Source organism: Pelodiscus sinensis, chromosome 14 (assembly GCF_049634645.1).
Source record: "Pelodiscus sinensis isolate JC-2024 chromosome 14, ASM4963464v1, whole genome shotgun sequence".
In the NCBI taxonomy this organism is placed as follows: Eukaryota; Metazoa; Chordata; order Testudines; family Trionychidae; genus Pelodiscus; species Pelodiscus sinensis.
This window is the reverse complement of record NC_134724.1, coordinates 40,499,118-40,628,406: the sequence shown is the minus strand read 5'-3', so window position 1 is coordinate 40,628,406 and position 129,289 is coordinate 40,499,118. Positions and strand designations below refer to the sequence as shown.

The window sequence follows — 129,289 nt, the reverse complement described above, 5'->3', positions numbered from 1 at the left end:
ATCTGATAACTTTCTGTGATAGAATAATAAGTCTTGTGGATAAGAGGGAAGCGGTGGACATGGTATACCTAGTCTTTAGTAAAACATTTGATATGCTCTTGTATGACCTTCTTATCAATAAACTAAGGAGGTGGGGCTACTATAAGGTGGGTGCATAACTGGCTGGATAACCATTCTTAGAGAGAAGTTACAGGCAACCCCTGCACTTACGACCTAATTGGTTCCTGGAGAACCGTCGTAAGTTGGGCCATCATAACTCGAACCTTTATTGCCCATAGGGGCAATGTTATGAACAGGGGTTTTGTTCCTGTCCCCCTTTGGCTCTTGGGAGTTGTAGTCTCCTGGAGTCAGGGGGTTCTGCTGGGCAGTAGGTGGCCCTGTAGCTCAGCGTGACTGGCACCCTGAGCCAGCAGGGGGCTGCGCCAGGCGGTAGGCGGCCCTGTGGCATGGCGAGAATGGTGTCTTGAGCTGGCCAGCCGGGGGGTTCAGTAGGCGTCCAGTAGGCAGCTCCACGGTTCCCAGAGCAGGGCAGCTGTAAATGTAGGGGGTCACAGGTCAGGGGGTCACAGGTCAGGGGTCACCTGTATTAACGGTTCACAGTCATGCTGGAAGGGCATAACAAGAGGAGTTCCACAGGGGTCAGTTTTGGGACCAGTTCTGTTCAATATCTTCATTAACAATTTAGCATAGAGCAGACGCTTGTTAAATTTGCAGATGATACTAAGCTGAGAGGGGTTGCAACTGCTTTGGGGGACAGGGTCATAATTCAAAAGGGTCTGGACAAATTGGAGAAATGTTCTGAGGTAAACAGGATGAAATTTAATAAGGACAAATGCAAAGTGCTCCACTTCGGAAGGAACAATCAGTTTCACACATACAGAATGGGAAGCAATGGTCTAGGGTGGAGTACGGCAGAAAGGGATCTAGGGGTTATAGCGGACCACAAGCTAAATATGAGTCAACAGTGTGACGCTGTTGCAAAAAGAGCAAACGTGATTCTAGGATGTATTAACAGGAGTGTTGTGAGCAAGACACAAGAAGTGATTTTTCCGCTTTACTCTGCACTGATTAGGCCTCAATTGGAGTATTGTGTCCAGTTCTGGGCATCACATTTCAAGAAAGTCATGGAGAAATGGGAGAAGGTCCAGAGAAGAGCAACAGGAATGATTAAAGGTTTAGAGAACATGAGCTATGAGGAAAGACTGAAAGAATTGGGCTTATTTAGTTTAGAAAAGAGAAGAATGAGGGGGGACACAATGGCAGTTTTCAAGTACCTAAAAGAGTGTTACAAGGACGAAGGAAAAAAATTGTTCTTCTTGGCCTCTGATGATTAGGACAAGAAGCAGCTAGCTCTCAGCTAAGGCCCTAGAGCAGACTCATTATTGTCTCTGAAAGTGGTCTCAGTGCCAGTAGGTGAGGCAGTGCACCATACCCAACAGGTGTGGGGGTTACATAAACACTTAACAAATGGGCTTTGCTTCATAGGGTTTCTATCCTTTGCTTTGAAAGTTCAAGGCTGGGCAGCCCTTCTAGTTCTTACATCCAAACCACCATGATTTGGTGGAGGGGATGTGGGTTCAGGTATAATAGACCCCAGAGGCAGAGTGAGGGAAATGACTGTGGGTCAGACTTTTAATAATTCAGGAAAAGTTTTGAAATTTTCAGGCTGAAAGAAGGGGATTTTCCTATCACAGCCACCAGGAGCTGACAGCAGAGGTGAGATGGGACAAATGGACAGTCATGAAGCGAGAGCATGACGCCTACATCCAGTATATGTATGAATGAAGAGAGCAGCGCGTGTTTGAGTGGGGGCAGAGGTAACAGGGCCTGGCCCCTGAGGATGAGACGGAGAACATGGGTCTGAGAGCAGCCCACCCCAAAGAGCTGTCCAGCAGGCCCGATGTGTTGATAAACATTTAGCTGTGTACGTTGTCGTATGCTCCTTCAGTATATCATGCCAGCTCTGTGCAGGAAGCTAGCACGATAGACTTCACGAGAGCCCCCAAAGTCCACAGACTCAGATAAGATAGGAAGGCACCTAAGTCAGGTTTATTGTTGAACAAAGTACTATAAGAGTTGTTGGTAGCCAGATGGTCTCCAAGCACCTGGACAATGGAACAGCTCAATCAATACTATGGATTTCTCTATTGCCCCCTAGGCCAGCCAAAGAGTTAAGTGAGGTACCCCAACATTTATAGACAGAAATGAACAATCTATGACAGTGGTTCCCAACCTTTTCACTAGTATGGACCCCCAATCGCCCCCCAAACCCCCACCAATCCGTTCGCAGACCCCCATCAAAGCCAATTCTAGCTGCAATTCTAATAGCCAGCAGAGTATTTTCTCCCTTTACTTTTACTTATGTCTGTTTGATTAGACATTCCACTTGTGGATGCTTCATTTTGCGCATCAGTCTCCTTTCTCTTCAGCGAGCCTGATTTCAGCCACAGGTCCAGGTGGAATGTATGGCTAACGTTTGTATGCTTCAAACCATCACAATCGTTTTGTCTCACAAAGGTGCCACAGCATAGATTTTTGGACAGCAATTAATAACATTATTGGAAGATATTGAATTTAAAAGTAATAATTGATTGTAACTTTGCAATTTATTTAAAATGTATTTCCTATTATCATTTTTATATATCTTTTTTTTTTCATGGACCCTCTGCAAAACCCTCGCAGACCCCCAAGCGTTTGCAGACTCCAGGTTGGGAACCACTGATCTATGATACACACCACACGTATCACCTTACATATTAATAGTGTATTTCGTACATCCCCTTGTACCTTCCTCCAAAGCATTCCTATTCACTGCCTGTTGTTATGCTGTCACTCTTGTTGTTTTTAACTATTTTATTATGTACTTTTCTGGGTGTGCCTGTACTGTCCCGATGGATTGTGTTCACGCATTTCATGTGTTGTTAGCAGTGCTAGCAGTTCTAGTGGTAAAAGACACTGACTTGCAGGCAGACATTTGCCTGTCTGTTACTCATACTATAACTCTTGCTTATTTTGGTTCAAGCACCAGGCCCATGCTTTAGGCTTTTTCTTTCTTCCACAAGGGTGTCTCAGCAGTAGAGAGGGCAGGGCAGCTCAGGTGTGCTGGACTGGCTCTTCTTGCAGGGTGCACGTGCTGCCGCCAGCCAGCCACTGGCTCCCCACTTTGAGCAGGGTAGAGGAGAGAGCTCCATGGGCCAACTCTTCCCATGGCCTCCAGCTGAGTTGGGAAGGGCTTGATGTGAATCCCCTTCCAAACATTCCTCCTGACACTGCCCCCTCCCATGGTTCTCCACAGTATCTTGTAAGTCTGGATTGTGATCATTGATTGCATTTGTGTAAGCTGGGCTGCATGTAATCAGGAGGGGGTGGGATTTGAGCTACTGTGGCCATGTTTTTACTGCTCTGTTTGTTTTGCTGGCTGGCTGGTGATTATTAGTAGTAATTGTGTATAAAAGTTTTCCGTTAAAAGCAATTTCGGAAAAGCACGTCTAGATTGGCAGGACGCTTTTCCGCAAAAGCACTTTTTGCAGAAAAGCGTCCGTGGCCAATCTAGATGCGCTTTTCCACAAAAAAGCCCCGATCGCCATTTTTGCAATCGGGGCTTTTTTGCGGAAAATAAATCTCTGCTGTCTACACTGGCCCTTTTGTGCAAAAGTTTTTCGGAAAAAGACTTTTGCCCGAATGGGAGCAGCATAGTATTTCCATAAAAGCAGTGACAATCTTACATGAGATCGTCAGTGCTTTTGCAGAAATTCAAGCGGCCAGTGTAGACAGCTGGCAAGTTTTTCCGGAAAAGCGGTTGTTTTTCCAGAAAAAGTGGCCAGTCTAGACACAGCCTAAGAGTTTGCATATTACTAACTTTGAAATGGCTTGTCTGCAAAAATGTCTAACTTTAAAAGTTAAATTAGATTGAAATGGAGGGGAAAATTCTCTCTCATGATCAGTATCAAAGTTGCATGGATACGTTCCCATAAAAGAATTGTACTTATCGTATGGCTAGGTGGCAAAAGCAAGCAACCAAGCAGATTTTCTATAAGGTACAGTGCATATTATCAACAGAACAGAAACACAAAGATCAGCTAGAACCAAAAGAAGGAATTAATTCAGCTCCTGAAATAATCAAAACCACTTCAGTTCATAGTGACACCTAGTGGTATTTTTGGGATGTTTGCTTTGTAAAATTCTGAAACTAGTGTACATTAAAATGAAACTAATAGCACTGAGGCTTAGTGTAGGTGGGTGCAGTGCCAGACTTGGTCCCAGCTCTGTCCAAGTTTCTCAGTTCTGACCTAGCTTTTTATGCGGCTCTAGAGTCTCTTGAAGTCACTCCACTGTCCCAGTTGGCTGGTAGTTCTGCTGGATGCATAAACCGGGGGATTAGGCTCAGGCCTACACTTGATCTATCTTGCAGCATAAACTCTGGTGTAGGGCTAGTGCGAATGCCAAGTGCCCCCGTTCTACAGCACGTTAGTGTGTGCAAATCTCCCATTTTTGTCCTCTTCACCTTTCATTGGTCTCTTGGAAAGGGCAGTCCATTGTTCAACTAGCCCATTCTAATTGGCAGGACTTTATGCGAGGTATTTTTGTGTTGAGTGAGATCTTCATTGCCTTAACACTAATTTGCGTAATGTCTCTAGCCCTGTTCAGAACTGCACAAAGGAAGTTGTTGTCTAACATCCTTGGAAGGGTCCTATCCACCCTACTGCAGAATGATAAAGAACTGTTTTATTGCCTGACAATAAAGCAGATGAATCCCTCAGGAATTAACTGTAATAGTTGCAGCTTTGAGTGTGCACCGTTTGCCTTTAGTGCTAGAAATACCCTCTTCTTGGACCAATGCACACTGGCAGGTGAAAAGCTGTTAGCTGGTCATTAGAACAACCAAGCTCTTGCTGGGTCCGGCTTAGTACGGGTTCCAGGCGCTTCTCACAAGTGATCCAAGGTCTGACAGGAGCAAGAGCTGATATCTCGTTTACACAAACATGTGAAATCACTGATGTAGGAGAAATAGCCCTCTTGCTGAATTGTTACTACAGCTTTTCATCCTGCAGCACTGTTGTGGGAAGGAACAAACTGGCATACAAGGGAGTGAGAGCAATAGAGCTCATAGCTACAATAATACGTAGGACCCTCACTGCACTTTTCTGCCAGATAACAGAAGCATCAGTTCCTTCTCTTACGTGCCAAATGCAGGCTTGGGGCTTAGTTAAATCTCTGATGAGGTTGAGAGAGTAGCCAAATACTTGGGACCATCACTCTCCTAAATAGCTCTATTAAACCAAACCCCTGAAACCAAATATTGCCAAACTTCATGGGCTGAATTCAGTTACACCTGGCCATATGCTGTTGAATTCAGTGGACACAACCAGTTAGGGAGAAAGAAGATGGGGGGATACAAGCTGTTATGAGACGGCAGGTTCCCCTTGGAAATGTGTATATTACTCTAGTCAAAACATTCCACGGTCCTTTGTCTTCAGACCCTCTCTGTCCCGTGTCAGCTGCTGCCACTCTTATACTCTTGCTTCATATCTCAGATCCATACTAGGGAGTGACTTTTCTTATAAATGGAGCCCCAAAACATAGTTCCAGAGGAGAGACAAGCAATCACAGATGGAAATGCCTTCTAGTAGGAATTCCAGCAGATTCAATTGGGATCTTGCATTTGATTTCTAGTGGAGCAACCAGCTCTCAATTGGAAATGGAAAAATCTTAAGAAACAACTAATAGTCCTGCAGCACCTTAGGGTACGTCTAGACTACAGGCTTCTGTCGACAGAAGTTTTGTCGACAGATACTGTCGACAAAACTTCTGTCGACAAAGAGCGTCTAGACTACATTGAGTTCTGTCAACAAAGCAAGCTGCTTTGTCGACATGGTAGTGTAGATGCAAAGGACAGTTTACATGCAATAACACCTTCTGTTGACAGAACTCTGTCGACAGAAGGTGTTATGCCTCGTAAAATGAGGTTTACCAGCGTCGACAAAACTGCTGAGTTCTGTTGACATTATGTCAACAGAACTCAGCGGTAGTGTAGACGCTGGTATAGTTTTGTCGACAAAAGTCCACTTTTGTCGACAAAACTCAATAGTCTAGACACACCCTTAGAGACTAACAAAAAATGTACATGGTATGAAGTGGGTTGTGCCCATGAAAGCTCATGATACCATCTACGTTTTTGTTAGTCTCCAAAGGTGCGTCTACACAGCACGCTAAACTTGAAATAAGATACGCAATTTGTGCTATGCAAATTGCCTATCTTATTTCTATTCTAATTCAAAATAGCTTATTTTGAAATTTGGCACATCTATGCAGCGGCAAATTTCAAAAGAACAAGCTCTTTTGGGACAAGGGTTACATTGATGCCAAAATAGTGTGCCAGTTATTTAGAAAAATATTTTGAAATTACGGATGGCTGGTTAAAACACTGGGTAACTATTTCAGAATACCTCCGGTACTGTGTAGATGTACCCTAAAGTGCTGCAGGCCCATTCATTGTTTTTTAAGTTTTCTCTATTAGGGTACATTTACACTTGCTTGATGCAAATGTACTGTACCGAAATCGCTAATGAAGCGTGGGATTTATATATCCCGTGCTTAATTAGCATAATCACGTCTGGGAACCATTTTGAAATTGCGTTATTGCAAAATAACGTGAGCAGCATTATTTTGAGAGAAGGGTTTTCTCTCAAAATAATGCTGCTACATGGGGCATTTTATTTCGCAATAATGCGATTTCAAAATGGCACCCAGACGCGATTATGCTAATTAAGCACGGGATATTTAAATCCTACGCTTCATTAGCAATTTTGGTACACTACATTTGCATCCCTATCTAGAGATAGGGAGCAAGTGTAGACGTACCCTTACAGACTAACATGGCTACCCCTCAGAAAAAATTAGTAATGGGTGTGTCTTCATCAGTAATTTCTATTTCTTTGCCAGGGCATGAGGGGCAGCTATAACTTCAGCCTCTGGAAAAGTGATTGTTTGTCCTCCTGGGGGCCAGGTGTATTTAATCACTAATATTCTTGCCACCTTAGCAGAATGAGGCTATGTCTAGACTGCAGGCTTCTTTCGGAAGTTTTTCCAGAAGAGGTCTTCCAAAAAAACTTCTTCTTCTTCTTCCACATTGCCAAAGTGCATTGAAAAAGTGATCTGCTTTTTCGAAAGATAGCATCCACACTGAATGGACACTGTCTCACATTTCAGCTGTGACTACTATGGACAGAATGGCCACCAAGCCACCTGTGCTTTTTCCTCTTTCCTCTTCTTTCGAAAGAACTCCCTCTTCCACATCCACACATACCTCTTTCCAAAAGAGCTCTTTCAGAAAAAGGCTTCTTCCTCGTAGAAAGAGGTTTATCAATGTCAGAAAAACCCCTCATTTTTTTCCGAAAGAACGTGATTGGAGTCTGAATATAAGTAAAGGTTTTTTTTTAAGAACGGCCATAAAACAAACAAGCTGGGAGCCGAGAGGAGTGTAATTTCTATTTATCAGAAAAAGTGCATCAAGAAACTTAGAGTTCTCTGAAATAGCTAGCCAGCTATTAATGATTAGTGCATGTTACATTGTGATTGGCAAAAAGATTGATCTTTGAAGTGAACTTTGCACTTTTAGATAAGCAGTGAGGATAGTAGATAGTGTCTTTTTCAAGGCAAGGGGGGATGAGTGTAGGTCCAAACTCAGAATGAACAGCTGTGGAATTGTGCTCGCTGTGGTTTTATTTTGTGCTTACCTTGTTTTCTTTGCATCAGCAAGACTGGAAGGTAAGAGAGCTGCTTTCTTTAACATACTGTTTTTATTTTGTATGATGTACAACAGCAAATTACTGACCATTGGTCATTTTAGATTACGTGGTTATGGAGTTTTTACAAGGGTAGGGATTGAAAAATCCAATGCCCTGGCCAAATCCCCACCCGGAAATGACATGTCACCTCTCTCAAATTCCCTTTGGAGACGATACTTTTCACCTGCCCCCTGACATTTTTAAGCAGTGTCCTTAGCATAATATACTTTCCACCTTCCCCTCACAAGTATAAGCATTCTGTGATTACCTCTAATGTTACACAAATAAAAGGAATTATTATTGTCTCCAGTAAAAACGATTTCATGCGGACTAGCTGAATATTTCATATTAGATTAGTGGTGGGTGCCAAATGTTTTTGGATTTGTTTCTTTTCATGTGCATTGTGATCAGTTTTAGGGAAAGACGGCTTGCAAATTAAACGTACTGTTATTTTTCCAATCCAGTATTGTATTGTCATTGATTGGAGCCACTTGGGCCATTGCAAAATAATAGATCTTCATCAAATACTTTGAATCATCCCAAGTTTTGACTGAAAGTGCACAACCCAGGAGAATTTTTGTTCAAGCAGCCTAACATTTATCTTGCAAATAAAACCATAACATTAAAATTTTCAGTAGGTTTCTTTTTGAGAATAGCTTGGTGAAGCTTCATTTACTATTTTGAAGATGTAAGATAGCTATGCACAATAGTCATCCAAAACAGCGAATGATGGAAATCGCACATTGATTTGTATGCACAATTGCAGTACAATCTCTTAAAATTATATTCTAATGCATGCCACCTGGACTTATAGCAGAGCGCCCCGGCTGGCTCTCAGCAGAGCACCCCCATCAGCTCTCAGCTCACATTAGGTGCCTCAGGTGGCAGTTAGGCACATAGACGTCTTTGCTAACCTAGCCCTTAGTCTCACAACAAGAAGAGGACATTCTCAAGACCTTTATTTCAAGCAACCTATGATTTCTTGCAAGACAGATGTTCCAAAATGGTTGGAGACGTGTTGGCAATGCACCTCCATTTACTGGTCTCCCTGCCAGCAGCAAAATGTACCCTCTCAAGTTTTAAGGGATGTGGTTGCTGGAAGGGCCTTCTTGATCTTCTCCATTGGTTGAACTATTTGTGTCGCTGACATGTTAAACTGTTGTGAGTAACAGTGCTATTTTTGTATGAAGGAGATTTATCCTCTGACTTCAGCTCCCACGTGCAAGGATGAGTTGCCCGAGAGATAGAAAGGATGTGGAGGCATTGGAGAGGGTCCAGCTGAGGGCAACCAAAATGATTAGGGACCTGGAGCAAATGATCTATGAGGAGAGGCTGAGGGATTTGGGCTAATTTAGTCTGCAGAAGCGAAGAGTGAGGGGGGATTTGATAGCAGCCTTCAACTTCCTCAAGAGAGGTTCTAAAGAGGATGGAAAAGGCTGTTCTCAGTAGTGATGGATGGTAGAACAAGGAGAAATGGTCTCAAGTTGCAGTGGGGGAGGTCTAGGTTGGACATTAGCGAAAACTGTTTTCCAAGGAGGGTGGTGAAGCACTGGAGTTCCCTAGGGAGGTGGTGGAATCTCCATCCCTAGAGGTTTTTTAAGTCTCGGCTTGACAAAGCCCTGGTTGGGATGATTTAGTTGGGATTGGTCCTGCCTTGGGCAGGGAGCTGGACTTGATGACCTCCTGAGGTCTCTTCCAGCCCTTGGATTCTATGCTGCACGAGCTGTTATGAGGCTGGGGGAGTGAACACAAGATGTTCAGCACAGTGGATTTAACTTCACTGCATCATACTTAAACAGACAAGGCTGTGGTTGGAGATGTAATTTACTTTCCTTCTGTTTGCTGGGTTTATTACCCCCTGCAGTGGATGATTTTATTGTTTTGTTGTATGTTGTGTTGTGTGTGTGTCCAATACAGTATCTGTACAGTACTGTTCATCAGAAACAGATCTTTGACTCATATTGATGATAAAGGAGGAATTAGACATGCAGCTCAGCTCTGAAGAGATGGTGCAGGCTTCCAATTGCTATGGAAGTCTGAAAAGATCATTTGTGTGAACATCGGATTATGTTTGTCAAAAGTTCCATTTACCTTTAGTTTATAGTTGGCCCAAAGAGGTAGCCACCAACCACATTCCCGCAGATATTTCTGGGTACTTCAGATAAGACATTGTAAGGTTCCCCTCTGTTCAGACTCTTGCCTTCTCTTACGCCGTCCTTTTCTCCTCGTTCCTCTTTCAACCTTAGTGGAGCGAACTCATTGACATTCTGGACTCCATTTAGACTGCAGTGAACTGAGAAAACACAGGTAAGGAGCAAACAATGTGTGACTGTGCAGCAGCTGAACTTTGTAATTATGGTGGAAGTCTAGTCATTAAGAGCATAAGTACCACGTTTAAACCAGCATAAACCTCTGCTGGTTTAAACGTGGTACTTAAATGTTGGCTACAGGCTGAGAACTGCTCTTTAGTTTTAATGAAATAGCTGTTTCAAGTGACATCATGTGTGGGGAAGCCAGCACCAAACCGATTAAGATGAAGCACAAGAATACCCACAAGTGCGTGGGTATCTCAAAGCAAGTGCAAGCTGGCATTCAGCCGAGGACCTGATATCGCTTGAGTGCTAGGCAATGAGATAAGAAATTGTGGCTAATGAGTTTAGAATGCCATACTCTGCCTTTATCTCACACCTTCCGTCTTCAAAGCCCTTCCCAGACATGAACTGATTAACCTTTGCATGTGTACCAGGTAAGGGTGGATAATGGGGCAGAGAGGTGAAGTGGCTTCCTCCAAGGGAGTCAGTAACGGCAGGGTGAGAATAAGGAGGAGACCTGTGGCACTTTAAAAGCTATAAACCAGCTGTTCTTTGCGGATCCAGGAGGTGCACAAGGAAAGGGAGGAGAACAGAGCTGCTGATGCCTCAGCACAGCCCAGGTTCAGGGAGCCCTGGTGTTGTGTATTGGGGGCAGAGGGAGAGAGACTGTTGATGCTGGAGCATACGAGTGCGCTATCTCTTTAAGAGAGCACTAAAGCTCAGGTATTCTGACACAAGTAACCGAAGGCGGCAGTGCACAGGGTGGCTTGGGAGCAGGCCCGCAGGAGGGACTGGGGGGTCACTCCGACATCAGCCTTCCCCCCCCCCCCCCCTCCGTCCCCGCTGCAGCAGATAGGAAGTTCCCAGTACACAGTGGACCGGGGTGTCTCAGTGGAGGATGGACAGGGGCAGGAACAGCTACAGCTATAGCAGCACACATGGAGCAGGGGCGGGAGGGGAGCCCCTGCTCCAGAGGAGTCAATTGATCATCCAGCTGCTCTCTGCAGCTTCTGTCTCCCCACTCTCATCCCCAGCACTGCTGCTCATATGAACAAAAGAACGGCCATATTGGGTCAGACCAAAGGCCCATCTAGCCCAGAATCCTGACTTCCAACAGTGGCCAATACCAGATGCCCCAGAGGGAGTGAACACAACAGGTAATCATCTCATGATCCCTCTCCTGTCATCCATTTCCAGACAAACAGAGGCCAGAGACACCATTCCTACCCATCCTGGCTAACAGCCGTTGATTGACCTAACCTCCATACATCTATTTAGCTCTTTTTTGAACCCTGTTAAAGTCCTAGTCTTCACCACCTCCTCTGGCCAGGAGTTCCAGTAAGAAAAACCTCTTTTTGTTTGTTTAAAACCTGATACCTATTAATTTCCTTTGGTGACCCCTAGTTCTTGTGTTATGGGAACAAGTAAATAACTTTTCCTTATTCACTTTTTCCATACCAATCATTATTTTCTAGACCTCTATCATATCCCCCCTTAGGTTACGTCTATACTATGATCTTCTTCCGCAAGAGGAAATGCAAATGGAGCACTCATTTGCATATGTCACGCTCTCATTTGCATTTCTTCTTCGGATGCCCAAATAAATCTGTTAGTCTGTAAGGATATGTCTACACTACCACCCTAGTTCGAACTAGGGTGGTTAATGTAGGCAACTGAAGTTGCAAATGAAGCCCGGGAAATTCAAATCCCAGGCTTCATTTGCAACTTCGGTTGCCTACATTAACCACCCTAGTTCGAACTAGGGTGGTAGTGTAGACATACCCGAAGATGCCACAGGCCTCCTCTTTGTACTTGCTGAAACAGACTAATATAGCTACCCCTCTGAAAATTGTCTTCATACAGATTCACTAACTTTCACAAATGCCCCTTCAGGAAGATACTTGAAGCCATGTCTACTCTAGGAAACTGTTTCAAAATAACTAAATTTGACTCAACTCCTAATTTTACAAAATTGAAATAGTGTTTCCCCACTATGGGGAAGCCTCAAAATTAATCTAAGGCAGGCTCTGTTCATGTGGATGTGCTACCTTGACTTAGAGCCCCAGGAAGCACTGGGGAGTAATTAGTTTGAATTATTCTGGGGAGTAATTAGTTGGAAATAGTGGCATCAGAGGAATATCTATACTGCTGGGCAAAAGTTGAATTGAACTATGCAACCTGAGCTACATCAATTGTGTACCTTAAATTGAAATAGCTTAATTTGGCTTTTGGAGCTGTGTAAATAGCAGGAAGTCCGAGTTAGAACACCCTTCCTTCGACTTCCCTTATTCCTCATAAAATGAGGGTTACAGGAGTTGGAGTAAGAAGTCCTTCAGCTGGACATTATTTTGACTTTATATCGAAATAATTGCTTGTGTGTAGACACAGGCTATGTTATTTGAGAATAATATCAGCTATTCTGAAATAATGCTGCTGTGTAGACATAGCCAGAATATCCACACTAACGCTATTTCGAAATAACTATTTCAAAATTAGTGTTATTCTTGAGAAAAGCGGAAATACAGATTTCTAAATAAGGAGCCCCTCATTTCAAAATAAAAGGTTTGGGAGTGTGGACACTAAGGGGGAATATTTCAAAATAAAGCCCTAGTATAGAGCAGGGCTGAAAGGTTTGAAGCTGAGAGGTCCAAGATCAAAGAAAACATTTCTGTGCATTCCACTTCTGTAAAATGGACTGATATCCTCCCCCACAAAGGGTACGTGGGGATTAATGTGATGCTGTTTGTAAAGCAGCGTGATAAAAAGAACTAATGTTATCCCTGTTAATGCTGTCTTTGTAGTCTTCCTCAAAACATGGCCCCTACACCTACTCTTTTATGGCAGCTTGTGAACGCCCTGCATCAGCCTGACGTAGAGTCACATGCTCACCTGGAACTGAAGTGAGTTTAATGGCTATCTTAGGCTGTGTCCAGACTCAGGGTTTTTTTCGGGAAAAGTAGCCTTTTTCTGAAAAAACTTCAACTGCGTCTAGACTGCAGCTGCGTTCTTTCAAAATTAAATCGAAAGAACGCGGCTTTTCTTTCGACGGCGGTAAACCTCATTTCACGAGGAAGAACGCCTTCTTTCGAAAGTGCTTCTTTCGAAAGAAGGCGTTCTTGAATGTAAATAGGGCTTCTTCGAAAGAGAGCATCCAGACTCACTGGGTGCTTTCTTTCGAAAAAGCGGCTTGCTCTTTCGAAAGTTCCGCGTGCAGTCTAGACGCTCTCTTTCGAAAGAGGCTCTTTCGAAAGTATCTTTCGAAAGAGGCTTGCAGTCTAGACATAGCCTAGATGGGGATCCTTCACTGCTCTCAGAGTAGAGCTGAAGAGCGGAGTCCCCATGGTAGTATGGGGGGTACAAAGCCAGGTTTAGATACCAAAAATTGTCTTCTCTGTCATGCCTTCTGGAAAGCTCTCAAACAGCAACATCTGCCACCCAGTGAAGACACAAACGAGAGCCAAGATTATTGACAGCTTCATAGCAGAGAAATGGTGAAATAACAAACTAATCTTGAAGGAGAGAGCCATTCTGCTATCCATGCTGTGACTAACAGGGCTCTTTGTACATGTGGACAAGGGGGTAAGATGTGGGTGGGGGAATTATTATTCCAAGGTGACAAGATTTTATTTCAAGATTTTCTGAGAAAGTGAGGGGAAGTTTCCAGCAGTTCCTGGAGTATAAATGCATGGAGTCCTCTGGTCAGCTTTATTTAGAAACCAAATAGGTGTGCAATGGTAAGTCACTTTATTTGTCCTGGCTGCAAACCCTGGAAAGCCCTTTAGCCTGGATAAAAAGAGAGCCAGTGTGCAAACAAGAAGTGAGAGGTACTGCTTAGTGAGCCTTCCTGCTAAAAATAGAACACAGCATTTTTCTCTGTACTTTATACTGATTCTGGATCCCTCCATAAATAACTCCTATAATAACAGGACTAAAGGACGACTCGTTTTTTAAAGTTACAGACTAACATGGCTACCCCTGTGAGACTTTAATAATAGGGTTGTTTTTGACACTGGCTGCCTAGCAATGTCTCTGCTTCATTGACAAGTTGTGTTTCTTGTGTTGGGTCTAAGACCTGAGTAGTAGACTGAGTGTGCAGGCAAACACAGGTCTTGCATTATGAAGAAGTGGGCATTTCAGCACACAAGGTTGATGCAGACTGAGGTAGGCAGCTGAGCGACATGCCAAGAGCCAAAGAACAAGTATTCAGCAGAGATATGGACTCTGCAAATGCATGTTCTGAGGGCTGGAGGGAGAGGGGTGCGTGGCAGGAAGCACAGGTAGCAGCAAGGCCATACAAGTAATGGCAGGTTATGTGCAGTGTCCTTTGACAAGATTATTATACAGAAGCCTGCAGTGGTACATGAAAACTCCCCCACCACATACACACCTGAGTAGCCATTGTGAGCAGTTGAAGAGAGAGAAGCAGCACCAATGAGGGCTACACGCTGACTCAGAAATGTGTGTGAGGGGAATCATAGAATCATAGAGCTGGAAGAGACCTCAGAAGGCCATCAAATGCAGCCCCCTGCCCAAGGCAGGACCAATCCCAACTAAATCAACCCGGCCAGGGCTTTGTCAAGCTGAGACTTAAACACTTCTAGGGATGGAGACTCCACTACTTCCCTAGGGAACCCATTCCAGTGCTTCACCACCCTCCTAGTGAAATAGTTTTCCCTAATATCCAACCTGGACCTCTCCCACAGCAACTTGAGACCATTGCTCCTGGTTCTGCCATCTGTCACTACTGAGAACAGCCTTTCTCCATCCTCTTAGGAACCTCCCTTCAGGAAGTTGAAGGCTGCTATGAAATCCCCTCTCACACTTCTCTTCTCCAGACTATACAAACCCAAATCCCTCAGCCTCTCCTCGTAGATCATATGCTCCAGCCCCCTAATCATTTTGGTTGCCCTGTGCTGGACCTTCTCCAATGCATCTTCATCCTTCCTGTAATTGGGGGCCCAGAACTGGACACAATACTCCAGATGTGGCCTCATCAGAGCCGAATAAAGAGGAATAATCACATCTCTGGATCTACTAGCAATGCTCCTCTTAATGCAACCTAATATGCCATTAGCCTTGTGGGCTACAAGGGCACACTGTTGACTCATATCCAGCTTCTCATCCACTGTAACCCCCAGGTCCTTTTCTGCAGAACTGCTACTTACCCAGTTGGTCACCAGTCTGTAACAATGCTTGGGATTCTTCCGTCCCAAGTGCAGGACTCTACACTTGTCCTTGTTGAACCTCATCAGATTTCTTGTGGCCCAATCCTCCAATTTCTCTAAGTCACTTTGGACTCTATCCCTGCCCTCCAGCTCAGTGTCATCCGCAAACTTGCTGAGGGTGCAATCCATCCCTTCATCCAGGTCATTAATAAAGATGTTGAACAAAACCAGTCCCAGAACCAAACCTTGGGGCACTCCGCTAGAAACCGACCGCCATCCTGACATCGAGCCATTGATCACTATCCACTAGGCCCGACCTTCCAGCCAGCTTTCTATCCATCTTACCGTCCATTTATCCAATCCACATTCCCTTAACTTGCTGGCAAGAATATTGTGGGAGACTGTATCAAAAGCCTTGCTAAAGTCAAGGTATATCACATCCCCTGACTTCCCCACGTCCACCGAGCCAGTTACCTCATCATAGAAGCTAATCAGATTGGTCAGGCATGACTTGCCCTTCATGAATCCATGCTGACTATTCCTGATCACTTCCCCTCTTCCAAGTACTTCAAAATAGATTCCTTAAGGATCCCTTCCATGATTTTTCCAGAAACCGAGGTAAGACTGACCGGCCTATAGTTCCTTGGATCGTCCTTCTTCCCTTTCTTAAAGATGGGCACTACATTTGCCTTTTTCCAGTCATCCGGGATCTCTCCCCAATCTCAATGACTTTTCAAAGATAATGGCCAAAGGCTCCTTAATGACATTTACCAAATCCCTTAGCACCCTCAGCTGTATTAAGTCCGGACTCAGGGATTTATGTACATTTAACTTTTTTAAATAGTTCCTAACCTATTCTTTCCCCACCAAGGGCTGTCCACCTTCGTTCCATATTGCGTCACTTAGCGCATTAGTCTGGGAGCTGACTTTGTCCATGAAGACAGAGGCAAAGAAAGCGTTAAGGACTTCAGCTTTCCCCACATCATCTGTCACTAGGTTAACACCCTCATCCAGTAGGGGCCCCACAGCTTCCCTTATCACCTTCTTCTTGCTAACATGCCTGTAGAAACCTTTCTTGTTATTCTTCACATCTCTAGTCATCTGTCCAAGTTTTCACTTTTTGTAAGCTCCCTTTTTGTGCTAAAGTTCACCAAAGATTTCCCCGGTAAGACAATCAGGTCTCCTACCATATTTGCTTCTCTTGCTATGCATTGGAATGGTTTCTTTCTGTGCCTTTAATAAGGGTTCCTTAAAATACTGCCAACTCTTCTGTGCTCCTTCCCCTTCATGTTAGCTTCCCAGGGGATTCTGCCCATCAGGTCTCTGAGGGAGTCGAAGTCTGGTTTTCTGAAGTCCAAGGTGTGTATTTTACTACTCTCTTTTCTTCCTTTGGTCTGGATCCTGAAATCTACCATCTCATGATCACTGCTTCCCAGGTTGTCACCTACCTCTACTTCCCCTATTAGTTCCTCCCTGTTTGTGAGCAGCAGGTCAAGCTGTGCGCGGCTCCTGGTTGGATCCTTCAGCACTTGTACCAAGAAGTTATCCTCAACATTCTCCACAAACTTCCTGGATTGTCTGTGTGCTGCCATATTGGTCTCCCAACAGATGTCAGGGTGATTAAAGTCCCCCATGAGAACCAGGGCCTGTGATCTGGAAACTTCTCTCAGTTGTCCGAAGAAAGCCTCATCTACCTCATCCACCTGATTCAGCCTGTAGCAGACACCAACCACAACAACACTGCTGTTGCTTACACCTCTAAAGTTGACCCATAGACTCTCAACAGGCTTTTCTCCCTCTATATACTGGAGTTCTGAGCAATCATAGTGCTCTCTTACATACAGTGCAACTCCTCCTCCTTTTCTCCCCTGCCTGTTCTTCCTGAACAGTTTATACCCTTCCATGACAGCGCTCCAGTCATGCAAGTCATCCCACCAAGTCTCTGTTATCCCAATCAAATCATAGTTCTTGGACTGGGCCAGGGCCTCCAATTCTTCCTGTTTGTTACCCAGGCTTTTCGCATTGGTGTACAAACACCTTAGATAACCAGTTGATCACCCTACCATCTCATTTTGAATCAGGGGTCCTCCTTTGTTGCTCATTTCTCTTTGCATTTCTTCCCGGTATCTGATTTCCCCACTCCCCTCAGGGTTTTGGTCACCGTCCCCCAACAAACCTAGTTTGAAGTTCTTCTCACTAGGTTTGCAAGCCTGCCCGCGAAGATGCTCCTTCTTCTCTTTGTTACGTGGATCCCATCTCTTCCTAATAATCCTTTTGCCTGGAACAGAGTCCCATGGTCGAAGAAACCAAAGTCCTCTCTGCGACACCACCTGCACAACCAAGCATTTACTTCCTCAATTCGACAATCCCTATCCACTCCTTTCCCTTCAACAGGGAGGATGGACGAGAACACCACTTGCACCCCAAAATCTTTTATCCTTCTTCCCAACTCTACATAATCCGCAGTAACCCAACTTCTTCTTTTGGGGGTGGTGGTCGTGGAACGCCCATCCCTAGGACTATACATCGCATGCCTTCCAGTAGAAGTGGTTCCCTTCCAATTTCTTCCTTGTGAGGTCCCTTCCAAAGCATTCACCATCACAGAGCCTGTGGAGAGAGCCTGAAAGCGATTACTTACCTCTGCAGGAATGGGGGATTCCTGTGCTGGCCTTTTTTTCCTTCGAGAAGTTACTTGCTGCCAGTTCTCTTCCTCATTCTGTACTGCCTTCTTTGGCTCTTCCACGTGCCTTGCTTGCAGGATTAAACACTGCCTTCTATCAAGGAAATCTTCATCCTCTCTGATCAAGCGTAGGGTCGACACTGGGGCCTCCAGTCCTCTATTTTTTTCCTCCAAAATGGTGACCAGCTTGCACTTAGTGTAGATGAAATCCCTTCTTTCTTCCAGAGGAAGACAAACATGGCACATGCTGTGCAGGTAACAATAGCAGACCTATCACTATCCATAACTGCTATCCTAAAAAAGGGTTTAAAGGAAAGGCAAGAGTACCTCGCCCCCTTCTCAACTCCCTCTCTAAACTCCCTGTTTGCAATCACCTGTTCGCAAGCTCCCTGGTCGCTGACTCACTCCTTTATAAAGCCCTGGATTGCGTGATAGTCCTTCCCCCTACCAAGGCTCAGCCAATCAGCAGTGGCTTCTAGATTTCAAACTTTAATTAGAAGCCAACCGTTTCCAGCTGCCAGTTACAGCACACACTCCGTGCTGGTGGTGGGAGGAGACAGAGAAAAAAAACCCAACAGTATCACTAACCAGTGCCCCAACATGGCCTACGAGGAGCACAGGATCCTAGACAACAGGCAGGCCTGTTCCCATCAGCTTTCTTCATGGTATTGGCTCATGTATGTCCAAGAGCCATGTTCAGACTGAGCTGTCTCCCAATGGAGCTGAAGTTTTAAGGCAGTTACAGCGTGACCCTGCATGATGAAGAATGGTGGCTCAAGGCTGCACTCACAATCCTCCTCTTGCAAGATTCTGGATTTCCATTCTGGATGTTGCCACTGACTCTTGATGCCTGCCTTGATTTCCCCTCTGTAGAGATAATGCCCACTGGGGCAATGTATTTCCCTCTATGCAGCTGGCCAGTACCAATAGCCTAGGCAAAGGAATTGGGTGGAACAATGGCAATAACTTCACTGCCCCATTCTATCCTTTCCCTGGTCAGTTTGTGCTAATAAAGCAGAGGGATTGATGATACCCAGTCCTTTCTTAGAGGGAGCAGTCTCCTGGTGTCATCTCCTCTAGTATTACCAGACAATGGATGGGTACAATCTGACCCCAGATAACCCTGACTTCTCTTGGCGGGTCTGGAATGTTGTGAAAAGTCTTGTGTTCTGACTGCTTTATGTTTTCCAAATTCCCATAATCATATGCTCAAATAAAAAAAGGAAAAACCAAGGAATATTGCTAATGATATTCTATGCATCTCTTCGTCTACTGCAAAACCAAAGTAAAGAACTAAGCAGCCTGTCTGTGACTGCAAACAAAGTACTCTACAGCTTTCTCCAAAATATCTTTGTCTGGTGTGACTCGCCAGGGTCAGCTGCCTTCATCTGAGCGAATGGTGTATTTTAAAATGGAACTAGACATATAGCTGTTAACCCTTATCCAACTCCAGCCTAGCTCATAGATTAGTCTTTTCGATTGAGATTGATAACATAGGAACCGGGGCTTTAATCACTACTGGGTGATTAAAATAGTTTATCCAAATGCCAGACTTGTAGAATAGTTTCCACGGGTGTAGAATTTTGAAGCAAGCTGTGGTCCAGCAGCACAATTCATGGGCATTTTGTTAGCTATAGGGTGAGATTTGAAAAGCTTGTTTTAATTTGGCTGTTTAACAGGGTTGGCTCTAAAAACTAGCATGAAAGATACTACTGTCATAGCCTTTAATCTCTTAAAGGTGACCAGCAAAAGAGGGGGAGAGAAGAAATTAAGTTTATGCTTTTTTTCCTGTCTGAAGGCCTAAAATACGTCTAGTTTTTACAAAACGTTTTTTATGGACTGCTCTCATAAAACTTAGTCTGTTTATTTTCTATCATTAGACTTTTCAGACCAAAGCAATTTAGACAGGCTAAATGTTCTGGCCTGAGCTCCTTCAGGGAAAGGATTGTGTTGGCTAGTGCAGGTGTTGGGTTGAAGCAGCCTTTGGAATGGTGCTGCAGCTTCTCTATAGAGGATTCTTTCTCTTGCCATCCCCTGCACCTCTTGCAGCAATGGTGGCACCTTGGTACGAGTTCTGCCACCAGGCCACTCTCATCAAGGACACTGGTCCAGCAGTCTTCAACTGACAGTGCAGCCTGTAACGAAAAGAACATTATCAGGCAATATGCGGCAATTACACCAGACTAAACTGGCAGCCCTTGTAAATATTACCGGATAACCTTTGTCCGGGAGTAACGCGCTTTCCATTTTGGTGTTTCCTGGAGCAGTATGTAATGAGCCAATGGATGAAGGGATACATGGAGACAAGATCGGGATCCGACTCTACTATGATAAAACCACAGATCGCTGCAAACCATTTGCATACAGAGGTGCCGGTGGCAACGGGAATCGCTTTTTCACAGACAGGCAGTGTATGAAGAGATGCTCTACGTTAGCTGAGCAAATCTATCCAGATGATGGTAAGTCAGACCGGCTTGTATTTTGACTTTTCCATTCTCGATGTAGCTTCTTCCAGTTTTAGAGGTGGCGAGGTCATGAGAAGAATCCGGGGCTGTTTTGTTGCTATGGAAAGTGGTGGCTGCTTAGAATCATACAGAAGCTGCAGTTTGACCATCAACATTTGACCATTGCCACAGTGGGCTGAAAGCCCTGAGAAGGTGGGTAATAGAGGAGCTGGCCAGTTGGTAGCGGGAGGTTTGTGGGCATTGATAAGAGTCGGGCCCCTCACTTTTATAGCCTAACATTTACTAACATCATTTGGACCTGATGATGAGACTGAAGTCACTGGAATGCCTTCCGTGTTGCAGGGTGCCATCCTATGTACAGGCTGTAAGGAAGGTGAGACACAAAAGCAAAGCCAGGGACTGATAGTTGAGTATCGGTAGTCTTGTGTATTTCCTGAAACAAAATAACCTTTGCTTTGTTCTCTGCAGCCAGCTAGAAGAGGAGGCCCTTCTTGGTCACTGAGATTCCTGCAATATTGACCCTTAGTCGAATTGTGTAGGACTTAGAACGAGAGACAGTGCATAGTTAAAATCTGTTAAAATGTCCTGAAGATAGTTTCACTGGAAACTATAATACCGTATTTTCCGGCGTATAAGGAGACTGGGTGTATAAGACGACCCCCTAATTTTTTAGTTAAAAGATAGGGTTTCGTCTTATACCCCAGTGCCCCTGCGCCTCCTTTGCTCCCAGTGTCCCTGGTCTGCTGGAGACGGTCCCCAGCAGACCAGGGACACCGGGAGCAACGCCTCTGAGGACGCCCTGACGGCGGGACAGCCCCGGCGCGCCTGGGCTGCCCCGCCGCCGGAGCCCCTCCGCGGCTTTGCAAAGCCTCGGGGGAAGCCGGCGGCGGGGCATCCCAGGCGCGCCTGAGCTGCCCTGCCGCCGGCTTCCCCCAAGGCTTTGCAAAGCCGCATATCCGGCGTATAAGACAACCCCCGATTTTGGGGGAATGTTTTTTAACATCAAAAGTCGTCTTATACGCCGGAATATACGGTAAGTCTGGTACCTCAGAGCTGGCTAGCATAAAGTGCTGCGTGTCTTATTGGACAGTTTGGGGATCTCCCCTTTACAGTTGTAGAAAAACTCCTCTGTTTAGCTCTTCAGAATTATGAGATTTTGCACTTTAAATGTGTAACTGGTGTCAAAGTGAAATATTGCCCACCTGAAATAGGAAACACTACCCTCGCTCTTCTACCTTATTACATAAATTGTTGAACATTTAATGGACATCTCCCTTTCACTGATAAAGGGGACAAACATCTTAGGAGTTCCCTCTGTATAAACTTTATGCCTAGTGGGGTGGATTAATTTGAGGTTTTGGTGGTATTGTGGCTGTGCACCAAGGTGCTATGTCAAGTCCCTGTGATTGAGCCTTCCCAGACTGAATTGTTCTCAGTATTTGAGTGGCTCTGCTGTGGGCTGTGATCCCCAACTATCTGCCTTGGCTGCGGGGAGACCAGAGGTACGTAAGCAGACTCAGTGGTATAAAACAACCCATCAATGACAGTCCCAAGGGGATTTCTGTGACTCAACTTGTCACAGCCCTCAATTGCCAGACAGCGCAAGCCTCATTTCAGCCCATCCTAAGCTAAGGGATGCACAGGCTTGTGTTAGCCTTGTGTACAGTGAGTAATGCTTGCTCACAACTGTAGAGTAGAAACTGACCAGGACAAAAGTGTTCTGAGCCACCAAACCTGTTTGTAGAGCAGATTGGCACTAGGATCAGATGTATGCAGGTGACAGCGGAAAGTTATTTAAACAAAACTAGAACTGAGTACGTGCAGAACAGACACAGATGCCTTGGAGTTTTCAACAAACAGTGAAGCAGAAATATCATACAGAGTATTTTGGCTACAAACATACCTGTTTAATATAGAGGGGAAATGATACAATCTGTGTATGGTTACAATTTACAGACACTGAAATAGCTGCCAGGATTCTACCTGCTGTGTACTGTACAAACAGAAATTAGAGCTGGAAAAGACCCATTCGTTCACCCTGTCCATGTCACTGCCAGTGCAGTGTGGTTCCTGACAGGATGTTTCCTAGTGCTTGGCTTGGGACATTATATAAGTAGATTGGACCAAGTTTCATCCATCACTTCCTCTCAAAATCTCTTCCATAGCCCAATAGGTCTTACTGGTCACAGGACACTTGATTTTTCCCCCCTGAGACTTAGCCTAAATTTCCCCTTTGTTGTCCCATTCCATTCTTTCTACTTCTAACCCTCTAAATGCCTGAGTATATACTACTGGCAAGTAAGTAATTTGTAACTCATTTTTTGTTGAATTTTGCAAATAGGTTATGAAGTGCTCAAAGCTATTTCACGTAAAGTTCATAAGCAGGGGCGGCCCGTGAGTATAGGCCAACTTGTCCATCGCCTAGGGCGCCGCCTTCAACGGGGTGCCCGGGGTACCCAATGATGACGTCATGCCATTGACAGCCGTGCAGGCGGGGGCACCGATCACGCGTTCCATCTGGGGCGCCAGCTGCCGCAGCCCACCTTCAGCCACCCCTGTTCATAAGCTATTCATGGAGGAAGGAAAATCTAAAACTCAGAAGTAATTCGAGATCAATATTTTCAGTTCAGAAGTTTGTGCTTTGTGTTTTGCCCCATGTGACTAAGGCTTTGTATACACTGGCAATTGAGCAACAAAGCTTTTGGCGTTCACGGGTGTTTAACCTTCCCTCCACAACAAAAGCTAGTGTAAACAGCGCAGGATCCACAAAGCAAACACTGCGCGTAAGGGATGGATGCTTTTTGGTTGGCAAAAGTGGAAGCAAACAGTGTTTACACTGCCTGACTTTTAGCAATGTGTATGTCTACTCTACCAAGTTTTGTCAACAAGACTTATGTCAACATCCTAAGGTCGACAAACCAAAAATTGCCAGAAAGTGTTCTTGCTTCCTTCCTGTGTTGACAGATCATCTCCACATCATCAACGGTGTAAGCAGTGCACTGGGTATGTGTCCCGCAGTACAGTGTCGTGGCACGGCAGGGCTCCTCATTGCACATCACGGGGTTCCTCCGGAGTTCTCCCACAGCCTCCTCAGCTGCGAGCAATGGTATTATGAGTAGCTCTGTGAGCGCTCTGTGCTGAGGAATAGGTGAACGGGGTGGGGCTGAGCCAGCCCTTAGCACTGCCCAGAGAGCGCCATGCCTTCCCTAGGCAGCCCTCAGTGCTGCCTCTAGTGCACTGCATTGTGCTTCTGCAGCCATTTAGAGGGTCCAGGGCTCTAGTCATTGCCACTGGGAGCTCCGGGCCCTTTTGTATTACTGGGCCCTGGGGCATTTTCCCCCATTGTCCCCTCCCCACCCCCCATCCGCAGGCCTCGTTTCAGTCAAATGGACAGTGCAGGGTTCCACTTCAGCAGGGGGTTTGTGAGAACTTGGAATCCTTCTCTCTATCCTTCCCCAGCGTACTTTATGTAAAATGAGTCGGATTTGTTTGTTTAATACACCCAAGCTTACTTAACTAGCCCTCTCCAAAAACTTTAGGCCAGATGTGCTCAGAATGCTGTAGTCAGAGTGGAATGAAATCAGTTGTGCTAGATTAACAGTGTTTTGTTTTGACCAATTAAAGGATGTAATAAATACTCCTGAGCAATCAATAGTGTTAGAAGCAGGAGTACACAACCATGGCTATACTTGCAAGACCGTGTTTGAAGAGACTTTCACATGGAATTTACAGAAGCAGTTACTGTAAGAAGTGTTAGTAAAGACAGTTAAAGGAAATAATGCTCTTGGATGTCACTCACATTAGGGCACAGATGAAGATGGGCACTTTAACAACTGATTAGACTGGAATGTGAAACTGCAAAACAGAGGAGGACTTTCAGTTTAAAAGAATTCCTTGCCTGTTATGAATAATAATTTTGGCAATTTAAACTGAAGACTTTTTAGAAATGCATATTGCTTACTCCATTTACTCTTTTTCTATTTTCTTTAAACAAACTGAATGAAATATATAGTCACTTTCACTTTTGTTAATATTCTACAGCATTGTGCTAATGCATGGCAGTGAAAATGAAGCAAGGTTTGGGTTGCAAACACCATAAGGAAAATGCTCTATTTCTGCAAAAATGGTTCCACTGGAATGCTTAAAATCATTTTATTGTAAAATCTAGAATACAGGCCCAGATAGACAAGGCCTTTTGGGAGATCTTATGAATGTCTGTCTAGCATTTAATTTTTTCCTCCAAGCACTTTTTCTGTAGCTGGAAAAGAGATTGTATTTCCTCGGCTTGTCTACTGTACACAGAGCTCCACTACTGCAAATGTCTACTGCAGCTGTGAGTACTGCTTCTACCAGAATGTGCTCTATGGGATCGGTGTCTTTGAATTTAGCTGCTTTCCATCAGAGCTCAAGTGTGAAATAAAATTGTGCTGCTCATTTTTACAACTATAATTTTTGACACTGTCCTGCAAGTTACATGGTTGCACGGAAGCGTTTCTTATATGAAGTTTTGAGAGTAAATATTTCTTTGCTATCCTGGTTGTGCTGTGTGGAAGTGTGAGAATGAATGTGTTTGCCTCCGAGGGAGGCATCCAATTTTCTGGGCTCACCCAAGTCACAAAGATTTCAAAGTAGCCTTTAGAAATATCCATTCCAGGGATTGTATTTTGAAAGGTGTGCTCAGAAATGATGAAATGACATATGTTTCAAGTTATCTCAAAGTTTTAAGGTTTTGTCAAGGTCAGGAGCAAGCTGTCTCTCTGGGCAAAACACAAACCATGAGAAAGGTCAAGTTTCTTCTAAGAGTGAATTATCATCCCATTGTGCCTTGAGTAACCCTCAGTCACCAATATGAAGGAGGAGAAAATAACCTTTCAGTGTGGTTTAAAATGAACAAATAGAACCAGATCCTCAGCTAGTGGAAATTAATGTATAGCTCTATCAAAGTTTATACCATCTGAGGACCTGGCTCAGAATTCCAACTCTGCCATGCTGGACCATGTTGGCAGAACACTGAATCCCACCCTTTCTATAGAATCACAGATGGATCCTGTACATAATAAGCAATTTTCATCAAGTAAATCCAATCAGTGTTGTGTCCAGTTCTGGGCACCACATTTCAAGAAAGATGTGGAGAAACTGGAGAAGGTCCAGAGAAGAGCAACAGAAATGATTAAAGGCCTAGAAAACATGATTTATGAGGGAAGACTGAAAGAATTGGACTTGTTTAGTTTGGAAAAGAGAAGATGGAGAGAGGACATGATAGCAGTTTTCAAGTACTTAAAATGGTGTCACAAGGAGGGGGAAAATGTTCTCTTTGGCATCTGATGATACAACAAGAAACAATGGGCTTAAACTGCAGCAAGGGAGGTTTAGGTTGGACATTAGGAAAACCTTCCTAATGGTCAGGGTGGTTAAACACTGGAATAAATTGCCTAGGGAGGTTGTGGAATCTCCATCACTGGAGATATTTAAGAGCAAGTTTGATAGACATCTATCAGGAATGATCTAGATGGTACTTGGTCCTGCTGTGAGGGCAGGGGACTGGATTTGATCTCTCAAGGTCCCTTCCAGTTCTAATATTCTGTGATTCTATGGTTATCACACATGCAATTTTTTACTGAAACCTGTTTTGAGGATAGGAAAAGCTTGTGATGTATAATATTGCAGTTTAAAAAAGCTGTTCTAAACAATTTGTTTGCAATAGCACCAAGAAATCTTTAAGTACATTAGGCTTAGATTCTTAACCAGGGATAGACATTGTGAATTGGGCATGTCACTTAGCATTCTCACCCTTTCTTAAACTATGCAATGCTACTGTCTTTACCTGAAGGAAAATAGCTCCCTTCCCCTCCCCCATACATTGTTATATTTTAAAATTTCACCTAGAACTCTCAGCTGAGATTGGGGGACTGCTATCTAAACATGAGATAGTTCTTACTCCCAACTTAAAATTTAAATAGACAAGAATACTCCCTAGTACAATGACCTGCCCAAAGTCACACCAGATCAGCAGAGTCAGGAACCAAACCCAGATTTCTTAGGTCACTGTCCTAGCTACTATGCCACATTGCTGCATATGCGCAACAGGTCTAGACCAGTAAATGAGACTTTTAAGTCTCACACTACATCATGGAATTGGTTCCTACTAACTCACAAGACTAAACTTATGCCCTTCGTTACCTGTGCAACCTCATTGAACCAAAGCGTGTAACTGAGTAGACTTTGGCCCATTATACACCTACATTTAAGATAATCAAATCTGTTGTGTATCTACTTTAAGTATATCTATGATAAGTAACCCTGGCTTTCTTATAGATAACAAACCAGTCTGCCAGAGCCCATATTTGATATTCTCCCAGAGAAGAAATGCACAGCCCCTCCATAAAAATATTTGGGGATAAGATTGACCGAGGAATGTATTCTAGTTAAGGGGCTTTATTGTTGCATATGTTGGCCAGTAGTTAGTAAAAACTGAGCATATCACATTGAATTCAGACTTTTTGTGTGTGAATTCTTTTATTTTAAATTATGATGCTAAGCAGATCAGAAAGAAAGAAAACAAATTTGTCTGATTCAAAGAGTTGCAGAAGAACTAGGGGTCATCACATGAAATTAATAGGCAGATTTAAATCAAACAAAAGGAAGCACTTTTTCACACAACGTGTAGTCAGCCTTTGGAACACCTTGCCAGAGGATGTTGTGAAGGCCAAGACTATAAAAGGGTTAAAAAAGGAACTAGATCAATTCATGGAAGATAGGTCCATCAATGGCATTAGCTGGGATAATGTTCCAAGCCTCTGTTTGTCAGAAGCTGGGAATGAGAAACAGGAAATAAATCATTTGGTGAGGTGATTCTCTGTTCTGTTCATTCCCTCTGGGGCACCTGGCATTGACCACCATCAGAAGACAGGATAATGGGCTAGATACACCTTTGGCCTGATCCAATAGGGCTGTTCCTATGATTTACAGTATCTCCTATGTTCTGATTTTAACTTTTTGTTCTCTATACAGACCGTGTTTGCCTCTTGGAGAAGGATCTTGGACATTGTAAAGGAACGTACTTGTTGTGGTATTTTGATCATACGCTGAAGAAGTGTAGGACCTTCATTTATGGAGGTTGTGCAGGAAATGGAAACAGATTTGTTAATGAGACAACCTGTTGCCAAAAGTGTGCTCAGGGTATGTACAAGTGCATTCTGTGGTACCTGATAGAGATTTGGGTATCTACTATCCACTGCCCTGAGTAGATATGACTTGCTGTAGGCAAAGCAAGTAGCACTGCCAATTGCTAAGACTGCCTACTATGTTCCATTATAAAACTCCATTTTCAGATGTTGATAACTTAGACCAGTGGTCCCCAACGCGGTGCCCGCAGGCGCCATAGCACCCACCGGGGCATTTGTGTGCGCCCACCGACAACCTGGGCCGGTCCCACCCCCGGCACACGGCGAACTGGAGGCGCCGGCCCCAGGCGCGCGACATGCACCGGCGCCTGGTGCGCGGCACTCGGGCGGCCCCAGCCCCGGGGCACATGCGGGTGTGCGGCACCGGTGCCGGCCCCAGGTACGCGGCTCGGGCGCCGGCCCTGGGCCCACGGCACAAAGCGCTCGGGCGGCTCCAGCCCCGGCGCACATGCCGGCGCCAGGTGCAAGGGCATCCCTGCCCCTGGCGTGCCCCAGGATGCGCGGCCCCGCCCCCAGGTGCCCGGCGCATGGGTGGCCCCATCCCCCGGGCGCCCGGTGCGTGAGTGGCCCCGCCTCCAGGCGCCCGGGAGCCTCTAAAGGTTGGGGACCACTGACTTAGACAAACTTTAACTGTTTAGGCTGAAATTGTACATCGTAGGTGTCATTCAGTACTGCTTGATACGGTGACCCAAGGCAAAGAATTAATTTAATCATTTTTATGACATTCATATCTATCATTTCTGAGTGCTTCACAAATACAAACAAACTTAGCTTCACACCTCCCCCCCATTGTGATATAGAAAAATATTCTCCACATTGTACAGATTGAAAACTGAGGTACAGAGAGAGATGAAGGCCAAAATTGTCAAGGGTCTTTTCATTTTGGATGCTCAGTTTGAGATGCCTAGAACCTGATTTAGTCAGAGTACAGTTGCAATTGTGAGTGCTTGGCTCTTCTGCAAATCAGATCTCAGATGTCTCAAGTTGGGCATCTATAAATAAAAATCTAAGTGGCCATCTATGAAAGCTTTTGGTTTACGTGACTTGTCCAGCATCACATAGACATCTGTGCCAGAGGCAGGGATAGAATCTACTTCTCCAGGGTAGCATTCAACTGCCATAAGCAAGTGACTCCCATTTTTCTTCCTGCTGTCCTCTAATTTCCAACTTCTACAGCAATAAGGCCAATAGTCTTATACACAATAGCAAAATTTCCTATGCAGTCTTGATTTATTGAGCAAAATTAATCCTATCCATTGAATGAGGCAGAACTCCTGTGGAATATGGCATGAAGTGATGTAATTAAAACTGTATTATAATGGATATGCACAGGAATCTGAATTAACGTTTTTTTGAGTGCCTGACTTTACAACCGTAGGGTATGTCTACACAGCAGAGAACAATCGAAGCTGCCATTCTCGATCTTCCAGGGTTTGAATTGGCGGGTCTAGTTAAGACAGCTAATTCAAACTGAGAAGGGTGCTTCAGTCAATGCTGGTAGTCCGGCTTCTACAAGGAGTAAGGGAAGTCTGTCAGGCCCAACAGGTAGTGATCAACGGCTTAATGTCAGGTTAGTGGTCGGTTTCTAGCAGAGTGACCCAAGGATAAGTTCTTGGACCAGTTTTGTTCAACATCTTTATTTATGACCTGGATAAGGGGATGGATTGCACCCTCAGCAAGTTTGCAGATGACACTAAGGTGGAGGAGAGGTAGATACACTGGAGGGCAGGGATAGGGTCCAGAGTGACCTGGACAGATTAGAAGATTGGGCCAAAAGAAATCTGATAAGGTTCAACAAGGACAAGTGCAGAGTCCAGCACTTGGGATGGAAGAATCCCAAGTATTGTTACAGGCTGGGGACCTAGTGGCTAAGTAGCAGTTCTGCAGAAAAGGACCTGGGGATTACAGTGGATGAGAAGCTGGATATGAGTCAACAGTGTGCCCTTGTAGCCCACAAGGCTAATGGCAAATTGGGGTGCATTAGGAGGAGCATTGCCAGAAGATCCAGAGAAGTGATTATTCCCCTTTATTCTCCTCTGGTGAGACCACAACTAAAATATTGTGTCCAGTTCTGGGCCACCCACTATAGAAAGGATGTGGACACATTGGAGAGGGTCCAGTGGCGGGTGACCAAAATGATTAGGGTGCTACAGCACATGACCTGTGAGGAGAGACTAAAGGATTTGGGTTTGTATAGTCTGGAGAAGAGAAGAGTGAGGGGGGATTTGAGAGCAGCCTTCAATTTCCTGAAGGGAGGTTCCAAATAGGATGGAGAAAGGCTGTTCACAGTAATGACAGATGGCAGAACAAGGAGCAATGGTCTAAAGTTGCAGTGGGAGAGGTCCAGGTTGGATATTAGGAAAAACTATTTCACTAGGAGGGTGGTGAAGCAGTGGAATGGGTTACCTAGGGAGGTGGTGGAATCTCCATCCTTAGAGGTGTTTAAGTGTCAGCTTGACAAAGCTCTGGTTGGGTTGATTTAGTTGGGATTGGTTCTGCCTTGGACAGGGGGCTGGACTTGACGACCTCCTGAGATCTCTTCCAGCTTTATGATTCCATGATTCTAAGTAGAAGGGAGAGTTCCTGCAGTGTGGACAGTACCAAAAGTCAAGTTAACATTCTTCAACTTCAGCTACACAATTAACATAGCTGAAGTTGCATGTCTTAATTCGACCTTGTACTATAGTGTAGACATACCCTTAATGTCCTTCTATTTGTTTTATATGGAAGTATTAGAGAACTGACACTTTGACTGACCTCAGGTGGTCATTCTTGGAACTGCCTAAGCAATAAATAACACTAGCACCAGAATGTGGCTTATTATTGTGGCTGCTGCATATCTTCTTCTTACTATATATTTTAGAAATGTGCATCTATCTGTCTGTCCATCTGTGAGCCAGTTTGATCAAGAGCTCCTCCTAAATGGTAAGAGCTAGGACCACCAAATTTGGCATGCAGCTTCCTTTTCTCATAATATAAAGCAAGGTCAGGGTTTGGTGGTGCTAGGATAATGAGATGTGCATGGAATTTGATTGTTTATCATAAAGTGGAAAGGGAGGAGTCTAGCAGTACGGAATTACACTGCAGAATGACCACATCGGGGCAGCAAGAGGGCCAGTGATGGGGACCAGAACAGCTATAAACCCATTGAGCCAGTAGGGGGTGAGGGGAGGAAAGAACAGCTATCTACTATTTATTTCAGTGAGTGTATCTGTTTGTGTCTGTTTGTCTGTATGCACCTCTTCCTCAGCTGTGTCCACTGAAACAGCAGTGGCCATGGACAAGCACCTGGCCCTAACTTGCAGTGAGGGAGGAGGGGGCGGGTGAGGTTGTCCTTTTTCCCCAGGGCATCCTGCATAGTGAACGGTTCATACCCAGCCCCATCCAGAACAATGATTTAAATGAAGAAAAACAAAACTTATTAGAGTTAAGGACACAAGGAATGCCTGGTAAATCTTCTAGTCCCTGATGTAGAATGATGAGGCTCCTATTATTGCCAAAGTTACCTGTGCTTCTCCCAAATGTAGTCATCCCCTCGTTCAAATTGCTGAAAAACACAATAGACACAAACTATCATGAAGCTCACCTTTGTATATTTTGCTTCTTTTAGTGTAAATACTCTGAATATGCAGAGTGCTACCAAATTGGGGCCAATTGCTGGCCTCGGATATTCATGGATGGCTTCTGTTGAAGTTTATGGTAGCTGCCTGCACGTATGCTAAAGCAGAAAATTATGCATAGGTCTTTAATTATGGTAGGAGTTGTGTTGTGCTGTGCTCTGCTCAGCAGATGTTTTTAAGCTGTAGCATTGATTCTTAGGGTTACATTGTAAAGAAACATTGATCCCTGTGCAAGCCTATTGCATAGCCCCCATATAATTTTCTTTAGCCATCATTTTAATTAGATTGTTGCTTTTAAAATGTTACCTTACAGTCTAAGTAAGGCTAGTAGGATCCAGTTCTAAATCAAATAGTATGTATTACAGAAGGTTTGCATGTGTTTTTTGTATAAAACACCTGAATTCCTTGCCCGCATCAATCTAACTAACCTTTCTTGTCAGATTCTCTCCAGCAATCCAAATTTTATTCATCCATTGGCAAGTTATTTGTAAAGCTTCCTTCTCCTTCCGAATATTCAACGTGGATATTTTCCAGGCAAAGAGGTTGCATTATGAGCATACCCAGTGTGCAACATTAATATTGTCCTTTTGCAATTTCATGTATTTGATCACTTGTGAGAGCACCACTGCTCTTTGCTGGGTGGAATCAAACTTGCTCAAGCATTTGCAACTTACCTTGACCACTAGAGCAGGGGTGGGCAGTAATTTCTGATGGGAGTCCCCTCCAAGATTTTGGTAAATTGTCAAGGGCTGCACTTTTCTAGAGAGAGGGTATAGGATCTGGGATGGAAGTTGGGTGCAGAGGGAGTTTGGGGTAGAGGACTGGGGTGCAGGAGATGGTGTGGGGTCTGAGAGGGAGCTTGGGTGAAGGAGGGGGCTGTGCCCTGAGGAATAGAATTGGGGTCGAGGGTCTGGGAGGGGATTTGGGTGCAGGAGAAGATTCTGGCCTGGGGAGGAGAGTCAGAGGTGGGTGGGGTGCCAGAGACAGGCTCTGGCTAGGAGGCATTTACCTAAGCAGCTCCCAGACAGCAGCACTCTCAGGCAGGTTTCCCTGCCTGATAGCACCCCCAGAGCACTTTGTTGCAGGTGGCTCTCTGTGCTGTGGTGTGTGTGTTCACAAATTGCTCCCACCCCCAACAAAACCTCTCTGCTTCTATTAGCTGGAAACTGGCCAATGGGAGCTGAGAAATTGTGCTGCACCCATCCACTCTCTGCAAAATCTCTCAGGTCCCATTGGCCGGTTTCGCCTCCCTTTCCCACAGTGCAGAGAGCCACAGGGATGGGCCATGGGCTGGATTAAAAGGATTGGAGGGCCAAATCCTGCCTGCAGGGCTGTCTCTTGCCCATCCCTGGACTAGAGACTGTTCTACAAGCTCAGTCTGGCTACATTTGAGCTGATGAAGAAACTTCTTTAGCTTTTCTGTTTTATTAATAAAAACCATGTTTCAGGAAAGCACATAAGCAACTGGATAAAGGTGAGCAAGTGCTTTAATGAATTGGGATTGCAATGAAAAAGGATCTAAAAATAACATTCAATTCATTTTTAGGTCCTGCCTGTGAACAAACGGGAAAGGCAGATGAAGGAACTGATGTAGGTAAGCGAGCATTTTTTTATTTAATAGTAATTCACCAGTGCATGCCCTCTGAAGCAGTTGTTTGCCTTCCTTTATTCTAGAAGTAAGGAATTCCAGTGGCAGCCAACCATTCCAGAAAGCCATAATGATTGCCTATTACATTCCCACAATGATAGGGGAGTGACATAATTGAAATTACAATGACCTAAAGTTACAGTGGGGGAGGTCTAGGTTGGATATTAGGAAAAACTATTTCACTAGGAGGGTGGTGAAGCACTGGAATGGGTTAGCTAGGGAGATGATGGAATCTCCATCCCTAGAGGTGTTAAGTCTCGGCTTGACAAAGCCCTGGCTGGGTTGATTTAATTGGGATTGGTCCTGCCTTGGGCAGGGGGCTGGATTTGATGGCCTTCTGAGGTTTCTTCCAGCTCTATGATTCTATGACGAGATGCAGGTTAAAATTCATATATGTTAATCATAAATATAATCTCACTAAATTAACAAAGGTCATTTAAAAACAATTGACCCATCTGCCTGGTTGATTTGGTTCAGATCCATGAAAGGGTGTAGATGTTGCAATGCCGAATGCCATGGCACCTGGCTTTTAGGGGCCCAGAAACTCAGAGAAGCAACACAGCAATCCACAAAGTCTGAGTTAGGTGCCTTGGCTCTCTATGCAGAGCTAAGCACCTTATAGTGCAATCCACAAAACCAGCATCCTAGAGTGGCAGCCTCCTAAGGCTCCCAATGGAGATGGTGACCGGAAGGGTGTGTGCTAAGCCCCATCACTCTTAGAGATAGTCTCCAAGACTAGGATGCAGTTAGTTCTAATGATCCACAAACGGGGAAATTAGGCAGCCTCTTAAATGGCTTGTAGGCCCCAAAACAAAATGACCTGTGAGTGGGGAAGGAGGTGCCCCCTTACAACCTTTAATCTAGTTAGGATACTCACTCACCCAGGATGTGGGAGACTGTCAATTTAAAGCTCCCCTCTGCCTGAAAAGGAGTCAAGAATTGTATGGGAATCTGCCACCTTCAGGTAAGTGCCCTGACTACTGGGTTGCGTCTAGATTGGCATGTTTTTCTGGAAATGCTTTAAATGGCAAAGTTTTCCATTAAAAGCATTTTTGGAACAGAGCGTCTAGATTGGCATGGACGCTTTTCTGCAAAAGCACTTTTTGCGGAAAAGCGTCCGTGCCAATCTAGACGTGCTTTTCCGCAAAAAAGCCCCGATCGCCATTTTCGCGATCGGGGCTTTTTTGCGGAAAACAAATCTGAGCTGTCTACACTGGCCCTTTTGCGCAAAAGCTTTGCGCAAAAGGGACTTTTGCCTAAACAGGAGCAGCATAGTATTTCTGCAAGAAGCACTGGTTTCTTACAGTAGGAAGTCAGTGCTTTTGCGGAAATTCAAGCTGCCAGTGTAGATAGCTGGCAAGTTTTTCTGGAAAAGCGGCTGATTTTCTGGAAAAACTGGCCAGTCTAGACACAGCCCTGGAGTATGGGATTTTCCAGTGCAGATCTTTTGTTTAATCTGCTTTGACTCTTCCAACTTCCTGTTTCTCATACTGTTTGATGCTGAACCTCTATACACACTCATGGGAATACGCAGAACTGGCAGAATCATGCTGGACTCCAGAGCTGAGGTCTTGGAAAATTGAGATAGGGGCACCGTTCTGAAGGGCTTGCAGAGAAATCCAAAGAGAAGCATTGTTTCAGGTATGCAGGGTATCTAATCTGACATGCTTAAGGGCAAACCTGCTGCTCAGCCCCCAAAAGCAAGAAATCCTCTCGCCCAGGATGCTGTGTATCCCACAGATGACCTGTTCCATGGCTGATCCCCTCCCTTGCTGACTGGGTCACTACCAGGCAAGGCCCTTCTGCATAATTGCGATGTTGTGTGGGGTGATCATACCCCATGAATCCCCCTGGCATTCTTGCCCCCTCACTACTTCCAGTGCTATGGGCACATGCACAGCTCTGAAGGCAGGAGGAAGCTTTGCTTCTGTTGGAGATAGAAAGAGCCTGAAGCATGGGTCTGGTGTAAGGCTTGAACCAAAATGAGCAAGAGTTGCATTATGAGTAACAGACAGGCCTTGTCAAAAGCAGCTGTTTGCCTTCAAGTCAGTATCCGGGGAACACGAACTCGGCACCAGTCCTGCTAGCACCGCTCGACTACACGGACCATGTAAATACATTCCACCAGGACAGTACAAGGACACCCCAACCTAGCACATGATGAAATAGTTTGACAAAAGTGATGAATAGTGATATTTTGCCCAAAATATCAGGAGTGAAAACACAGTAACAGGTGGCGAATAGGAATGCTTTGTATGAAATGTCAGGAGGAAAGCACAAGGCAAGGGTACAAACATGTCGTTAACACGTAAGATGATATATCAAAGGTGTATATCAAAGATAGTTTGTCTCAGTTTACAAATGACTTAACTCTTTGCCCAGCCTAGGGGACAGTGGGGAATCCCATGTTACTGACTGAACTGTGTCCATCATCATGGGCATATATTCTTAATAGACCTCTAAAAAACAACAGTTTGGTTGCACTTTAAAGACTAACAAAACATGTAGATGGTATCATGAGCTTTCGTGGGCACAGCCCACTTCAGCTCACTTCCAGTCATCTGCAAAAGTGGGCTGTGCTCACGATTCATTTACATGTTTTGTTAGTCTTTAAAGTGCTACCAGACTATTTGTTGTTTAAGTTTTTCCTGTTACAGACTAACTCTACTACCCCTTCTGAAGCTGTAGACAGTGCGTATCTATGCTATAAACCTTTATTTGGACATGTGGAGCTGCAGGACTTCTTACTCCAACTCCTAGTAATCCTCATTTCACAAGGGCTGCGTTTAGACTGGCATGATTTTTCGGAAATACTTTTAACGGAAAAGCTTTTCCGTTAAAAGTATTTCTGCAAAAGAGTGTCTAGATTGGCAAGGATGCTTTTGCGCAAAAAGTGCTTTTGCGCAAAAGCATCCGTGCCAATCTAGACGCGCTTTTGCGCAAGAAAGCTCCGATGGCCATTTTAGCCATCGGGCTTTCTTGCGCAAAAAATTAAGGTACCAGTCTACGCTGGCCCTCTCGCGCAAGTATTCTTGAGCAAGAGGGCTTATCCCTGAGTGGGAGCGTGAAAATCTTGCCAGTCTAGACGCACCCAAGGAGCAAGGGAAGTTGAAGGAAGAATGTTCTTCCTTCGACTTCCTGCTGTGTAGACAGCACCAAAAGCCAAATTAAGCTATTTTGACTTCAGCTACGCAATTGACATAGCTGAAGTTGCGTAACTTAATTTGACTTTAGCCCTGCTGTGTAGACGTACCATAAGAGCTTTGAGGCTGTGGGTCCTTCTTGTCTTTTTCCCCACCACATGGTACGTGCTAGCTGCATCTCAAGCAGTAGTAACTCCCTTTCATAGCTGCTACCCTATTCAAACTGTTACTTGATCAGAAATGCACCAGGTCTTAAGGAGAACATGCTACAGGTCATGGCTGCTTGCTGGCTTGGCACCATATTCTGTTCTGGTTGAGTGGGTTTCCAGAGGGAGAGAAGAATGCTTTGTTTCCTTTTTCCAGGGCAATGGAGGGAACCAATCTCATCTTTAGACTCCAGAACATGAATAACCTCCTTGTTGCCACTGTCTGTTAATATCATAGCTGTTCCATTCTAGTACAAGTCCAAATTTTGGCACTGACCTGCCTTTCCTTGGTAGGTGACAGTTCTCATACTGTCCAAATGCTGTGAGACAGGACACCTGATGTGCAATAAGGTACCAAAGAAGTATGTCCACTATACTTGAGAAATCATATGTAGAGGGGCTGCTTCGGCCACTAGCAGAAGTAACACAAGACAAAGGCATTTGTGGAGAGATGGCACTGCACCAGCTATGTCCTGTATTTACTCATGCACGGGCTGCAGTGGAAAGCAACACAATCTGGCCACTTTCTCTGACATTCTGCCTTCTGTTCTGTCTCTGTCATTGGTGAAATCTGTTCTCTCATTAACCAGACACTAATTTTCCTGCAGGCTTGGTGCTTGGAATCACTGTGGGATGTACTGCAGCAGTTATCTTAGTATCCACACTTGCCATTTGCCTTAAGAAAATGTAAGATTTTTATATTCCATTCAATACAGGTGTCTGGATATTATATGAGATATTGTAAATCAAGGGGATAAAAGCAAACCAAAAATGACCTTCCCCAACATCTTTGCTTGACTGAATTGTTCTAGTCCTACTTGTTTTCTTGTTCACATATGAAATAATTTGGATTAGATAATATTCAGTAAATGGTCAACTGTATTATCAGGTATTATCCAGAAGGGGAATTTTTAATGAGTACAACGTTATCAGGTTTTAAATACTGGATCATTCAGAGGGGACACTTAAGTGCAAACCTCGAAGGTATTTAGGCTACTAACTTCCACTGATTTCAGTGGAAGTTAACAAGCTAAATACCATTGAAGATCTGGGCTTTAATTCATTAGGCTAAACAGTCTATGGGAACAGGTAGACGTATCCCATAGGTGGTATTTCTTGCTCCTGTATGTTTCTACTCATGAAGCAAAGCTATTGAAAAAAGGAAAATTTAAAGTAATAAATTCCTAGATTTCAAACAAAGCCTGCTTAATTCAGTCCAGGATCCATACATATGCTTTTCTTAACAAATCAGACTTAATTTACTTTGTTCTGGAGCTAAAAAACAACAAAACAAAAGAAAAAAACCACAGAAGCTAAAAAACAAGACTTTTTCAGCAGCTGCATATCTTTAGCCCACATTCATCCCCAATGTATTTATTTTACTTGTAAATATCTCTATTAACTGACTCATGGCCCCTGAGTGTGCTGCTGGCATAACACACTCAGCCCACATACTTTTATAAAGGATTCTGTTGGCTTATGTAAAACAATGAGAAAATTAGGGGACAGTTTTAAACATATGGATTGGTTTGGAAAAGAAAATGAACCTACAATGAAACGGTTGAGCTAATTTAATCCCTCTCTCTTAATTGTCCAGTGTGAAGAAATATACAGTCAGAGAAGAGAAGCAAAATAAAACCATGTCTAATATAGAAATGTACTAACCAGGAAGAGAAACCTTCTTATTTCCTTTGATTAATGTAGTGAATTCCCTGATTTGTATCATATTGTTTTGTTACATGTAATACTGTTTATACTTTGTCCTTCCCCAAAACATTTTGCTTCTGGGAAAAATCAGGTCTAATCATACCAACAGACTGTATAGTCTTCCTTTTTTGGTAATAAATTTTATAAAGAACCTATGAAATGTGTGTGACAGGCTGGATGATAGAAACCCCCTTGGGGTTGTCCCTGGTGTGCTAATCAAGCCACTGATGCTGCCTTCCTGTCCTCTTGGGTTGCCAACCATCCTGTCCTGCTGGGACAGAAGCTCCGGTCTCCCACAGCCAAGGCACAGAGTTGGGGTTACTGCCTCTCTGCAGAGCAACACAGACACTGAACCAGTTCACCTCTGGGAGGGCTCAGCTATAATGACTCAGCACCCAGAAAACCAAACACCAGAAAGGAATGAAAATCCCAAACAAATGCATCTTATCCTATGTAAAAGGGTAACGCAGAGAAAGCTCCTAAGTTTGCCCTCTTTATCAGTGGAAGAGAGAGATGCACAGAGAGTGCTCTCCCATCCCAAATAATTATTTACACTAGGCTTGATGATTACAATGTTTTTATGAAGTACAAAAAGTAGGATTTAAGCGGTTGCAAGGGAAAACCATCAAAACAAAGTAATTTTCTAAATTAAACAAAAAAGCCAACTAATCCTAATCCACTAAGAAATTTGTTTCATGCACATTCTTACCCTAAAGTAGTTGTTCTACTCATCTCTTTCAGAAGCTAAGTAGTCTCCTAGCTTGGGCCTGATCCTTCCCCCTGTTCATGTATATATTACTTAGCAGGCATCTCATGTGGTAATTTGGGGGTGGTCTTCTGGTACCTTCCCTTACTGTTTGGTGGTCTCCCCCCCCCCCCCAGGGGCAGATATAGGGCAGGACGAGCGGGGCAGCCGCCCTGGGCCCCCCGCATGTGCCGTGGCAAAGGGGGTCCCCCACAAAATTCGGCTGCCCTGGGCCCCGCAAAATGGTCACCCGCCCCGTTCCCCCCCGCACCTTATATCCCTTTTGCTCAAGGCAAGAATTCTTTGAGATCAGTTCAAACTTTTCTCAGCACGAGTGGAAAAGTACCAGATCCAAAATTGGTTTCAGGATCAGGTGGCCTGACCACGTGTCTTTCTAGGACCAACCACAGTTTGGTCTTATAGGACAAACAAGACTATTCACAGCTTGTTGACCTGATCACCAAATTTCTGGATCATCAATAATGGCCTTTATTAGCACATTAAGAATGATAAACAAATCCACTCTTCATATTTCTAACTTCACATACAAGAACGATACATGTGCAAAAATAGGATATACACATTTAGCAAACTAACTGTAAAATTGATGTGTTACATGAGATATTTTGTCTAAAGCATCTTTGAGTTATGCATGTTCATAAGTACATTTTCATAAAGCATGGGAAGGCATGACAATGTGTACTGGGGTTTGTACATTCTACTTTTCTGGTCCAAAGCGTGGGAGAATTCTCATCCTTTTTGAGGGAGATATAAAAGAAACCCAATAGCTTAGTGTCAGGGTGAAGTAGTGGTAACTTTCCTCAAAAACCGTATTTCCTGAACTAAACCCTGTTTTTAATTACATAGCTGGAAATAAAGAATAACTCCACTGAGCTTAGTCAAATAGTTTAAGATTTTGTGGGTAACTGGACCAGAGCTGCTTTTAGTGAATCTGTTCTCTCCTTCATGTACATACAGAATTTCCATTAATGTTAATTTGAGTCACTTGTGTGGGACAGCAAGATAATGTTCTCCCATGATTTCTTGTGACTCAGTAGTGCACTGTATGAGATGTTTTCCAAACTCTTCATCAGAGAATCTTTGAAGTGTTAGTTCCAAAATAATCTGCAGTATTAAATGGTGCTGTAACCCTTAGTCATCAGCTATACCTGTGTCAATTGTCGAGGTGCAGTGCAGAATACAATCAAACACAGCCAAAAATGAGAGAAAGCATAGGAATGCAAGGTTCAGAAGTACTGAAATGCAACAGGCAAAGCCTCTGATCTTACTGACCTGTTATTACAATGTTCAGCTTTACTTGTTACTGTTTAAACTCTACTGGTTTTTTCCTCCTCTATAGTACACTTGTATTGACACAATACAAACCTTCAGATTGCTGAACCATTACATTATGGCCTTCTATGTTGCCTGCCTGCCTGCCTGTATTATTTCTTATCACTCATTTGTGACCTTTATGTTCCAGAAGCAGGAAGTCTGAGGGGTAGTCGTGTTGTTCTGTATCTGCAAAAACAATGAGGAGTCCTGTGACACCTTAAAGACTAATAGAATATTTGGACAAAAGCATTTATTGGTAAAAACAATGTAGAAGCAGGAAATTTATTTAAAAAGTTTATTTAAGCCAAACTTTAAATCAAATGACTGATTTTCTTTAAAGTAAGTATTTGCTGCAAGAGAACAGTCACTAGAAAGTACAGAAGCATCACCTTCTTATATCTAAATGTGAATTCACATTATACTTTTTCTAAAATAGAAAACTATTCACAAGACACATTCCTGTGAATAGTTTTCAGAGTAAACATACTATGGGCTAACCCACTGTAAATAAGAGATGGCCTCAAATTCTCTTACCACATATAAATTTCCTTTAGTCTGCTTCATACTTCCAGTCTAGACACACCCCTTCTGTACCAAATGACAGGAGGATAGCTAATGTGACACCCATTTTTTAAAAGGGTGCTAGAGGTGACCCTGGCAATTACAGGCTGGTAAATCTAACTTCAGTAATGGGGAAATTGGTTGAAACTATAGTAAATAACAGAATTGTCAGACACATAGATGAACATAATTTGTTAGGGAAAAGTCAACATGGTTTCTGTAAAAGGAAATCATGCCTCCACAATCTACTAGAATTTTTTGAGGAAGGTAAACAAGCATGTGGATAAGGGGGATTCAGTGTACTTAGATTTCCAGAAAGCCTTCAACAAACTCCTTCACCAAAGGCTCTTATGTAAAGTAAACTATCATGGGATAAGAGGGAAAGTCCTTTCATGGATTGATAACTGGTTAAAAGACAGTAAACAAAGTTATCACAATTGAGAGAGATAATTAGTGGCGACCCATAGCTGTCCGTACTGTGGCCAATCCTATTCAACATATTCACAAAACTGGGTGACTGTGCAAAAAAAGGTGTATAATTTTAATTTAGATAAATGCAAAGTAATGCATATTGGGAACCATAAACACAACTATATGTATCAAATTAGCTGTTACCATTCAAGAGAGATCTCTGAGTTATTGCAGATAATTCTCTGAAAACATCAATTCAATGTGAAATGGCAGTCAAAAAAGCAAACAGAATTTTGGAAATAATTGAGAAAGGGATAGAAAATGACAGAATATTTATTCCCTCTATATAAATCCATGGTATGCCCACATCAAAGAGATGACTAAGGTGTTATGCTTATAAGAAACACATGAGGTCTTTTTCACAGGTAAAAGGCAATATGCCACATTTATTGCAATAGAAAATCAGTATAGAAATCAGCATATTCATTCATTCACACACATACACATTCAAGTCCTGCAGCTGGTGTCATTGTTACCAGTCTTACTGCTGCTCATGCTAGCTTAGTGGCCAGTTAGGCTAGACACAAGGAATAAAACGGGTTCTGTGAGCCATGGTCAGATACTCTGAAGTTGTCTTCACAGGAGTAACAAAGCAAAGCTAAGTTGTGAGCAAGAGGCAGGCCCCAGCTCACAGTACTTTGCACAAACAGGGCTGAGAGTGCAAAACACTAATTGGTAATAGGCCCAGGTGCAGAACAATAATTGCTACTGGTCATAAGTGGAAAGCACATATCACAAGCTCATGAAAAAAGACCTTGGTACCCACTCCTCACAGATACAGTCTCATGTTCAGGAAAGGGTCTAAAATGACAGCATGATGGATAGAAATGATCTAATTGTGACATAGTAGAGGTGCCTTGCTGGTTGCTATGCTGGGCAGTGGGTTGTGAGTGACCTCCACTGGCTGCTGTCTGCAGCACGGCCCAGCAGGGCAGGGAATGAGTCATTATGCAAGGGGGCTTTGAACCTGTCTGACCAGTTATCTCCCAGGGAGCGGAACAATGGGAAGAAGGGGAGTGGAGTCCTGGCTGGGGGCAGGGCTGGCAGTGAGTTAGTTAGGTTTCTGGCTGGTATCATGGAGGAAGCAGCCTAGACAATGGGCTGGGGTTTAGGGGCCCAGGCTCCCCCGTCTCAAGGGGGGCTGAGGCATCCTTGGCCTGCCCTGTAACCAGATTACATCTATGCTGTGCTGTATCCTGGAGAAGCAACGCGTCGTCACACTAATCAAACCATGAGGTACAGGGTGATGGGTGGTATCTAAGTGGCATCAGAGGGTGGCAACCTGATACATCAGAAGTGAGGTATGACTTGTTGTACCTGTATATAAAGTGGTGTTTTAGGGGGACAGTCTTTGTATGACCTAAGGGGCAGTGGAAATTTCCCACTGACTGAGTCATTTCATTGTGGCAAGTACATATGCGCAGTGGTTCAGTAGAGTCTACTGACAACTATTACTGTACTTCGCTTTACAATAAACCGGGCCTGGCATCTTAGATCCTTATCTGGTTTGTAGTCTTTGGGGGCTCTCTTGGGGTCTGCTGTGGAGACTAAGTGCACAAGTCATCACGGCACACACGCAAGCAGCCTTCTGGTTATCATCAGCCAGAGATCTGTGAGGACACCTCAGCAGTAAATTCCGACCACCCTCCCTGAATAACTACCATCAGTTAACCACATTCATGAGTACACTTTAACATCTCTAAATTTTAATTAAAAAAAATCTTATTTACTTCTGCTTTTTCTCTATTCTTTGATATGCCACTTCCCTTCCCTTAAAGCTTCTATGGCCCCATCAGTAGCCCACAACTTTAACCACTGTAATGCATCCAGCTGAAATTCATTAGCACTGGATACCATACAACTTATCTTACCATCAGATCTCTTCCGCTTGATACAGGCTGAACTCCATCTCCTGGGCTCTTATCAGTCATTTGATTGGTATGTCTCTGTGGCTACGTCTACATTGGCCCCTTTTCCGGAAGGGGCATGTTAATTTCAGCGATCGTAATAGGGAAATCCGCGGGGGATTTAAATATCCCCCGCGGCATTTAAATAAAAATGTCCGCCGCTTTTTCCCGGCTTTTAGAAAAGCCGGAAAAGAGCGTCTACACTGGCCCCGATCCTCCGGAAAAAGCGCCCTTTTCCGGAGGATCTTATTCCTACTTCGACGTCGAAGTAGGAATAAGATCCTCCGGAAAAGGGCGCTTTTTCCGGAGGATCGGGGCCAGTGTAGACACTCTTTTCCGGCTTTTCTAAAAGCCGGGAAAAAGCGGCGGACATTTTTATTTAAATGCCGCGGGGGATATTTAAATCCCCCGCGGATTTCCCTATTACGATCGCTGAAATTAACATGCCCCTTCCGGAAAAGGGGCCAATGTAGACGTAGCCTGTATGTCTAAGGAGACAGTGACAACTCCCTACCATATAACCACGTGAAGGTCTACAACACCAAGACATTACTTCCTTTCCCCGCCCCCCACACCTAAAGAAGTGACCCATGCTATTAATATGTAGTTCTAATTACACCTATGGAACAAGAGCAATGTTCTATTTTCAAGACCTGCCATTACCACAATTGACCCGTATTAGAAGACAGAGAATGAGGCACATTTATGAAAGCAGTGTACTTGTGCTGATAGTCTAGAGGACAAAGCTCAACAGCCCTTGGACTCACTCCTGGCTTACGTCTCCTGTTCCTTAAGTATTTCATATAGCTACTGCAGAGCTCAGGGGGTAAGAGCACCCTCTTCTGGGTACCTGGCTGGCTGGTTCTTGCTCACAAGATCAGGGTCTACATGCAAGCTATCCAGGGGCAGCCCGTGCCTATAGGCGAACTAGGCAGCCGCCTAGGGCGCCAAGTTGATGGGGAGCCAAATTCCTGGACCCTGCTGCCCCTGCTACACTTTCATTTCCCCCTCCCCTTCTGGAAATGCCTTACCTTGCTGTGAGGAGCACCGTGCCCAAGAGCACGCGTTCCCTGCAGTGTACAGGGGAGTCACGGCCAGTCCTGGGAGAGGCGTGCGGGGGGGGGGGGGGGGGAGGGGCAGGCGCCAGCTTCCTCTGCTGCGGGAGCGGGGGTTGCCCCGGAGAAACTAGGCGCCAGCTTCCCCCGGGAGGGGGGGGGGGGGGCGCGGAGGAATCAGCCACAGCAGGGGAAGCTGGCTGGGTGCCTTCTCCAGAGAGCCAGCTGATTTCCCCCCCCCCTCCCCCCGCAGCAGGAAAAGCTGGCCAGCTTCCCCACAGGGTGGAGGGGTGATCGAGCCTTCTCTAGAGAGCCAGCTGATCCCCCCTCCCCTCCGCGGCAGGGAAAGCCTTCTCTAGAGAGCCAGCTGATTAAATAAAAATCAATGGGAAATAAAGTGTAATAACCAAAGTCTGAAAGTTTCTATCCCAGAAAAACTCTGCTGTGTCCAAGGAATACATCCGCTTTTTCTAATCAGTTTCTGAAAAAGCAGGCGTACTCTTTCGGAAGCCCTGTATTCCTCATGTTATGAGGAATAAGGGCTCTTCCGAAAGAGGAGGTTTTTCCCACATTTGGCCCCGTGTAGATGGGCCAAATATTGAAAAAGCCTCTTCTGAAAAAAGAATCAGAAAAAGGTACTCAAATTGGGGTTCGCAATTTGTGTACCTTTTCTCAAGAATAACTTGCAGTGTAGACATAACCTGGGCGAGCCAAAGAAAGGGCACAAGAGATGGGCTGAAAGAAAGATATCTTGATCAGGTTAGTGGAAGAACACATCACCTGAGAGGAACAGGGAAAATTTAAAGGCAGAGTAAAAGTGATATACAGCTGCTAAAATGGAGGAAGAGAGCTGAAAACAGGAGTCATGTAGACAATGTGGGGGGTGGGGGAATACTGGCTGCTGTGATGGAGAAGATCTGTGATAGGAAGGGAAACTGTGTGGTGGTTTGGAGGAGGGATTTGACTGCATAGGAACAAAAAATGGTGTCTTGATTGAACAAAAGATGAGAGTGAGGTAGGTAAGAGGAGGATTTACTTGCTGAACTGCTCAAAGATCCAATGTGTTGAGCTAGAGAAGGAGCAAAGTGACCAGACTAGACATGAGTATAGTGGTGTAGGCTGGAGAAGGGCACTTGCTAGCCACTTGGCTTAAAAAAGAATAAGGATAGAATTTAGTTCTCCTAGGTACGTCCAGCTGTAGCTCAAATTGTGTAGCTTATTTCTAGTGTATTTTGAAATTTGGCACTGTCTACACAGCATCACATTAAGAAATAGAGCACTATTCCGAAACATCCCTTAATCCGCAGGGAAAGATATTTTGAAATAATGGGTGCACTATCAACATGCAGAATATGCTATTTCGGAATTCCAGAAGCATCCCGAAATACTGCCACAGTGTAGACATACCTTCATATGGCTGTTCATCCACACATTTTAGAAAGTTTTTCTCCTCAACTTCTTTATATTCAACTATTCATTAATCGTCAGTTTGTGGGGAGTTAAAGTTCTACTTCAGGAAGGTCAAGTCTACATCTGTGCATAGGTCTGCGGGATGGTGCGTATATAGAACTTCTTTGGCTTTTAATAATGAGTTCCATGCCAGATCAGGTTAATAATTGCTGATTGAAAATTGTGCCCACCTGATGACTGTTTGAACCTATATAAACACTTCAGAGGAGTGTAAAGAATGTGTTTGCATGTCAATTCAGTAGTTGGTGGTCAGATGTGTGCAGTGCAAAGCTAAATTATTATAACTGATCATCTGGTTGGAAGTCTCAGCTCAGTCCAAGGACAAAATGGGAGGGAGGCTAAAAAAAAAAAATCTCCTCTCCAAGATGTGGTCCCGCCAGGTCAGGCATATTAAAAAGAGGCAGTATGAGAGGGAAAATTGTATTAACATTCTGTAGCTGTTTTGGGATTAGAGGATTTCAAATTTGTTGTGTTGTTGCCTTGCAGGAGTACAAAATTAACCTTTAAAAGTTATGAAATAACACAATTAAACTGGGAAGTCCGTATAGGATGTGATTTCCATCACGGCTATTGCACACTGAAAGACAGAGCAATCGAAATGTCTATGTACTTAATGACATCTGCTTCTCTTTAAAATGGACACTTCATCCAATAGGCTGTACAGGTTGCACCTCCATGAACCTGAACTCTCTGATCTGGCAACATCTGTGGTCCAGAAGGAGCATGCATGTTCCAGGATCAGGGAGCCCTGGTGCACTGTGGAGGGATGCAGGAGCCTGGTGTGAGGCAAGCGGGTGGGGGTGGCACAGGGCTCAGCGGGGCTGAGGGTGCGGTTGGGACCCCGTGCATGGCTCAGCGGGGCTGTGGGGAGGATGGGAGCCAGGAACCCTGCGTGCAGCTCAGCTGGGCTGCAGGGGGAGGCGGGGAAGCCCGGCGGGGGGCCGGCCGTCTTCACCCGCACCGCGGGGAGCCGCCCCTGAAGCGCTCAGCGGGGGCGGGAAGGAATTTCCCCTCAGCTCACGCTGGGAGCAGGCGGGTTTTCACCTTCCTCCGCAGCGGGGCACGTAGCAGCCCTGCCGGAAGCGCCTCGGGACTGCGGCTGCAGCAGTTTCCCGCCGTTGTGGGGCTCGGGGGCAGCGACCCCCCCCCCACTCTCCGCCTCGGGGCCGGCCTTAACGTGCAGGCGCTGGGGGGCCGCTGGCTGGCAGCTCACGTGGCTTCTCTCCGTCGGCGCCGGCCGGGCTCTCCCCGCCTAGAGCGGAATGTGGGCGGAGCTTGTGTGCCGTTGCGGGGCTGCTATTTGCCCCGTCGCCGCCGTTGATGCTGCCGCGCGAGCCAGAAACGCGCGGCGGGCGGCCCCAAAGCCCGGCGCGGATCGCTCGGAAAGGCAAGTGAGTGGGTTTCCTGTTGTCCGACGGGAAGGTGGCGCGCAAAGCCCGGCGGGTGGAACGCGGCGGCGCGGACGGGAGGGCGGCGCGCAGGACTCGGCGGACGGGAGGGCGGCGCGCAAGGCCCGGCGGGTGGAACGCGGCGGCGCGGACGGGAGGGCGGCGCGCAAAGCCCGGCGGGTGGAACGCGGCGGCGCGGACGGGAGGGCGGCGCGCAGGACTCGGCGGACGGGAGGGCGGCGCGCAAGGCCCGGCGGGCGGAGCGCGGCGGCGCGGACAGGAGGGCGGCGCGCAAAGCCCGGCGGGTGGAACGCGGCGGCGCGGACGGGAGGGCGGCGCGCAGGACTCGGCGGACGGGAGGGCGGCGCGCAAGGCCCGGCGGGCGGAGCGCGGCGGCGCGGACAGGAGGGCGGCGCGCAAAGCCCGGCGGGTGGAACGCGGCGGCGCGGACGGGAGGGCGGCGCGCAGGACTCGGCGGACGGGAGGGCGGCGCGGAAGGCCCGGCGGGCGGATCGCGGCGCTGGCTGTAAGATGGCTGTTGTGAGCGCGGCGCAGTTGCTGTAGGAGCCGCCCGCCCGCGCGCGCCATGGAGTGCCCGCACCTCGGCTCCAGCGTCTGCATCGCGCCCGCCTCGGCCCGCTTCCCGCAGGGCTCGCCCTCCTCCTGGTGCTGCAGCGGTGAGTGGGCGGCGCGGCCCGCACGGGCCCCGCGGCCTAGGTGGCGCCGCCGGCCCCCGGGAGCGAGCCCGGAGCCGCCTCCTCAGCGGGGCCCCTTTGTTCCCCGCTCCCGGGTGAGGGGTTGGGGCGGGCGGGGGCCCCTCTTCCCCTCCGGGCGGCGAGAGGAGGCGGCTCCGCAGCGCCAACCGCCCCCCACCGGGGCAGCTCCGTGCGGGGCGTCCTGCTGCTGCCGCCCCGGGTCCCGCGTGGCCCGCTGCCCCGGCTGCCCTGGCCCCTCCCGCGGAGCTTTGTCTGGCTCTGCGCAGGGTCCAGCCGGCTCTGCCGATGGGCCGGGAGACTCTCCCCCGCGGGCTGCTCGGCCAGGCTCTCTGTGAGCCCCTTTTGTTCGCTCCCCGAGCGCCGAGGTGTGTGGAGAAAGGGGCCTGGGAGTGTCGCAGTGTAGAATTAGCTGCTGAGGATAAGAAGCTTTATCTTCATTTTCACACGTTTGTTTTTGCCCGGGGGTTGGAGGATTTGGCTCGGATGAGCATAGGACACCGCAGTGTTAGAGAGCTTGAAGGCGCTAGTAGAGAGAGGGGTGATTATTGTCATAAAGTCGAGTGTGATCTCTGTGTCTAAATCTACACGGTATAAACAAACATTTGCATATTCTAGAGGGATGCTGCGAGTGGGATGTACCAGACACCACTGTGCCCTGCACATCACTTTAATAACACAAACGTGTAGCTGGGACATTTGTAGTATTTCTTCAGTACCATTTCTCTGCCCAAGTTGTTTTAAGTTCAACCTGGTACTGGAATCACAATGATTGCTATTTTTTTTCAAACAAATGACTTCTGATGGTAGTTTATATTCTTCTGTGTATCGATTGTAAACATGTTTAGTTTACTGTGTTTATCATTTAAAAACAAACCGGGAAAAAACCCCTAGCACTTTAATATATTGCTGTAGGTGTATTTATTACAATAAGATGTGGTCGATGCTGTGGGGAAAGCTTCATTTGAGAGATTAGTCCATGGAACAGTGAAATGTTAAATTAAGTCTTTAGTTGTTTTCTTGAATGTGGGAATGATGTTAATTCTTTGTCCTATTGCATACATGTTTTAGTGTGGGATCATTCTGTAGTTTGCTTGAGTTCTTTTATGATTGGCATTTCCTGGAGCTAAGATGTGGTAGTTCAGCTTCTTTCTTTGCTAAAACCAGTTATTTTGCAATGTAAAGCTTTAGCTTTTACACACAAGTTTGTTTTTCAGTGGAATAAGGCAGAATATTAGTTATAGGACAGGCCTGGCAAAATATGGCCCACTGGGTGGATTCAGCCTGCTGCTGTCTAGCAGGACCCTTAGGCAAGCTCCCTCCCTGGCTGCTGCAGCCCCATATGCTACACACTGGCTGCATCTAGACTGTCAAGTTTTTCCGCAAAAGAGTGGAAAAACTTGCCAGCTGTCTAGGCTGGCCGCTTGAATTTGCGCAAGAACATTGACGATCTAATGTAAGATTGTCAGTGTTCTTGCGCAAATACTATGGTGCTCCCACTCAGGGATAAGCCCTCTTGCGCAAATGCTTTTGTGCAAAAGGGCCAGTGTAGACAGGTAAAAACTGTTTTGCGCAAAAAAGCCCCAATGGCGAAACTTCTTGGGCCAAAACCACGTCTAGATTGGCATGGACGCTTTTCCGCAAAAAGTGCTTTTGCACAAAAGCGTCCGTGCCAATCTAGACGCTCTTTTCCGCAAATGCTTCTAACGGAAAAACTTTTCTGTTAAAAGCATTTGCGGAAAATCATGCCAGTCTAGACACAGCCACTGTGTTTGCCTGTGCTAGGGATGTGAAAGGTTCAACAGTAAGCATCATCCTTAATGAGTGATGCTTACTAGTTCTGGTTAACCATTGGGGGCTGGAGCAGTTCCTTGCCTGCCATGGGCCTGGAGTGTCGCAGGCAGGGTCAGCTATGGGTGTCCAGAGCTGCCCCGGTCCAGGGTGGGCCTGGGGGGCGGAACTGGCCAATGGGAGGTTGTGAGGGTGGTGCTGGGGGTGGGGGCAGGGCACACAGACCCTGCAGCTCCAAGGGGTGCGTGCTGTGCAGAGACACATTCCATGGCTCCAGCAGTTGGCCTCCTTGAGAAGTGTGTGTAGCCACGACAGCTAGGGAGCCTGCCCAAAGGTCCTTCTGGGCCCCCAACTAAGAGATGCCTACAGTAAACACCTTCCAGCTAGGTGCACCAGGCACCTCCTTCAGTGCCCCAACCCCCTACTCCAGGTCACATCCTTCTCCAGGCACCCAACCCCTCTGCACCACTGCCCTAGTAACAATCCCCCCCTGCATCCAAACTCCCTCCCTGCCCCTCCTCCTGTACCCCTGCCTCAGGTCAGAATCCCCTCCTAGACTTCACACGGCTGACCTTAATATTGTAGAAAAGTGAAGCCCCAACGACTTAGAAATTCTTGGAGTGGCTCCCCCATTGAAGATTATTGCCCACCCCTGTTAGAGGGAGAGAGTGCATCAAGGAAAACTTGATCATTTCTGTATATTTATTTACCTGGCAATCAAGCCCTTGTGGATGGATTTGTCACCTTATGGTGTTGACATATGGTACTAAGGTTTACCCTTCAAAGAACACCAGCAAAATGATAACACCAAAGCTGAAAATATGCTACACTCTTAATGCAAATGTTTAACTAAAAAAAATCCAATATTTTAGAAAACATGAAAACATTAATTTTATGGAAAGTCTCATTTCATACAGAAAGGTGAAGTTTGATAACAGACATTCTGTTTCCTGAGGAAAGAAGTTCATTTATTACAGTAGATTTTCTTTTGTCATGCAAGTGCATGTCCACCACCTAGCACTTATGGGAAGAGGCTATCCTGGATGCTGAACTGATTTATTACAGAAAGGAGTAGATGGGCTGCAGTTAAACACTTTGAGACTTACTAAATTTATAAGTGCACTCGATAGACTGACTAGATTTATCCAGGAGCACTCTCCCACTAGCTTCATGCTTTTTAATAAACCCTAGAGACTAAGAATGTCATTGTGTAGACGACTATATGATTAACCGATAAGCCTAGGCTTCTTGGTTAATCTTGTTGACTACACGCATTTCCCCCCTCTCCTTGCTGCCTTGCTGTATCAGAGGTAGCAAAGGGGGAGGGGTGCTGGTGCCCATGAGGAGCTGGCTTAAAATCCAGCTCCCCAGGAGTACCGGATTTGCCTCCCTCCTTCCAACCAGTGCTACTGCCTCTGATAGAGAGGCAGCAGTGCGGAGGATGAGGGGGGCAGGTGGGAGCCAATATGTTCAGGGAGCCAGCTTTCAAGATAGCTACCTGTGCTTGCTGGCTCTGTGGACCCGCCTGCCCCCATCAGAGGCAGCAGCATGGGAGGGGAGGGGAAGGGAGGCTCTTGTGAAGCAGTTTTGTCTGCAACAGGCCTTGCAACAGGCCTTAGCTTTCCATGGAGAGCTCAGCATCCTATGGAGCAACCTCTGTCCGCAGCAAACATAGACCTGCTGTGGACAGAGGCTGCTGCATTGTGGCTCCCCATGGGACAGTCAATGTCCATGGAAAGCTCTGACCCTCTCGCAGACAGGGGCTGCTACCCCACCCCCGTTCTGCTGCTTCTACATCAGAGACTGTAGCATGGGGCAGCCAGTCTGCGCAGGGAGCTGCTTTTTTAAACTGGCTCCCCTCACAGACCGGCATCTGCCTGCCACCCTGCGCTGAAGCCTCTGATAGAGAGGCAGAAGTGTGGGGTGGCAGGGAGCTCCCCGGGAGTTGGGCTGGGAGTGCACTGGCTGCTGGCCCTGCCTCTGGGGACTATAGAATAGTAACATAACTTGCTAAGTTTTCGGTTACTTGGCTGTTCAATTACACTATATCTAACATCCCTGCTAGAAACAATAACAAAATCTCATATACGTTATTTGGACAGATAAAGCAAAAGCATATTATTAATTGCCAACAAGTGGATAAAGAAACATTTATTGCCAATACACCAAATTTAAAAGTCAGTAAAAACATAAGCCCATTACAGGGGGTACAAATTACTTATAGAATCATAGAATAGTAGGACTGGAAGGGACCTCGAGAGGTCATCGAGTCCAGTCCCCTGCCCTCATGGGCAGGACCAAATACTGTCTAGACCGTCCCTGATAGACATTTATCTAACCTGCTCTTAAATATCTCCAGAGATGGGGATTCCACAACCTCCCTGGGCAATTTATTCCAGTGTTTGACTACCCTGACAGGTAGGAACTTTTTCCTAATGTCCGACCTAAACCTCCGTTGCTGCAGTTTAAGCCCATTGCTGCTTGTTCTATCCTCAGAGGCCAAGATTAACACTGAGGACTAATCCCGCCCATCTCTGGAGGGTTCCTCCAGGCCCTGGCTGGTCAGTCTTGTGTTCATGGAGAGGGATCAGATGGGCCTTTGGTACCCAGGTAACCCAGTCCCTGTCCAGCATTAGACAGTGAGCACTGAGGTTTGGGCTTTGGTCCATGGAGACTCAGGGCGCAATACACCATTCAAAACCCTGTTAACCTTTTATTAACGACAAGCAGCAAGTTAGCGTAAGGACTGGGGACTCTGAACTTTTTACAGATTGCCTCAGAGGGGGAGCTGTGTTATAACTCTCTTTAATTGAATTCTTCAATCCCTTCTGAGGATTGCCAGATGAAACTACTCATTTCCATATTTAGAACCCTGAGTGACATTTACCGTATGGGCTGCCTATCTGGACAGGCTATTATTCACTGCTGTGGTGCACAGCATTCTCTTTCTTGTCTGCCATCATTTCAGGGACAATGGCACTTTGAGTGACACCCACAGAAATAAACTTGTTTTGCGTGGTAATGGATCCCAATTTTCCCTAAGCTCTGATGTCTCTTATATGAAGATTTGCCCATGGCAAAATTTGTGCTGTGTGCCATTGTTTAGGTAGGATTGTGATCATGGATATCCAGTATGTTAGGTGGGGTGGGGTATTGCCTTCGCAAGCCCACACTGCCCCCAGAGTGCCTGCTATAGGCATTCTGAGGACAGAGTGTTGCTGTCCCCACTGCCTGCCCTCCCGGTACTCTGGGGTTCTTAGGACTTACTGGGTTAGATAAAAAGGGGGTTTCTGTTGTTGTTGTTGTCTAAGTTGGAGAAAAATATTTAGCCAAATAGTTCTTTCCTCCTTTTATCCTGAAATTCCATGACCGTGAAATTCCATGACCTCTAACAGAAGTGGGCTGTGCCCACGGAAGCCTATGATACCATCTACATGTTTTGGTAGTCTATAAAGTGCTACCAGACCACTTGTTTTTTTTCTGTAACAGTCTAACTCGGCTACCCCCTGAAGCTCCAAAGGATTTGTGAACTGTCCCATGCTGAGTGAGTTGACCTTCCTCAGAACAGGAGAATGATGATGCCAGTATATACGGAATAATTTTGCTGCCATACGATCTGCCAGTAAATAAGAAGACACTCTGGATTACCTTGAGGAGTGGTTCTTTAATATAAGAAGTGTCTTAAATTTTGGACTGTTTCAGATATTTTGAAATAGAGGGTCCTCAAAAGGTCAGATTGAATACTTTTCGTATTCCTCAAAACAGTGTCTTGATAGCAATGACAGCTTCATTGAATAATGTAGAGGCATTGCAAAGCACTTTCAGAAATGCAATCATATAAAAATGCTATCTATTGTACAGCTGAAGTTGCAAAAAATAACATTATCAGAGACTGGGTGGAAGGTAAGCACCAGGCTGAAGAGGTATATTGGCCTAAAACAAGCTCCCTTTAAAGCTAACAGTCAGGATTCCTTTGGAAGTCTCTTGATTGAGGATGATGAACTGTGAGAGTATTAAAAAGCAGTATTCATAAGCACAGTCCGCCAAATCTGAAGTCTTCTGCTCCAAATCAAAGAAAAAGGGCCTCTGTTTGTTCCTAGACATACACCTTGAATTTTAATAGGTGCAAATTACATGGCAGTGTAGTTTAGGCACTGGAGAGTGCAAGTTTCATCCTTTAAAACAGGGGTGGAGAACTTTTTTTTGGGTTGGGGGTGCTGCTGATCTCCAGAAAAATCAGTCAGGGGCCACACACAAGTGAAAAGAAAAAAAAAACCTCACTGATGTGGCCCCTGACTGAAAAGCAGAAGAAAAACACACACTTCATTCAATCTGTTCTCTATTCATTTCGGTTGGTAGCTGCATCCTCCCACACTGTATGTTTTGGCACTAAACCCCTCAGTTTTGGTCCACTCCTGAGCCTTGGAGGGCCTGGGTTAGTAGATTTTGTGGCCAACATAGACTCCAGGGTGGGGCCAAAAATGAGGGGTTCAGTGTGTGGGAGGGGACTGTCAGAAGTGGGCTTGGGGTGTGAGGTCTGGGTACTAGAGAGGGTGTAAGAGTGGGCTGGGGGGAAGTAGGGTGCAGGTGTGGGGATTGGAAGAGAGGTCGGGTGCTGGAGTTGGCTGCAGCTAGAGAGGGTGGGTGATTGGGGGGGGGGAAGGTGCTTACCTGTGTAGCTCCCTGTGGGCATACATGGCACTCTGTGCCCTGCCATTCCCAGGCTCTTACTAACTGCAATTACTGTCAATCAGAGTAGCAGGGGAAAGCCTCCAAGCGAACACTTCCCTGCACTGCCATTTCCCCAGCCAGGGAGGAAGGGGAGCGGCAGCATGTGGAGCCACTTCCCCTGCAAGGCAGAGCCTGTGGGCCATATTTGGGCCTGGCTTGCCTGAATTTGGCCTGTGGGGTTGGAGCACCAGTGCCCCAATTCTGGGTTGTGGGGAGAGCCCCAAGCTTTGCTGGTTGGAAGGTGCCCTTGGAAGGTAGGTTCCCCATCCCAGCTTTAAAATAGAGCAATCCATTTCCCCAGTTTGCTATTTCAAGCCTGATAGTATGCTCTTTGCAGGATGAGATACAAAAGGTAACATATTACAGTAAAACTCCAGTTGTCCGGCATCCAGTGGTCCGGCACTCCTGCTAGTCCGGCACCACCTGGAACCCGGAAGTGCTCCAGGCAGCCAGACAATTGGAGCTGCTCTGCCCTGGGCTTCCCCGAGTCAGCCGCTGGTCAGTTTCAGCGCCTCTCGGCTCTGCGTGACCAACCTGGCAGCCCTCCAGCTGCTCTGCCCCAGGCGTCCCCAAGTCAGCTGCTGCTGAAACTGACCAGCAGCTGACTCAGGGAAGCCCTGAGCAGAGCTTCCCAGAGTCAGCCGCTGGTCAGTTTCAGCAGCGGCTGACTTGGGGATGCCTGGGGCAGAGCTGCTGGGGTGCTGCCGGGTTGGTCCCGCAGTGCCGCCCCTCCATTCCCTTCCCCCCCCACCCCAGACCCCTCATAGCCCCCCCTTCCAGTAGTCCGGCATATCTGATAATCCAGCACCCCCTGGGTCCTAAAGGTGCCGGATTATCGGAAATTTACTGTACTTGATTTGTGGAGTTTGCAGTCTAAATAAATGAGCAAGACACAATGCAATGTGAGACCCCCCACAGGGAAGTTTTCTTATATTATTTTAAATGGCTTAGAATGGTGGATTTTGAGAGAGAACATGAAGAGATGAGATAAATCACTAGGAAAGACAGAAATTGTTCAGAAAAGTACTGAAAATCCCTTCTAATCAATACTGTCACATGAAATATTGTTTGCAGATTTGTGCTACTTCCAATTAGAGATAAATATTGCCATGCATTTTATTTTCTGTAGTTTCTGTTGGACTTGGAACATTGGCAAGTGTCCCAGCCTATACCAGTTAAATTTATAACATGCCACAGTCTCAGAACTCTGGTACAAACCATGTAATTAAAAAAACAAATTATTTACAGCTCAGATGTGGTATTTTCCCATCAACTTTTCATAGAGTCATGCAACTGCAGCCAGTTCACTCACCTATTTCACCTATCACAGCACTTTCAATCAGACCTGTTCACGCCTAAAGTGTTTTGCCAACTTTTTGGCACACAGAAGACAAATTAATGCTTTGAATTGCAACATGTTTCTCTAGAAAAACTCATGACAGATAGGATTGTCTCTGCTTAAATATTCAATAGTTGGAAGGAAAATAGTAGCACTTCTAAGTATGATTAAAACCTTTAGTACTTATTGGTTGAATACCTGGTTTTTAAAATAACACATGTGTTTGGTTATATTAAGTATTGAAGGATTCTTTTGACTGTAAAACAGTATTTCCTACAAAAGTTAAATATATTTGCGTAGAACTTGTGTTAACCTTTGCATGGTAGCTTGTGAGCCATATATTGTGCTGTCCACAGATATCTGTTGGATTTTAAAAAAGAGAGAAGAGTGAGTGAGCTTGGGTAAATAATTTTGGCCTACTGAAATATTAGAGAGGAAATCCAAATGCTGAACTAGGAGACACTTTTTCTACCCAATTAAAATAATGTCACAAAATAGCATTGCTAACATGCTGTCTTCCAAAATGTTATCAATTCTTTGTTTTATGTATGAGAGCCCAAATGCTATCCATGGAAGTGGGAGAATTTTCAGGGATAGTCATTTATTGAGTCTGTCTGACCGCTGCTTATGTTTTTCCCTACATAAATCAGTTAATCTGTTCTCTATTCATTTCGGTTGGTAGCTGCATCCTGTCACACTGTATGTTTTGGCATTTCAATCTTGGACTGTATTAAGCAGTTCCAAAACAAATATATTATAAAAGTAAATGTGCATATACTTAACCTTCTCAGTTCAACTCCTCCTTTCTTCTCCATCCCCATCAGTACTAGTCTCTGCCATAACTCATAATAAGGAGAGAGCAAAGTTCCTAATTTCCTTTCATTCTTCCTATAATAGGAACACCTCCCTGAAATCATATATAGAGAAAGAACCCACTCTAGTCAACATGGCTCCAGGCCTGCATGCCTGCCATAGAGTCCCATTAAATTCAGTGATACTGAGGAAATGTCTGTTTGCATGGGGATTTGTTTGTGGGATTAGAGTTGCAACTATAACTTCAGCTTTGAAAATTGTTTTGGCCTAAAAATAGCTAGCCTCACTCATAGGATCTTGAAATGTGAGTAGTCCTGTGTTAATACATCCTAGAATCATGTTTGCTTTTTTTGCAACAGTATCACACTGTTGATTCATGTTTAACTTGTGGTCCACTATGACCCCTAATCCTTTTCAGCAGTACTCCTTCCTAGACAGTCACTTTCCTCAAAAGCTTATGATTTAATATATTTGTTAGGATGGGAGCTACTGTTCTGTATTTTCTAGACTCAGTACCCCAAATTTTACCTCACTTAAAAATTACTTACGAAATCAGACCTATAAATGCAGAAGTGTCACAGCACACTCTTACAGGAAAAATTGCCTACTTTTGCAGGTTTACCATATAATTATAAAACCTATTGGGATATAACCAGTGTATTTACATTTCAATGTATAGCATATAGAGCAGTATAAACAAGTAATTGTATGAAATTTTAATTTTTTACTGTCTTGGCTAGTGCTTGGTATGTAGCCTTTGTAAAACTAGGTAGGTATCTAGATGAGTCGATGTATCCCCTGGAAGACATCTGCGTATCCCAAGGGCAATGTGGTATAGAAGTATAGATGATTTGGGGAAGCTTGTGGTTGACCCTGCTCTGAGATGACATCTTTGTTTGGAATCCGTCTAATTACAGTTACCTAATTAATTATAATTAGGTAATAAAGATTACTCACCTTCTTAATGCAAAGAACTAGATAATTGCCAGGTTTTTTTAAAAAAAGATCTGGTAGCTAAGGTTCAGTATTTCAGTTGAAACATGTAGCGATCTAGTGGGCTAGCCTAGAAATATGGAACTAAACAGTTTAAGTCCTAGTCTTAGGTCTGACACTCAGTTGAAGCATTTTTAGCCACTTCTGGTGCCTCTTCACTTTGTGCTTGTTTGTATACATTTCTGCTAAAATATTTAGAAAAAGAAAGCAACCCTCCATTCCCCAAAAAGCAAATGCTGAGGAGTTTCTAAAACCAGCTCCCTCAATTTTGGAAACCAGGTGTGGGTTTTGCTTTATGTTCTGAGGTTACCAGGGGAAACTTTTCTTTATGAGTCAGGGTATATGTTGTTGTGTTGTGATGGAATATGCATTATTTTATACTTAGTATTGATAATTTGCTGGTTATGGGGGCAGCATAAGCTTGGTGTCCTTAGTGAGTAATTTCCTTGCTTGGAAGAGAGGATTTTATTTTTTTGTTTTGTAAATGATACCATAGGTGATACGCTTATTAGTCAGCAGCATTAAAGTGTTTGTAAATTCAGTTTTCCTTTCCAAAAACTTTTCTCTTTTTAGATCACGTAATAAAACTGAATTTCAACAAATATGATTGTGAAATTAGTCTGGCAGGACTGCCACCTTAAACTGCTGCCTCTATCAGGGAGCAGGGATGCAGGTAACCACGTAACTGAGAATTTTAGTGGTTTCACTTTTACCCAATTACCCGCTTCTTAACATCCTTAGTTCAGTCCCAGCTGAGAGTGGCCCATAGGAACTAGGGATATAATTGTGTATCCAGTTAAACAATTAATTGATTTGTTTGTGTTCCCTATTAGTATCAAAACTTTTGTCAGTCAGGTGTTTGGGGGGAGGGGAGGAATGCTGATCAATGTAAGTTGCACTGACAAGAGCCAGTGTGAACAGTGCTGTGTCAGCAGGAGAGTGTCTCCTACTCCTTATTGGGATGGGCACAGAGCAGTTGCACAGACTTAACAGTGGTGTGGCTGCAATAGTACAGCTGTGCTGTTGTGAAGGCCATAGCGTAGGCATAGGTCTTGTCTACTCTGCCACTTTCCTGCCCTGTAACTTTCTTGCGCAGGGTGTGGGGAACAAATTGCAGTTCTGTAATCTCCAGTGTAATCAGGCTCCCAGTGCTGTTGTTTACTCCCCTTATCGAGATAGGTCATAAGTTTAGACAAAACCTTAGCCTTACTTTTCTGCTTTCAATTGGCAAATAACAAATATTAGTTTAAGTGGACTCTTGAAACTCTCTTCCTAAATCCGCTAAATTGAATGCTGAAAGCAGCTCAGGTCAGCGCTGGTACTCCTGGTAGTCGTAATGAGTAAGAGATGCTGACGGGAGTGTTTGTTCCAGTTAGCCCCTCTCTTTCTGTGAAGACGGCGCCAAGCTCAACATAAGGTAAGCCGACTCTGGCTACTTATTTTAAGTAGCTGGAGTTGCATACCATAACCTGGTCCAGATCTAGTGTAGACTCGGTCTCAGAATTCTTGGGTTGCTTCTTTTGGGTATAGGGAAGCAGAATAGAGGTGGGTGGTCTGCAACAAATAGACTGTTTTAGGTCTCTCTTTAAGTCTTGTTTAGGTGTGTGCTTCTGTATTCTATAATATTTGTCTTCCTGCTAAGGCTTGATTTAAAAATAAATATTTGTAACTGTATATAATCTTTATTTTCAAAAATAAGATTACATTTAAATAAATGTTTAAAATTTTAAAATATCTGCCAGGTCTTATTGTACTATGTAGAAAAATCTAATGAATTGCCAAAAAATACAGCATCTCTGTAAAGTGAAAATTTAACTTTTTGCTATTATTAGAAGCATCCTTGTGCAATGTTAGTGATGCTCAAGTGACCTTCTACTGACCAAAACAAGGAAACAAAAACAGAATTGACTGTCCTATTTTTTGAAGTCTGATTTTTTTGTTTTGTTTTGTTTTGGCCTCATTCTCTATTCTTTAACCACTTCCTCAGGAAATAGTACCTCTGTTTATTGTGAGGTCTACCTAGTTACAGTCTAGGTTTTTTTTTCTACCTGAATGTCTGCTCGTGCAGTATCTATTTAAAGAATCAGACAGATAATGGACATTGCTGCATCTTTCCATTACCATGTTTTTTCAGTTGCTTAAATAATTTTCAAAGTATCAGTGGGGCAGTTAGCTCCGTTGAGTGCAACTTAGGAAGTGAATTGTAAACAGCAGAAATTATTCGATTTGCTCTTTGAGGAGAATGCTTCAATGCTGGCATGTTCCTAGCAGTTAATTACCTTATCTTAAAGTAATGAGTGTTTATTTCCTATCCTGTTATTTTTAATTCTTTTTAGCAGTTGTTGAGTAATTCTGTGCTCAGTTTGTTTCCAAAATCAATTACCTTAGGCCAACCAGGAAAGTTCTTGCATTAGACCAACCATTGCTTTTACTTACAATGATAAGAAGCAAATAGGAGGATATACTGCAAATGTACTGCTGTGAATTAGTGTTTGTGTAAATATTCTACTTGCATAGTGAGAGCAGGAAAACAAAATGTGATTCCAGCTTGTTTTTGACTTTATCATTGCTTTGCTTTATTTTTGATGCTTAAGAAAGATGGCAGAAGAAAGGAGACTGAGGTTTTCACTTGTTTATGGTGATGGCGGGAGATTCACTGTAATTCTGAAAACCCCATTTGCAATCTGTGATTTTTAGTGAGGTCTCCCAGTCAAAGACTTGATAGAAACAATAGTTCATTCTTGTTTATAAAAGTGCAGGAGGGACTGGCAGGTATTGGTTCTGGGAGCAAATTTGGGGGCAGTGGGCTCGAGGTTGGGCAGACTTCCTCCCGTTGATGTCATAGTCCCATTTCTGTAGCCTTTTTTTTTTCTTTCTTTGTCTTTTTTCTCTTCAGCATTTGAGGAAGTGAGTTATAGGACACACAAGTTTATGTTCTAATTCTCTAATAAATTTGTTAGTCTTTAAGTGCCACTGGACTCCTTGTGTTTTTTTTCCCCTCCCAAGGCTTGCCCATCTCTTGCTTGCACCTCGACACTTTGCTCCAATCTGGGGCCTCGTCCTGCACCCAAACTCCCTTTTAGAGCCTGCAACCCTCACCTGCTCCAGCACCCCATCCCTCTGTTGCAGCCAGATGAAAGTAAGTGAGGGTGGGGGGAGAGCGAGTGAAGGAGGGGGAGTGGAGTAGGCAAGACTTTGGGGAAAGCGTGGGGTCTCAGGGAAGGAATGGGGTAGATCCTGGATTGCCCTTAAATTAAAAAAGTGATCTTAACCATAAAAAAGGTTGGTGATCACTGTTTTAAATAGTATCTGTGATGGACAATCTAGACTAGTGAGTGGGCAGCACGAGTTGAACTCTCCTCCCATAACCAAGATGACAAGTCGCAGAGGGGGGAGATGTTTTTCTGTATCTGCAAAAACAGCGAGGAATCCTGTGGCACCTTAGAGACCAACAGATTTATTCGGGCATCAGCTTTCATGGGTGAAGAAGTAGATTTTACCCATGTGAGTTTATGCCCTAATAAATCTGTTGGCTTCTAAGCTGCCACAGGACTCCTTGTTGTTATAACCAAGATGGTCTCCAGGGATGGGGTAGTTTTGTGGGGTATGCCAATTGAACCATAGCAGTGCTTTGATTGGATGCAGAGGGAGCACATGATTCTCACAGTCAGTATTTTGTGCAGTCAGCAGGCACTTCACGTCACGTGCCCTTGCTTTATGTGCATATCACTTTAGTAATACTGGTAGGAAAAAACCTTCATGACAGAAACTAGCGGAGTCTGGCAACTCTGTGCATTGCAGAATGTCTCTTGGGCCATACATAGAACCCCAATGGATAGCATGCAGGCTGCCGGTTGCCCGCTGCTGTCTTAATAGTTCGTTGGTTGTCCGGAGTGTCTTACAGAAACAACAGGTAGACGAGACTCGAATTTCTGATACAAGTAATAATCAGAGGAATTAAAAAAGAAAACACCAAACATCTTCTGGCTTTCTTGATGTATAAGAAATAGTCTCCCACTGGGGCTCTTGTACATTTCGAAGGAGGAATGGGGGAACTCCGCGTGCAGCCTGAGGCCAGCGGGAAGTCCCACTGACTCTGGGCTGCACACTGCGTGTCAGCTTTGAAATGTACAAGAGTTCCCAGAGGGGCTCTTGTGCATTTCAAAGCAGCAGCACAGCATGGAGCCTGGGGTCAGCGCGGGACTCAGAGTCCTTCGCTGACCTCAGGCTCCATGCTGCGCTGCCGATTTGACATGCCACGTTGAGCTGAGGACTCGCCAGTTGACTGTGGATTCCGTGCAGCATTTCCCCAGAACCTAGGGTCAGCTGATCCTGGGTTCTGTGGAAATGCAGCACTGATCACCACCTCAGCTGTGCAACACTGTTTCTTTCAAAGGCTGAGGCAGAGGCAGAATTTCAAAGGGGCAGCGCCGCACTGCTGATCCCAGGCTCAGCTGCCTCTATCTGAAAGAGGGGGGAGGGTATTGACTAGTTAGCTGACTATCCGATAAGCATTTGCTTATGTCGACTAGTCCTTAACATCCCTAATCTACATAGTGTTTTTAACTCAAATATTGTGATATCAAGCTATTAAGAACATAAGAACGACTATAATGGGTCAAACCAACAGTTCATCTAGGTCAGTATCCTGACTGCCAACAGTGGCCAATACCAGATGCCTCCATAGGGAGGGAACACAACAGGTAATCCTTACATAATCCCTCTCCTGTCCCCCATTTCCAGACAAACAGGCAAGGGGCATTATTCCTACCCATCCTGGCTAATAGCCATTGATGGGTTAAAGTCCTAGTCTTCACAACATCCTCTGGCAAGGAGTTCCACAGATTGACTGTGTGCTGAGTGAAGAAACCTTCCTTTTGTTTTGCATGAGACCAAGAAAATAACATTTACCCCTACATTTTTAAAGCAGATCCTAATGTTGGACGGGGTCTTGGGGTGTCTGGGGGGCAGACCAGAGCTTCTGGCTCAGTTGGACAGGCAGGTGGTGGGCTCAATTGTATGATCAGCACATCAGTTTATAGTCTCAAGGGGATCTCTGTGACCTAACCCATCACATCTTACAAGATCTTTAAGTGCACATACAAGAAAGAACATGAGGGTGAAGTGGGAAGGGACCCTTGGTGAGCATGCACCCATGAGCCTGTGTAGAGCAGAATGACTAAGATTTTATAAGAGTTACTTCATTAGCGATGGGGCACAGAAACTGGAAGTATCCTAGACAATTTAAATCCTGTTTCTGAATGTTCTTAACTACACAAGATTTCAGCGTGAAATTCACTGTAATATGTCTGTACCTATGGGGTTGAACTGTTTGCTTCCTGAGAGAGGGTCCACTGCTTCTTTTTTTGTTTGCAAAGTCCTGTGATTGTTTTGGGTGCTATATAAATAATTAACTAGTATTCAGGTTTCATTTGTGATTAGGCTGTAGAAGACAACAGTTTTCTCTCCCTGTTACGCAATTGAATGTATAGTTTCAACACTTCCAAGTAAGCTCATGCTGATGTACAGTGACAAATTACTCACTATTTGAGACCGCATTGTGGCAGCACAGATTTATTTTCTCATCTTTGAAGCATTAACATCTTTCTCAAACACTTAAGGACATTCTAAAAATACAGCAAACAGTGCAGTTGGCAACTGCTGTAGTGGGCATTTTAGCTTAAGCCTGCTGAACTGCTAATGTCTAATAAAATGACAGAGGTGGGTTAATTTCGTTTTTTTGCTCAATTAAAGTGTGTCAAGCTGTTTGTAGGGCATAACTTCTAGATGTATTTTTGCACGATACTTTTATTTCCTATATTTTTAAAGTAGCATTCAAAAAAGCTCTTAAAACCCAGTGGTAACGGTGACTCACTTAAGCAGAAAAAGGCATAAGAAAATAGCCCAAATAATTTTTTCTCGTCTCCTCCTTCTCCCCTTCTTTTGATTTATATGGTACTTCATGTGGTTTAGGAATCCCAATGAGTCAAGTTGACTTTGACATCCAGCTAGATCTGTAACTCATTGCTTTGGAAGTTGGATGATAACCTGAAAACCCTGATAGCTGCTGGAGTTGTCAAGCAGCAGCAAATGTTTTCTTACCCTCAATGCTGTTTTGTCAGCTGCACACAGTAGTCCCCTCTAGTACACTATACTTTTTGCAGGTGGCCACTTAATGAATTTTGCTATGTGATCACGGGCCGGCTCCACCACTTGAAGGGGTGGGACTTAGGCAAGAAGGGGCAGCCTGAGACTAGCTTCTCCCCAGAGGTTTTGAATTAAAAATGCAACAAAGGGCTTGCGGCTCCTGGCCCTGCCACTACTGACGTTGCCTGGAAGCTGTCCAGGGTTGCTGTGGCTATTTAAAAGACTTGCGATTCTGGCTCCTGTCAGCATAGTGCTGCGACTGTGAGCCATTTAAATAGGATCTTGCTTCTTGAGCCACTGCCTGGAAATAAAAGATATAAATAGGAAGTGGCCAGATGCAGTCCATGGGCCAGATGAAACTTAGGTGGGCTGCCTCCGTCCCCAGGGCCTCATCTTGCCCAGCCCTGATTTACATGGACTGACGAGGGATTTGTCATGAGCCTGTGCTTTTATAAGGACTCTGTCTTTCTCTTCATGAAATTTCTCTCATCTATCACCATTAAGTCCTAGAGTCATCAGGGCTATGCTACAGTTGAGGGGACTGATCCTTTGATGTGGCCTCCAACTGAGACACCTCACTCCCCTGGTACTCCATCCTTGGGGGGGGGGGGGCGGAAGGGAGAGGGGAGGACTGAGATTTAAGGTCTCAGGACAGGTTAATACTTCTGGGGTTCCAGGGTTAGTGGATTTGTGGGGCCCCCCAGGTTTTGGGATGGGGTCAGAAATGAGGGGTCCAGTGTGTGGGACAGGCATGGGGGTGCAGAATCTGGGTGGTAGTTAGGGTGCAGGAGCAAGCTGGGAGTAGATGTCTGGTCTGGGGGGAAGGCAGGAGCAGGGTGAGGTGAATGTCTGGTAAGTGGGCAGGATGCTGGTGGGTGTCTGGCCAGGGATGAGGGGGCAGCTCACCCCATTTCTCTGGCAGGAGCCTGCCCGGCCATGTGCTCAGTGACTAAGAGACAGAACCGGCCAATAGGATTGTGCTGGGGGCGGGAGCAGCCATGAAGCACTACTCCCCTCCCCTCCCTGCTCACAGTTTGTGGGAAACAAACAGCCCAGCCATGGTTTTTCTGTGCAGCATGCGGGGGCAAGGCAAGTTAGAGGAGTCTGCCTGGGGCTCCCTGCTGCCTCTACAAACCTGATCCGGCCAGTGGAGGATGTTGTGCCCAGGCCTGCTGTAGCGCCAGCACAGGCTGCCTGCTCCGGGGGAGTAAGGGAGTGCTGGGCTCGAGCATCAAAAGAGTTATCTGGCTCCCTAGCGAGCCATATGGGTTGCCTGATTTAGAGCAGGGGAAAGGCTGACTGATATCTTCAGCTCATTTACCCTATTGCCTAAAATCCCTAATCCCTCGTACTGTTCTCATTGTTTTCTTCAGGAGTAGCTAACTTAGAGGGCTGGTGAATATTGCAACTGATTGAGGAGTGCTATAAATGTGTGCTAGGGTTGCCAGATGGTTTAACCAAAAATACTGAACCCCTGGCCCCACCCAAAATAAACCCACCAGAGGAAAAATTCTGTTGAGGGGCAAAAAAAGGGAGGAAACCAAAGTTGTTGAGAAGGAAAAAAAAAAAAAAAAAAAAAAAAGATCCCGAGAGTTATTAAGCAAATAAATAAATACAACAGCATTAAAACAGCATGGCCCCTTTAAGTGTGTTCAGAGTCAAACTAGGGATAGGGAACGGTTGAGCACTAAGACCCAGGGAAGGCATTGCTTCCCCTTGCTTGGGGTCTTTAGGCTTTTTGCTGGCAGCCATCTTGTTTTCTTGGTTGAGCCAGAAAGCAGCTTCCCTGCGGAACCAGATAAGCAGGGGAGCTAGGGGCTGGGCCCAATTGCTGAGTGTGTCATAGGGTTGCCAGGTGTCCGGTATTTTCTCCTCCTAGCAAGAGAAAAGAAACAAACTACCGGACATTTTAGGTGTCCAGTATTTTCAGAATTTTTTTACCGGACAGGAGGAGGCGAAAATATCAGACTGTCCGGGTCAATACTGGACACCTGACAACCTTAATGTGTGTTTAGTTTATACTGGATGTGGGTGCACTCCTAGTGGCTAGAAGGATATGTCACTCACTAGGATCTATCACAGGTTGTACATCTAAAGATCTTATTTAAGTACAGAGGTACCTTAAGAATTGCAGCTTTTTTAACCAGCACATTGAACTTTCCCTTCCGTGCTCTAGACTGAACTATAAAACAGAGACCTTTCCCATGCCCACCCTTTCAGCACACGACTGAAAGGGTAAAATGTTAGTTAAGACCTGCAGCAGCACTTGCATACAGAATGAGCATTCAAAATGTCATGTGTTATCAAAGTGTAATTTTGTCTACTTATTGCTGATGGAAATGGCAGGCCCTCTTGGAGTAATTCCTCTGAAGTAGTCTCTCTTAAATAGATTTTATTAAATAATGGTAAAGTGACTATATATGTGACTTTTTTCAGTCCTATGAGCTACAGTGGTAAAAGGCAAAGAAAGGCTTTAAAACATTCACCACTTTTTGGAATTGTAATTTGTGATGTTTTTGTTTTTTAGTTGGAGATCCAATAGTGACCTCATGAAAGCAAAAACGTGATCTTTTGCAATATGAACAGTAGAGAAATGTGCCTGCAATTAAAAATGAAGGAAGGCTAATGTGCTTTGCTGTCAGCTACCTTTCCTGCAATCCCTACTATAGCTTAATATGTGTATGATTCTTTTAGTATTTCATATAATCCTACAAAGTGGAGCCAGAGGAGAGCTAGTTTCCTCTCACAAGATGGATTCTATAACTCTTAATATATCACAGACAGTTCATCTGACTTTCTTTTTGTTTAATAGTGTGCCGATCCAATAAAAGTCCCTGGGTCTGTCTGACTTGTTCAAGTGTCCATTGTGGAAGGTAGGTACAGGACATAATAATTTGGAAATTACTTTACCTCCTCTTTTTATAATCTTTTCATCACTTTCCCTCCCTGCTGCTTGTTGTGTTTAAAACCATCGTCCTGCAAAGGATCTCTAAATATCCCTATTCCATTGTTCCTCTCTACTAGAGTCATTTAAACTCTAATAGACTATCAGAGGCAGCAAGGGGGGAGGGGTAGTCGGGAGCGGGTGCCCATGGGGAAATGGCTTTTAAGCCAGCTCCTCATGAGCACTGGATCCCATGGAGCCACCTGCCAACCCAACCCCAGCAGTGTGGGGGGGGAAAAAGGCAGGAGCCTGATACAGGTGGGTAGCTGGCTTTTAAGCAGAGGCAGCAGTGTGGGGCAGGCAGGGAGGGAGCTGGCTCTGAGGAGCCGCCTGTCCACCTTCCCCCTTGCTGCTTCCCACAGTAGGGGTGGGGGAGGCATGATACCAGAGTTCTCCTGTCCATGGAGAACTCGGGTCTGCCACAGAGCAACCTCTGTCTATGGTGGGCCCAGGTGGACAGATGCTGCTCCATGGGATGCTGGCGCAGCCTCTGTTTGCAGTGAGCTCGGGCCACCCGTGGACAGAGACTGCTGCCGCCCCGTGGCCTCTGTATAAGAGGTAGCAGCCCAGGGCAGAAAGCAGGAACCAGTCTGCGTGGGGAGCCAATTTTTAAACTGGCTCTCCTTGTGGAAAAGCTCCCACCTTCCACCCAGCGCTGCCTCTGGTACAGAGGTAGCAGTGTGGAGTGGCAGGGTACTCCTGGGAGTTGGGCTAGGAGCACCCTGGTTACCAACCCCATCCTTGGGACCATCGAATAATCATCTAATGGATAAGATTTTGTGCAGTTACATGATTATTAAATTAAACAACATCTAACATCCCTACTCTAAACTGGAATATAGTGTCAAAGGAACTAGTGCAGTTCAGTGATTTATATATGCACGCTGAACATTCCTCTCTGCTTTCTATCCATGTGTGCTGAGGTATTTTTCTTTTGATTTAAAAACACAAATAGTTTATTAATGTGGTAGTATCAGTTAATATGGTTTGCCTGTGTTTAAAGCTGAAGACGCAGTGAGAGTGGAATAGGGATATGAACCACTAGTCATCTATTGAATAAGCAAATGCTTATCGGATAGTCGACACACTAGTCCAGTGGTGGCCAACCCATTAAATGAAGAGAGCCTAAACAGTGTCGGGGGGACGGGAAGGACGCTACCCCTTTCAAAACCGTGGGTTAGGCTTTTTGGACATATCAGGCTCCTATCGGCTGCCGCCATTTTGCTGCACTGGATGGTTCCCCTGCACCTGGTGAGTACAGGGAGCCAGGGTCGTTTGAAGGGGCACATGGGGCGACTTCGCAAGCTGCGGGGGAGGGGTGGGGGCTTCGCGAGCCACACTTTCAGGGCTGAAGAGCTGCATGCGGCTCATGAGCCGCAGGTTGGCCACCCCTGCACTAGTCGACTAGTTGCTTCCCTCCTTGCTGCTTCTATCAGAAAGAGATGGGGAGGGAGAAAGACGAGGAGGTGCTTCAAAGCGGCAGTGCCGTGTGTAGCCTGGGGCCAGACCCTGGGCTCCACACAGCGCTGCCACTTTGAAATGCCGTGTGAAGCCTGGGCTAGCTGGGGCATCAGGCTCCGCACGGCATTTCAAGGCTGCAACACCGCATGGTGCCGGGGGTCAGCTGGGAACTCCAGCTAACCCCAGGCTCCATGTGGCACTGCCGTTTTCAAACACGGAAAGGAGCATGGGGCCAGCGGGAGACTGCTTGAGTCCCCCACTGGCCCTGTGCTCCCCGCAGTGCTTTTGCCTTTGACGTGTAGAAAAAGCCTCAGGGCTGTTGCTACACTTCAAAGTGGAGGTGCCCTTATTGACTGATCGAATTGTCGATGCAAATTGCATCAATTATTCGATTAGCCAGTTAATCTGTTTAACATCCCGAGAGTGGAATTGCATTTTTTTACTGAAGCACTGCCTGGTTTTTGTCCTTGAAAACTCCTGTTCAGCTTAACAACTTTTTTTTTTTGATAGACCAGTAAATTCTATTTTCAGTTTTATTTCACAGCCTGCTCTTGTAGAGGTAAGCATATCCTAACTACTGTAATAGTTACTTTCATGTCAAAACCTTCAGCACAAAAAAAATCTGATTTTTCTTGAATTTTAAAATTTAATTACTTTGAGGGAGGGAGACGGGAAACAGTATCATATTCTGAATGATCAGAGGCTGAAATTCATAATTTGGAATATTGTGCTCATTCTTTGTTTTTTACTGTTGTAAAAACCAACCCTTTGTTATATGTAGTAAATAGACTTTGAATTACATTTTTACTTAGTTTGTGTTAGATGTTAAAACTGCTGTCAACCCAGGAATTAAACATGTTTGAATGAGAAAGCACCATCAGTGTGGTCTGGAAATCTCTAAGACGTAGGGAAGCAGCATGATCTTTTGTTCAGGTAACAATTAAAGTACAAAGAGAAAATATTTTTACTGGAAGTGCCACATTGTTCTTTTACCTAGATTTGGGAAGGAGAGAAGAATTATAATACAACAAAAGTATCTCTTGCATTTTCAGATTAAGAACTTTTTAAAGTCAGGCTTAGATTTATGGGCACACCTCAAATTTTGTGAGTAAAAATGTTAATCTAATATGCTTTTTTATATATGAAGACCTCTACAGACTTCTGAATTGCTCTTCATTACATGATCTCAGGTCTAATGCCTCCCAGATTCATGGACTTGACAATAAAATGCAAGAGCTTCAGTTTTACATCACTGTTCATAGAGCAGTGGAGCTTAAAATGGATATGCTTATATGTAGGAGTTAATGTTCAGTTCAAGTAATTGTAGACCTGGTGAATATTGGAAGGAAGAAAAGCAAGGGTATAGGAAAAGTGTACTGGGGGAAGAGAGGGATAAACTAAATTCTGGTGTTTTAATGCGAACAAGGAGAGCTACCGTTCTTGTTGTAAATATGTGATTGGACACACGAGGCTCATAATCACAGGATTGACTTATGAGACCCATGTAGAGTATGTATGCACGTGCATAAATGCATGCCTTAGAGAAAGATAGGATAGCTATTAAAAGGAGCTTTGCGGGAAAAGTCTTATTTTTTTTATAGAGATGATTTGCGGATTTAACACATTAATAGCTGTATTTGGGATTACATCGTTAGACTATTGCTGATATCTTTCCCCCTAAGCTTTGGGTAAATAACTTTAAAAGTTTGAAGAGCTTTTTTTGGTTTTTCTTCTTTCTTCAAGATATGTGAATGGCCATGCAAAGAAACATTATGAAGATGCACAGATTCCTTTAACCAATCATAAGAAAACAGAAAAGCAAGAGAAAGTTCAGCATACTGTGTGTATGGACTGCAGTAGTTACAGTACATATTGGTAAGTAAATGTTTGCAGCATGCTATATGGACTGATTTAGTAACTCATTTGGGACCTGGTGAAACATTCTGCATTTTTAAAACTCATTGTATACACATATTCCCAGCCTTGGCTGTTTCAGAATAGAATCTATATGTGAAAGCTTTCTGCTTTGAGATGTATTTTGTATCTGTGATTGAAGCTAGATTCCTATGTTACAAGTGACAAAAAAAAACCTCAAAGATTTTCATTGTGTATCATGTAGATTTCTTTAGTTGCAGTAATTTTTGTGTAGGGGTATCTAAGAACATATCTTTCATGTTTAGGGGTATCTAAGAACATACCTTATGAAGGCAAATAAGAGTACCAGTGCATTCCAGATCTTCATTTCATAGAGGTAGCCAATGTTGCACAGAATAATCATTTACAGATGGTTCAATTGTGAGTATGGTGAGAGATGTGAGTGATTAAGTAAATATGGAAAATTCTTGCCCAACAGATCTGCTTCCTCTAAATGTGTCTTTGTATCAGCTCTTCTGACTTTCTGGTAGAAAGGCTAGTTTGGCATGTTGAAAGCTTTGCAGAGCCAATATGGCTATTGGAGACTGAGCTAGAACTAGCTTGAGTGTAGAATCAAACTATCAAGCAAATTCAAATAGCAGACTCTTTATAAATGGGGGCAATAAGAGGCAGAATGCAGCCCTAGTTGAGGTTGCGTTGCTAGCAATAGTTCTTTAAACTAGGGATGTTAAATTTAGATTAATTGGCTAATCAAATAGTTGATGCAATTTGCATCGACTATTTGATTAGTCAATAAGGGTGCCTCCACCTTTGAAGTGTAGCAACAGCCCTGAGGCTGTTGCTACGCTTCAAAGGCGAAAGCACTGCAGGGAGCACAGAGCTAGTGGGGGACTCAAGCAGTCCCCCACTGGCCCTGTGCTCCCTGTGGTGTTTCAAAGCGGCAGCACTGCATGGAGCTCAGGGTCAGCTGGGGAGTGGATTCCATGCAGCAATGCCATGTGGAGCATGGCGTCAGACTCCACGTAGTGTTTCAAAGCAGCAGTGACACATGGAATTTGTGCTTCAGCTGGGGAGTCCCCAGCTGGCCCCGAGCTCCAAGTGGCGCTACCGCTTTGAAGCACTCCCTCTTCTTCCCTTCCACCTTGCTGCCTCTTTCTGATAGAGGCAGCAAGGGGGGGCTGACTAGTTAACTAGTCTCCTGACTATCCAATAAGCATTAGCTTATCGGGTGGTTGACTAGTCGATCACATCCCTACTTTAAACTGAGCAAGTGGGATATAGGTGCCATTGAGGCCAGATGATAAATAGGGAACTTTATAGTGCCGGTCTCTTTTCAGAGTATATAACTTGTGTTTAAGACAGCGAAAGCTGGGAGTGGTGGTAGGGAATAGTGATGAAAAATCCCAGTTAATCAGTTAACCTGTTAAACCTAATGCTTAACTGGTTAATCTATTAAAGCGGGATCCTAGGCTGGGGATGTGCCAGACTGGCTGGAGCAGCCCCCAGCCCACAGAGCTTCCGCCTCCAGTCTGGTGCAGGGAATGACTGCTGGCTTCCGGGCTGGGGCTGGCTGCTGGCTTCCAGCCCCTCTTGGTTCCAAGCCCCCTGCCCGTAGGGTTCCCACGTTTCCTGTGGACAGAGGCTGCTCCGGACACAGGAGTGCAGCCCCTGTCCATGGCAGGCCCCTGCAGGGCTGGCGAAGCTACCTGTTACTGGCTAACTGGAACTAGTAAGCATTACCTGTTTAGGATGATGCTTACCAGTTAACCTGTCACATCCCTAGTACAGAAGTGATGTTCACGATCTTTCTCCCTCCTCCACCCCAAGCAGAATTGTTGACAGCATCTGTTGTTTTTTCCTCTTGGATTCAGCGTTGTTGATACATATGTGATTGCTGAAGGGGAGAGGCAGAATAGTATTTAAACAGCTGCACAATTCTGAAAGTGGTGTTATAACTCTACAGTACTGATCTCCTTTCAATAAGATGCAGTTTTGGGCAGGTAATCTAACATCTTTGTGCACTGTAGAAAGGAATGGTTCCATATTAAAGGTCCTCTGCAAAAACTGAATGAAGTGATTTGAGCCAAGAGAAATTGTTTGTTGCATGTCAGAAAATTAAGAGCTAAGGCTTATGTAATACATGCAGCAATATCAAATGCTTTCTGTGAATTGTTAGGCATAGCAGAATGCAGTTTGAACAGTCTTCGGTAGAGTTTACTTCCATTTATATTAAATTACTCTACCAAGTGAAGAGGCATGTGGTCAGATGTGATAATGTATTGAAGTATCCTGTTGTATGTACAGAAGGTAGCAGAGATGGGGTTGCTGTGTGAAGGTTAGCTCTAAATGTCCTGACTTATGCTGTTAATGTCTCAGTCTTAACGTTGCAATCAAGTTCCTGGTATTGCATATTCTGTATTCTACTGCACTTCAAAATAAGGATGTGGAAAGGAAATTCGTATGGGTAATATTTGGACTTTTGGCTATATCTTCTGTTCCTTTCCCAGCACATTTGAAAACCTATTTTGCAGGATTGCTTTATTGTCTGTAATCTGTCAATATGCTGAGAATTTATGAATTGCATATCTCATCTCTCTAAGGTGTAATGAAATCTGAGTCAAGCTGTATGAATATTTTATTTTCCCAAACAAAAAACAGAAAGCCTTAAGTTCAGAGCTGACAAAGGAAACTGAGAGATTATAATGTGATCTCCAAACAAGAGAATAGTGCAGCTCTCCTTGTGAGGAAGGTACCTAAGTAGTGTTTAATGGAGTCTGTTATTAAAATGAAATAAATTTACAAGCTACACATTGAACCTCTCTACTCTGGCACCCTCAGGACCTGTCTGGTGCTGAACCAGAGAATTTGCTGAACCACGGGAGGTCAGTATTGTCTAGCAGCATTACAAATGCTTGCACAGCTTACTGGGCTCTTAGAAGATATTTAGGGGTAAATTAGAGCTAAATAATAGAACACAACTCTGAGAGCCAGGGCTGGTGGCTGTATATAAACTTTATAGGATTTCAGGAAACTTGGCCACACCCATTATAGTGGACATCTGACTGAACTAGAGAGGTTCAACATGTACTTATGAGCTTATGCTTGCAGGGGTCAGTAAAGTGAGACAGGATACTTACATCTGCAGTAAAAGAGAAACAAACCAGCATACAAAGCTTCGTCTGCGGTAAACTACGTAAAAAATTGAGTTGTATTGTGGATGAATTGGAATTAAATTAAATGTTTTGCTCTGGGGAATTTATATTGCACTACAGTTCACTAGGAAATAGGTCTGTAAAAGGGTAACTGGTTACCCTGTAAGCATTACCTTAATGGCATGCTTACAGGTGCAACCAGTTGACCAGCTTCAGGCCCAGTTGGAGCAGCTAGGGTTGCCAGATGGTTTCAACAAAAATACCAGATATACTTGACATTACATCACCAGCTACATTACATCTTATTTAGAAAATACCGGACATTTATATTTTCTCATTTATATTTTCTTAATTTGTTTCCCAAACAGAGAACTCAAATACTGGACTGTCCGTTTCAAAACCGGACACCTGGCAACCCTAGGAGAACCCCCTCCCGTGGCATGGTGTGGAGTCCCTACCCACCCTGTCCAGAGCAGCAGAGTGTGGGGAGCTGCTCCAGCTGGGCCAGGCCCGCTGTGCTGCAGATGGAGGACTGCTCCTGCCCAGTCAGGCCTATTGTGCTGTGGACAGCCAGTTAACTATTTATTTTGGTCTATAGAGCAATGACTGTTACTCAACTAAAGCTTACCAGTTCATTTAAATTGTAAAGGTGGATTCCAGTTGTGATTAACTACTGCAATATAATGCTTTTTGAAGTTAGGCAGTGACTTTTTAAATATAGGCAGGATAATGGAAATCACATTTATGTGACACTGATCCTTTCAAGAGAGCACGTATTTAGGACTAAAGTTAGTTTGTCATGCAAACATTGTAGCTAACCACAACCATTCAGAAGTCAGAAATAACAAAACAAGATCCTGAGATTTACTTCTAACTACTAGTACTTCTAACTAACCTAAATTCATTGGCCCACTGAGATTGTCTTCCTCTTGCAGTTCGTGGATTGAGTTTTGAAGCTAAAAGATTGTGTCTAAGGAAGTCTGACTGTTTGAAAGAGGACTTTTCTGTTTTGATTCCCTGTGTGTTTTAGCTTTCAGGAAAGCTGTCTGCTGATGAGAGAGCATATCATCTCTTCAGTTCAGTTCTGGGGAAATGCTATAAACATACGCACAGTGGGGACAGGGAGATTGTAATTACAAAATTAAGATTTGGATCAGCAATTCAGAAAGGTCTTGAACATTTCTGCCCCTTGCACTGAGGTGCACAGCTAGGATATCTCCCTATCCTGTACATGATTTAAAAAACAAAATCTTTGTAACCTAACTCCTCACTGGGTCAGTAATATTGTGACAAAATGTGTGTAGTGAAGTTAAAAGCATAAACTGAAATCAGGTCTGACGTGTTTACCAGACAAGTTTGGGTAAAGCAGTTTCTCAAAGACAAGGAACAAGCTGATACCTCTAGTCATTCATCTAGTCGGTCATATCAGATGGCCATTCTTGGGCAAGGAAGGGGACAGGAAGAAACAGATCTGTATTAGGGATGTTAAAATGTTGAATTCTGTAAATGTGTAACTGCTGACATTTACAGTGGTTATATATTTACACTGGGATGAGCAGGTGGGAGCCGGAGCTTGTGGAGAGCTGTCTTTTAAGAAATGCGCTCTAATTCCTGACCACCCCCTACCCTCTGCTGGTGCCTCTGTATCAGAGGCAGCAGCGTGGGGGAAAGAGACAGGCAGCGGTGCTTGGGGGAGGAACCAGCTTTTAAGCCAGCTCCCTACATATACTGGCTCCTGCAGACGGGCCTGCCCATCCCTGCCTCTGATACAGTTAATCATGTTGTGTAAATGGCTACATGTTCACATTCCTAATCTGTATTTTAGGGTTTGCCAAATCTGGCAAGTTTTGTCAGTAAAACCCCCTTTTTGGTGACCAAACCCAAAATGACAAAAAACGCTCAGTCTTAGAGACAAAACTTCCACCTCCACAAGAGAATTTTGTCTCTCCCCCTCCTTTTAGTGCAAACAATCATGTACTACAGTAGGGTTTTTTCAAGTTTATTAACTCCAGGATGCTTCCCACAGTGCTCAGCTAGCCACTCTGGCCAGTGCTTTGAACTCCATTCCTCTGCAGCCGGGTAAACAAGTAAACAGAAATGTGCCCCTTCCCCCATGCAAACTCTGGGAACTTAAAAATCAATTTCCTGCCATCTGGATCAGCATGTAGTGCTCCCCATGGCGTCGTCTTAGGGAAACGGGTGGCTGTCACTCAAGATGCTCTCCTGTTTGAACCCCCACCCCCCGAACTTTTGAATCTTATCAGTGTATGGGATGAAGAATCAGTGCAATCAGAACTGCAAGTGATGAATCCCTCTAAGAAGGCGGTATGATCAAGACACCATGCAATGCAGAGCCAAGATAAAGGAACTCTGGCAGTCATACCATAAGGTGAAGGAGGAAAATTGCCAGTCTGGCGCTGCACCCAAGACATGCCACTTTTATAGCACAGTCAGCAGAAACAAGACTTAACCTGGAGGCAGAAGTTCTTGATGAAGAGGTGGAAGCAGAAGAGGAGGAGAGGATCACTGCGGGGTCAACCAGTATGACAGGCAGCCAGGAATTGGTCTCAAGTCCTGAGGCTCATGGGGAGTATCATCAGCTGGACGTAGGTCCTGAAGCAAGCAAGAGACACAGAGTAAGTTCCTCTATTACAGCGGGGTGGCAGTGGGATGGGCAGCATTACAGGGCACTAAGTTGCTCTAATGCAGTGGGTGGGAGCGGAAGTGGACCTAAAGTTCTGTAGTCACTGCTCTTCATCCCATGCCTGCATGACAGTGTGATCCCACTGCTCAGAGCTGGTTTCTCTAGCCCAAAAGTGACTCACTACTCCACACAGCTGTTTAATGATAGACCAATGCAATGCCACTTCACTGCTGCCCATGTCACTCACATTGCTGTCCACATCTGAGTCTCCTTCCTCTGAGACTAAGTTCAAAAGTAGTTCTGCTGCAATGTGTGATGTCCGAAGCATGTGGAACACAGCACAGGAGACAAGTCTGAGATCCGTGATTTCTCACAGCTGATGCTGGAGTGCGCAGCAAGAGCGGTTGCCATTTGAAATGGCATGAAAGTAAGCCGGAAGCCCAAAGAGGGCTCTGAAGCAAAGAGGTGGCTGATGAGAAGTTTTTCACATTTCCAAAATGCCTTGTGCTATGTTGTGCATTCCCACAATGCCCACCGACTGAAGACAGACAGAGCAAAGCAATGTGTGTAAATGGGGGGAGCTAACAATATGGCTACTATATGTCAACAGTGTGTGACAGTGTAAACATGATTTCACAACTTTTTTTGGTGACTTTTGCATGTTAAAACCAGTGTAGACATATTCTTAGCAAACAGCATGAAATGTGTCTCATCCAGAGATTCCTTGTCTCTTCTGACAGCGTAAATAAACTTTTATCTAAGAAAACAGGAATTATAAAAGTAAGGGACAAAAAATACCTCCAGGTGGTTCTCCTGATCCACTTTTGTCTTTTTCTTCTACAAACAAAGGGAACAGGCTTTGGGCTTGGAAGCAGATCCTGATACTTTGTTCAGCAATATTACTGGAAAGATGGGTTAAGGGATTTTACATTGAACCAAGTCTACTTTGAGTTTTAGTACTAAGGAAACATGTTCCTTGTAACGATTTTTTTACTTGAATGGCTTATAATTGCACTCACTTAAAGCTTCTTTGCAGTTAAATAAACATGTTTTATTTTTTAATCAAAACTAATCCAGTGTTGGATGTTGATCCTTTTAAAAAGTGGGCAATGGACCTAAAATATCTCACCTGTCCAGGAGAAGGCTTAACAGTGCAGAATTCAGGTTCTGGGGAAAAGTTCCCCCTGCTGTATTCTTCTACTCTTTTCATATACACTAGCAGTAAAATATTATTTATAAAAAGTCTGCTTCCTGAAGAATAAAGCTTCCTGAAGGAGGATTCTTGTAAATATATTTGCTCTATTCTAACATGCAGACAGATGATTAGCACAGCAGGAGAAAGTCCTATTCATGTATTTATGTAATATTATACACCATGTGTGGTGTTCTAGAAATAACATAGGTCAAATTTTGGACTTGTTCTCTAGAAGGAATATGGTTGTGTTGATTAAGGTTTTGTAAAAATATTTTTTTTTACATTTGAAGGATGAATAAAAACAAATCTTTAGTGAAAAGCTTTATAAAAAATGTTTTGTACACTACTCTGTGATGGCTGTTATCTAAACATTTGATTATGCTAGTGCATGAAACCAGTAAGTGAAATTGAAGGTATAAGTGGCCATGGTTCACCTTCAGTGAAATTTAAAAAGTAGGTAGCATTAGTGATGAAAAGTACATTAAGGTTTGTTTTTATTTGTTAATATAGGAATTTAAGGTGGCGTTGGCATTTATGACATTATTTTTAACTGTAACTGTATGTCTCTAAACTTCATTAGAGATTTATAAAGCACCTTGAGGATTTGTGACCTAGAGATGTTGTCTAGCATTACATTTTAACAATTTCCACGGTGGGATCCTTTGAATATGGTGAGGTGTTCTCCCAGACGAGGTGGGCATTGAAAGACACAAGCAGAGTGGTTGGCTGGAGCAGACAAGTACAGGGTGTTGGTGTTTCTGGCCTCCAAGGAAGAGGTACTGGGAGTGCTGGGCATTGTGGGAAGTTCTTTCTATTCATGTCTGTCAGTGTGAAAGAAGCTATTTACATATATTTGCATGTATATGCAACCACACTTAAATTGCGGCCCTCGGCATGTCTGGGAGTATCATTGTGGCCCCCAGGGTTTCCAAAGTTGTGTAGCCCTGAACTAAAGGAACATTTAATCGTATATTTAGCAGCAGGCAGCCTGTTTTTCCATATGTTTAGTGGGTTTGTAGTTCCTTCATGTGTCATAAAATGCTCTATTGCTGTTTCACAAAAATTGGCTTTCATTGCCTCTTTACAGGCATAGTCTTTTACACAATCAAGGTAATTAATGTTCCCATTCAGGAAGGAGCATGCATGGGCATGCTGGTGCTAGGAACAACACAAGCCATCCTAGCATCATCTATCCACTCTATCCTTCCCAGTGATTCAGAGTTGAGCTTATGGGATAGTCAACAAGCTTGTTGAATAGTTGTTCCCCCCACCCTTTCCTGCCTCTGTCAGAAAGTGGCAGCAGGAGCAGCCCGAGGCCAGCTGCAGCAGCTGGCGACCTAGGCGGGGTGGCGCAATTGGTGCCCCTGCCTGAACGGCCGTCAATGGCCGTGATGTCAGCACGGGGCGCCCGGGACAGCGGCGCCCTAGGCAGCTGCCTAGCACACCTAGGCTCACGGGCCGCCCTTGAGTGGCAGCGCTGCATAGAACCAGACCCCCAGATTCGTGCGGCACTGCTGCTTTGAAACACCACCATGGGAGCTGACCCTGAAGTCCACGTGGCACTTCCACTTTTAAAGTGTAGCAATAGCCGTAGGGCTATTTCTACACTTCATAGGGGAAACGCCCTATCGACCCGTCAGATAGTCATTGCACAATGCATTAACTATTTGATTAGTCAGTTACCCGCAATTTAACATCCATACTGTGTGTAGCTTGCCCTGCAGGGGTGGGCTCTGTTGGAAATAAACAAGGGCAGCAGCACCCTATTTGTATGGGCAGGGAAATGAAACTAACCAATGCAAGCAAAGTAATTCTACTTTAAAAAGCATAAATGACTGTGTCAAAGTCAGACAGGACTCACTCAGATTTATCAGACCACTCTGTTTATTAGCAAAGCCGCTCTGCTAAATGCACCCAGAAAATGTGAGTACCATGCAAGGTTCAAAAGCCTTGATTTATACAGTCAAAAGAAAGCCAAGTTAACAAGATTAAAAGAGAGGCAAAACTTCACATGATTAGTGTGATTATCTTCATTTCCATATCTCCCTGGTTATCTTAATTGCTTTCTGCCTAACACCTAATGTTTCCCTTTCCTGTTACCCCAGGTATACCTGGCTAGCACTCAGATCTACATACCTATTAACAACATTATCATAATTTCCTCTTTCCTGTTCAGAGACAAACAGTGTTCCTTCAACTTATTCAATTATTACAGTATAATTCATCTTTCTCTTCCAATATAATTCTTTCTACTTTCACAGCTGAAAGATTAAACCAAACTTAACAGGTTCCTTTTTTTAATAGGGTGTCATCAGTAATGCAGATGGAGAAACCCCATTTTTCTGTAAGCTTCCTTATATTGACAATGGCCATTCTGTGGTTCTATATTTCATACATGGAAGTGATAATTGGGCCATTTTTAGTGTTTGGAAATTTTTGTTGTTTTAAAGAGATTTGAGTGGGATGCCAGAGCAGCCTCTGTCCGCAGGGAATTCAGGCCTACTGTGAACAGGGGCTGTTGCCACCCTACGCTGCTGCCTCTGTATCAGAGGCAGCAGCATGGGATGGCAGATAGGAGCCAGTCTGCGTGGGGAGACGAGGGCTCCCTGTGGGTGGGGCTGAGAGCACACTGGCTGCTGGTTCCATCCCAAGGGACAATCAAATAATCATGTAGCCACAAAGCTGATGCAGTTAGACGATTATTAAATTAATCGATATCTAACATCCCTAGTGCAAATCTGATCACTAAAATGTTAATTTACAGCTCAGTACAGCATTTTACATCACCTAAGAGGGTATACTTTGTGTATTTTTTTTTTTTAGATAATTTGATTTTTATTAATTTAGGACATAGTAGGAATTAATTTATAATCATTACCTGTGTCAAGCTGCAGATGCAGCAGTAGTACACTAGGAATGGTAAGAACTAAATTATACATACAAACACAATAACACTTATTTTATTAAACTAAATCTTAAATGTTACATAGATGTTTCACATTTGCAGTTGCAGCAGTCCCTCAGTTGCCAGCTGTCCTGAAACATTTTTTTATTTTAAAATTTTATTAACTCTGACAGGCAAGTCCTTAGAAAACCAAAAGTACTATGTCCTTGAAATGTCTACAACTAACTCTCATTTTCCCCACTCCCACTGTCATTTTGATACAGATCTGATTCCAAGTTACCAAAAAGAGCTAAGATTGACTGTGCTAAGAGTGCACTTAATTCAACGAAAACCAGAATAGGATGGGGTTCCTTTGGGAAAGCTGAGTTATGCTGAAGTAAAGTAGGAACTTTATGGCATCACCATTGTGGTCTGTGACTATGATGTTCCAAAATAAGGGATGTGTATTATGTAATATAAAATAAGAAAATGACACACAGTGGCAACTGGCAACTCTAGATTTCTTTTACTACAGCTTGTATGAGACAGATAACAGATTCTAAATCTAGTTAACTAATTAAACAAGACATAAGAATTAACTACGTGAAACTTATTTTCTAGCAACAGCCAACATAGCAAACAGCTCAGGAATGTATTTGTTAAATCACACTTACACTAGAAAACAGAGAGAGAGTCTTGAAGAATGACGCATTGCAAAGTTGATACTTGTTGTTCTTAAGACATATATGTTCATATCTTCATCCACATCATTTTCTCCAAATAAGCAGTTTGGTGCTTATGTTGTTTCATTCTTGCAGCTAGGCTTCTTCTAGCACTGGTTACACTTGACACGTTTTCCTTTTTTCCCCAGGGAACGCATTTCTTCAAAATATTCTCCGGTAGGGTCCATTTTACACCAGGAAGCCATGACAGTTTTCTGTGGCAAAAGGAAATTGCTGAATAATGTCTTCCCTTTTTCTTTCCAGTCCACTCCAATATTCCTTTCTATACTGCCTCCGTCCTTTCCTATATATTGTCTTTTTATCTTTAGACCGGGGTGGGGAACCTCAGGCCAAGGGGCTGGATCCAGCCCCCAAGGCTTAGGGTCCCCCCAGCATTGGGGAGCTTGTGCTGGGGCTTCAGCCCCCCACCATCCCTCCATGGGGCTGAAGCACACAAAATCTAGTAGGCTGGGCCCCCTTAGGCTCTGGTGTGATAGGGGAATGTGGGGAGTGTCTTTCTCCTAGTCGAGGGCCACATTAGTGAGGGTTTATTTTTCTTCTCACTTGTCCCCCGACTGATTTTTCTGTGGGTCAGTGGTCCCCAACCCAAAAAAGGTTTCCTACCCCTGCTTTAGACAATGTCTTAACTAACTCTGCCGTAGTTAACCCAAGTCCTCCACCACATAAGCACAGAACACTATCCATCCTGTGTCTGTCTTGCACATGTTAGTCTGCTGAGAAACAGAATTTGAAGACACAGAACTTTCAAGGAGCAAAAGCTGGTCCTTAGGCTGAACAGACTTGAGCCATTAATTCATTTGTATAGACTATAAAAACAGTTTTATCTGTTTATAAGACTGAATTGTATCTGTTGTTTTTAAATGAGAAACTTAGTACAGTAAAACTCTGATGGTCCGGCACTCCTGATGGTCCCGCACCATCAGGAACCCGGAAGTGCTCCGGGCAGCCGGACCATTGGAGCTGCTCTGCCCCCAGCTTCCCCGATTCAGCCGCTGCCAAAACTGACCAGTGGCTGAATTGGGAAGCTGGGGGCAGAGCAGCTGGGGCTCTGCCGGGTTGGTCCCGTAGTGCTGCCCCTCGGGGCTGTGGGACCCACCCGACAGCACCCTAGCTGTCCCCGATTCAGCCACTGCAGGAACTCCAGGAAGCCTGAGGCAGAGCTGCTCTACCCCTGCTGACTTGGGTACACCTGGGACAGAGCAGCTGGGGTGCTGCCGGGTTGGTCTCGCCGTGCCAAGGGTCGGCGCTACCAGACCAACCCAGCAGCACTCCAGCTGCTCTGCTGCAGGCGTCCCCGATTCAGCCGCTGCTGAAACTGACCAACAGCGGCTGAATCAGGGATGCCTGGGGCAGAGCCGGATTATCAGAAGGGAGAGCTATGAGGCGTCTGGGGTGGCATCGCCCCCGCCCCAGACCCCTCATAGCCCCCTCCTTCCGATAGTCCAGCAAATCTGATAATCCGGCACCCCCTGGGTCCTAAAGGTGCTGGATTATCGGAAGTTTACTGTGTTTTATTGATTTTAAAAAATCAAAAATTGAATTTAAATAAACATTTTTTTATTTTAAAAAACATCGAATTTTATCTACCCTGTTGCTGACTCAGTGAACTATTTCAAAGATTTATGCGGTGAAAACATTGTGAATTGTTGAACTGTCCCATGTAGATGTCATGAACTGACAAAGCACTGATTCAGACAAGCAGGGGAGTAACCTAAGCTGCTGATTATTATGTATTCACATTAAGAAAAACCTATGCAAATCTTAGAGGGAAAAGGAGAGAAATAGTTACAGTAGTTTTTAAATAAAGTAAAATATTATATCAAACACAAAAGGTTTCAACATTGTCTTTATTTATGGGAGGGGTTTTGTTTGTTTGTTTTGGTGGAAGATGATAGTTGGAGTCATGGATTTAATTTTAGAATCTTTTTGCTGGGTCGGGGGATAGAACTGTAGTAGAGAAAAGTACAGGAGCAAGAAGCTGCTTGCACCTCTTGTAAATACAGGTCTGTACGCGGGGGCGGGGGAAGAGGGGAGATGTGTGAAGGATGCAAAAGCACCCCCACCATGGTCCCCCAAGTAAGCATACTCTGGCCAGCCAGGGGAAGGCAGAAGCGGCGTGCTGCCTGAACCTCCATTCTCTGGCCAGCAGGAGGAAGGCTGGGACTGATTTCCCCACTTACTTGGGGAACTACAGGGAGTGCATTCACAGCCTTGCGGTCCACATTTACAAAAAAAAGCACACCCCAGAAATTCCTGCACACAAGCCTGAAATAGAAAAACAGTTTTGAGAAGTGGGCTAAATTCAGTGTTTTTTACCTTCTTGTTTCAGATTCCTACATCACACCCATAGTCACATGAGCCCATCTGATCTCTCTAGGCTTTGAATGCTGTGCTTCGCTGAAACTCCTTACATATGCTAATTGTTTTTCTTACAGTTATCGCTGTGACGATTTTGTAGTAAATGATACCAAGCTGGGCCTGGTACAAAAAGTCAGGGAGCACCTCCAGAATTTGGAAAAGTAAGTAACCTGCTTACCACTCTGCTCCCTACTGTGGGTCGAGGTGGCTGTTGGTTCATTTGAATAGTTTTTCTTTTTGTTCATTGTCTTTATACAAGCATGTTCATCACCTAAAAAAAGATATGGGGATTATGGATTGGGACGACTTCTACATTGAAACTCATGGAAATGGGATTAACGGGTAGCTGTGTCTGTGTGCTAGCTGAGGCATTCAGACTTGTCCTTGTCAAGAATGTGTTGGGAAACAGTTTGCCAAAAAGCTGGCATGGGTTCCCAAAACTAAGAATTGGTTGCTGGAGCAGAGCACTCAAAGTGGAAATGGAATAGGGAAATATCCTGATAAATATTAATTGCGTTCTGGTTTCTGAGCGTCTAAAGCTCATGATCTTATATACTTAATGGTATATTTAGAAATGTAAGCAACTAGTCAACTACCTGCTAAGCCTAGTGTTGACTAGTCACTTCCCCCGCTTGCTGCTTCTGTATCAGAGGCATTGGGAGGGTGGAAGGGGGGAGAGAAGCAGGAGCATCTTAAAAGCTGGTTTCCCCAGCACCATCTCTGCAGAGGGGCAGGGGAGATAGGTGCAGCTGGGGAACAGCATGAGTGAGGACTAAAGCAGTCCCCGCTTGCATGGGGTCCCGGCTTCTGTCCCTCTTTCTTTGAAATGTACAAGAGCTGTGGGCAGCTCTTGTACGTTGCAAAGTCAAAGGCACAGCAGGAAAGCGAGCGTCCCCCTTCCATCAACTACTCGATTAGCTGATTGATCAAAATTTAACATCCCTTGGTATATTTAGTTATAGATGAGCAGTGCTTTATTGTGACTTATTTCTCAGTAGAAGAGAACTAGATGATATAATGCAGAGGTCAGATACCAACACCACTAAGAAGTGGCTGTGACATGAGAAAATCTTTGGATATTGATACGCTAAGTGTATCGCTTTGGTGTCAGAATCCTCCCCTCTCCCCCTCCCCACCCCCCATTTGGCATTGTCCTAATCTGAGGTCCTCACTTCCAGTTGCTGTCTTCTTTGAATGGGTCTAGGAAACCTAACACTCATTGTTTTTCACTCCATTTTTGTTGGGCTGACAAAAAGCACACAATATACAGATGAGGTATGTATTGAATATTTAGGGAAGTCTATGAGAAACTCTGCAACTTAAATTTTTCAGAGGTGACGATTGCTGTTATCAAGGCCAGTGCATGGCTAGCAGTCATATCCCATGATGAAAGCCCATTGCAGTAACTTCGTGGTCAAAAGGATTTAAACTATAGACTTGAAATGGCAAAGGAAATATTGATGAACGTTAGCAGAATGTGCTACTTATCTTTAGCTTTTTTATGTTTTGCTTCTTGGCTGGTGCATGAGCTCTTTTTGGAGGAACAATGATATATTAAGATGCAAGTTTCTGTCAAGGAACTTGTTATTTTGGTGTCTCCCTTTGGCCTGGCTTGACGATCACTGATACAGTTTACATGTTACAGTGGAGATCCTAGAAACATTAAATCACACGGCAGCGTTGCACTGCCTAATTTTTTATGAAACCAGTAGCATCTCAACAGTTATACTGTGCTTTTTACAGGTTTCCAGCTGTTTTGAATAACTTGTAAGACAATTCACTTGAGCATTTTGTCTTCTAAAATCCTACCGTAAAGATGATAAAGTGTGTTTAGCGTAAGTGACTGCCATTGATTAACAAATAGGAAGCCCTGAGTGCATTGCATCTGGCTTCCAATAATTTTCTAAGAATCAACTTTTTTGATGTTAGTGATTGTCTCAGAGAAACTGCTTTAAAATGGTTGTGTAGATCTATATTTATTTTAAAGTGTCTTTTTAGTGCTCTGGAGAGACACTTTTTTGAAGACGAAGTGCCATTGCAGACATTGTATACAAAGTGTCCTTTTGATTAAAAAAATTAAGTTTATTTCAGATCAGAAGTCACATGTTAATTAGGATAGTGATAGAAATGTAGCCGTGTTAGTCTTGGGTAGTTGAAGCAAAATGCAGGACAATGTAGCACTTTAAAGACTAACAAGATGGTTTATTAGATGATGAGCTTTCGTGGGCCAGACCCACTTCCTCAGATCAAATAGTGGAAGAAAGTTTGGTATATATGGTTGTGACTACTTTCTTCCACTATTTGATCTGAGGAAGTGGGTCTGGCCCACGAAAGCTCATCATCTAATAAACCATCTTGTTAGTCTTTAAAGTGCTACATTGTCCTGCATTTTGCTTCATGTTAATTAGGATATGCTTCAGGGTATTCATTGTAGCATAACCTAATTACATTAATTCAGGAACTAGACACTATTAAAAGTTTGAGTCTGTGCTCTGGAAAAGACAAATCAAGCATTTATTATACCTCTATAACAGTATACGTTAAAATCAGGGAAGGTCGTTCTGCCAATGAATGTTAATGGTCTGTTCTAGATATAACTCTTATTAGACATTAAGATGAACATGCACTTTGTCGATTTTATATAGGTTTTTATAGTAAAGAACAATGTTGTTGTTTTTTTTTAAATAAATTATTCCTTTACTATAGTTCAGCTTTTACAACAGACAGACATAGGAAAAGAAAACTATTGGAAAACTCATCTCTGAACAGCAAGCTATTAAAAGTAAATGTAAGTACAACATTTTCAGTATTTCAAGGGGTTTTATCAGCTTACCGAGACTCAAAATGGGCCTAATGTTGACCTTTAAAGTGGTTAGAACCTGGCTTCAAATTCTAAATGTTGTATATGTGTTGTTTCTCTGCCTTCCTCACAGAGAGAGGTGATTCATTTCTTTTTCAGAAATTGCTGGTGTCGTCTTATAATCACAGTAACCTAGTGCTTGAGCTTCCTTGTTGCTTAGCAGCATCAGTTAAGTAGGAAACAGCTAGTGCCAATGGGCAGAAAAGCAGAGGCAGGTAAGAGGCAACTTCCTATCTAGCAGACAAGTGTGGCACTCAAGCTATATATTGCAAGAGAAAAGGACACACACCAGTCCTCCCTATTAGTTAAGTAGATAGTTGTAAATTAAGAAAAGGGAGTAGACAGTAAAATGGCAAAGTTTGTAGATATAAAATTACTCAAGATGGGGAAGTCCAAAGCTGACTGCAAAGGAACCTCAGTAAACTGAGTGATTGGTGAACAAAATGGCAAATGAAATAGTGTGAATGATAACTACAAAGTAATGCTCATGTGGGGAGAAAAGCCCCAGCTATACATACAAATTGATTGGTTCTAAATTAGCTAGGTAGTCACTTAACACAGAGACCTTGGAGTCATTGTGGATAGTTCTGTGAAAACATCTGTTCGATGTGCAGCATCAGTAAAGACAAACCCACACAACTCTTTACCAGTATGTTAGGAACCAATAGGAAAGGAACAAACAGATAGAAAATAACATGCGAGTCTATAATTCATGATATGCTCACAACTTGAATTCTGCGCAGCAGTTCTGGTTTACCATCTTACATAAGATGTGATCTGGGGCACAAGTCCATGCTCTGGATGTACCTAAACCTCTGACTGCTGGAAAGTTGGATAATGGGATAAATCATTCAAGACATTGTCCTGTTCTGTTCATTCCCTTTTGAAGCATCTGACACTGGGCACCATTGAAAGACTGATACTGGGCTAGATGGACCATTGGTCTGACTCAGTATGGCCTTTCTCACATTCTAAAAAACAGGAGTTAAACCCTTTTGAAATGTCTATTAAGAAGTGCTTTTGCCTTTGTTTCTATTCTCATCTTGTCTGCTGCTCCCACTTTCCAGGTATCTGTCTCCGCATGTTGGATGATGGGCATATCACTTTTGCCTTCTGTTTCAGGGAGCATTAGGGTGGGGAGGGTATCCTCTCAGCCCTCTCTCAGCTTGGGGCTTTATCTCTAAAAGGGCAAGAATGCAGTGCAGGAATGGAACCTGACCCACAGGAGCTGTAGTACTAGTGCTACAGCACTGATGCATAAACTTGCCTTTCCACACAGATCTCTTACCTGGAGAGGCAGGAATTCTCCAGAGGGCGCATGGAGGTGGGGATGGATATGGCTGTATTGCTGCTCTCCTATGTTTGCACCGGAAGTAAAAGCCCATGACAAGGCAGTTCCAGCTGACTTTGGCTTGCAGGGCTCAGGCTTAGGGGCTGTTTAATTGTCTATCGGGCTTGGGCTGGTGGAGCACAGTTTCTAGGACCTTGTAAGGTGGGAGGTCCCAGAGCTCAGGCTGCAGTTGAAGCCCAAACATATACACTGTAAGTAAATAGCCCCTTAGCTGAGCCAGCTGGCATGGGCCAGCCTCTGGTGTCTAATTGGCGTGTGGGCATACTCCTACTTGAATCTCTGGACAGCCAAGCAGCCAACACTGAATTGCTGTCTTGGAACGCCTGTAGTTTAATTACTTTCAAAATGGGCAGATCTAGTTAGTGTCTCTCTTTAATATAAAAATTTCTGAAGACACCTAAGGAGGAAGCACTTGCAATACAGGCTTCTTTTGGCTACAGAATCACATGAATTCTCAGTACCTGGAAAATCAAAAGTAAAACTACAACTCACGTATACCAATTTAGAAGACTGAATTAATTAGAAAATATTAACTAAGTGGAGTTTGTATCAATTTTAATCTGTGTTGTTTTTTTTCTGTTTTATTAATAAATGAATGTTGCCCAAGGCAACTGATGGTCTTTTCTGTGCTGGCAGGTTGAATCAATGTCTAGAAAAAGCAGGGAAGAGGGTGTTTGAAATAATGCCTTGCTGTCTAACCACAGGTGGAATGGGGAAAGGCACTAGAAGGCATTGGTGGTGGGGGATTTTATATTGGAAACGAGACCTTTTAAAATAATAGCATATTGTAATTCAATAGCTAAAATGTGACATCTGATTAATGCTGAATTTTCTGTCAAAATACAGGTTGGACCTCCTGGTCTAGCACCCTTGGGACCTCACCAGTCCCAGACAAGGGAGTTTGCTGGACCAGGCGGGGAGGGGGTGCCAGCCTCTCCTCTGGCCTCCTCTCCCCAGCCATCTGGCACTGCTGCCCCTACCTCCCTGTCTGCAACAGCCCTGAGGGCTGTGTGGTCCAGCAAGCTCCCATGTCCCCATCAGCTTTCGGCCCCATGAGCTCCTGGGAATTCTGGCAGCCCTGCTGTGCTGACTGTGGGCTCCGGTGCCCCCTGGGCTCCGCTGGCCCAGCTGGCTGGCTGTACGCCCTGCCGCCGGCAAGCTCTGCAGCTGGGGCTCTCTCGTCCAGCAACACCCGTGCTCCAACTGGATGTTGCTGGACCAAAGAGTTTCAACCTGTATTATACATTTTTTTGGAAAATAACATGAAAATGTACATGCTTGATTTAAACCCCTGCTCTGGAGTGGGAGTGGGGTGAGGGGCTCAGTAGGCAGGCTTTCCTAGGGAAAGCGGACTACTCCAGCTCTCTCACCACAGTAGCTTGGGGCCAGATGAGGACCACCTTTCCATGCTTGCTGCAGCTCTAGCAGGCACAGCTGGAGGAGGGGGGCAAGTCTGGGTTCATCTGCATCCTGTGCTCTCCGGTCAGAGTGAGGAATGCCGCAAACTGCACCCTTTCCCCTTGCTCCCTGACAAAGGGGAAAAGCCAGCAACATCCCTGTACGAATCTGTGGGGGGAAGCTTCACCCCTTGTCCTCGCCCTGCCTAAAGGGTGCCTAGCAGGGGTGGAAGTCTTAGGACTAGGGCAATCGTGGATGAGGAGGGGACGGACAGTCCATCCCCAGTCAGCCCCTTTCACCTGTCTGGCGATTGTCTCTTTTCTGCATGGCTTTATGAGAATCCCATTCCTTTTATAGAATCCCCCGCCAGACACATATCATTTTCCTTGCACAACCAAACCCTTGTGTTGCTTCAAGTTGCAAGAGGAAGCGGCATACCATTTTTGAGGTCCTAACTCATACAGTTCAGGAGGACTTCTTGAACAGACAGACAGACAAACAGAAAAACTCAAATACAAAACTTAGATTCTCATACTATTCACTCTTTAGGCTTTACTTAAGACTTAAGCTTTTGTATATTGTTTGTGGTAGCATCAATGTCTAGTGATATCAAGACACAAACTGGGGACAGTATCTGAATTACAGAAGCTTTCTCCCATTGTCCCTACTTGAAAGCACACTGCTTTTGTCAGGGGCTAAACGTTGGTTTTTGAACTCCTGATAGAAGATTGGTTAACATTCCATTTTGGAGATTGAAGGTTGACATGCTGTTTTTATGCAATACTAATTTTGACTGGCAACTAAAACAAGTGAAAAGAATTTAGAAATAAAAATAGCTACAACACCCCTCCTTCTGTGGCAAAACCAAATTAGCCTGAGTGTTGCAACTCTCTAGTCAAGAGGCCAACAGTGTCACATGCCTGCTCTTTCCTGCTCTCAGCTCCTTTCTTGAGCAGTATATTTAATTTCAGTAATTTTCCCCAAAATTCTGTTTCCCCCCTCCCCCCCCAAAAAAAAATAGAAGCCCAGTTCTGGGGACTCATGAGAAGTCCTAGAAGAGAAAATCTATGCCATGTGATGGTGGGGAAGTCGAAAGGTAACTGGCAAGGAAGTTTATCTCATTTTTAGGGTGAGATGATTTCCAATAGTGCCTTAAGGAAATTGGCACGCAGCTTTAACTAAAAGCTTTGGGAATTGGGTACTTAACTCGGATGATCATGAAAATCTACTCAGCATTCTAGAGTGGATTGTTCTAAAGAGTAAGTTGAATCCTAGGGCTGGAAGAGACCTCAGGAGGTCATCAAGTCCAACCCCCTACCCAAAGCAGGACCAATCCCAGCTAGGGCTTTGTGTAGCTGGGACTTAAAAACCTCTAGGGATGGAGATTCCACCACCTCCCTAGGTAACCCATTCCACTGCTTCACCCCCCTCCTAGTGAATATAATGTCCCACTGCAACTTGAGATCATTATTCTTTGTTCTGCTATCAAATCCCCCCTCAGTCTTCTCTCCTGTAGACTATATGAGCCCAAATCTCTCAAGCTCGCCTCATAAATTGTGTTCCAGACTCCTAATCATTTTTGTTGCCCGGTGCTGGACTTTCTCCAGTATGTCCACATCTTTTCTGTAATGGGGGGCCAGAATTGGCCCAGTACTCCAGATGTGGCCTCACCAGTTAAACATTCTCTTAAAACGATGAAGATCTCAAAATGTCCTCTGAGGGTTTATTTAGATGATCAAAACAGGAATTTTTAAATCAAATCTAGGCACTCTTATGTAACGCTTGTAATAATCAAGCGATGGGCAGTCAAAGCTGGAGAGTGGGCCACGAGTGGCCCTCCTTTGTCTCAGTGTGAAATTAGTCATGTGCACTAATGATGACCGCAAGAATAAGGTTAAATACATTAATATGTACCATTCTGAATATTTCAAAACAAGTAGAAATGCTTTAATCATTTATATATTACTAGAATGGTCATCAACTTCAAATTTAAAAAAAAGAAACATTTGCACTTATTTTGCAATATCAAATCCCTTCCTGGCCTCTTCCCTGCTCCTCCCCATGCCTTTCAGCATTTCTGAAATGTCACAAATTGGCTGATTCGCGTCGTCCCCGCTCCTTTCTCTCCCTCCTAGAGCTTGGATGCCACGACTCGCCTATCCCTGCCCCTTTCTCTCTGTCCTAGAACTCGGATGCCACAACTCGCCTGTCCCTGCTCCTTTGTCTCCATCCTACAGCTCAGACACTGCGACTTGCCTGATTCATGTAATTGAAGCTCTGGAAGAGGGGGAGGAGCAGGGACAGCGCAGGACCCGGCTGATTCATGGTGCTGCAGCATTCAAGTTCTGGGGGGAAGGAGGGGGAGAAGTGGAGATGGGGTGCAAATCAGCCAATTCAAGGTGCTCCAGAAGTGCTGGGAGGGAGAGGAAGGTGTAGGTAAGTGTGGGGTCTCCAGTGTGTAGAGGCATAGGGGAAAGGAGGCAGAGCGGGTGGGGGTATGTGGGCCACACATGGAACCTTGATGGGCCGCAGTTTTAGATTGTTTGAGCTGGTGATGATGTAGGCTTGGTTCCCAGCTGGCTCAAACAAGTTGTCATTAGCCCTATTTGCGTGTACACTGCTGCTTGGGGGGTAGCTGTATGTCTCTCTTCACTTACCTCTTTCTTCTGGTTCCCAGGGGAGCACCACTGCCCTTTGTGCTACAGGCCTACGCAATCTGGGGAACACATGTTTCATGAATGCGATCCTTCAGTCTCTCAGGTAACAATCATCTTTTACATATAATTACCACCTCCGATTTCTTCCCTGGGCTTCAGGATGATTTGGTGGTATCTATTCTGCAGTACAAGGCAAGAGAGGCCAGTTACTTCTCTTCCTCACTCTTGCCCCATAAAACTGTAGGAATTGGCAACACGGCTCTCTCTTCTCTAGAAGGAGTAAGGATTTCTCTAAAGTGAACCCTGTGATTGATTCAGAAGTGGCAATTTATGTTGGAGGAATCCCCTATTTCCGCAGCTTGAAGGGTAGGGGGCTAAGTTCCCTGTAAGATGTGTGGCTGAGTAGCTGCACAACTGTATATTTCGTGCCAGGCAAATGGTCAGTTAAACTGCACAGGCCAAACGAGACAGCCCTCCAACTGGCCAGGCTACTGGGCTCCAGCCCGGCCCCTGCCACAGGCAGTTGTAAGAATGTGAATGAGTAATCGACTAGTCGATTAACCAATAAGCCTAGGCTCTGTTCTGAGCTCCCTGTGAACAGAGACTGGGGCAGCCTCTGTCTGTGGTTAGCTAGGACCCCTCATAGACAGGGACTGCTGCCTCCCTATGCTGCTGCCTTTATATGAGAGGCAGCAGGGGCTCCCTGGGTGTGGGTCCAGGTTGCACTGGCTGCTGGCCCCACCCCGGGGTCTATAGAATAGTCAACTAACTGCTAAGAATTCATGTGATTAGTTGAGTATTCTGTTACCTGCTATCAAACATCCCTAGGCAGTCCGACCCTGGTCTGGCCCTGGAGAACCAGCTATGTCTGCCATCATCCCGCCATTGCCCCTGATTCTGCCTCAGGCCCCAGTGCCAGGCCTGTCCCCCATCCAGCCCATTCCTATTTTTTGTCATGGCAGCCCAGCTCTGGCCCTCATCTGGCCTCATTCCTGTTTCCCATCTGGCCCCTGTGGCCTGGCACGGCTCCCACCCAGTCCCTGGGTGTTCCCACACACACAGGTGCTGCAGCGAAAACTGGGGGGAGTCCTCTCTCAGTTGTCCTGGTGTACCCTCCTTCGCTCCAAACTATTGCTTAACCCTGCCCCACCTCATAGTATGTATTCCCAGCTGGAGCTCTCTCACCCCTTCACCTGAACCTTCTGCTCCAGCTCCTAAGCAGCTTGTCCCTGGCACCACCCCCAAGGCTCACAGCTTTTCACCCCCAACTCTCTGCCACAGGCCTGAGCCTCCTTCCACACCATGAATCTCTTGGCTCCACTCCTACAACATGAATTTTGTTGTGTGCACCAATATGAAGCCTTCCATAGTGGTGCACGTAACAAAATTCATTCTACTCAGAGGTGGGAAAAATTAGAGGGAACACTGGTAGTGACATGATACCTTTTGCAGGTGAGGGATGAGTTAGTGCATCTGTAGGGAGGGTATTGGCTGGGCTTTGAGGATTGTAGCCTTCCCGGCGGTGAAGGGAGGGGGCAGACTATTATGACTAGGAAAATTTCTGAGTGGTTGGTTTCTCACTGACTGATATGGAAGTGCTCTAATGGTATGATATCACTGGTACTCTGATCAGACAGCAAACCCAAATCTGGACTCTCCTTCAGGTCTTTGGGAACAGGGACTCTTGTGGAGTTGTGCTTCGTCTCCATTATGTCATCCTCTTGCTCCTCTCCCCCTTTAATGTGCTAGTGAATCTATTTAAAATGCATATTAGAGAATGTCACACAGAATGGTAGAGAGCAGCACTGAAATTTGTGACCTCAGTGGAAACTTGGAGCCCTTTGTGATTCTTCCCCCACAAGTGCATGTGGTTGGTTCTGTGTAATAGCAGCCATCCCCAAATTAACACATGTAGTTGAATTATCTTTGTATTACTTGCAAAAAGTTATAGGTGACCTTAAGCTTTGTGCAGGTGTTTTGTATTCACAGTATGAATGCATCAGCTGGTGCATCCTTGGCCAAATTGTCACCGGGTAGAGATACAGCTGTGTACCTACATCTGAGCATGTTTACATGTGCACTGGTAGAGTCGTGCATGCTCTTCAGCCAGTGGATTGTTGGCCTCTTTCTGAAAATGAGGTCCACATTTTCAACCAGTCTAATTTGGCAGAGCTCTGTTGATTCCATTGGAATTACACAGATTTAAACCAATTTAGGTTCTGGCATTTCAAGCTCTGAGAAGGAGGGGGAGGAGCAGGGATGTGTCATGAATCAGTGGATTCATGGAGCTTCAAAAGTGCAGCGTGGGAGGGGGAAGAGTAGGATGCGCGGGGCTCCCATGTACCAGTCATGCGAAGGCATGTAGGGGTGGAGAGGCGGGAGAGAGGGTGTTTGGGCCACTTGTGGAACCAAAGTGAACTGCAGGCCACCGGTTGCCTACCACTGAGCATACGACCTCCTCTTGCAGCCCACTCACTAGACTTGGTTACTCATCGCTGTTCTAGATGGTATATACTAAATTAAAGTCTACTATTGATTAATATTAATGCCACTTATAGACATGGAATTTGTTTACAGTAAGCATGATATAAGAACTCAACACTCAGTAATTGTGGGTCCTTGGTATCTCCTAATCAAAAGAGAGAAAAGATGTAATTGTGGCAGGTAATTGGGCTGGTGCATGTTGTTGGATGGTGCCCACTGTATATGTGACGAGTAGATCATTATATTGTAACACTAGATGCATCTTGATTAGTTCTTCTTCAAGTGCTTGCTTATGTCCATTCCACTTAGGGGTGTGTGCATGCTGCGTGCATGAGTTCAGGAAGCTTTTTATCCATAGCAGTACCTGTTGGGCCAGCCAGGGTGCCCCCTGGAGGGTGCTGGCATATTGGCCCATGTATACCTCTGCTGGCCCTCCACCCCCTCAGTTCCTTCTTATCGCCCCTGACGATTGCTGGAATGCTTTTGTCTTCTGTAAATAGTTTTCCAAGTAGTTGCTTGTTGTTCAAGTTACTGTTTAGATTAGAAAAAACTTAAAAAAACAACAAATAGTCGACTAGAATTTAAAGACTAACGAAACATGTAGATGATCGCATGAACTTTTGTGGGCGCAACCCGCTTCTTAATGATGTATTAATAATCCAGATCCAAGAATAAGTAAGGGAGAGGGGGAGGGAAGGGATGGTTAAGTATTTGCAAAAGGCTGATAAGAACAATTAGCACAAGTCATTAAGATGTGGAAGGTAGTGTGTGAGCCAGCCCGATGTTCCTGTTTGTACCATTTGCATAAGAATTAAACTTGTAAATGAAGTTAAGTTCCAATTCTTCCCTGTGTATTTTGCTTGTGGAATTGGCGTCTAACAATACGGTGTTTTGGAGATCCATTATTGATTGTCCAGGAAGATTAAAGTATTCTCAACAGGTTTTTGTGTATTGCCTTTTCGTATATCTGATTTATGTTGTCAAGGCTTCTTCCCTGGTCTGGCAGAAGTGGGGACCTGCAGAAGTACCCCAAAACCTTATCTTTCCAGGCTTTGGTATAACACTTCCCCCCAAAAATCTTAAAAACCTAGATTTTGGGGATAAAAATCTGTTGCTATCACCCAAGTAATGATAAGGAAATCAGGGGAGAGATCACTTGGGAAATCTCACCCCTAAAGTAAAACCAAGACACAAATATTAACCAATACCACGTTAATAAAAAGGAAAGAGAAAGAACTTTTATTATCACCACAATACTCCTGTTACAAGCATGATGACTAGATGGAAAAGTCATCAATTAATAAACTCATGGGGTATGTCTACACTACAAAGTTAATTCGAACTAACAGATGTTAGTTCGAATTAACTTTGATAGGCGCTACACATACTAGTGTAGTTCGAACTTAATTCGAACTAACGGAGCGCTTAATTCTCATTCTACGAAGACTAACGCCTAGTTCGAATTAAGTAGTTCGAATTAAGGGCTGTGTAGCCACTTAATTCGAACTAGTGGGAGGCTAGCCCTCCCCAGCTTGCCCTGGTGGCCACTCTGGGTACCACCAGGGAAACTCTTCTGCCCCCCTCCCGGCCCCGGAGCCCTTAAAGGGGCACAGTCTGGCAACGGTGCCCGTGCCAGGTGCAAGCCTGCCAGCACCCAGCCAGCAGACCCTGCACCTGACACGGCACGAGCCAGCCACCCACTGCCACCCAGCCCTCCGCCTCTTCCCAGGACCAGGCTGGCAGCTTCCAGGAGCCTGCCCGGGGCTGCAAGAGGCGGGCACCCACCTGGTCTAGTGCGGACATCGTGGACCTCATCGAGGTTTGGGGGAAAGCCTCCAACGTCCACGACCTCCGCACTAGGCACAGGAAAGTGGCCGTCTAGGGCAGGATAGCTGCCAGCCTGGCCACCCAGGAGCAGGTTTGCATGAAAATCAAGGTGGTCCAGTGAGACCCCGACCCTGAGCCCTGAGCTTAGAACATAAAAACATAAGAATGGCCGTACTGGGTGAGACCAAAGATCCATGTAGCCCAATAGCCTGTCTGCCGACAGCAGCCCACACTAGGTACCCTGGAGGGGATGGACTGAAGACAATGACCAAGCCATTTGTCTCGTGCCATCCATCTCCAGCCTTCCACAAACAGAGGCCAGGGACACCATTTCAACCCCCTGGCTAATACCAGTCCATGGACCCAACCTCCATGAATTTATCTAACTTCTCTTTAAATTCTGTTATAGTTCTAGCCTTCACAGCCTCCTGCAGCAAGGAGTTCCACAGCTTGACTATTTTCTTTGTGAAGAAGAACTTTCTGTTATTAGTTTGAAGCCTGCTACCCATTCATTTCATTTGGTGTCCTCTAGTCCTTCTATTATGGGAACTAATAAATAACTTTTCTTTATGCACCCTCTCCACACCACTTATGCTTTTATAGACCTCTATCATATCCCCCCTCAGTCTCTTCTTCTCTAAGCTGAAAAGTCCCAGTCTCTTTAGTGTCTCTTCATATGGGACCTGTTCCAAACCCCTGATCATTTTAGTTGCCCTCCCTTCTCCCACTCTCTCTCTTCTCCTCTCCCACCTCCTTTTCCCAGTCTCCCTGAGTTTTGTTCAATAAAGAGAGTTTCTATTTTTGAACACACGTGTCCTTTATTTTGTACATCAGGAAGGGGGGCTAGAGAGGGGTAAGTGGAAGGAGGTGAGGGAGGAATGGGGTACGAGCCCCCGATGGGGAGGACTGGGGTGGCTCTGCGGGCTCCTTGGGGCGGCCTGAACCACCTCAGAGCCTGGGGGCAGGTGGGCAAACAGATGTTCATGCCCAGCACCTGTGTCAAGAAGCTCCTGTGGGCTCCTTGGGGTGGAAGTTATCCCCAACATTCTCCAAAAACTTCCTGGGTTGCCTGTGTACTGCCGTATAGGTTTCCCAGCAGATGTCAGGGTGATTCAAGTCCCCCACGAGAACCAGGGCCTGCGATCTGGAAGCTTTGCTCAGTTGTCCAAAGAAAGCCTCATCTACCTCATCCACCTGATTCGGTGGCCTGTAGCAAACACCAACCACAACATCAAGGCTGTTGTTTGCTCCTTTAAACTGAACCCATAGACTCTCAACAGGTTTTTCTCCCTCTTTATACTGGAGTTCAGAGCAATGGTAGTGCTGTCTTACATATAGTGCAACTCCTCCTCCTTTTCTCCCCTGCCTGTTCTTCCTGAACAGTCTATACCCTTCCATGACAGCACTCCAGTCATGCGAGTCATCCCACCAAGTCTCTGTTATCCCAAGTAAATCATATTTCTTGGTCTGGGCCAGGGCCTCCAGTTCTTCCTGTTTGTTGCCCAGGCTTCTCGCATTAGTGTACAAACACTTCAGGTAACCAGTTGATCGTCCTATCTTCTCCATTCGAAACATGGGTCCTCCTTTCTTGCCCCTTCCTCTCTGCATTTCTTCCCGGTATCCGACTTTCCCACTCCCCTCAGGGTTTTGGTCACCGTCCCCCGACGAACCTAGTTTAAAGCCCTCCTCACTAGGTTTGCAAGCCTGCCCACGAAGATGCTCCTTCCTCTCTTCGTTAGGTGGATCCCATCTCTTCCTAACAATCCTTGCGCCCGGAACAGAGTCCCATGGTCGAAGAAACCAAAGCCCTCTCTGCGACACTATCTGCGCAACCACGCATTTACGTCCTCAATTCAACGATCCCTGCCCAATCCTTTCCCTTCAACAGGGAGGATGGAGGAGAATACCACTTGCGCTCCAAATTCTTGGATCCTTCTTCCCAGCACTACATAATCTGCAGTAACATGCTCAAGATCATTCTTGGCCGTATCATTAGTTCCCACGTGGAGAAGCAGGAAGGGGTAGCGATCCAAAGGTTTGATCAGCTTGGTAAGCCTCTCAGTGACATCCTGAATGCGAGCTCCCGGTAAGCAGCACACCTTTCGAGATTCCAGGTCCGGACGGCAGAGGGATGGCTCCGTCCCTCTTAGAAGGGAGTACCTGACCACCGCCACCCGTCGTTTCCTTTTGGGCGTGGTGGCCGTGGAACCCCCATCCGTAGGACTACGCATCCCATGCCTAGCAAGAAGGACCTGAGGGGGTGGAGGGCCTGCAAGGGTATATATGTGCCATATGCTGGGCTCATTCCAGGGTCTGTACTGCTATGGGTAAAAAGCTTCCAGAATTTGTGCATGTGGCACGCACACCTAAGTGGAATGGATGTAAGCAACACATCTCAAAGAACAACAGTTACGAGGTAAATAACCGTTTTTTCTTTTGATGGGAAACTCAAGCTATTCAGAACTAGTCCAAGAAGTCAATTGAGCATTTTTAAAGAAGACTGTGCAAAATATGCACACGTTCTTCCTATTATCTTCTGTGTTTCTCACTTTCATTTCTTTTTCCTACAGCAACATTCAGCAGTTTTGCTGTTACTTCAAAGAGTTGCCAGCTGTGGAATTGCGGAATGGAAAAACAGCTGGCAGGCGAACTTACCATACTAGGAGCCAAGGGGATAACAATGTGTAAGTTAACATGCTTCTTGCTAGCACTGAATTTCAGACAGCAGCACTAGAAACTGAAAGAGGGAGTGCCCAGGTACTTTCTGGATATTGTGTACAAGTGCAGATTTGTACATAATTTCCACTGGATTCTTGTAGCTGGTGAAAAATAGGACGCTAGCATCCACCAAACAGTGCTGGAGTGAAGCTCAATACAAGAAACCCCCGCCATTCACAATGGATGTGTTCCTGCATCCACCGCTAATGGCGAAATTCATAAGTACTGGCAGCTGTGACTCCCGACCCCTGCAGTGAGTTCCTATGGCTCCTGAACTCATCGTGGTGGCCGGGAGCTGCAGGAAACTCACCACAGCTCCAGGCAGCCATGAAGAACTCAATCTGACTCCAAGCAGCCGCAGGAAACAGGCTGGGACAAGAGACCCAGGAATATGTGGAACCTGCAAATCACAAGGGTCTCCTGTATATTTAGAATTGGAATTAACTGGACTATGTGTCACCTATTGCTTCTTAATCTTACTCAAAAAATTCTTTCCAAAGTCCTCAAAAATTAGCATGAAAGCAGGGATTTTAAAAAAATTCTTCAACAAGAATAATAAATCCTGTATTGAGTTTTATGGGAAAGGAGGAAATATGTTTTAGAATGCGAGAGGGGATAGCTTTGGCCTTGGTTTATTAAATATCTTCTACTGATGTGGATTAAACATCCATCTTGAGCCTAAATTGGGGCAAAGTGGCACTGAAGTTAAAATTAATATAAAGAAACTTAAGTCGTGGAAATTAAGCAAATGTAAAGTTGGATATCAAAGTATATTAGTGGTGAGATTTATTAGACTACAACTACTATCAAGAGAAGTACTGGAAACCCTGTCACTTGTCATTTAAAATTGGATTAGATGAAGCACTAAATTAAAATATAGGCAATAACCTTGCATTTTGAAGGAGATTTCCAGGTGAACATTTGGACTGAATCTTCACCAACATGCAAATAATTGTGCACGGGTACAATTTTTACAGGTACAATTTTTGATGTGCTCACATGTTAGTGATGAAAACTTACACCATGTCTGTACTACAAGATAACGTCCAATTTATTAAGGTCAATTTCTTGCCACCCGATTTTGCAAAGTCTATGATCCATGTCCCCACTGTGCGCGAAAATTCAACCTAGTTCAAAGAAGCGCATCCCCATTAGGGAGATTGCTGTAGACTTTGAGAGTGATGCACTATGGGTAGCTATCTCACAATGCCTGTGCCGTTTTGCATTCTGGGTTATGCTTCTGGTGCATGTTGAGACCAAAACTGGGCAGCAGGTGATTATAGATTCATGCTGTCAGCATCCCATAATGCACTCATCTACTCCTTCCCCTCTTGCTTGAGATCTATGAGAAACAGTCTTTTTGCATCTTTATGCGCCTTCGTTACCCACAGAAATGCCATAGCAGCATGAGCATGGCCCCCCTTGTGGATCTCGTGCATCAAAGCACTGTAATGTTGATGTCTACCTTGGTGCGCCCAGTAGTGCAGGTTTTTTTTTTTAGAGTGTAAGCATGGCACACTAGGAATAGGTTGAGGAGGAATCACCTTCGTCTCGGGGTGCCATGGGCATGCTGTACAGGCAAGCCCTGGCCTTGAGCGAATTGAAAACACAGCTGGTACTGGATCCTGTGGACACAGTGGAATGCCATTTCTGGTGCCATGAGACAAGCACAGACCGGTGGGAGCGCTAGTACTGTATGTATGGGGCGATTGGCACTGGCTGCAAAACTTCCAAATGCACAAGGCCACTTTCATGGAACTTTGCAAATGGCTTTCCTCTGCCCTGAAGTGCAGGAACTCCTGAATGAGACCCACTCTGACAGTGGAGAAGCATGTGGCAGTTGTCCTGTGGAAGCTTGCAGTGCCAGACAGCTACTGGTCAGCTTGGAATCCATTCGGAATGGAGAAATCTACAGTGGGAGCTGCTGTTGTACAAGCAGCCAAAGCAATCAATACCACTGTGCTATGGAAGGTAGTGACTCTGGAAAATATGGATACCATAGCGGAGAGCAAGCTGCCTTGTGTTCCTGCTGTAATGAAGTTACAAGGGCACACACCAAAGGAGATTCATCGTGGAGCCTAAAATCTCTTGACCTACAAATACAATGGAGATGTATTCTGTGCAAGGCTAAAGTTGTGCTTTAAAGTGGCCATTGGACAGCAGGTACACAACAGAGTTCTCAAGGGATCATCTAGAATTACATGATTTGGCAGCAGGCATAGTAAGGAGTCTGCCAGGGCACAATCCTGTGGGTGGGACGGGGGATGGCAGGGTCAGGGCAGTGGATAAAGAGTCTTTCTTCTGTCTGCCATGCCCCACTTCCCAAGAGTGCAACATTCCCCAGAAGCCCAGGGGCAGGAGGGAGGGATGGGATGAGGTCTAGTCATGCTGGTAGGGCAGGGCTTGTGTGGGTTCCCTCCTCCATGTCTGCCTCTCCCTGCTTTCTGGAAGAATGCTGCTTTCTCATCCCGCAGGAGCCATGGGGCAGGAGAGATAGAGGGAGTGCCAGAGGCTGAAGCCATGCTAGCAGCAGAGGCAGGCGCTAATAGCTTCCCCTCCTCCTTCATCCAGGTTACCATGTGAGGTATCAGTCTTCTCCAAATCACGCAGTGATAGGGAGCTGATGCTGACAGACGCCTGGGCCTTGTGCTGCAATGCTTTGTGCTGCAGTGATGCCAGACCACTTAGTGCTGGCTTGGTGCGGGAAGGTGTCCTATTGTGGAGGATGGAATAAGGCAGCCTCCCACAACCTTGTAAGAAGGGTCAAAGAGTTCCTCAGAGAGCTTCGTGGAGTTATGCAGGGAGGGTTTCCATTCCGTCTTCTGACATGTCAACAAGTTGTTCTGGGCCCCCTGCACTGTGTAGGCACAGAGTCGCCATACATCACACCCAATTGCCTTAATCCAAGAAAAAAATTGTGAATTCACCAGAAATGCCCTGCTGGGGATCAGTGCCTAAATTGTGAGATGTCCTGGGAGGAAGGGACTGGCTCCAAATGGATTAAAAGGTTTCGTGGCTCACTGGCTGGCCACTTCTCTCATTGTCCACCACCATCATCCTGTCCTCCATGCTTCTGCCTGGAGTGTCTTGGGCGGACTCTGTGATCTGGCTTGGGAAGCTGGTCAGGTTCCCCCCTAGGATTGCATGCAGCTCGTCATAGAAGTGGCAGGTTTGTGGTGATATACCAAACTGTCCGATTGCCTCCTTTGTTTTGTGATAGAACTGACTCAGCTCTTTTATTTTAACATGGAACTGCTGGGAGTTCCTGGAGTATCCTTTCTCCACCCGGCACTTTGCTATCTTTGTATAGCTATCAGTGGGTTTTTTGCTGTTTCAGAGCTTAGAGACAATGGATTCCTCCTCCCACGCCTTGATGAGGTGCAAGAACTCCTGCACACTCAATGCTGGCATTCTTTTGCGCCCCTGGGAACTGGAGCTCATGGAACTCGAAGGTCATGGTGGTTGTCAGTCAGGATTTCAGGGTTATCCCAGTGGGTTCCTGACAGGTCCTTTGCTCCGTCGGTGGTGATAAACTTCATTACAGCAGGAACACGAGGCAGCTGAGCTGTACTCATAACACTGGGAAGTTAAATTCAGCAGCACACGTATGCCAATGTACTACGCTGATGGACAGCATCAGCACATGTGTTCTGTCCATCACACGTATGCTCAATGTTTCCTGGGGCTTTTCCTATTCACCTGGAAAGCAGTAGAGGTGCAAGTTCAGGCCAGAGCGGTTAAATTATGGCACTGTGAGATGCCTTCCAGAGGCCAAGAATCTTGACTTTCTCAGCACAGTCTAAACTACTATGAATTCGACTATGCAAGGTTGAATTTAGTATTACTCCTTGTGAAAAGCATGAATACCAAAATCAACTTTAGCAGCCCTTAAATCTGACAGAATGGTCTTGATATTGTGGACTCATTGTTTAAAAAATCAATCTTACTCTACTAAATTAGACCTACATTCCTAGAGTAAACCGGGCATTAGAAAATCTGTCCCACTTCCGTCCTTAACATTTCTGATTTCACGATGTTGCCAGATTGTCGTCTCTACCCCTACAATTTTGTAATCTTGTAAAATTGTTAGGGATTTGGAATATGTCTTTATTAAGAAATGATTTACAAAGTAAACTGTTTTCATCAAAGGAAATTGTGACATTTGTACCTCTGATGTCCTGATTATCAGCAAAATGTAGATTAGAGCATGATGCCATACTAATTTATTTTTGCTTTCTCTTCCCAGTTCATTGGTTGAAGAGTTTAGAAAGACACTTTGTGCTTTATGGCAAGGGAGCCAAACTGCATTTAGCCCAGAGTCTTTATTTTACGTCGTTTGGAAAATCATGCCAAATTTTAGGTAAGTTCCGTAAGACAAAGGGTCGTGTTGTTGACTGTAACTTTATGCCATCTGTGCCCTAATCTGGCTCTTGGAAAAAACTCCTTGAAGCCTCCCCTTGTGCCCAGAAGTATAACTTTTCAAATGTGACTTTACTTTAATCTAGAAGACATTCTTTCATCGAGATAATTGCTTGTTCCCAATATGTACACTACATATAGTAGAGTCAAAGATAATTTTGATGAGTAATGGCTTACATATAGGGGAAGGAGTTCAGCAAGAATAAGGAATGTACGGAATCCAAACTTTTGGCTATGATAGGAATGGTATTAAAAAAAAGTACAGATGCCATAAACCTTATGTAAAACATACTGGGCAAAACTTCCTTGATTCTCAAAACATTCTAGCCTTTTCCAATGTAATTCAAAGTAAGGTCTGTAAAAGTCTATGGGTGTTACACACACTGTCAAAAAAAAGTTACCCAAGTAAATCGAAGTATCATTCCTCTCCAAGGTCTCCCTGTCCTGGCCCCCTGAACCTCTTTCAAAGGAGCACTGAAACCTGTTAGGATTTGTGAAGGTAAGTTGCTCCATGTTCTCAGGTAGTAAAGATGTTCTGTTATCTGTTACATCTCCAGCAGTGCTGAAAAGATGCTGTGAACTCACATGCTTAGCTGAATAACCCAGATAGTAAAAGGCCATCTTTAGTATTCTTCACACTGCCTAATGTGTGTTTTACTGGCTTACGAGAATCAAGGAAGTTTAATACCAGCAGCTTCAAGCAGTGGCCAAAACATTCTATGCATAAGAACATCTCTGATATCTTTGACGAGTTACCCCATTACTAGTAATAAACCTACCCTACAGGTCTTGTGTGACTGAACAGCGAAATCTGTTCTCTAGCAAATTTTCAGCACTGTGGGTTCTGTCATGGCTTTTAATATAAAGTGCTGCCCTCTTCTGGGAATTTGGCGCTTTTAGGGGAGAGGGAGAATTTGTGACCCACTGGTAACGTTAGCTGTCTAGGAACATTTTATTGAAAGGTATTAGTTGTGCACTCTGCCTTCCTTCAGCTATACCTGCCCCTCTATTGTGTGAAACAAAATAATGCAGCAAGCCACATGGAGAGAGGAGTCAGCCAATGCAGTATGTTCCCCTGCATTTGGAGAGGGGAGGAGGCAGAAGCCTTGGTGCAAGGGGGGAAATAGAAGTTCTGGGTTGAGTTGAGCCATGCTGTGGAAGTAAGTTACTGGTGTTCTGTTTATAACTGCAATGTTAGCCAGCTCAAGAGGGTTACATGTGGGATGGACAGAGTTGGAGCTGGTGGAATAAGAGGAACAAGTCAGCTATGCTGCTTGTTCTTGCACAGGGTGGAGAGAAGGGGAAGCCTTGGAGCTGAGATTTGGTTGGTTAGTTTTCCCATGAATCTCAGTCTTTGAGGTTTTAGCTAACTGGCATCTGCTCACCCTTTTCTTATAGGCCCTGTCTCCATAATGGAAAAGTATAACATAGTGGAAAACAACTGAAATTGCTGATATTGCAGTGTAGATCCCTCCAAATCCATGTGGGGACAGGAAAACGGCTCATGGCTAGAAATTGCATATTGTACTGTTGTGGTGGGATGATAGCATGCAGCGGCACACCACAGTTTGCTGTTTCTTTGCTATGAAAGCTTAATCTCTGAGCAGTCTAATCTGGCAAGCCTGCTGCACACTGAGAGAGCTTCATAGCCTCTTGGTGGGTTGAAGTATGTTTATAATGCTTCATGAATTGTGAGGGGCTTTCCCCCTGATGATTGCTTCTTTTGTATCACATTTTGCTGCCCTGGGAATGAGAATGTGGATAGGCTTGAGTGAATTGGGTTCTGCTATATTGCAAAACACGATGTCTCTGTGAGAAGCCGTGTTCTCCATTAGAGGAACTTTGGTCATTTTGTTTTATTGCACATATTTGTACTTGGGTGAACAGAATAAAAACATTACTAAGTGCTACATTATATATGTAAACAACAATAAAGCATTTACAAATCAAATTTCATCACATTTCACTTCAAATATATATCCGTTTCATTGACAGTGTTCTTGCGGATAATGCTATTCCCATAAATTTTCTTTCTTCTGCTAAAAGTCTGCTAAGCTATTTAAAATGTAGCTAGATCTATTTAAAAAAAAAGTGTTTCCTTCATTAACTCAGTAACTTCTAATGACACTTTCTGCATTTAAACCACTCAAAGAATTTTGCCTTCTTCATTTGTTCTGGAGATATACAAGCTGTACTGACATTAAATATCTTTTGTTTAGTATCTATACAAAGTTAACTTGCAGATAGCTCATCCTTTACCAGATAATCTTTTTATTTCAGAATTTCATCTCTAGTGACCTGATGATGATAAACACCAAACAGGAAAATGACATTTTAGAAACTTTAGTTTTTTAGTATTAATCAATTTAATTTCAAAATGTTTATTTACTGCTGATTTTAATAAATCAAACTCTATGGGGTAACACTTTGGAACCACTGTTCTGAAGGGTTCTTACCTCTGTTTACATCTTGATTGCATAATTGTTGCACAGTATTTACTGTATTGTAACAAAAATTACCCTGAATATTTGGATGAAACACTTCATTGTCCCACCAATGATATAAAAGGAATTGGAGCGGGAGCCAAGCTGATATTCTTAGGAGTTTGTAGACTGGCTTCAGCTTGATCTAGCACAACCATAGTCTTCTCTAAAGGTTCTGAGTCATGCCGGCCTTCATTTTCATGGTTACTAGCAGATGATTCTTAATATTTATCAGAGCTCTGCCTTTCGCTGCTGCTGTGTGATGCTCATTGTAACTGCTGGTTTAGAGCAGTGTTTCTCAACCTTTTTTCAATCAAGTACCCCCTTAAAAAGTACAATCCAGTACCTGCAGTTTTCAGACACACCATTTTTTTTCTACCTTTGCAACACATTTGTTTAAACAACTTAATCATAGATGGGCGGGCGATAAAGTTTTTGGGTGTAAAAAGTACAAAAAGAATAAAGCCCTATAAAACTTAAAACAAAAATTCAGTTTTCCCCAAATTTCAGTTGTGTTGATGAACCCCCTCCCCCCAGACTTCTCTCGAGTACCCCGCTAAGGGTACTCGTACCACTGGTTGAGAAACACTGGGTTAGAGGAAATGGTGCTTGCTATGCTTGTTTGGGACAAAGCAGGGAGGCTTATTTAAGGTTTGAGTGTTTATTCACTTGCACCTTGGCTAAGCTTTTGTAGGAAGCTTGTGTGGAGTGACTGCATTCTGTGTAACATATAGCTCTCCTATGGGCATGTGTCAGCTTGACTAAATTCTAAGACAATGGTTCTCAAGCTTTTTGGCCTGTGGCAAGGTTCCCTGTGAGCTGCGCAGCCCCACAGCTGATTAATGAGACCCACCCTGCCAGAGGCTCAGGTCTCTGCGCATGGAGCTGCCTGGCTGGGGGAGGGGCGCGTCTCCTTGCAAAGCCACACATCCTGTGCAGTGGGAAGCTGGTGCTGATGCTCCATCCTCGCGAGGGGAAGGTGGCATTGGAGCACTAGTGCTGGCTGATGGAACTGAGCCTCATGCTGCGACCCATCTGCAAGGCAGCTGCAGACCACTAGTGGTCCATGGTCTGCACTCAGAGCCAATGCTCTAAGATGTGTTCCATGCTGTGACAGTTTTGCATAGGCCAGTGGCTCTCAAGTGCGGTCTGTGGACCACTAGTGGTCTGCAGCCGCCTCCCAGGCTGGAGCTCAGTGCTCCCCCCACAAGGTGGGGAGTCCGCACTGCCTCCCTGCTGCATGGGGAAAGTGGAGAGGCACTTCCCACCCCCTACTGGCACCCACCCTCCTGGCCAGACACCCTACCCCAAACCTCCTCCTGCACCTCCCCCTTGGCCCTACACCCTACTCCCAGCCTGTTTCTACCCTCTACCTTCCACACAGACCTCGCATATTTACCCCATCCTGCACCCCACCTCCAGCCCAGATCCTGCACCTCCATCCCTATCTCACTCTAGCAGCCTTGTCCCATACACTGAACCCCTAACTTTTGTCCACACCCTAGAGCCTAAAATCCACTCTGGAACCCCAGAAAAGTAAATCTGGCCTATGAGAAGACCTGAACCTGAGTCCTCCCTGTGCCTTCCTGGCACCCTATGGAGCTGGTGCACCAGAGAGTGAGGTGTTTCAGTTGGGGCCCACATCGTTGGGGGTTTTTGCTTCTCGCTTGTGTGGTCCCCAATTGATATTTCTGTAGGTCAGTGGTCTCTGACCCTAAAAAGTTTCCCCACCCCACCCATAAATAAAGAAAACATTAAAACCTTTTTTTGTTGGACATAAATTAGTGTATTTCTTTATTTAAAATGAAGTTTGATAAACTGACATGAGTTAAAACACTTAATCTGTTTAATAATTTAAATTAAACCATTCTCCCCAGCTGCAACATTAGCAAAATGGCTCTGGTGTAATTAATGGTGAGTTTCCATTAGCAGCTGATGGTCCATGGAAAGGTTTGCATTGAGCTAGTTGGGCCACAGACCAAAAAGTTTGAGAACCACTGGCATAGACACTGCCCCTTCTGTTCATGAATGTAGAAACTGCCACTCCTCCCACTCAGTCACGTAGTATCCTAGTGGTAACGGCATCAGTTGCTTATATGAAATAGTGGTACTATAGGTCATGGATTTTTACCTTAGAAGTGAAATTTAAAGGACCAGAATTGCAACAAGCGAAGCTCTGTGCTGCCCCATGGTTTGGGACCTTCAGTACTAAACCTCTGAGGGGGAGTCACACTTCTTACGTGGCAGAATGCTTCTCTTCTCTCCTCCCCCCCCCCCCCCCCCACACACACGCGCGCTTCCTTTGGGGCTGGGTGCTTGGAGTCTCATGACACATTCGTTCAGATTCCTCTTGACTTTCCTTGAGTTGTTACATCCTTTAGCTTACTGGTTCATTTGTAAATAGCTGTTTACCTGACTGCTGTTGGCTTTCCACAGCCTAATTAGCAGTGAAGTACATGCTTGTTGTTTCTTGCATGGGCAATGTCTTTCTGTTCCTGCTTTCACTGTACTTCTGAGACTTGCAGGAGCTTCCATGTTCAGTAGGGTAAGCTCTGAGTCCAAATGTAGTAAGAATTATGCCTCAAATACATTTCTTCACTGAAATGTTGCAAGATTACTCAGAGTGGAGGTTGAAACCCCTCCATACATTCCTAAGCATTGTTCCATAGCCCATTTAGAGAGGGGGGATATATCCCTTTTTCAAAGAGCTCCTGCCATTACTGCAGGAGGCTTGTGGAGAGCACTCGGCCTTGGAATGACAGCCTTAGAGAAATGATGGGTTTGGTGTCTGAGGAAAATCTGCCCAGAACTGTGGTCCAAACACTATTGAATCTCTTAGATGCCAAAAAATGTGTTGTAAACCCATGTCTTCGCAATCCCAGATTCTAGAACATTATATACATCATTTGAATAGTCGCATGAGAACATCATAAACTGCAAATCTGCACAATGTGAGCTTCAGTCCTTATATGCCCCCATTTTCCTAATAACTATGACTGCCACATCCCTTCATAATCCACCATACAACAAACAACCCTGTACAAATGGAGTGACAGCCTGATAACCAGCAAACCCAAAGGTGAAGGGAGTGATTGTGCAGAAGCATCAAAAAGGACCACCTCCATCTGCTACTGTTCCCTTTTAGGTTGCTCCCAGCTAGCTATCCAATCCGGTGCCAGCCTCCAAATGCACATAGATAGGTTCACCATGGGTCAGCAGTTGCAGTGGCCTGCCCCATCCTGCAATATAGGCTAGCCAGGAAGGTCCAACTCTCCTTGCAGCGCCATAGTGAGAGTTATTGCCTGTCCCTTGTCAAAACTGTTCAAGAGGCAAATTGACCTGATCTCTGTTACACACAGCTGAATACATAGTCAGTTATTGCTCAGTGTCCAGCACTTCTTCGTACTGTTTAAAAAAAGCCAACAAATTTTGGTTGTAAATCTAAAAACTTTTAAAAATATTTGGTCAAGAGGACTTTATTTGGACTTTGTGGTTTTGAGATCGTATTGCAGTCTGATCTGACCTGCTTGCTTAGCTTCTTCAGATGTATTCACTGCACGCTTTCAGAGATTGGTTTGGAAATTGTTTCCTAATACACTTGTTCATGCAATTTTTATACTTTGGCTGTATCCTGTAAGATAATGAGTAACAGGCTATTCCTGTGGTTTGAATTTTGGAGCTACTTTGAACCAATACGTCAGAAACAAAGATGTGGTCTCTTTAAATTCACTGAATATTTTTGTATTAAGGGGATACCAGCAACAAGATGCCCATGAATTCATGCGTTACCTATTGGACCATCTACATCTGGAACTCCAAGGTGGCTTTAATGGTGTTTCCCGCTCTGTAATTTTACAAGAAAATTCAGGTCTCTCTGCAAGCAACAAATGTTGCATGTAAGATATTATTTTGATTCCTTCAACAACTTACAGCCAAGAAGGGGCTCCATGTGTGTATCAAAGTTTCCTTGAGGAGTGAACTACCCTCTGGCATCAGTAAGAAGCTAAAGTAATAGCACAGTGTGCTGCCTGTTAGTCAAAGCACTTAAGTCTTACTGTGTGTCTGGAAATACTACACTTCCTGAATAATTTGTCCATGTATGCTCTGCTAGACTGAAAACAGCACTTAGACCAAAACATTGATTTTGCTTAGGCAGGAATGTTAACAGTCAGTTCAGCCTGGATTCTGGTCACTTTTTACGTTAACATTAGCTGAGAGATACGTCAGTCCTGAGCTGTGCAGGAAAAGGGATTACATGTTAAATGGACCTGAGCAGGGCAGGTGAGTACTGCATAGGCTTCCCTACAGTATGTTCCTAGCGTCCCATGGCCCACTTTTAGTTAGTTCTGTCAATATAGCTGCTTTGTTCTAGCCGTGTGCTCTTCAGAACAAAATAACATTAGTCATTAGGTTTCTTGGTTCATACAAAACACATGCACCACAATTAGCTATGTCTAAAACTCCCCTCAGAGTGGACTAGAAAATGTTGCAGCATTGATTTGAGAGATGTCATCCAAAATCTTCAGTCCTCAGCTGATCTCAGCCTGGTAAAACTCAGTGGGACTTTAAAGCCAGCTTTGTCTGGAAAAAAAAAGTCTGCCCCACTGAAACCAGTGTACAGATAGTGCTGTTAATTTGCCTTGTATGAAAAATAGACAGTTTATTAATCGGGTCTAAAGGAGGAGGAGGTGGCTTATACTCTCACAACACTAGTTTTCTGCAACTTGGCAGGTGGCTGGAAACCTCATGATATAAACTAGCAAATCGTTCTGTCCCCAGTTGTTAATTTCTATTGTTCTTTGGCTTTAATGTCTTCTGGGGTAAGATCAGGAGAAAGCAGTTAGCCTGAGGCTTTGTACCAGACAAGTACAAGTTGAATGAATAGATGCTTTTCCTTGCCTCAGCAGGAAAACGGTTCCTTTTTTTCATATAATACTGTACAGGCAGTCCCCGGGTTACGTACAAGATAGGGACTGTAGGTTTGTTCTTAAGTTGAATTTGTATGTAAGTCGGAACTGGAGTCCAGATTCAGCCGCTGCTGAAACTGACCAGCGGCTGACTACAGGAAGCCTGAGGCAGAGTTGTTCTGCCCTGGGCTTCCTGGAATCAGCCGCTGATCAGTTTCAACAGCGGCTGAATTTGGACGCCTGGGACAGAGCAGCTGGGGTGCTGCCGGGTAGGTCCCCGCAGCGCTGCACCTCAGCGCTGCGGGGACCAACCCGGCAGCACCCCAGCTGCTCTACCCCAGGCATCATCAGTGAGAAAAGCCTGGTCTGATGGGGGGGGGGGGGGGGGGGAGAGCGCACTAGCTGCGCTCCCGCCCCCCCCCCCCCCCAATAGACCAGGGAGACGCGGGTGGCAGGACCGCCGAGACGCGCTGCGGTCCCGCCCGCATCCTCCGAGGCTTTGCTCCGCGTCTCCCTAGTCTGCTGGGGGGGGCTTCCCCCCCAGAAGACCAGGGAGACGGGGAGCAAAGCCTCGGAGGACGCCGGCAGCGGGACAGCCACGGCGCGTGTGGGCTGTCACCGCTGGCTGCGTGTTCCGCGGCTTTGCTCCGCGTCTCCCTGGTCTGTTGGGGGGGGCGGGGTTCCCCCCCCCACCCCCAGCAGACCAGGGAGACACAGAACAGCTTTTCTTGCCCCGGAGGACACGGGCGGCAGGACCGCAGCGCATCTGGGCGTCCCCCCGCTCCCGTCCTGCGAGGCAAGAAAAGCCCTGTTCGTAACTGCGGATCTGACATAAGTCAGATCCGCGTAACTCGGGGACTGCCTGTATTATGGAAACACGTGGTGCAGACAGCAGTGCTGTTTTGACCTGATTGAGTTAGCATCTCCTATGTTGGAGCTTTTAAAACAACAAAGCTTTTAAGTGCCATATGAATATACAAAAGAACGACGACACAACGTTTAGCATGTTCTTGCAATGTAAATATTTTGAAAGTGGCTTAAATGGGAGGAAACCTGCTTACAAAGCCCTAATGATATTCAGTTAAAAAGTAGGGAGCATGTTCAAAGCGAAAATACACCCCGATTGACTTACCTTCTGACATGTTTATTCAAGTAGTTGTTACACAACAAACAGCTCTTTAAAGATAACATCCTTATAATACTGTTACAATTGTGTGCTCTCTTGAGAGAATGCAGCGTATGTAAATATAGCCTTGACAAAGATTTGGGATGCTTATCTAGCTTCTTATGAATGCCTGTATAGAGTACAGATTCCAGTTCCCTCTAGGTTTCCCATATCTTTGTTGTTCTCAGTGGTTGCTCCATGGAATCAGTGATGTGTGAAAAGACCATATAAATGAACCCAATTCTTGTTTATTAAACCCAAACTGCCTGATGATTTTTTGGCAGGTTGTAAGCAATACAAATATTTCACATGCTAAAATTATTTCACATGCTGAAATGCAGCCTAAAGCAGAATTTCTGATCAGTTTCTTTCCGTCACGGTTTGTTTAGAAATGGAGCCTCTACTGTTGTCACAGCTATATTTGGAGGCATTCTTCAAAATGAAGTAAACTGCTTAATATGTGGGACTGAATCAAGAAAGTTTGATCCATTCCTAGGTAAGTTATCTTTCTCCTACAAAGTATTTACTCGCGCTTTAAAGCTTGAATCTTCATGTATCTAAACAATATGTGGCCAGGTTGAAATTGTACAATGTAAGACTTCAGTAAGAACTAAGGTTTGTTTAATTTTGATCTAATAAATTCAATTCTGTTTTTCTTTCCAAGACCTTTCACTAGATATTCCAAGTCAGTTCAGAAATAAACGAACTAAGAACCAAGAAAATGGACCAATATGCACACTACGGGGTAAGAGATTGTGGTGAGTGAAACCTTGGTTCCACTGAAATCAACAGAAGGTTTTCAACTTCCTTCAGTGGAACCAGGATTTCACCCCAAATGTTAGTACCAATCTAGTTGCTCATGAGCTGACTTTTTTTGGGGAAAAAATCCCGCTGTGAATAGTGGGGATTGGTTTTTCTCGCAACATGGGCTGAAGGACCTGCTGGCACAGAGCCCCTCAGCTCACCTCAGCCACGAGGCTCTATGCTGGCAGCCAGCATGTCCTTCAGCCCGCAGTGCAACGTGATAGTGCCTTTGGGGGGAGGGAGAGATTTTATTTCTTGTTAGAGCCCAAAAGTAACTATTTTGAGAATTGTGTGGATCCCGTTTAAAATGGAACTTTCACTGAAACAGAGAGATACTCTTCACTTCCCCCCCATCAGTGTGCTTCAGCAGTGATCTGGAAGGGTTAGTGGACACTTCAGCCTCCCTGTCTGTCCAGTCCTTGGCTTTTATGGAGAGAGTGCCTGCAAACGTGCTAATTAGAGCTAAAGAACAGCACAGGATGGGTAGCTGTAAACAAACTTTATGGGACCATGGGAAAGCTGGCCACATCCATGATATGTGGACATCCAGCTAACAAAAATCATGCCAGACCACAATGTTGACCAGTGTGTGTCAGACTGGAGAGGTTCAGCCTGTAAAAGTTTTATTGGATAAGCCGATTTTTAACAGCTCAGAAGGTTTTTAAACTAGTGCATTGAATTATCTTCCTTTTAGATTGTCTTCGCAGTTTTACAGACTTGGAAGAACTTGATGAGACAGAGCTCTATATGTGCCACAAGTGTAAAAAGAAACAGAAATCCACCAAAAAATTCTGGATACAGAAACTACCAAAGGTTGGTGCAAATGTCAAAGATCAGCGTGTGGTGAAACTTAAAAAAAATTACGAACTTGACCAGTAAATGTATGTATGTAACCATAATCCAAGCTTAACAAACTTTTGTATATTTAATGTTATAGGTGCTATGCTTACACTTGAAGCGATTTCACTGGACAGAATATCTGAGAAACAAGGTTGATACATATGTAGAATTTCCCCTCCGGGGCCTAGACATGAAATGCTTCTTATTAGAGGTACAGAGACTCTTACACGTATATATGTAATGGAAATGTATTCTCTTTTATTACATATTCTGGAACAGAGAAGTTGCCAGTTTACTTTTTAAAAGCTGTTTTCTCTTTGAACTGCAGCCAGAGAACAGTGGCCCAGAAAGCTGTCTCTATGATCTTGCAGCTGTCGTTGTGCACCATGGCTCAGGGTATGTATGCTGAGTGAGCCTAAACCTGGGGGGAGGTACGGCTTACTGAAGGGAACTACAGATTCCTGTTGACTTCATTGGAGGACTTCACCCCAAATGTGCATTTGGTTCTGTTAGCAACTACATTAACATGGACAGGGCTCGACAAACCAATGAATCCATTTGCCCGTGGCGAGTAGATTTCAGCCGGTCTCTCCGTGCGCACCCCCATTCACCAGCACTTCGCGCATGCACAGTGTGGGGCTGGCGAGTAGCTCTTGCCAGGGTTTGTCAAGCCCTGAACATGGATACAAAAAGGAGTGTTATGTTCCAGTGGTACAGGGTTCTAAAATGTGAATTGTTCGAAGTAACAGTTGGAAATCTGATACTTTTTGAAACTGAGGCTAGTTCCTTGCTACTTTCAAATTGGAAGGTAAAGCAGTTCTTGACAGTAGTATTGTTCCTATCCATTTAAACTCTGAGAGGGCCTGTGGCCCAAAAAACTGATGCTTCACTTTAGTCACTTAAAAATAAATGTCTGTTTCTTCTTTGTTCAGCTTGAAAGCACATGGAGAATTATGCAGAAGACTAGTCTTCATGTAGAACCGTGGTCCCCAACACGGTGCCCGCGGGCGCCATTTCCATGCGCCCGCCAGGTGCTCGGGGCTGGCCTGGCACCGGGCGCATGGCGGGGGGAGCGCCGGCCCCGGGTGCGCGGCGCAGGGTGGGGGGGAGCGCTGCCCCTGGCGGGCAAACGGCCCCGCCCCCCCGGCGCCCGACAACCTTGAAAGGTTGGGGACCACTGATGTAGAACAATGTAGACTTTAGGCAGGAAGAGGGATAGCAGTGGTCCCCTCCCATGGAACTGAGATCCAGTTGGGATGCTATGGAGTCAGATAATAGTTGTATTTTGAATTAAAAATATTTTTGCATCCCTTTGGCTACATCTACACTGCAGCGCTATTTCAGGATACCGGAGGTATTCTGAAATATCTATTCCGTGTCTTTTGGGTGTGCCTGTTATTTCAAAATATAACAGGCTCACTGTTCCGACATCCCTGTAAACCTCATTCTGAAAGCTACAGGTGCAGTTGTAGACACACACTTTGAGAGTCAGAAGTAGTGACATGATGACTTTCCTCCAAGAGTTTATGTAATCAAGTCCCAAGATTGAGGGATTAAGGAAAAGTTTTTTAGAAGAAACTACACTGTCTCCTAATAGCGTGTGTTCTTGCTGTTTTCATTAGAACTCATTGTTCTAGCTCAGTTGAATTGAGGGTGTTTTCAGCAAAAAATGTGTTTAAAAACATTCCCTCTAGTAGGCTGCCCTTGTTGCTTTCTGTTGAAGATGAGTAGTCTGAATTGGAAGTAATATTAAATCAAGCAGTCTGACTTTCAAATAGTCTTCATTAGCACTACCACAGAATGCCAATGACAGCTGTTTCCAAGTTGAGAAAACAAGACACAGTTGTAATGGACATCAGTATAAAATGAACATGGTTGGAATAGAATTAGATGGGCATGAACTATGAGGATGTATAAAATACAGCTGTGAGTCATGCAAGGGGGAGATGACCTGTCTTGAGGCATCATGGCTAATGAAACTTGGTTGTTGGAACAAAGATCCAAGAGCTGTGTAAAATAACTTCAGTTAGTTTCAACTGTGCTCATGGTGATAATTTCCCTGTGTGTGTGGTTTGAAATCCTGTAACTCATGCAGGGTTCAGCTAGAAGAAGTGGGAAGGAATTCTGAACATAAAATTAAATGACAAGAACGTGGTAAAACTCAAATTTTATTCCTGTTTGGGGCCTGATAATTGCATTTATCTTAAATGCAATTGGACCTGGTCTTAGTCTTACAGAGGCAAAACTTGCTTTGCAGTTCATTAGGAGTTTTGACTGCAAGAGGACCGGAGGATTGGGCAAAAAGGGGTTGGATTATGCTAAAATTTAGATACCTTTCATGAAGTCCCAGAAAGGAAGTAATTTTATGTATCTCGTTAGTGTAAAATCTTGGCACCATTAAAGATGCTGTTGCATGAAGTATCTTTTTTACCCTTTAAACACTTTGGATTTAAGTTAACAATTATGGAGACTGTCCAGTCCCCCCAAACTTGCGTGAAGCCTTGTGATCAAATATAGTCAGTTACCACTTACCCTGTTGTAGCTCTGGACAGTGGAGAATTAAGTGATACATTTCTTTTTGTTGATTTCACTTTGTGTGTGTCATTGCTTTCAGTGTTGGCTCTGGACATTACACAGCCTATGCAACTCATGAAGGTCGCTGGTTCCATTTCAATGATAGTACTGTAACTTTGACCGACGAGGAGACTGTGGTAAAGGCAAAGGCGTACATCCTCTTCTATGTGGACCGGCAGGCCAAATCTGGATCTGATAAACTTTAATACCTCCTTTTAATCCTCACTTATCAAGTCCATCGGACAACACATTTCCAATTCTCCATAAATACTTGATCCAAGACTATTAATTTCATTGTGCACTTTTCAACTTCCTCGTGTGGGTTTTAGTTTTGTTGTGTCAATGGTAGCATTTGACTTATTGAACTTTGACACAAACTAACTTTTTTTTAGTTTTACCAGAAAACCTCAGCAGATATTTTGATTTGCTGCTTTAGTTGTGATAACTCAATTTTTATATAGTTTCATGAATTGCATAGTTATTTGACTTTTGTATTAATGTTTTCAGTTTTCACTTTCTAAAGGCACATTTACATCAGAGAAGCTTTGTATCCTCTTTTATAAGCAAGAGAAATGTGTTCCTGATTATGAAGAGCAATAGAATTTTATGCTGCTCTCTCAGCTGTTATGTAGATAAGATTGAATCACTTTTAAATCAAGGAATTGCTTGCACATACTGTTTGCCCCAGTGCAAGAAACTTAACAGTGACCTCTGAACAATCACTCTTTGCCTGCAGAAGAGATGAGATGTGGCATCATTAAGTAGACTGGGTAATTGCTGCTATTAATGTGTACCAAGGCTGCTGTCTTTCAGGACTCCTTGTAAATAAATAGTTGATTCAGTTGTATTTGTACTGCAAATTCAAGTATATCTCATTTGTACTTCATCCCCTAAAAAGAGACATTTAAATTATTACTCTAATATACGTCTTTATATGTGTTGTGGAATTTTAATTTAGTTTTTTTTAACTGAAATGGAATTGCTAGGGTGAGTTCTGAATTTTAGCATTTATCCCAATGTTTGATAGCAAGCACTTGCTTTTGAATCTAGCACACTCCTCGCCATTGGGCCACCGTCCCTTCTATAGTCTAAAATGAGAGCTGAATATGGGGGCTTCACACAGGAGAAGTTTTTTGTCTCAACAAAACTCCCACTTGCTTCTATCCTTTTCCAGCTTGATTAAAATCCCACTGTCTTCATTTAGGTCTGAAAGACAGCTTTGTTATGGGTTTGGAGCTAGACTTTTCATGGCATGTTGGCTAATCCAGACTCAGGGTCAAACTAGTAGGGAAGATGATGTATTTAAACCTATATGTGGGGATATTATAGCACAGTTCATGCAAATTGTGGAGCTAAAACATTGCCTTTTGAGCATAGGCCCTCACTGACTGCGGTATTTAATTAGTAGTCCAATATTTTTCATGGTCTCTTGACGAAAAGAAGAGACATGATACTAGGTCTGAAGTTGAAATGTAAGCCATCTGTTCTATTCAAGCCTCATAGCAGCTTAATGGAATAAGAATTCAGTGTTAGCGGCTAGAATTTCAGCTGGTCTAGTACTGCTAATAGAGAGGAGCCCAGTATAAATTGAATGACACCGAACTCAACTTATGCTTCTTTGTTTGCCTACTGCCTGCCAAGTCAGCTGCCCAGCCAGATCCCTCTGTGCTGATGGTCCCAAGAGTTTACAAACAGGTGTGTTTATATATAACTTTGTAAAAACATCTGCCCTTCCCCTGCTTGTATCTCTTTGAAGGGAAACTAGTTTGCAGTGAGGTTTTTTTAAAAACATGGTGTAGACGTGGCATGTATTTCAGTATTAGTTGACCAAGTCCCTCAGGAGACAGTTGCAAAAAAGTTTTAATTGCTGTTTGATTCTTCTCAGATGGCTTTGCCACCGTCTCTTACAAATAAATCTGGCTTTGTATAAAACTGCAGAAATGTTCAGTATTGCTAAATTAAATTGTATGAAACTATGTAAATTCTACACTTCCCTAAACCTAGTAGTGACTGTCACTTAATACATCAAGTGGCAGATAGATCTACCAGGATGTCTTTGTTATAGACCAATAAATAGATTATTCCTTGCTTTAAATTGTAGCCATCCGCTTGTTAATTACAATTTTTGAATCTTTGCAGCTAGAGCCTATGTTCTGATCAGAACCAGCAGCTGTTAAACACAATAAAAGGTAATTGGCAGAATTCATTATTTTTATAGTGAATGATGCAGTTTTTCAAGATGCAATTTTTGGCATTAAACCTTAAGACATTGACACTTGAGCTAGGTCTATATGCTACTTAAATTGTTGTTATTAACACACATATTAAAAATCATGAGAGGATCTGGACAGTTTCTTTAATTCTCAGTGAATTCATTAGTGCATATAATTCAACCAGCCCATGATGTAAATGTGCCTTTCTGTATTTTTAGGAATGTAAGTTTGTAAACTTCAACATTATCCCCTTATTTTAAAGGAGATTGTTTCTTTAAGTCATCAACTATTTTTGTCCAATTGTCTTACATGTTTCCTCTCAATAACGTTGTTCATGTATCACAATTGAATTGTCTTAGCTAGTGGCATACAGCATATTCTGTGTAGGACATGGCCATCACAACACCCTACAGTTCTCATGTTTGTTCTTGAAGCAGTTTCTGATGCAACTCAGGCATATGCTTCTGCAGGACAAGTACAGTGTAAATCCTTTGCTCATCTAGCTTACTCCCACTGCAAACACAGATGGACAGTATAAACAATGTGTTGTGGCAACACAAGTATTTCTCTTCCTGGTGGAGAACTTTACTTATCCACTGTATTCTAGTCAGTGTCAAAAAAACAAAAACAAAAAAAATCTGAGCACTGAACCAGTAACCTCTATTGCACCTGGCTCAGTATTAAATTTTTAACTGGTGTATCCTATATTTATCTACTTTGTTTGAGCAAGGGTGGGGGGGGTTAACATTTTCAGCCCAGTCTGTTTCTTTTTCTGTTCACTGCTGGTCTGACTGCCTTCTGCAAGCAAATGTTTTTTGCAGTTCAAGAACTTGGCTGGTATTCTGCAACAAAACTTGCCTACAAAAAGGTTGTCCTTGTGGTGGTGGGTGGGTGGGTCGTAGTTTAAAGCTGTGTCTACAATTAGGCGGTTTTTGTCAAACAAAATGGAGGAATTCCCAGTTCATCACTCCTGCTTCAGCCTATTGCATGTTGATTGATCATGCAGCATCACACAAACCTTTTACACGATGAGCCCCTGTGAGGAGTATATTCAGCGGGTGCTTTTCCCAGTGATCACTGATGTGGAGGGGCTTAAATCTTTCTTGATGGTACAGGGCACTGTGGGCCTTTGTCAAAAGCAGAAGCCATTTGTAAATGGATGGAAAGTGTGATGCTTGTGGTGTTCAGAAGTTTGCTTAATGCTGTTTCATTATTGATGAGTCTGTGTCTTAGTAATGAGGTAAACTGCACCTTGAAAACCCTAGTTCCATTGTGCTTTAGCAAGTACTGTAGTGCCATAGATGTAATTGTTTACCATTAAATTCTAATGTGTAAGTTTTGGTGAGGATCTTTGACTGTGCTAGTCTCCTGGTCTAGTGTGTGAAGGGGGTGAATGCACGTTACAATTCAAAATCCTCAAATATTTGTATGGAAAAAGTGCCATGGAAAGCTCCCTCTGCGGCCCAAGCTCTTCAGCATTGTGCTCAGAGTAAAACTGCGTTTTGGATGCGGGGCAGGGGCAGGGCTTTGTGCTCTCAAGAACTGAGAAGGGAATCTGACTTTTTCTTCACCTTTTGAAAAATAGGTAAGTAATCCCCAAAGCGTGTTTCCAGCGCCTGGTAGAGCCCTGGAGTGGGGGAGCCTCCAGCCTCCCGGGCCTGAGCAAAGCAAAGCCACAGGCTGGATTGGGCCCGCAGGGGCGAGGAAGTGGCTCTGTGCACTGCAGGGAAGCACTCTGGGCAGGCACCACTTTGTAGCTCCCGTTGGCTTGGAAGTGCTGCCCTGTGCAGAGGCACCTAGACCCTCAGGAGCCACACCAGGTAGGGGAAGCCCCTACTCCTGTGCCCTCCTACCCAGAATCTGCCCCCTCCCTTCTACCAGTCCCTTCACCCCTTCCCCACTCACCAGCAGTCCTCTCCCACATGCTTAACCCCTCATTTTTTGCCCCACCCCAAACCTAGGGGGACCCCACAAAATGCAGTAGCCCTATGTCTCCAGAAGAGTTAATCCATCTTTGTAAACTCTCTTGCCTCTCCCCTACTGTGGGGCTGGAGTTTGAGGGGGGAGTGTCTTTTTTTTCAGTGGGGTGGGGGGGGGGGCAGGCAAGGCACTGAGGGCTTGTTGGGGGGGGGGGGGGGTGGCCCTGACCCAAAAAAAAGTTCCCCAGCCCTGCAAGATTGAGTGACCGTCCACTTATCATTCCCCAGGCATATACATTTATATCCAAAGTAACACACCCAGGGCAGTGCCCTAACATAACTTTGTGCAGACCTGTTGACACTTTTTGCTGTTGTGAGTAAACAGGTGCTATTTATTGCCAAGTAAAAAGCTTTGTGTGGGTAACATTCCCTAACTCGTATTGCATCAGCCATCAGGTTCTTTGCCACTTGTTCTGGGGTTTGACCTCAGGGCCTTCATTTTTTTTAAATTCCTCTTTCTAGTTGCTGGGGGAGCAGACCCCTTTGCCCCCCACCACAAGCAACTGACACCTTCTGTGAAACAGGCATTACAGAGAGACACCTCCGTTGTAAATACTTGTATAGAAATGACTGGAATTCCTTGCAAAGAAGTCAGAGGGGTAGCCATGTTCGTAACTTTAAAAAAAAATAGTCCTTTTAGCACCTGAGAGACTAACACCTACAAGCAGATAAATCATGAGCTTTTGTAGGCAAGAGCTTCCTGGGGGGTTTGCCCATGAAAGCTCAGGAGCCCACATCTCTATTTGTTGGTCTCTCCAGTGCTGTAGGACCACTAGTTTTTGTTTCTCAGTATTATTAGTGCTCACAGAGCGACAGTTGAGAGCCCGCTTGGTTTTGGTTAGCATGCACCTGCTACTGGAGATTAGTACCCAAAATGGATCTATGCCAGGTGGACAAATACACACTCAGCACTGTGAATACACCTACCCCCTGCCCTCACGCTCTACAGTCTTTCTGGCAAGAAGGATTTGAAGGTGGGGGGGAAGGAAAGCACAAAATGCTCCTTGCAGTGCACCATGGCTACAGATGCTGCAAGGGAAAATCCTTCCACCATCAGTGCATGTGGTGGAATGGACACGAGCAACATCGGTCCAAGAACATCATCTTTACAAAAGAACTGTCCTGAGTTTTCATGCGCTGCTTTCTACTCAGTCGCCCTTTACAGGGGATAAGGCATGAACAATTCTGCCCAGCTTACGTCTTTTCTCCACAGTTAACTGAAGGTGCTTTTGGATCAAAAAGGCTTGAGAATGGCCATAAGGGTCTCCAATTATTTATATGTCCGGGGGGGGGGGGGGGAGGGAGGATTAGATGAAAGGCAAGGAAATTTGGGGACTAGCAGGAAAACCTTTCCTAGAGCAAAATGAATGCGCCGATATAAAGTCTCCTAAATGAAGTAGGAAGCGGCTCCAGTGCTGGATATTTTTAGACACCAAGTGGCCTGTGCCCTTGTAAATCCAACAACGGAACGATCCTGCACTCAGAGACTTGATTGGATTTTTTTCATCTAACCACCAGAGATTTCCTCTGCCTCTTCCCCGCTCCCTCCCCCAAACAAGCTGTGTTGTGCTACGCAAGAGCAAAGCTCACCTGTAAAAGCACCATGAATAAAGGTTGGGTCACACTTCAGAACCAGAGGGCTGTTTGCTGGCACCAACTGCAGCCCCGCCTCTGGACTTTTTGCTGTCAGAGATTAGCACAGGGGGCCGGCCCACCTGCCACAAGCAGCCTGCAAGCGACTTGTTACTGGTGTGGGGTGGGAGTTTAGTCTGGGGGGAGGGAGTGGCAGAGGGGTTCTGTATGTGCACATCCCTGGGGATGCCTCCTCCTTGGGGGGGGGGCTACTTTTGCAGAGCTGCAGGCTGGGTGCAGGGGTAGGGAGCCCCTTCCCCAGTACCCCACTGAGCTGGAGCCAGCGCTGGAGCCTCAGCCTGCAGGCAAATGGCCGGGCAGGGAAGAGAGCCTCTCCCCCGCTCCCAGGGGGCCTGAGAATCCCAGCGCTGCCCCCCTGCTGGTGCATGCACTGGGGGCACACAGATGTGGGGCAAGAGGGGGGATGAAGGGGGATGCGGAGTCAGGATGGGAGGGGGCATAGGGTGATGCAGGGGATCAGGCTGCAGGGGGAGAAATCATGGGGCTGAGGGGGGAGGGAGATACAATTATACGTTGCAGAAGCTGCACTTTCCTTTACGCCCCACTTCTTTTCCTCCCTCCCCAACTAGCTATTTGGCTGCATTCTCACCCCCTCACCTTTTCCAGGTTACTGCCCCTCCTGCCCCCAGTCTCCCTCTCCTGCTGCCAGACTCTCTTCCCTCCTTACCCCATCCTGCACCCCCGACATCGCACTTGGGGAAGTCCACAAACTCTAGAATCCCAGTAAAGTAAATCTGGCCTGTAGGAAGCCCTGAACCTCCGTCCTCCCTGCCCCTTCCCCATGGGGCTGGGGTGCTGGAAGAGTGAGGCGTCTGGGGGCCACATCAGTGAGGTTTGGGCGATTTAGAGAGGAGTTTTTTGCTTCCCTTGTGTGGTCCCCACTGATTTTTCTGGGGGTCAGTGACCCCCAACTCAAAAAGGGTTCCCCACCCCTACCATAAAGAAATAAAACATTGAAACTTTGTGTTGGACATAATGTTTTCATTTAGCAAACTCATTTTAAATAAAGTAACAAAATTAAAATGCTTAATCTGTTTAATAATTTAAATTAAATAGTTCCCCCCTGCTGCAGCACTAGCAAACGAGCTCAGGCATAATTATATAGCTAATGGTGAGTTTCCATTAGCAACTGGTAGTCAGGGGAAAGGTTTGACTTGACCCAGGTGGTCTACAGGGTGTGTAGTGGGGAGAGCCCTGTCCCCAGTCCCCCCCCTTCCCCGCAAGAGCAGAACAGCCCAGGGCAGGAGGGTTAAATTTTAGCAAGCCACTTTGGAAAGGTTGCTGACCCCTGCATTTAGCTCCCCCCCCCCCTTCAATCAATCTATCCCTCCTGCTTGCCTCATTCAAGGGCCAAACATGGCTCTATCAACAGCTTAATCAACACCACTAAAAACTGCTTAAATCATACTAAGTAATTTATCCCATTGCTTCACAAGGTTCATTAATATTCACATTAATTGCTTCACACAGACATTAGTCCATTAATGAGATTAGCATTTTAATTCAGGCAAAAATTGCTACAGTGTCTTTGTGAAGGGCTTAGTAAACTTTTTTCATTTTAATGGAGAATAACTTAAATGACTGGAGCTGTTCAGAATAATTTCCCTATTACAACACAGTGCTAGATCACAAATTATTTATCTTAAAATGCAATGACACAGCAGCAAAGCAACTGACTCGCCCGCTGGAGACGGGTTTGCAGGGCAACCCCAAGAGAACTGAAGGCATGGACATAGGGAACAGCAGACATTTTCTATAGTTCTCAAGGTAAGTTTTAGATTGAGGATGTAAATGGAAAGCTGAAAACCTTTTGAGAAGTGTCAACATGCCAGTCTATTTACAGATTGTTTCCAATCACTTCAGATTGGTTTCTTTGAGTTTGTTTTACTATATGCCTATTGGACAACACAAGCCCATTATCAGTACTACCTCACCTGGCCCTGTTCCAATAGGCAGTGTTTTCTAAGGTAGCTAAACAATAATTTTGAGAGTCTCCGAGTTTTCACTGAAGACAGAGGCCTGCACAGCTTTTCCTTTGCAGCTGTGGCTACTAGGAGTTCATCTGAACTGCCTCTGGCCCTTTGCATAACCTCAGGATTTACTCTGAGGAAAGCAATTCCTTTTAAGGAAACATCTGATTTAACTCAATTGCTGCTTTTCTGTGTGGCCATTCCATTCCCCTAGACAAGAAATGGAGCAACAGTCTGATGCACAGGGGACTCTGAGCCGCTTCCTTTTTTTAACTTCTGTGCCAGTTGTTGGCCAAAAATAAACCCCATTCCACAACCATATATGTTCAACCACCCAGTGGTGATTATCAGGCCTGCCAGGTCCCTACGGGATTGTTGTTGGTCCATTTGCCAGGATACACTGTCCTATTTCCTAAACACACAGCTCTGCCCGAGCTATGCACATAACCCAGCTGAACTGGGAATGCCTTCTGCATCTATTCTCTTTCCTGGACAAAAGTAGTAGAAAGAGTTTAGCCCAGACCTGTCACAAATTGCTTGAAGTGTTTCAGGATCCGTTACTATGGTCTGTGCTGCATTTCCATTCTCCTGTGGAATTAAAGAAGAATAATTTTCTCTTGGGACCAGCTTTACGGTACCTGTCCATCTGCTGGCATTCAAGCAGAGTCAAGGTGTGTAATATTGAGGACTGGATGAAAAACACATTCCAGAAAGACATCTGTCGCACGCATGAAAATGTTGTTAATTATTTTTTAATACAAGTTTGCAACAGGTATGTTCTCGGAGTATGAAATTGTATATCAAATGTAAAGCTTAAATTGAAAGCATTGAAGATTTTAATTGTTTACAGATCCTTTCTAGAACAGAACCCTGACACTTTCTGCTTTGGAGCCCCATTATTTAGTTTTAGTTGCTGGGGTTCCCTCAGCTGTTACTTGCTTGACAAATGTATGTGATATTTCTAGAGTGCTAGTGACATTGCATGCTAAGAAAAAGAGTGGCTAAGGAGCTATTTCATAGCACCATTCTGTGAAGGACAAAAATAGCTTCAGAAATAGAGCAAGAGATTGAATCCCTAAGAAATGGAGATCCTTTTTATTGAGTAAAACAGACCTCTCTCTAAATACAATGGTAAGCTCAAATTCCACTTTCCCTCCCAAGTGACAGCAGATATGTGAAGGTAGGATGGATTTAAGATTTAAATCATTTTATTTGCTGATAACTGCCTCACTCCATTTCCTTGTAAATTATTAATGTCCATGATATCTATGCTGAGGTTCAGTGATTGATTATAAATACATTTCTAAGCTGTATGTAAACTATGATGGGGTTATATAGACAAGGAAACAGTACAATGAGGAAAAGCAGACCCTAGTGCTTTCAGCTTTGCTTGCTAAAGTAAATTACAAAGACAAAAGCTAGCCGCAAACAATAGAGAGGCACAGCCATTTCTTGTACAATCCAGAAACAAAAAATTGCTGCTGCTGATGGATAAGATCTGGAATTAAAAACTAAGATTTCTACCACCTGCCCCTCGTTACAGAACAGATCTCTCCAAGGGGTCCAGATCTTTGGTGGCAGATGTGAGAACAAAGAGCAATGGTCTCAAGTTGCGGTGGGGAAGTTGAGGTTGGATATTAGGAAGAACTATTTCCCTAGGAGGCTGGTGAAGTACTGGAATGGGTTCCCTAAGGAGGTGATGGAATCGCCATGCCTAGAAATTTTAAGGGACAAAGCCTGGCTGGGATGCTTTAGTTGGGATTGCGCCTGCTCTTAGGAGGGGGTTGGACTCCATGGCCTACCGTGGTCTCTTCCAACTCTATAATCCTATGAACTGTGCTGCAGAACCTGCAGTTCTAGGTGTCCAATGTGACAAGGAAGACAATGTGAACGCCAGAAATACTTCAGTATTTGCAGCTTTTTGGTTTGCGCTGGCTCTGAAACTGTATGGTACAGAATCAGCTGTAGGCCATTGCTGAGGGGTAAGGATGGTCAGAGCTACGTGGACTCTCAGAATCAAATGGATCTAGGCACAGGCTCAGGTGCGTGCTTGCTTGCTTGCTTGCTTTTTCTCTCTGCAGAGGCAGGCAGAGCTGGAAACAGCCTTTCTTCAAGCCCTGTGCATTTAAGGCTGCACGTGTATCACAAACCTGTACTGGAACCCGTCTTAAAGAAAAGTTTCCAGTTAATTTGGTTTTAATGAGCAAATGATTGTTGAGAATAGGTGTGGGCAATGGTGCGGGTGCCTATATTCCAATTCCATAGATGCTTACAGAATCCATTCTGGCTGCAGAATCGCAAGCCACATGCTAAACTTTCATTTTATATTGCACATAAAAAAAGTTTATACTAAGTCATGCTATCCTTACACAACAATTTTAAACCACTCATGGCTAAGAGTTAACCCTGAAACCTAACAATGGCAATATTTGCCAACATCAACATCAACTATTTGAATGCTAATTATTTTAGCCTCCCCCACTGCCAAAAACTGCACATTTGTTTCCCCTTCCTGCAGCTGGTAACTTCTACAATGCAGTTATGTCAGTACAAAAACGCACACAAATTGGACATGAAAAAGGGGGAATTGAGAAGTTCAGCCTTAAGCCTGCATTTCCTGGCACTTAGGTATTTTATGTCTGATGACAGGTAATTTAAATTCCAGCCAATGAAAGGTGTCAGCGTCATTAACTTCATATGGTGTGTTTATTTGGGCAGGAAAATAACTGCATGTGGAACCCGCACCTTCCTGCGGAGCATGTTTCCTGCTTCACTCTCTCTGTCAGAAGCGAAGTGCAGTTCCCAGGGACCATCTCTCTGCTCATGTGATTATGCTTCATTACTGACAGGTGGGGGAGGGGGCACCTGACATTAGCAAATGTGGCCAAGCTTGAGCACACAACCCGTCCCTCCACAGTGATAATTTCTGCAAAGGGGCTGCATCTCCCACCAACTTCTGCTTCGGCGTCTGCCATTCCTGCCAGGCCATCTAGCACAAGTCACGCTGGAGCTAGAAGACAGGAACCGGGAAAAATGACACGTCCCCTTTTGGTTAGCAATGACACAGCTGTTCTTGTGAGATTGTGAGAGCATCTCTGGACAAGGTGTGACATCTGTTAGATCTGGATTTCTGTCTGTTCTGCACTAACTGAAAAACTTTTCTGTGGCCTTTCCTCCCCTTGGGGAAGTGTTAACATTTGCAAGGGGTTCAACATTGTGCTATGGGGGGGGGGGGATTTCCTGGTTTGTACATATTAAGTAAAATCAAGCACTTTTGATCAAATCCAATGGAGTAGTCAAGTTGGCCCTAACTTAATATCAGCCCATATTATCCCTGCTCCTGAATTCCGGGGGGGGGGGGGGGGGGGGTTGACCATTTCTCTCAGTGGTATATAGTCTGGCTATGCCTACCCTCCAGCATGCAGGATGGGCCAGGCAGGCTCCTTCACTCTTGATCTCTCAGCCAACAGAAGTCTGTTCAGCGCAGGTATCCATTAAAATCTCTGCCTGGGACCTGGGTTGTTTTTCAGAACTTGATTTTGGGACGCTAATGATTTTGCTTTTGCTGATTCTACACATTACTCTCCTGTCTCACATACAAGGACTCTTTTCAGGTGCCCAAACTTGCTGTTTCTGAGCCTCTCTGGGTGTGGCCATGTCACAGATGATTACCTGCTGTTACTTCTCAAGAGCTGCCCAAACCTCAAGACACTCAAACTGGAAAACTGTGTGCGAATCACTGACCGGACTCTGGAAGCTGTGACCCTCTATGGAGGCTCTTTACAAACACTCCATGTGGATTTCTGCCGGAACATAACTCGGGCTGGCCTGGAGACAGTCCAGGAAAAGTGTCCTTCGGTAATGCTGAAAGCAGAGAGAAGTGCAGACATGATCCCAGATAACCAGCCAGGGGGAAAACTGATGCTTGAAAAAGCAGCAAGAAAACTGGCCCTGCACTGACTTGCAGAAATGCAATAGATATGAATAGATTGAGATGCTAAGAGTCCACTCACTTTGCAACTAAGCTGATCTCTGCATTTTTTGTAATAAAATCAATATTTTACACATTACACAAATAACCCCCAAGTGAGGCGCTTACCTTCATGGTGCCAGTCTGGCACCCATGGCCCTTCATTGTGGAAAATTTGTGCTGGTGCAAAGGTGATGTTAAATCCTGACTCGCTGCTAAGGATCCTGCTGGGGATCTTCCTCATTGTGGGAAGTCAGTGGTGTATAGTCTGGCTATACCAAACTGAGGGGAGAGATTTGATATGGGTTTAATCACTGGGACTACGCTGCAGCTAACATTTACAGTGCAGAGACCCCTCCCCCCATTTTTCTCCCATAATTAATGGGGGAGGGCAGGAGAGTACGTTAGTAACTCCCCTTCCCTTTTCACCCATGGCCCTTCAGCAGATCCTTACAATCGCAGGGGGTCTTTAACCTTTCCCTCCAGCAGTGCCTTTGACCAATCACCCTCCTCAGAGGAGCAGTATGGTGGACTGTCATAAAGAGGGGCTGGCTCCCTGCCGTCACACTCATATGAGTCCTCAACTAACCCCAGCTCCATTACTGAGCACTTGTCCTTAAGGCCTTTCCCCAAGATATTTATTTACTACGGTATGTTGTCTTTTACGGAGTACTGCACACACAGGGTACGTCTAGACCTACCCTTAGTGCCTGGCATGTTGTGTATGAACAGAACCCACCTGAGCGAAGTGTGAAGGAGGCAAAAATCTACAACTGCACCTGTAGAAAAAAAATTCCTTCCCGGCCTTCCCTCACCAGGGTGGCTAGCAGACTGCCCACAACCGAGATAGCCAATAACCCGGGGATTGACCACCGGCTTAGGAAGGGTGGGTGGCCTCCTTTCCAGAGATTTTAAGTTTTCTTCCCTTGCCACATGCCCTCAAGAATTGCTCTTCTCTCCCAGACAGCCCAACAATCCCCCCCTTGCAGTGTGCATGTATCTTTGTGTATGTAATCCTGAGAATTACTCCCTTGCCTGCCTCTCATTCTCCACTGTATAACTGGCAAATGAGCCATCACAGAGGCTAGCGTTTTACATGAACTCAAGCTACTATTGCTATTTTTAAAAAGTGAACATTTGCCAACATGTTGCGAATACATCCTGGCTTCCTCCTAAATTCAGAACTGCATGTAACTGTGGTACCTCCACTATTATACTATATTAACCCTTGACTTTTCATCATTGGCATTTGAAAAACACATTCAACTCAGCACCTGTTACCAAGAGGAGGAGTTTTCTTACCACACCGTTACGAGAGATGTAGCCGTGTTAGTCTAGTCTAGCTGAAACAAAACTGATTCTTTGTCCATGCAGATGCCAATCTTGAGGCATGTGCCCCAGGAGTGCAATGCACGTGGACAATCCTCAAAAGAAAACCTTGCTCGTTTTGTGCTGCTGCTGTTCCTTGTTTTAGGTCATTGCTTTGGGCATGGGAGAGTAGAACACACACATTCCTTTGGCCCAGATAGCCTTGAGATCAAGATTTATTTCAATTGAAGTGTTTCCTTCTTTGCTTAGTGTTTGAATAGAATGACACCATGTATCCTTGAAGCTGATTCTTATCACAAGGCAGTTACTTGTTTGCCAAATCTATTTTCTGATGTAAAGTAGGTTTCAAACAATCCCAGTAGAACCAGATGTTAACATATTGTACCAACTGGTCATCTTTTGCACTGCAATAAATGTGCAACCAGCTGTGGAGTAACCGAAATTATTCTTATTGGGTACTACAGAAAGTGGAAGGAAGATTTCTGCAGCTTTGAATATTAATTTAATTGCAGCTTGATCAAGAAAATAGCATAAATGCAGTTTGAGGGAGAGGCAACAAAGTACGTACCACACAACTCTAGAGAGTGCTGGTAACCGGTCAGGAAGATGATCTCTCAGGGGTTTGCTCTGTGAGAGAATATCATAACAGACCAAGAAAAGAACGCCAAATACTGCTGCACATTGGCAACTTAAGGTCAGCATGTGACTCCATAATGTCCTCAAAAATTCAAACTCCTTTAATATCCTGTAAAGCTAAGCAACACAATTGGGACGATCCCAGACAATACAAGGGCAGGCAGTGACCCCAACCTCTCCCTCTCCCAGCGACTGTGGGTCTGTACAAAATAGAGGCCATGTGGAAGTTGGAAAGGCCAGACAGTTCTCGGCTTGCGCAGCAACATATAAAGCTTTAACTGTACTATCAACCAAAACAAAGTGTGAATTCAATGGTGGCTCACCGACAGTTTAGTGAACACCATGTGTGTCACATGGACACGTCATGTAGGGTTCCTAAAAAGCCAGATACGCTAAAAATGTTCTTTACTCCAAATTTGA

General features: G+C 44.7%; 3 protein-coding genes across 8 annotated transcripts; all 3 read left to right on the top strand.

The window, feature by feature from the left end:
• Window positions 1-7,607: 7,607 nt before the first annotated feature.
• Window positions 7,608-38,077, top strand: LOC102456966 (inter-alpha-trypsin inhibitor-like). Of its 2 annotated transcripts, XM_006126725.4 has the most exons (7): window positions 7,639-7,767; window positions 10,034-10,094; window positions 20,212-20,403; window positions 27,421-27,588; window positions 32,760-32,807; window positions 36,819-36,897; window positions 37,808-38,077. In XM_006126725.4, exons 3-7 carry the CDS (start codon window positions 20,226-20,228, stop codon window positions 37,872-37,874), a joined length of 540 nt encoding a protein of 179 aa, XP_006126787.2. In that variant the 5' UTR covers window positions 7,639-7,767; window positions 10,034-10,094; window positions 20,212-20,225; the 3' UTR covers window positions 37,875-38,077. The 2 variants fall into 2 exon arrangements, with proteins under 2 accessions (XP_006126786.2, XP_006126787.2); XM_006126724.4 differs by lacking the exon at window positions 10,034-10,094 and having other exon boundaries at window positions 7,608-7,767.
• Window positions 38,078-46,459: 8,382 nt separating this feature from the next.
• On the top strand, window positions 46,460-118,667 carry USP3 (ubiquitin specific peptidase 3). Of its 5 annotated transcripts, XM_075897640.1 has the most exons (16): window positions 47,153-47,252; window positions 47,330-47,526; window positions 66,189-66,249; window positions 69,525-69,656; window positions 82,710-82,793; window positions 85,339-85,420; window positions 90,919-91,001; window positions 97,780-97,893; window positions 102,174-102,287; window positions 108,579-108,725; window positions 111,291-111,397; window positions 111,566-111,646; window positions 112,400-112,518; window positions 112,643-112,756; window positions 112,874-112,941; window positions 115,160-118,667. In XM_075897640.1, exons 2-16 carry the CDS (start codon window positions 47,436-47,438, stop codon window positions 115,323-115,325), a joined length of 1,563 nt encoding a protein of 520 aa, XP_075753755.1. In that variant the 5' UTR covers window positions 47,153-47,252; window positions 47,330-47,435; the 3' UTR covers window positions 115,326-118,667. The 5 variants fall into 5 exon arrangements, with proteins under 5 accessions (XP_075753756.1, XP_075753757.1, XP_075753755.1 ...); XM_075897641.1 differs by lacking the exons at window positions 47,153-47,252; window positions 47,330-47,526 and adding an exon at window positions 46,460-46,848; XM_075897642.1 differs by lacking the exons at window positions 47,153-47,252; window positions 47,330-47,526 and adding an exon at window positions 46,830-46,852.
• Window positions 118,668-122,461: 3,794 nt separating this feature from the next.
• FBXL22 (F-box and leucine rich repeat protein 22) lies at window positions 122,462-128,659 on the top strand. Its single transcript, XM_025186441.2, has 2 exons — window positions 122,462-123,706; window positions 126,549-128,659. The coding sequence occupies exons 1-2, from the start codon at window positions 123,372-123,374 to the stop codon at window positions 126,892-126,894; spliced, it is 681 nt and encodes a 226-aa protein (XP_025042226.2). The 5' UTR covers window positions 122,462-123,371; the 3' UTR covers window positions 126,895-128,659.
• The last annotated feature ends 630 nt before the right edge of the window (window positions 128,660-129,289 follow it).

Excerpts from the sequence above, each read along its gene's own strand:
- LOC102456966 (XM_006126724.4), top strand. The coding sequence starts at position 7,689 with ATGAACAGCTGTGGAATTGTGCTCGCTGTGGTTTTATTTTGTGCTTAC. Across the intron at positions 20,404-27,420 it reads GCAAATCTATCCAGATGATG|ACCGTGTTTGCCTCTTGGAG; the intron begins GTAAGTCAGACC and ends TTCTCTATACAG. Across the intron at positions 36,898-37,807 it reads GCCATTTGCCTTAAGAAAAT|TGTGAAGAAATATACAGTCA; the intron begins GTAAGATTTTTA and ends TTAATTGTCCAG.
- USP3 (XM_075897640.1), top strand. The coding sequence starts at position 47,436 with ATGGAGTGCCCGCACCTCGGCTCCAGCGTCTGCATCGCGCCCGCCTCG. Across the intron at positions 69,657-82,709 it reads AGTAGTTACAGTACATATTG|TTATCGCTGTGACGATTTTG; the intron begins GTAAGTAAATGT and ends TTTTTCTTACAG. Across the intron at positions 111,398-111,565 it reads AAAGTTTGATCCATTCCTAG|ACCTTTCACTAGATATTCCA; the intron begins GTAAGTTATCTT and ends TTTCTTTCCAAG.
- FBXL22 (XM_025186441.2), top strand. The coding sequence starts at position 123,372 with ATGCACATAACCCAGCTGAACTGGGAATGCCTTCTGCATCTATTCTCT. Across the intron at positions 123,707-126,548 it reads TTAATACAAGTTTGCAACAG|GTGCCCAAACTTGCTGTTTC; the intron begins GTATGTTCTCGG and ends GACTCTTTTCAG.